This window comes from Musca autumnalis, unplaced genomic scaffold (genome assembly GCF_047663935.1).
Source record: "Musca autumnalis isolate F117 unplaced genomic scaffold, ASM4766393v1 scaffold_5, whole genome shotgun sequence".
In the NCBI taxonomy this organism is placed as follows: domain Eukaryota; kingdom Metazoa; phylum Arthropoda; class Insecta; order Diptera; family Muscidae; genus Musca; species Musca autumnalis.
In genome coordinates, this window is record NW_027412088.1 from 82,505,055 (window position 1) to 82,624,716 (window position 119,662).

A 119,662-nucleotide genomic window follows, 5' to 3' on the forward strand; every position below is an offset into this window, starting at 1 on the left:
CTTCTGAAAAAATTTAAGTTTTGACGACTTGAAGTGTAAAAAATTTTATAAAATCATGATGAAATTTCCACTCCGGACATTCGAAAATGCTTCTCACTACTGGAAATATATTTTTAAAGCTCCGTTGTAATTTGTCATGCGCATCTTGAGTGAAATACATTGACGCTCATGCCCTTCATAATTAGTAATTTGTTCCAACACCACAAAAAACCCTCATCGCTACAGAAACAATTTAGAAGATAGCCTTTTATTCAATAAACGCAAAGACGATAGTTATACCAATACATGGACACAGATCCAATATTTTTGGCGGAACAGTTCAATGAAGGCTATAACCACAGCGTGGAAATTGATAACCCATTTTCAATATCAACTTCTGTACAGAATTGTATGGCTCCATATAAACTATTACGATAACTATCCTGATTTCATTAGACAAGCGGAATGACAAAGTTATTATACCTTCCATCTTATGGTGTTTGCAGGCAGGTCTACACCATTTTCACATGTAATTCGAATAATTTCAGTTGTAATTCGAAACATTTCACTTGTAATTTGAGAATTCCAATTGAATTTCGAATTATTTCATTTGTAATTTGAGGATTCCATTTGATATTCGAATGATTTCATTTGTAGCTTGATTTTTTCATTTGTAATTCGAATTATTTCATATGTAATTCGAATTGTTCCATTTGTAATTTGAATTTTCTTCATTTGAAATTCCAAATGAAAAAAAAATCGATTTACACAGAAAAATTCAAATTACAAATGGAAAAATGTGAATTACAAATGAAATAATTCGAATTACAAATGAAAAAATTCAAATTACAAATGAAATAATTCGAATATCAAATAGAATTCTCAAATTACAAATGAAATAATTCGAAATTCAATTGAAATTCTCAAATTACAAGTGAAATGTTTCGAATTACATGTGAAAATGGTGTAGTTTGAAGACGGGCTATATCGGTCCATGTTTTGATATAGCCCGATATCTATCGGTACCGCCTGATTTCAGATATTTTGACGTTTTTACCTACATTTTCAACCCGAATTAGCTATAATGTAGCATTTATGGTTCCTAGTGGTCAATACACTTATCAACAAAGCTCATTCATACACGAGTTCGCACAACATCCGCGAAGGGTTAAGGGAGACTTCTCTCATATGAATGAGTGCATGCCGGTTCATATTGGCTCAATGTAATGCGACCTACTTTTTATAGCCGAGTACGTGCTTACCACTGCACCACAGTGGTAAAAAACTCTTCGGCCGAAGATTGTGGATATAGGTACATGTTTTGGTACATCCCCAATATGCCGTCGAATTTCTGGTATTTTGACGTTTGTACCTATAAAATGCCATTGTAGGTTAGAAGTGGTCAGAAAACTTCTCCACTTAAAATTCTGGACATACGTCAATGTTTTGGTACAGGTCCCATATAATGACCTGTCTGAATTGGCTGTAATTTGGAATGTAGGCTTCAAAGTAGTCAACAACAAGTAAAAGAGTATCAGTCGGCTTCATCGACAAACATATAACCTAAGCAATCCAAAGAAAAGGAGCAAACCCAATGTGGACTGTTTTTTTTTTCCAACACAAATCTTTCGTTCGGCTTTCTTCAAAACACGTGAAATTAGTAGGTACTGTTTGGGGGCTACATCAAAATATTTACTAATGCCACACTGACACTGACCTCCCGTGATGTCACCTGGGGAGCTGCCTTTAAGGCCCGTTAAAGGTAGTGTGCTAACATGTGCCGCACGTTCACCCATAAGAACGATAAAAACTCGGGTTGGGCGTGTGGCTAGAAGAAAAAGAAGACAAACAAACCCCTCTAAAGGTGACTAACCACGCAAGCGTTTCAAGGACCATGATCTGCGAATCTGCACCTGGAATGTCAGGACTCTCTAGAGAGTAGCTGCAGTTTGCTCACTGGCGATGGAATCGGGCAGACGTAAAGATCACAAACGATTACGCAATGTATTATAGCTGTCATGAAACGAGGCAGGAGCTTCCCAGCAAAAATACTCATTACAAATTGGCCTACTTTCTCATTATTTTAACACGGGCATGTCATAGGGAGTAAGTACTTATTTTTTGGCACTTAAAAGTAAACAAATAAGTACTTAAATAAGTAGTTACGACTTGAAGTAACCAGGGAGTAACTACTTATTTGTCTACTTTTTAGTGGCCAAAAAATAAGTACTTACTCCCTATGACATGCCCGTGTTAAAATAATGAAAAAGTAGGCCAAATTGTAATGTGTATTTTTGCTGGGTTAGTGTTGGATTTATGGTAAATCGGAGGCTTAAAAATCTCCGGTTGATGAGAGAATTGCCACAATCAGTCTCATCTGCGCCCATGCTACGACCGAAAGGAAGACGAACAGACCAAGGATATATTATGTTGCAGCAAAAGTGCGATCTAACACAGGACGGATGCTGGATGTCGAGAAGTTGCAAACACAACCTACGGCACAAGCTTACTCCGTTCAACTGACCCACATGCTGGAAGACAGCACTCCTTCTCCCGATAATATAGAAGAGCAGTGGCAAAGTATAACCCACTCCCTTCAGACTGACGCAAAATCTATACTTGGGTACCAAAAACCTCCACCTAAAAATGTATGGTACGATCAGGAGTGTCGTAAGGCTACAGAAGAGAAGAAGGCGGCATACGGAGCAACACTGCATTCAGTAGCTACAGGAAGCGCGAAAGAAACTTATCGGGAGAAGAGGAGAGAGGAGAAGCGTATTTTGAGCGTGAGAAGCTCGAGATGTTCAGGAGTCAGAATGAAGTCCGAAAATTTTACCAGAGTGTAAAACACCAGACTGAAGGATATATTGCAGGCAAATTCTCCTGCACAGATGACGAAGGGAATCTGTAGTGCGATTCTCTAACAAATTTTTTGAGTTACCGACAATAATCGGTAAAATTAATATGCTTATAAATTCGGTAATTAATGATATTTTCGGTAAGTTAGCGACGAATAAAAAGTAGTCTTAAAGTAAAGACATGACACATTAGAAGCATTGCATTCTTGCTGAAGTCATATCTGATAAAAGACTAAAGACCAAGTTCGACCTAATAAAAAGATTTCAGAATTACGTTTGAATTAGGTCGAACTTGGTCTTTCGTCATTTACCAGATATGACTTAAGCAAGAATGCCATGCTTCTTATGTGTAGAGGCCTTAACAGTGTTGTTAAACTTTCCATTCATAATTTTGCGTTTTAATGTTACCGATTTTTGTCGGTAACTCAAAAAATGAGTTAGAGAATCGCACTACTGATAACTGATACAGATAGCGTACTGTGGATTTGGAAGGAGCAATTAATGAAGCTCTTGGTATTGAATATGGGTGGCGATGAAGATACCCCAAATCCAATCGTAAATGACAACGTTGAAGGTCTACCACCTAGCCAAAGCGAGGTTATGGCTGCTAATAATCGGCTGAAAAACAAGAAGGCAGCGGGAGCTGATTGACTTCCCGCCGAACAGTTCAAGGCCGGTGGCGAAATGGTGATAAGGAGAATGCATCAGTTAATTTGCGAAATTTTGCAGGAAGAAAGCATACCCAACGACTGTATCCTTAGCCTACTATGTCCTACCTCTCCGAGCCTTTCAACACAAAACGAGGTTTCAGACAAGGTGACAGTCTATCGCGTGACCTATTTAACATCTTACTGGAAAAAGGTTATACATCATTATAAAAACAGCACGATATACAATAAAGATGTAATGATGGCTGCATACACAGATTATACCTTTGCAAAAATTGAAAAAGAGTCTGCCAGTCAACGGCGATAAGACGGACTTTATGGTATCAAGACGCAAGATGTCCAGTAGACTCGGACCACCTCTCCTCAAACCAAACTTACACTCTACCTGACACTGATTATGTATGGATCTGAAGCATGAGTACTTGCGAAAGCAGATGAGGCAGAACTTGGTGTGTTTGAGAGAAAAAATTTTCGAATGGTTTATGGACCAATATGCGTTGACTTTGAATACCGATGTCGTATTAACCACGAGCTGTACCAGCCGAACGACATCGATATACAACAATGTATTGAGAAATAACGATTGTGTTGGCTGGGCCATGTCAGCAGGTTGGATGAAGATCCCCCCGCCATAAAGGCATTAGAAAACGAGCCACTCTACAGTATATGCCCCAAGGAAAGGCCAAAACTCCGATGGAAAGACCAAGTTAAAGAATATATGTATCACAAAACATGGCATCCAAAATTGAAGAAGTTATGCAAAAGATCGTTGCGTTTGGAAATCTATTCTTAGTTCGACTTACGGAACAAGACGTTCTGTTTAGTATAAAACTGATCTAAGTAAGGACTTGTTCCCGAAAAAATTGTACTTTCGAAAAAGGGACACACATCCCACAGAAAATTAATCATAACGATCGGACAAGAGTCCCCAAATTGCAATTGTGCCAAAAACTTTTAAAATGTTTGTGGAAGGTACTCGAAGGAATGGACCGATATTAAGACATGCGTTATAATTTTTCGCCTACCGATAGTAAGTTCCCGCACTAATTGCATTTAAGTTTCCCATTGCAGATAATTTATTTTGTATTTTTCATTATTGTAGCAAATTATTAAATAAGCTATTTCTTATTGAAATCAAATACAGTCCTCAATATGGGACAATTTTACATAAGTCAAAAAGAGAATTTTGGTAAATCGCGATAAATAAGTGTTTATATAAATGAGTGCCACCGTGGTGCAATAGTATGCACACCCGCCTTGCACGCTGAAGGTCGTGGGTTCGATTCCCCGGTCAGGCAACATCAAATTTTCAAAGGCGGCAAAATACCCGTCAGTAATGTTGGCGACATTTTCTGAGTATTTCAGCCATGTAAAACTTCTCTACATGTCGTATCTTAAGACACGACGTTCGGACTCGACAAAAAACAGTAGGTCCAATATCGTTGAGCTTACATATACATATAATCGATTTTCTTTATTTTTGCTTTGGTGATGCTGCTCATCAGCAACTTGACTCGATTACGAAGGTAAAGGCTAGTTCATACTTCTTGAAAACTTTCGCCCAGAATTTTTTCCTTATAGGTCCACGCCTTCATATAGCCCCCATACTACAGTACCTCCTTATTTTCGGTATATTGAAGGTTGTGGCCACAATATTCCACCTCATTAAAACAACGAAATATCTGAAATTTGGTATTTAGTCTTCGTTGGGATTATACAACTTTCATCCAGAATCTTTTTCCGTATAGGTCCACGCCTTCATATAGCCCCCATAGAACGGTACCTCCCGGTTTGCGATATTTTGAAGGTTGTGGCGACAATATCCCACCGAAATGGCTGAAAATTGGTATTTAGTCTTCGTTGGGAATATTAAACTTTCCTCCTGAAATTTGTAAGTATAGGTCCACGCCTTCATATAGCCCCCATACGACGGTACCTCCCGATTTTCGGTGTTTTGAAGGTTGTGGCCACAATATTCCATTAAATATTTCATTAAAACACCGAAATATCTGAAATTTGGTATCTAGTCTTCGTTGAGGGTATTCAACTTTCCACCTGAAATTCGTCAGTATGGTCACAGCATGGTACCTCCCGATTTTCGGAATTTTTAAGCTTATGTCGAAATGGCTATATTTGCTATTTAGTCTTCGTTGGCGGCACTAAACTTTCCACCCGAAATTTGTCGGTCCATGTTCACGTCTCCATAAAGCCCTCATCGAGCGATACCTCTCGATTTACGGTATTTTGAAGCTTATGGCCTCAATATCCCAGTAAAACGATTGAATTTTGGTAATAAGTCTTCGTTGGTGGTATTAACCATTCCATCAGAAAATTGTCAGTATTGCTCCACGTCTTTATATCCTACAGGAATATATAAAATTCGGTATGTCGTCTTCGCTGGGAATATACAGCATTCCTGCAAAGAATTTACTTTAAAGGACCACGTTTTAAAATAGCCATTTTACGGCTATGCATTATCCTACAGAAATTGCTAAAATTCAGTTAATAGTCTTCGTTGGGGATATACAGCATTCCTGTCAGGAGTTGTCGGTATACGTTTCGATGTAACCCCATACTAGGTACCTCCCGATTTTCAAGATTTTGAAGGTTTAACCGAAATTGCTATTTTGATGTTTAGTCTTCATTGCCAATAAAAAATATTGCCGCTGAAAATGGTCGGTAAAGATCCACTTTTTGATATATCCCCCATAATTGTTATTTTAATGGTTTTATCCACATTATCCTACCGAAATGGTTGAAATTTGCCATATAGTATTCAACATAGATATAAAACATGCCTATAGAGAATTGTGAACATAGATGCACGTTTTAGTATAGTTGCCATTTAAGAGGCATTGCGGGCTCACAGAAATGGGTAGAAAACCTCCACGTAGAACATTGTCAACATAGGTTAATACTTTGGTGTGTACGCAGGTACCTCCAGTTAGCATATTACGCTTCTCCTAGGAATAAGCCTTGACGTGGCGCTGAAAATACTACTTTCATAAACATAAACGTACAAAGTGTTCCATTTTACTTCAATACAACTCATGGTGGAATTTTGAACGGTTTGACATCTATAGATCAAAAGCCGACAAAATATTATAAAAAAATGACCTTGACGATTTTGGCCTTGAAGATAAAATTTGATTTTTTGTTCTTTATGACAAGAGTTACAACTTTGCCTCGAGAAAAAAACCAAAATCTGGTAGATATGAGCCTAATAAAATTATACATTTTGACACCAAGTTCTCAAATATACATAACTGCAAAAGTGCAAGTAATGAGAAAAACGCCGTGACACGTGCCGCGTTGTCAGAATATGGTTAATTTTCCACGGCTCAAAAAATTACATACAGTATAATCGATACCAATTAAAAGCTGAGATGGTTTTTTTTTAATATCGAGATATTAGTCATTGAAATTAATTTTCAAGGAACCGTTCCTTAAAAATAGAAAAAAAAAACGATTTTTTTGTCCAATGGAGAAGTGTATGTATGAAGTGAATGCCATTTCATTCCCGAATACTTACCACGTTTTGTCGTCATTGTACATGGCTGCATGGGACAGCCATGATGAATTTGGAATTTAATGCCGATCCGAACTTTATATATCCTTTACCTTAATATATTCTGCGGTAGGGGAATAGACATCAATCACATTCATCTACTTCGCTGCAAGGCATATGTGCCGAACATCTTTTATTCCACGCAAATCTGAAGTAGACATGAGCTCTAAATGTGCAATAATAACAAGTAAAAAATCGTTAAGTTCGGTCGGGTCGAACTTTTTATACACTCCACCATAATATATTCTGAACTAGAACGGAAAATGTATTTTCTGTCCTGTCCACAATTTGAGGCGGAGACCTTCTGTGACCACTGATAACTAAATAAGGTAAACAAAATGCATATCGAAATGCCTTCAATCGGTTGGCAACCTTATATGGGGATAAATCAAAGTGTGGACCCATGTTTATAATCAAATGTCGAATTTTCGGTGGAGCCGTTTTGTGACCACTGGGAACTTCAAACGTCAAATTACAGGCAGTTCGGTTAAAAACTGTAGCTACAATCCTCAAAATACCGAAAATCAGAAGGTACCGTTATATGGAGGCTATACCAAAACATGGATCTATGTTGTCCGTTTTTGGGGGAGATGTTTTGTTCTCACTAGGAACCTTGACAGTCAAATTACGGGTAGTTCAGTCAAAAAATGTAGCTAAAATCCTCAAAAAACCGGAAATCAGGAGGTACCGTTATATGAAAGCTGTACCAACCGTGGACCTATGTTGACAGTTTAATATGGAGATGTATTGTGACCACTGGGAACCTCAAACGTCCAATAACAGGTAGTTCGGTTAAAAATTGTATCTAAAATCCTCAAAATACCGAAAATCGGGAGGTACCGGTATTTGGTGGCAATACCCAAACATGGACCCATGTTGACAGTTTTCGGTGGAGATATTTTGTGATCACTGGGAATCTCAAATGGCAAATTACAGTTAGTTCGGTTAAAAATTTTATCAAAAATCCTCAAAATACTGAAATTCGAGATTTACCGTTACATGGGGGCTATACCAAAACGTAGATCTATGTTGACAGTTTTTGGTGGAGATGTTTCATGACCACTGCGAACTCCAAACGTGAAATCACAAGTAGTTTGGTCTAAAAATGTAGCCATACCTCCCGATGTTCGGTATTCTGAGCGTTTTAGCTACATTTTTTTACCGAGCTAACTGTATTTTGACATTTGAGATTAGCAGTGGACACAAAACTTCTTCTCTAAAAATTGCCAACATAAGTTCATGTTTTGGTACTTGCCGATTTTCGGCATTTTGTGGATTCTAGCTACAATTTTTAATCGAGCTTGCTGAAAATTGACTTTTGTGGTTCTAAGTCGTTACAACACTTTGGTCGGGTCGATCTTAAGATTTTTTAACTTGTTCATTTTCAAAAATATCTTCGATAATTCGTCTCAATTCGAATACAAACTTAATCAAAATTATTTAAATATATCTTAGGATGTTGGGTAAGTAACCCATGAAGATGGACAATCGATAATTCTTCTACCCCAGTCTTATCTATTAGCGCAGATCCCGAACCAAACTTAGTTTATGTTCGAAGATGGGTTATATCGGTCCACTCCTTCCGGTACCTCCCCCACAAAAGTTCGAAAATGTTCGGAAAATTTGTATGTACGATAACTCTTGAAGGAAGTAACCGATTCGGTTCATAATTTGCAACTCGTGAAAAGTCTACCAGACTTAGATGAGGTTCCAATATGGACTCAATCGGTCCACTCCTTCGGGTACTTCCCACACAAAATTTCGGATAAGTTCAGTTTAGGACCTTTTCTCGAATCGCTTTGATTTTTGTTTTAGCAACTTGTATTCATTGCCCCCCATACGACGGTACAAATTTCATCAGGGGCAAGTCCATACTTCCTGAGAAAATAGCCTGAAAGTTGCACAAAACCCCTATGACACTGTTTGAGGTGATTGGAGCGCAAGATAACTCTCGAACAGATCTGCCGATTGGGTCCAAAATTTGGCCCTAGTAATATTTTGTCCAAACATAGTTTAAGTTCGAAGAGTAGCCATATCGGTCCACTCCTTCAGGTACCTCCCCCACAAAATTTCAAAAATGTTCGGAAAAATTGTTCGTACGGTAACTTTTGAAGTGAGTGGCCGAATTGGTCCATACTTTACACATCCTAATATATCTACTAGATATAGATCAGATTCAAATATGGACTATATTTGTCCAATCCATCCGGTACCTCCCACACAAAATTTCGGATATGTTCACTTTAAGACCTGCTAACGAATCACTTTGATTTTTGTTGAAGCAACTTGCATTCGCTGCCTCAGTTACGATGGTAAAATTTTTTAGGGGCAAATCCACACTTCTTAAGCAAATAGCCCGAAGGGTGTAAAAACCCCCTATGGCACCATATCGATGCCTCCAAACAATAGTATGCTAAGTCGACATAGCATGTTTTCAAGTTCTTTACATTTTTATATTTACCGACCTTTAACTTAAATTCTGTCAAATTTTGGTAATGATCGGACAATCCGAACAGAAGTTATAAACAGATATTTACTTAGCATAGTACTGAAGCTCAAAGAAATTTCCAAACTTTTAGAGATTGTCCTGCAAAACTCGCTTTTCAGAATTAGCAAACTATTATTTGGAGGTGTCAAACGTCCTTTAACTTAAATTCTGTCTAATTTTGGCAATAATCGGTCAATCCGAACAGAAGTTATAAACAAATATTGACTTAGCATAGTACTGAAGTTCAAAAAAATTTCCAAACTTTGAGAGCTTCTCCTGCAAAACTCACTTTTTAGACTTAGCATACTATTATTTGGAGGTGTCGATATGTAGTGGTTGGAGATCCACTTCCATAATGGTCAATGTCGATCCATTCCTTTAAGTATTTCCTCCGCAAAACTTTTACTCTTTAATCCTAATCAACATTTTTGTTGTTTCATACGCCCAAAATTTTTAAAACCTTCTAAATACATACGTCTTTTGGAAAAAAAAATAGTTTCAATATACACAGGCTGAGGGTATATCTCTGTCGGCCAAGCCGACTGATACTTTTTTACTTGTTAAAGAATATTTTTAAGGGCCATCAGATCACCAAACGTGGATTTTTTAAAGAATATTTTTAAGGGCCATCAGACCACCAAACCTGGATTTTTTGAAGAATATTTTTTCAATCGTGGATTTTTAAAGACTATTTTTCCAAGGGCTATCAGCCCACCAAACGTGGATTTTGTAAAGAATACTTTTTTAAGGGCCATCAGACCACAAAACGTGGATTTTTTAAAGAATACTTTTTTAAGGGCCATCAGACTACAAAACGTGGATTTTTTAAAGAATACTTTTTTAAGGGCCATGAGATCACCAAACGTGGATTTTTTAAAGAATACTTTTTTAAGGGCCATGAGGTCACCAAACGTGTATTTTTTAAAGGGCCATCAGACAACCAAACGTGATTTTTTAAAAAATATTTTTTCAAGGGCCATCAGACCACCAAACGTGGATTTTTTTAAAGAATATTTTTTCAAGGACCATCAGACCGCCAAACATGGATTTTTAAGAATATTTTTTAAGGGCCATCAGACCACAAAACGTGGACTTTTAAAGGATATTTTTTCAAGGTCCATCAGACCACCAAACTTTGATTTCTTAAAGAATATTTTTCAAGGACCATCAGACCACAAAACGTGGAGTTTTTAAAGAATATTTTTATAAGGACCATCACACCACCAAACGTAGATTTTTTAAAGAATATTTTTATAAGGACCATCACACCACCAAACGTGGATTTTTTAAAGAATATTTTTATAAGGACCATCACACCACCAAACGTGGATTTTTTAAAGAATATTTTGTAATGGCCATTTGACCCCAAATATGGATTTTTTAAAAAAATATTTTTAAGGGCCAACACACCAACAAACCTGGATTTTTTATAAGGGCCATCACACCACCAAACGTGGATTTTTTAAAGAATATTTTTATAAGGACCATCACACCACCAAACGTGGATTTTTTAAAGAATATTTTTTAATGGCCATTAGACCCCGAACATGGATTTTTTAAAAAATATTTTTAAGGGCCATCTGACCAAAAATAGTGGATTTTTGAAAAAATATTTTTTAAGGGATCACCAAACGTTGATTTTTTAAAGAATATTTTTTAAGGGTCGTCAGACCACCCAACGTGGATTTTTTTAAAGAATATTTGTCAAGTGAACTGATTTAACACGAAACCAGGACATCGGCAAATACAACAGGCAGCCGCAGAATACTTCACTAAAATAATGCCCCAAAGCTTCATTAAATCACTCCTCGGCCCAATAAGATATCTGTACAGTACCAAAGTATTGCCTGTTCGTGTAATCCATAATCCTCTAATAATGAACCCACGGAATGACCTGGTTGAGGTTCAGTAGAAAAAAGTAGCGCACGAATGAGATTTAGGGTGAAAATGAGAGAGGAGAAACGGAAGCAGCCACATTTTTGGACTAGGAAATTGATTAAACAGAAAAAACATCAACTTGAAAAACTTGGTAATGGTTGAATACTACACAAGACCGATTAGTTTGGATTTTTATTCTAAGATCGGAACATACGTCCTGTTATAACTTATGTTATGTATGTATTTATGATTAAAGATAGCTCTGATAGAGTCATTCCTATATAATGGTTTGGATGACCTTATCCCACTCAAGTATAGCTGGAATAGCAGAGGGGCAATAGCTTGACCATCGTATCAGGTGATGTCAATACTCTCCAAGAATAACACAATTAAAGTTCCTATATTTATGACCTAATTTGACCTAACCTTTAACTTCAAGACCTAGCGTAATCGTAATCGTAATTCTCGAATTATTCACCTTCCCTTCATCATCCATTAGTTTGTGGTAAAAAATAGGACGTTTTGTTTTTAGCTGCCTAATTTCTTGAGAGGTTCTAATGGATGATGGGCTTTTTTCAGGCTGTTGTCCACCTTTCAATTCAGTCTACATGATTTCACTAGAAATGTTTACCTTCAAATTTTGTAATCCAATTACCAATCGAAATTAAATACCATAATTTTTTGTCCAATAACTGTTACCAATAGCAGTTTGAATTTAATTTTTTTGTTTTATTGATTAACATATATGGTTGTTGTTGTATGTATGTATAATTTATTCCGCCATTGAGGATTATTATTTTGTTTAATGCATTTTTTTGAACATGTCATACAATTTTATTTGTTTATAAACAATGATTAGGGAAATGATTTTTGTGTTTTTTATAGCTTAAATTCATTCAGGCTGTTGTTTGTTTTATAATTTTTTATATGTGTATATTTAGTTATTTTTTTTCGCCATACATGAGACAATACACTGACAATAATCAATCAATAATAATAATAATTTGTTTATATGATAATAATTATAATAATCATGATAATACATAATGCAATAATGATACAAGAATAATAATAATCAGTATTATTATAATATTTATGTTTTTGTTTTTGGTTTTTTTTTCAAATGACAATTTTTACTAAGTTTAACATTTGTTTTAAATTTTCATATTTTTTTATATGATTTTCATTTTAGTTAAATTTAGACTTATTTTGTATATTTTGTTATTTTTTTATTATTTTAAATATATAGATTAATATTATTTAATAATTTGTAAATATGTATAATTTCCATTTTATTTAATATATTTATAATTTAGTTTTGTTTTTATGTTTTCTTCTATGTCAGTTTTTTTTGTGTTTTAGTTGTTTTGACTAGTTTTTTTTCTGTTTATGGATTTTGTTTGTTCTCTGGAATATGTATGTATGTGTTTTTCTTTTTGTTGTTTTGCATCTTCATTCATTTAAAAAACATAAACTTATTTTATTATTTTTTGTTTCTTTAATTTTATCTATTTTTTCCATTTTATTGTTGTTGTTGAAATCTGAATAATCTATTTTTGTTGTTGTTATTTTGTGGATTTTTTTCTTGTTGTAAAACAAAAACGAAAGGAATCTAACAACTGCAGTTAGCATTGGGTGTGCCTTGAGGTTGATCGGTCAGTCTTTGGCCTTTTTGGCCTCCGCCTACTAATGTTGGATCGGCATCTAAACTTTCCGACATTTTGTCACATATAATGTCGACCAAACGTTCAAAAACAGCCTGGAAAGAAGAAGAAGAGGAATTAATAAATAATGAAAAACATGACAGAATATTTTTTGAGAGTTATAATAAAACATATGCTGAGCGTGTTTTTTGGAAGGTTTTTATTTTAAATATTTTTTACTAATTGCTAAGAAAGCACCAACAAATGTATAGAATTTAAATATACATATATTTTTCGAACATTTTCGCTGTAGAATATTTTCTTAACATACTTTCGAAAGAAATTACAAATATGCATTAAAACCTAAAATGTCTATAGGTGAATTTTTAAGACTATTTTTTCAGATGTCGAACCCCACCAAACGTAATTTTTTACGTAGCTTACAAGCTTCCTGTAATTTGTTATTTTTAAAGAGTCTAGCTTAATCCCATTGATGTTGTTTTTATACCCTCCACCATAGTATGAAGGGTATATTAAGTTTGTTTTTCCGTTTGTAACGCATTGAAATACTCATTTGCGACCCTATAAAGTATATATATTCTTGATCAGGGTAAAATTCTAAGTCGATCTGAGCACGTCCGTCCGTCCGTCCGTCCGTCTGTGGTAATCACTCTAGCATCCACAAAAATGGAGATAGGACGCTGAAATTTTGAGAAAATGCGTCTTTTGTTTGCAGGCAGGTCAAGTTTGATGATGGGCTATATCGGTCCACGTTTTGGTATAGCCCCCATATAACGGTACCCCCCCGATTTACGGTATTTTGACCTTTTTAGCTACATTTTCAGACCGATTTGGCTATAATTTGACATTTAGGGTTCTTAAGTGTCAATAAACATATATAACAAAACTTGTGGACATAGGTCCACGTTTTGGTATAGCCCCCATATAACGGTACCCCCCGATTTGCGGTATTTTGACGCTTTTAGCTACATTTTTAGACCGATTTAGCTATAATTTGACATTTAGGGTTCTTAAGTATTGTTACGAATGTAACTGATAGGTTTAAGTTAGTTTAGTTTAATTTCCGTTAATTTAAAAATTTGAATTGTAACGTAAAGTTTTTATTACGCAGTTACTTTATTTAAGCAGCAACAACTACCATGTAGAACTCTCTTCATTATTCTGGATGTTACTTTACCTTTCATTAATGTGCTTTTATTTTGTTTTGCCATAGTCATGTAATTATTGTTTAGTTTGTCACTTCTTTTCTTACATTTATTTGTTGTTGTAATTACGTCATTGATCATCCCCCATGTATGTATGTGAGTATGGTTGTTCGCTTAGTGCGAATGTGCGTCTGTGTGTTCGTTGTACAGATTCGAGGTGTTGCCATATGCTCTAGATATTTCTCGAACAGGGAGACTTTGGGGTATAAATTGCCGGGGAAATGGCAATGACGTAGTAGTTGTGTTTTAAGCGTTGAACTGAACAGATCGGTTAAAGAAGTGCTGCGTGCTAACTAGAGACAAGCTGTGTGCTAGTAATTAAAGTCGGTTTCGAATAAGTGTAATAAAGTAAATAAAGCATTGTAGAAACGTAATCTAAAACGAACCCTGTTTTATTTGGTACAAATCGTACTGGGGAATAAAACAACGTCTACACGGGGATTAGTTAAATCTAATTCCGTAACAGTATCAATAAACTTATATAACAAAAGTTGTGGACATAGGTCCACGTTTTGGTATAGCCCCCATATAACGGTACCCCCCGATTTGCGGTATTTTGACGTTTTTAGCTACATTTTCAGACCGACTTAGCTATATTTTGACATTTAGAGTTCTTAAGTGTCATTAAACTTATTTAACAAAACTTGTGGACATAGGTCCACGTTTTGGTATAGCCCCCATATAACGGTACCCCCCGATTTGCGGTATTTTGGCGTTTGTAGCTACATTTTCAGACCGATTTAGCTATAATTTGACATTTAGGGTTCTTAAGTGTCAGTAAACTTATATAACAAAATTTGTGGACATAGGTCCACGTTTTGGTATAGCCCCCATATAACGGTACCCCCCGATATACGGTATTTTGACGTTTTTAGCTACATTATCAGACTGATGTAGCTATAATTTGACATTTAGAGTTCTTAACTGTTAAAAAACTTATATATTAGAAGTTGTGGACATAGGTCCACGTTTTGGTATAGCCCCCATATAACGGTACCCCCCGATATACGGTATTTTGACGTTTTTAGCTACATTATCAGACTGATGTAGCTATAATTTGACATTTAGAGTTCTTAACTGTTAATAAACTTATATATTAGAAGTTGTGGACATAGGTCCACGTTTTGGTATAGCCCCCATATAACGGTACCCCCCGATTTGCGGTATTTTGGCGTTTGTAGCTACATTTTCAGACCGATTTAGCTATAATTTGACATTTAGGGTTCTTAAGTGTCAGTAAACTTATATAACAAAATTTGTGGACATAGGTCCACGTTTTGGTATAGCCCCCATATAACGGTAGCCCCAGATTTACGGTATTTTGACGTTTTTAGCTACATTTTCAGACTGATGTAGCTATAATTTGACATTTAGGGTTCTTAAATGTCAATAAACTTATATAACAAAAGTTGTGGACATAGGTCCACGTTTTGGTATAGCCCCCATATAACGATACCCCCGATTTACGGTATTTTGACGGGTTTAGCTACATTTTCAGACCGATGAAGCTATAATTTGACATTTGAAGTTCTTAAATGTCAATAAACTTATGTGACAAAACTTGTGGACATAGGTCCACGTTTTGGTATAGCCCCCATATAACGGTACCCCCCGATTTACGGTATTTTGACGTTTTTAGCTACATTTTCAGACCGATATAGCTATAATTTGACATTTAGGGTTCTTAAGTATAAATAAACTTATATAACAAAAGTTGTGGACATAGGTCCACGTTCTGGTATAGCCCCCATATAACGGTACCCCCCGATTTGCGGTATTTTGACGTTTTTAGCTACATTTTCAGACCGATGAAGCTATAATTTGACATTTGAAGTTCTTAAATGTCAATAAACTTATGTGACAAAACTTGTGGACATAGGTCCACGTTTTGGTATAGCCCCCATATAACGGTACCCCCCGATTTACGGTATTTTGACTTTTTTAGCTACATTTTCAGACCGATATAGTTATAATTTGACATTTAGGGTTCTTAATTGACAATGAAGCTTTATAACTAGTGGACATAGGTCCATGTTTTGGAATAGCCCCCATATAACGTTACCGCCCGATTTCAGGTATTTTGAGAATTTTACCTACAAGCTTTAACCGAATTATCTGTAATTTGCACATTTGACATTTGAAATTCTTAGTGGTCACCACACCTCTCCACCAAAAATTTTCAAGAAAGACCTCATATAACGGTACCTCCCGATTTTCAGTAATTTGATGATTTTACCTACAATATAAAACCGAACAAGCAGTAATTTGACATTTGAAGTTCTTAGTGGTCACAACACCTCTCCATCAAAAATTGTCAACATAAGTCCATGTTCGGATATAGCTTCCATGTAACGGTACCTCCCAATTTTCAGTAATTTGGCAATTTTATCTACAATTTTTAACAGAACTACTGTAATTTGACATTTGAAGGTTGTAGTGGTCACCACACACTGCATCAACAATTTTCAACATAGTCCCAATATAACGATACTTCCCGATTTTCGGTACTTTGAGGATTTTACTTAAAATGTTTAACCGAACGTAGGTCCATGTTTTTGTATAGACACAAAACAAACCTCCCGATTTTCCGTACCTTGGCTTTATTGTTTGGACGAACTTTCTGTAATTTGTTCATTTAAGTTCATATTTTCGTATAGCCCAGATACCTCCGAACTAGCTGTTAATGACATTTGAAGTTCCCACGTTATGTACCGATTTTCGATATTTTGAGGATTCTAGCTAAATTTTTTAACCGAATTAAGAGCTATTTGACATTAAATTCTCCCATCAAAAACTGTCAACATAGGCCCATGTTTTATTATAACCCCTATATAACAGTACCTCCCAATTTCTAGCCCACCAAAAATTGTCAACAGTTAGATATAGGCACCATAAAAAAGGACCTCCCGAATGAAGCATTTTATGTTCATTATCTGACATTTTAACGTACTCACTTAAAGTTGGGGACAGGAATGAATATTTTATGGTGGAGGGTATGAAAAGTTCGGCCTGGCCGAACTTAATGCTTTTTTACTTATTATTTTTCAAAATAACAAATTTATTAGCGGAACAAATTTGGCTTTTTTCGAGCGAAAATTTAGAACTTTTGTAAGGAAGGTAGCCCAAAGTGCTGTCGAAAATAGACCTTTATGGAACTTGATGCACGTTTGGAAAACATTTTAAGATGTGTTTCATAGGTTATGAAATATTCCAAGCAACGGCGCTGACCTTAACATGGCAACGCGCAGGACTTATCTTGGTCCCTCATTCATTTCAAGTGGACTGACCTCCCCGTGGTGTCACCAGGGTAGCTATCTACATGCACCCATAAAAATATTGAAAACAAGGGTTGGGTCTATTAAACCATCCCTCCATAAAGCAACATACTTGCTCTGTCCCATAACCTGCAGAAATCGAGTATTTTTGAAATTTCTGTCAAATTTATAAAAGAAAAAATCGCAAAAATTTCAAAATAGTAGTTCTTTGCAGGCCGTTTACGCATTGGCAGATGTACTTGAAAAGTTCAAGGCCGACATTACTGCCATACAGGAAATACAATGATTTGGGAAAGGCGTCACAACAACACCTAAAGATGACACACTGACTTACACCGTCCGACAACTTTCAAAAAATTTCGTTACGCTTGAACCAGACTATATACGTCTGAAACTATAGGAAAAATTGAGTAAAATTGCACTTAAGATTTTTCGTTTTCTCATCCTGTTGACCTTTTAAAGGACATTCAAAGGACAACATTTTTCAAAAAAAAAATATTTTAAATACTTGTACTCATCGCACTATGCTGTTGTTGTTGTCATATTAAAGAGGAGAATTTTGGCTTTATATAATAACGTTCATTTATTGCATTCAAGGAAAAATTACATACAAAAACATCCTGCAATTTAAAAAAAAATATATATGTTAATATCCTTCCCCAAAATTTCAATATCCTAGCTTTGTAAGTTAATTTTTATTAAATAAATATTTACATGAAATTCCTAAAAATGCAATTCTTAAATTTTGTTAATTATATATTTTAATAATTTATTTTATTTATTTATTTTCAATATTTATTATAATAAAAAATTACAATAAAATTATATAAAAAATAGCACTAGCATCTAAGGCTATCGGCTAATTATATTTTAATAATATATGTATATATTGTTAATAACATTTGTATATTTTCTTTAGTCTGTAAGGAACATTGTTCAATAGACTTAATAAATAAAAAAATCGTCAAAGAAAACAAAACATTGTATTATATACCACTGTGCGACACGAACAAAACTAAAAAAAAAATGGTACTTAGGGTTCCTAGTGGCCACAAAACATTTCCGCCAAAAATTATGGACATAGGTGCACGTTTTGATATAGTCCCCATGTAACCGTACTCAAGATAGGTCCATACGGCGGCCACTAAAACAAGTTATTTGGGTTACACTGTGCAATACGGAAAATGCAAACAACTTCTAGTAGTTGGGTTTTATCCTGTCAAATTCAATTCGGATTTTATGACCTCATCTAAACGGGACTAAAACTACATGTTTTTGCATTTATCGGGCCTTTATCTTAGAAACGTAATTTGCTGTCTTTATTGTCAATATTGTAACACTAAAGTAGTAGAACTTAACTGTAGAACAGACCACCTAAGAAAAACTCCATCGAGGGCTTCAAAATCGATAAAATGTCGAAAATTTCACATAATTTCTAGAATTCTGGTCCGTATCAGCTAAACTATTGGGAGTAGAACCAAGTTAACCCTTTACAAAAAATCCGAACATTCCGAAACTCTAAAATGCTTATTTCATGTCGTTTCAGCGGTATTTTGTACTATATCTTTTACAACACATATTTCAAACACTGTTCACACAGACAGTTTATTCTCATATTTGGAGTTTCACTACATTGTTGAAATTTTTTATGAAATTGTCGTTGAAAAATATACTAAAAACTACGTGATAGAGACATTCTACAACAATGACATGTTCTAAAGAGTTGTGTATTACATTCCAGCAAATATTTTTCTAAAAGAAAACATTAAGAAAAATTATACTGTTTTGTTTTCATCCGAGTCCGTAATAAACAAAGCTTTACGACAGTGATCAAAACGATAGTCCGACTATCGATAGTTTGCCAGCTTTACTCCAGGCCCCAAACAATTTTTTATAATTTAAATCACACCCTCCGCTATCAATTAAAGATAAATGTTGTTATGTTTTATTACGAATTTATTTAACATTTATATAAATATGAAATTAATTTTTTAGCAAACATTTCTGTTAAAATCTGATGTAGCAAAATTTCTTGTATTTGATAGTGAATAACTGAGTGTATATTTACAACAACAAAAATAAAAAACAAAATTTTTGTCAGCAAAGTGTTTGTAATCGATACAACGGAAAATCTTTCGCAATTCTATAGTTTGATTTTTTGACTTACGCTCCGCTAGATCAGTGGTTTCGACAGTGTGTCATGCTCCCACTGAACACAATGATGAACAGACCAAAGAAATAACATATGATCGGTGTTCTGTTCATGACATTAACATTTTAATGTCAAAATTTTAAAGGATTTGGCTTTGGCCCAACAATCGGGAAATTCAGTCTTCATAGTGAAACGTCTGACAATGGAATGAGGCTGATAGACTTTGTAGCGGCAAAAACACATTACAGTTAGCAGTACCAAATTTAAGCATCTCGCACCATCTGACCGGAAGAAGGCGTACCGGCAATTGCAAACTGAGCATCCTCTGTCCCCTCCATAAGAAGGGAGAAAAGACTGTGTGCTCTAATTATAGGGGAATAAATCTGCTCCCTAATGCTTATACGATAGTGTCAGGGATATTATGCGAACGACTAAAGCCTATGGTCAACGAAGTAATTGAGCCATACCAATGCGTCTTTAGAGCCTTCGACAGGCCCTTACCTTCAAAGGTATTTCAAGCCATTCGGAATTGTAAGATGACTTTAGCTGATATTCGGTCCTCAGTTAAAATATAAAAGAACCTCTCCGAAAAAATCAGTACCAAGACAGGTTTCAGACAAGGAGGCAGCCTTTCGAGTGATCTCTTCAACATCCTGCTGGAAACAGTTATACTTACTTGCTAATGTCGACGACATTGACAATTGCTATTGTTAAGACCGAAAAGGTCAATGAAATAAATAAAAATTTAATACTCAAGAGAGGAACAATATATTGATGTCCGGATTATTGAGGTAAGAAAAATATGTGATGTCCGGATTACTGAGTCTACAATGTAAAAAAATCTAATGTCCGGATTACCGCGTTGTCCGAATTAACGAGTGTCCGAATTATCGAGACTATACTGTACAAAGACTCACTTTCTGAGTCGATTTACACATGTCTGTCTGTCCATGTATTTTTGTAAACAAAGTAAGGTCGCGTTTATTGTCCGATTCCCATGAAAATTGGAGAATATAGTTTTTTCTTTTTGCCAAAGGACGATCGCTATTTATTTTGGTAAGAATCGGTTCATATTCGGATATAACTCCCATATATATTTTCGCCACACCAATTTTGATGAAATTTAGAACGTGTGCCAGAATTTGGTTAAGAAAAAAGCTTGCCAAAATTTATTGAAATCGGTTCTGATTTGGATATAGCTCCCATATATATGTTCCCCCGATTTGAGGTATTTGATGCACCAAACACGCAAATTTTGTCCAATTTTGATAAAAATTTGAAAATTTTCGGCGACCTCGCACTGAAAATAAGTTTGCCAAACTATTTTGAAATCGGTTCAGATTTAGATATAGCCATCATATATATGTATGTTTGACCTATTTTAGGTAATTAGTGCACCAATCTCGCAATGTATATCCAATTTGCCATAGAAAGAATTTTTCCGACATGATCCGTATTTTTAGCTGGAAGAAATATTACGATTCCACTCATTTTAGCGAATGAGTGGAAAGAATGAATATGATCAGATCAGACGGACGTACGGATTTCGCCCAAACCTAATTGGGTCTAAAACCATTATTAACCTCATTAGCCTAAAGACTGAGTCTATACAATAAACAAGGGCCAAAAGCAATAGATATTAAACCAGGGCTTCAAAGATAAAAATTTTAATCTGAAAATTTTTTCAAACGCCCGGTGACACCAAAAGAAAGATTTTTAAAATGATGGGGGGGGGGTGAAGTTTTGCTTTCGAAGATAACCTTCCTACTACGAGCTTAACCCATACATGGAAAGTAAGGGGGTAGCAGTGAAACGTGTGACTGTCGAGGTGGAGGTGCTAGATGTGTACATTACGCCTATGAATAGTTTTGAACGCAGGATATTAGTTCGCTGTTGGAGGGCAACAATAACCGCCTGGGCTAGGCGGCTCATCATTGAATAGAAATCCTCTTTAGGGGACTATTATAGAATAGAAGTCCTCTTTAGGGGACTTCTATAGAATAGAAGTCCTCTTTAGGGGACTTCTATAGAATAGAAGTCCTCTTTAGGGGACTTCTATAGAATAGAAGTCCTCTTTAGGGGACTTCTATAGAATAGAAGTCCTCTTTAGGGGACTTCTATAGAATAGAAGTCCTCTTTAGGGGACTTCCATAGAATATAAGTCCTCTTTAGGGGACTTCTATAGAATAGAAGTCCTCTTTAGGGGACTTCTATAGAATAGAAGTCCTCTTTAGGGGACTCTATAGAATAGAAGTCCTCTTTATTGGGCTTCTATAGAATAGAAGTCCTCTGTAGGGGACTTCTATAGAATAGAAGTCCTCTTTAGGGGACTTCTATAGAATAGAAGTCCTCTTTAGGGGACTATTATAGAATAGAAGTCCTCTTTAGGGGACTTCTATAGAATAGAAGTCCTCTTTAGGGGACTATTATAGAATAGAAGTCCTCTTTAGGGGACTTCTATAGAATAGAAGTCCTCTTTAGGGGACTATTATAGAATAGAAGTCCTCTTTAGGGGACTTCTATAGAATAGAAGTCCTCTTTAGGGGACTTCTATAGAATAGAAGTCCTCTTTAGGGGACTTCTATAGAATAGAAGTCCTCTTTAGGGGACTTCTATAGAATAGAAGTCCTCTTTAGGGGACTTCTATAGAATAGAAGTCCTCTTTAGGGGACTTCTATAGAATAGAAGTCCTCTTTAGGGGACTTCTATAGAATAGAAGTCCTCTTTAGGGGACTTCTATAGAATAGAAGTCCTCTTTAGGGGACTTCTATAGAATAGAAGTCCTCTTTAGGGGACTTCTATAGAATAGAAGTCCTCTTTAGGGGACTTCTATAGAATAGAAGTCCTCTTCAGGGGACTTCTATAGAATAGAAGTCCTCTTTAGGGGACTTCTATAGAATAGAAGTCCTCTTCAGGGGACTTCTATAGAATAGAAGTCCTCTTTAGGGGACTTCTATAGAATAGAAGTCCTCTTTAGGGGACTTCTATAGAATAGAAGTCCTCTTTAGGGGACTTCTATAGAATAGAAGTCCTCTTTAGGGGACTTCTATAGAATAGAAGTCCTCTTTAGGGGACTTCTATAGAATAGAAGTCCTCTTTAGGGGACTTCTATAGAATAGAAGTCCTCTTTAGGGGACTTCTATAGAATAGAAGTCCTCTTTAGGGGACTTCTATAGAATAGAAGTCCTCTTTAGGGGACTTCTATAGAATAGAAGTCCTCTTTAGGGGACTTCTATAGAATAGAAGTCCTCTTTAGGGGACTTCTATAGAATAGAAGTCCTCTTTAGGGGACTTCTATAGAATAGAAGTCCTCTTTAGGGGACTTCTATAGAATAGAAGTCCTCTTTAGGGGACTTCTATAGAATAGAAGTCCTCTTTAGGGGACTTCTATAGAATAGAAGTCCTCTTTAGGGGACTTCTATAGAATAGAAGTCCTCTTTAGGGGACTTCTATAGAATAGAAGTCCTCTTTAGGGGACTTCTATAGAATAGAAGTCCTCTTTAGGGGACTTCTATAGAATAGAAGTCCTCTTTAGGGGACTTCTATAGAATTCCATTCTTGGCTATGACCAGATAGGTACAGTACTAAGTGAGCAAATTGTATGCTCCACGTTTTGCACGATGAACGAAGACACTTCTACGAAGATAATAGGTAATTGGCACAGCTCATCACAATTGTGGCTACCGGTTTGTGAAAGATTACGTGTCTTGGCAACCTATAATTTCTCTTAGACCACTATCCTATCTAATCTAAGTAAACATGCCACCCGACTACATAATCGCTGACCGCCGAACTCTTCTGAACCATGGAAAAACGGATTGGAAGTGGTTCAGAGAATTTATCAATCACAGCTTTAAAGTTCTGCCTATTTCCTCTGATTCGTGGGTTGCTATGGTTATTTTTTTGGGATATAATCAGAGCTTCAGCCGTTCGTTTCATACTTGTTAGTCGAATACCCGAAAATAGACAAAAATGTCCCAGCAGAGGCGAGGGAACTAGCAAATGATTCGTCGTACAGTAGTACAATTTGTGGTGGGAATTCTAATCAGCAATAACATCAAATTTGGGTCACAAATGTAGATTAACAGCCGGTTTATGTACCCCCCATACCAAGTGCGGATATTATTCGAATGTCCGGCACAACTTTCGAAAACGATATCACTGTCGAAGGATTGGCAAATGTTTTTCGGGTGTACACAAGCACGTTGTTCTTTTGTTCGTCAAAATTTAAAAACGATATCATTTTCGAACATTTTGCGAATGTTTTTTCTTCACAAGAAAAATTGTTTCGAGAAACATTTTTTATTTCGGAAATTTTTACGTTTTAAAAAATAATTTTATGTAGTTCGTGAAAAATTCCCATTTGCTTTTTTCAAATATTTTCGATATAAATGCTACTTATAATATTAACAAGAAGTTATGATAAACACAGCATATAGCTTGGTTACAAATGCAAGACAACAATGTTTATAAACGCATTGAATCGCAAACATTACAAAGAAGAAAAGGTACATAACAGAAAAATCAAGAGACGTCAGATAAAGTTAAACATGTCAAAAAATCGAAACTCCGCCTAAAATGATTTTTCGGCACTATCATAAAAACTATCATCTTTCATTCGCTAATGATATTATTAACGACATTCGAATTCGAAGGTTTTCCTGCCACAAACTGAGCGACGAATGAATCGTTTTTAATTCGTTCTCGAGTGTCGTTTTCGAACAAAATATCCGCAAAACTATCGAAAAATATTCGAAAACGGATCGTTTGCGATAGCAATGGTATGGGGGGTATGTCGATACGAAAATGTATGTGAATGAAACAAACCCAAATATTAATTTTCTAAATATTATTTACTTAGCTTTTTCTTCAAAACAAAAAACAAAAAAAAAACTAAAAATGTGACATTTGACCTCGACTTATTTGAAAATCCCTTCAGCGATTTTTATTGTTTTTTGGATTTGTCTCATCTATGAACATTGCTGCCTTAGAATCCTCAAAAACTTCCCAGGTGAAAGCGGTTTTCATTTAAAGTTACTTAAGGCACACCGTACATGACATTGTTTTTTAAGGAGGCGGTACGTCAGTGCATTGTCCCAATTTGAACTTCTATATCTCCAAAATGGTAAAACCTACGAAAATATCTTGTAGAAGATCTCGACTGCTACAAAATTTTCTTTAGTTCTATTGCGATAGGACGTGCGGTTTCCAAGTAATATCGTGAAACCCTAAAAAACCCCTAAAAATTTGAACTTTGACCGCGATTTATTTCAAAATCCCTCCAGTGATTTTTTTTGTTTTTGATGTTTCTCACCTATGAATATTGTAGTTTCAGAATCCGCAAAAACTTCCCAGGTGTAAGCACCTTTAATTTAAAGTTAGTCAAGGCGCACCATGATTAATGATTTAAAATAATTAATGATTTTCAGTTAAAACTTCATAACATCTATACTTTCTGAAATATTTTACAATTTAATGTGTAATATGACAGCCAACAATATTCTGGTTTATACTGGTTAATTTTTCAAATTGTTAGATCTTACAATTAGTTGTTGATTTGGTTTAGAGAGTATTCATAAAATGCATTTCCTTCTCTATACTCTCTTCGTAATAAACCATTCAATTTTCTTACCTTAACATTAACATTTTCTTTGGCCGATGTTTCGAAAAATTCCACTCCCAATTGATCGGCCAATTGTCGCCCACGTTCAAAGGAAATTACTCGCTGGTCTTCCATGTCGCATTTGTTGCCAACCAAAATGACTTGTGCGTTATCCCATGAATAAGTTTTGATTTGAGTTACCCTGAATTTAAAAGAAGCCGTAAAGAAAGAAAAAAACAAACAAATATAAAAATGTTTTTATTCATATTTTAAGGAGATGCCCAGCATCCCGGCTGGCCTCAATTCTTACCAATCTTGTACGGAATTAAAACTGTCTTCATTTGTGACATCATACATTAAAATGAAACCCATGGCGCCACGATAATATGCTGTTGTTATTGTTCTATAACGCTCTTGGCCAGCAGTGTCCTATAAAATGGAAAATATTTTACAAAATGTGTGGGAGTGGGTGGTATGTGGAGCTTATTATTTTCGCTTTCTGTTTGTCCATCCATTCATTTACTTACCCATATCTGCAGTTTAACTCGCTTATCGTGTCGAAATACTGTTTTCACTTTGAAATCAATGCCAACCGTCGACACAAAGGCAGATGTAAAACTGTCATCGGCATAGCGGAAGAGGAAACTTGTTTTGCCCACACTCGAATTGCCAATTATCAACAATTTGAACATATAATCGAAATTCTGATCGGAAGCATCTTTTTGCCATTTTGGATCACCAGCACCAGCCATCTGTAAACAAAAACCACAAAATAAAACACAACACATTAACATTTTTGGTGTATTGGTGTAGTTAATATTCAAGAAGCTTTCAAGTTTAACATTTATGTCACGTACAGGAGATTAATGAAATCTCTCCTCATGTTTTAAGTGTGTCTTGTTTCATTATATTTTGTTTTTGGGAAACAGAAAGAGAATTATGTAACTTTATAAGCAATAATACAAATGATGATTTCATGCATTGTTTTGTGGGAAGTGGTGGGAGGAGATGTTCTCAAAGAATTTTTGATTTAATTGCTGTTCCATTACTTATAGTACGAGGGCGGATCGGAAACTTCTTAGCCTATCAATGAAAGAGAATAGTTAGTTTTTCAAAAATATTTTTATTTTTCAATATAATCTCCTGAAACTTCAATATACTTAGTCCAACGCTTTTCTAGCAATTCTATCCCTTGACTAAAATAGTTTTCCTCAAGGTCTTCAAAATAGTGGTTTACAACTGTAATTGCATCTTCATTTGCGGTAAAACGCTTGCCAGCAAGGAATTTTTTTTAGATTTGGGAACAAGTAAAAGTCACTGGGAGCTAAATCAGGAGAATAAGGTGGGTGGTCAAGCAACTCGTACTTTAATACGTTGATTTTAGCCATTGTTAAAACACTCTTGTGCGCTGGTGCGTTGTCTTGATGAAAAATTATTTTGTTGTGTTGTAAGCCAGGACGTTTTTCTCGAATTTGTACATTTAATTGATCCAAAAGGTTGCAACAGTACTCTGAATTTATTGTTTTACCCTTTTGCAGATAGTCAAGCAATAAAATACCTTTGAAGTCCCAAAAAACCGTTGCCATAACCTTACCAGCCGATTGAATTGTTTTTGCCTTCTTTGGGGCACTTCCTCCAGCTTCAGTCCATTGTTTGGATTTTTCTTTTGTCTCTGGAGTATAGTGATGGATCCATGTCTCATCAACAGTTATGAAACGACGCTTAAAATCCATTTTATTTCGCTTAAAACGATCCAAACAAGCTTGAGAAATCTTCATTCTTATGCGTTTTTATCGACTGTTAACAAATGCGGCACCCATCTTGCAGAAAGCTTTTTCATCTGTAGTTCTTCATGCAAAATTAACTGGACTCGATCATTTGAGATGCCCATGATATTAGCAATTTCACGCACTTTTATTCGTCGATCATTTAATACCATATCATGCACTTTGGCTACAATTTCTGTTGTTCTTGCTGTGTTTGGACGTCCACTACGTGGTTCATCCATCTTCAATGCTTGTACGACCACGTTTAAATTCAGCAACCCATTTTTTTACAGTTGCATATGAAGGAGCACATTCATAGGTGAAACACATTCACCATATCATTATGAATTTCTTGTCCTGATAAACCTTTTGTATGTAAATATTTAATGACAGCACGCATTTCTAATTTTTACATTGTAAAAAAATTGCGGATGCGTCTTTTTTGAACACCTGTTTCTATATGAAGGAGTTGCTAGATCGAAACAAAATTTAACATGTGTTCATAACAGAGATGGAAGTTTCCAAAACACTTAACTTTTTTCTGTTTATACTGCGCTTTTTGTGCTAGGCTAAGAAGTTTCCGAACTGCCCTCGTATCTAATAAATAATGGATGATATTTTCAGTTAGTCATTGCAACAGACAAGCAAAAGAGATGATTTTTTAAAAAAATATTTTCCCAAAAATCCTCAAATCGACGGGTTTTTAAAATATATATTTTTCAAAGAATGCTCAAAAAATATTTTTCAAAGCATCCTTAATAACTGTTTTTTTTAAATTTTTCAAAAGATCCTCAAAACGTGGATTTACAGAAATATATATATTATCAAATGACTCACAAAGCGTGGATTTAAAAAAATATATATAGTCAAATGACCTACAAAGCGTGGATTTTTAATAAAATGTGTTCTCAAAAGATTATTTATTAAAAATATTTCCAAAAGGACCCACAAAAGATGGAGTTTTTAAAAATATTTTTTAAAATTATTAAAATATCCTCAAAGCGTGGATTTTTTAAAATATTTTCCCAAAGTATCCTCAAAGCTCGCGTTATTTCAAAAAATATTTTCCCAAAAATAATCAAAGAGTGGATTTTTTAAAAAATTTCCTAAAGGATCCTCAAAGCGCGGATTTTTTTAAAAAATTTCCCAAGGATCCTCAAATCGTGTTTTTTTAAAAAAATATTTTCTCAAAAATTCTCAAAGCGTGGATTTTTTAAAAAATTTCCCAAAGGTTCCTCAAAGCGTCGATTCTTTTAAAAATTTCCCAAAGGATCCTCAAAACGTGGATTTTTTTTAAAATATTTTCCCAAAAATCCTCAAAGCGGGAAGTTTTTAAAAAAAATTTTTCCCGAAAATCATAAAGCGGGGATTTTTTTAAAATATTTTCCCCAAAAATCCTAAAAGCGTGGAATTTTTAAAAAAAATATTTTCCCAAAAATCCTCAAAGCGGAGATTTTTTAAAAAATATTTTCCCAAAAATCTTCAAAGCGTGGAATTTTTAAAACTATATTTACCCAAAATCTTCCAAGCGTGGAATTTTTAAAAAAGATTTTCCCAAAAATCCTCATAGCGGGGTTTTTTAAAAATATTTTCCCAAATATCCTTAAAGCGTGGAATTTTTAAAATAAATATTTTTTCAAAGAATGTTCAAAAAATATCTTTCAAAAGATCCCCAAAGCGTGGATGTTTTGAACAAATATTTTTCAAAAGAACCCACAGAGCGTGGATGTTTTGAACAAATATTTTCCCAAACAAACTACAGAGTGTAGAATTTTTGAAAAACTGTTGTTCAAAAGGCCCTCAAATCCTGGATTTATTGAAAAAATATTTTTTAAAGGTTCCTCAGGGTATAGATTTTTAAAAATAGATTTCCCAAGGGACTCACAGAGCGTGGATATTTATACACTCCACAATAATATGGAGGGTGAAATTAAATTGGTCATTCCGTTTGTAACACATCGTCGGAGACCCTATAAAGTGTATATATTCTTGATCAAAATGTTCGTCCGTCCGCCTGTTGAAATCAAGATATAGCTCGCAAATTTTAAGATAGAGCTTTATAATTTGGTATAGAAGTTTATATTACTACTAAGATGTTTGGCATTGAAAATTGGCTATATCGGTCCACGTTTTGATATAGCCCCCATAGAACGGTTCCTCCCAGTTTTTTGGTATTTTGAAGGTTTTAGCCTCAAGATCCCACCGAAATAGCTGAAATTTTGTATTTAGTCTTAGTTGGGGGCATAAAATTTCCCATCCGAAATTTGTAGGTATAGGTTCACGTCTTCATATAGCCCACATAGAACGGTACCTCCCGATTTTCGGTATTTTGACGGATGTTGCCTCAATATCCCACCGAACTTGCTGAAATTTGGTATATAGTCTTCGTTGGGGATATAAAACTTTCCACCTGCATTTTGCCGGAACCTCCAGATATTCGGTATATCGAAAGTTGTGGCCTCAATATACTTCTGAGTCTTCGTTTGGAGTATACAATTTTTCACCTGCATTTTGCCGGAACCTCCCGATATTCGGTATATCTGAGTCTTCGAGTCTTCAACTTTCCACCGGAAATTTGTCGATATAGATCCACGTTTTTACATAGTCCCCACAGTTCTAAAATTTTACGGCAACAAATGTCAAAGGTTTAAAGAAACAATATTTGTTCAATAGTTCAGTAGTGCGTGGACTTTAAAAAAAATTATAAAATAAATTTAAGACAAATGTTAAACACTTTTTTTTAATTTTATATATTTTTATGTAAAATGTTCTATAATTTTTCTAAAGATCATCTTTCGAAGGGCATATTCAGCGTGAATGTTTAAGGACAATTTTTCAAGACTTTAACGAAAATTTTTCGGCGACTTGCACACTGGGAGTGCATCATATTATTTCCATAATCTAAAACAGATGAAACCTGCAAAAAAACCGGGATTGCATCATAGTCCTTCCATAACTTAAAACACATTTTCTCATCATATTTTTTCAAACATTCTTAACACAATTTTCTTCCAGCAATTCCCCATCCTGGCTATCACCTTTTCTCCCTCATACCATAAAAATGCAATTGCCAAATGAAAAGCACTTTACATTTAGCTACGTGCCACTGCATCCTTATTCTTCTGTTCAAGAATAATACGAAAAATAGGTGAGTACATATTTGTGTGGGTATGTGTTTGTTATTCATTTGTATTCGTTAGTCTCCGGTTATTATTGTTCTTTCTCATCTACATCTTTACAGTAACGAAGTGTCACTCAACGGGTTGAAACACTTATAACATGAAAAATAAAAAATAAAAAAAATACACAAAATACTTGTCGTGATTGCCAGCGTGAGTTTGCATTCACTCATCATTTCCGGTGGCAAACATGCACACACATAGATACGCAATCTTTATACCCAACCCCATAATTTTCCACAACCTTAGCTTCAAATGCCACACCTTAAGCCATAACAATTGTCGTCGTTGTCGTCGTCGTGGTAGTCGTCATCATTGTGAAGGCGACCGGAAAACGTAACAATCGATTTAGCACTGCATTTGCGTTAGAAATGCAAGCGACTGAGCAATACTAAGCTCTGTCACAACCATTGTCACATTATGGATTTGGGTAATACCTTTTTGGTTTATTTCAGTTTGAAATCCTGAGGATAAATGACAGTCGAAGATAGTTAAACCTCCCCCTAAAGCTAGTCAACCGAAGCTGACAGGATTTATAGAATGGTTTTAAATGTAAATTTAACATAAATGTGGATTTAGTTTGCAGAGGATAATTGTGTTTCAGCTGGATGTTGAGAAATGATTTGAGAGGATAAAGTAGATTTTGAAGTAACAACAGAAAACTGTAACAAAAAAATACAAAGAGTTGCTGATGATCACGTTTAAACAATGTCCCTGGATGAGACACGTTTAGCAAAAAATTAGACAAAGTTCGCATATTTAATCCCGTCCGCAGACAAAACAAAAATTCAACTCCCATATTCCACCCTGAGAGCGGCAATATATACCTGTTCTAAGCTCTTTTGGTGCTGGCCGGCATAGAGAAGAACCCCGGTTCATAGATCTGTTCCGTGTAGCAAATAGGCATCCACCACATGTTCACATCGGAGACGTATAGACATTTCCACTTCTTCAGGTACCTCCCCCACAAAAGTTAAAACATGTTCGATAAAATTGTACACACGATAACTCTTGAAGGGAGTGACGAATTTGGTCTATACTTTATCCTAATATATCTGCCAGATACAGATCAAGTTTGAATATGGTCCACTCCTTCGGGTACCTGTCACACAAAATTTCGGATAAATTCACTTTAGGACCTGCTCTCGAATCAATTTGATTTTTGTTGAAGCATCCGCTGCCTCATTTACGATGGTAAAAGTGTTTTCAGTGCCAAGTCCATACTTCTTTAGAAAACAGCCAGAAAGGTGTAAAAACCCCTATGTGGTGGCTGGAGAACACAATAACTCTCGAACTGATCCACCGATTTGGTCAAAAATTTGGTTTTCGTCATATTTTTTCCACACTTAGTTTCAGTATAAAGATGGCAATACCGGTCCACAACTTCAGGTACTTCCTCCCAAATATTTAGAATTTAGTTTAACTTCTAAAATGGCCCATATCGGTAATGCCTCCCTCACAAAAGTTCAACATTTGTGTTGAAGTGCAGTTTGGGCTCTGTTCGAAGATTCTTTGGAAATGTATACCGATGACGGTTCGTTGTGGTCCTGTTTACAGCGATATTATAATTTTCGTGGACAAGTCCATGCTTCCTGGCATACTGGTCCAAAAGTTGTACAATGCTCCACTGAAATGACTAGAGGGCGCGATATTTATCGAATGATATGTATCTCAAAATCAGATCCACTTCCATAATAGAATGTAGACTTTAAGTATATCCTTCGAAACATTTTTGAACTTTAATCCTAATCCAATCAAATGTCCAAAAAGGGCCTACAAATTCTGAAAAGACCCTAAATAAAATTCGATCTGTCCGTAGATGAAAGTTTCAATTCAAATAGGCTGAGGGTTTATCTCTGTCGATTGACACTTTTTACTTGTTCAACTTCTAGTGGCCACAGAATAATTAGTTATTCTAGTGGTCATAAAATAACTAGTAACTCACTGCGACATGCCTTTGTTGAAATAATGGGTTAGTAGGAGGTTTTGTAAGTAGTTACGACTACCAAAAAGTACTATAAAAACCCATTTTTTAGGAAGTTTTTTCCTGGATAACCTTTAGTCACAAATGCTAACGTCCAATAATCTTTAGCTACAACAAAAACAATTTGTTAACATTAAAAATAACTGGCATACTACAAACGACTGACTGGCAGCAACAGAATGACCTTGGTGGTGATAGAAAAAATTGTTGAAAAACTAAAAATAGTTCGAAAGGGAAACTCCCATCGTAATACCAACAACATCATTATCCCAACACACAACAACTTGCATCGCTGCTACTACTACAAACAAATTAAAACCTTACGATTGCTATAAAATGTGAGAGGGCGTTGTAAGTTTACATAACAAAGCCATACTCTCCTCCTTCTCCTCCATCGCCTAATACTTCCTGTTTTCATCCTGCTTTGTCTATTTTTCTTTTTCATTTTGCAAAACGAGTTTTCCCACAATAACCCAATACTGATAAACCAATAAATTCCAATACATGGCACAGTTTATCTTCATATATCCCTGGGTGGATAGGGAAAGGAGGAAGTGTCATCCCACAAAAGTATTTCTAGTTATGTAGCATCATCCATGCATTACCACGTTTTCCGCATTATTGGCTTTTTGTGGCACTTCCTGTTGCTCGCTTATTTCTATTACTAACCTCCGTTGTTGCAGTTGTTGGTTGATTCTGCTGAGGCTAACTGATGCCTGCGGCAGATTGCTCAGTCAGTTGTTTAAATATTTACCACTTTTCAAATGAAATATGAAAACAATTGACCTTGTGTATCGTCGGGTTGGATACGACATCGGAGCTTTTATGGCTTTGAGAGCGCATGGCAACAGGTCGCATCATCTGCACAGCATAAATTGTTGTTGTTTTCTTGAATTCTCTCGATGTAACTAACTATTGGGTGTTGCAAATTGATTGTCATAAAATGTATTTGCTTGCTCCCCTACAAATATATTTATACGCATTATTGGCTAAGAAAGGAGGTAGGAGGCAGGTATTGCATTTATTTTAAAGCGGAAAATAAAATATCTAAAAACAAGTTTGCTGCGACTGAAGAGAAAGATAAATAGGACACAATGACTTTAGAATTCTACCAAGAGATTAAAAAATATAAAAATGAATGGGAAAATATATGAGGTCCGTGGTCGGTAGGTTTGGTATTGACATATTAACTTCTGAATTTTTTATAGGGCTGTCAGACTTCGACCCTAGCTGTGCTTACGCTAGTGGAAGGGTCCACAGATAATTGAATACGCTGTAACTGTAAAGTAGTAGTTGCAAACAATTCAGCGGTTTCAGGATGTGAGTAAATGGCCAAGTGTCTATGTGTCCTGGTTTAAGGGTGCAAATCTTTGGTACGCCTTTAACATGGAATATCATGTTCACCTATGAAACACGCGACAAGGGAAACTCTTTTTTATTACACAAGCTCTACAAGCCCTTTTTATACCCTCATCATTTAGGCTAACGATGTGCCTCATCGCAATAATGGTTTTAGACTCCAAGTATGTTTGGATGAAATCTGTTTCAGACAATTTGGAATCGATTTAGCAATGGTCGTCCGTCTGTCTGGCTGGAACGCACTATAACTCTCGAACGTTTTAACCGATTTGGTCCAAAATTTGCCTTTCGTAATATTTTGTCCAAACTTTGTTTATGTTCGAAGATGGGCCATATCGGTCCACTATCTCGGGTACCTCCTCCACAAAAGTTGAAAATTTTCGCAGAACTTATGCGCACCATAACTCTCGAAGAGATTAACCGAATTACTTTGCACATCGTAATACTTCCACCAGTAGTGCGATTCTCTAACTCATTTTTTATTTACCGACAAAAATCGGTATGAAAATGAAAAGTTGACAGCACTCTTGCTTTCGGTAGAACTTTACGACCACTTTTTATTCGTCACTAACTTACCGAAAAACATCGTTGATATTTGTCGGTAACTCAAAAAATGAGTTAGAGAATTGCACTACAGGCATGGATCAAGTTCGAATATGGATCACATCAGTCCACTCCCTTGGGTAACTACCACACAAATTTTCGGAAAAGTGCAGTTTAATACCTCCTCTGGAATGGTTTTGATTTTTGTTGTAACAACTTATATTCGCTGCCCCCATTAAGACACAAGTTTTTTCAGGGCACCATGTGTAGTGGAAGTAGCGCACGATAACCCTCCAATGGATAAAACAATTCGATACACAATTTTGCAGTCATATTATTTTGCACAAACTTAATTCAAGTTCTAAGATGGGCCATATCGATGCACACCTTTGGTTACCTCCACCACACCAGGTCAAAAATTTCGCTAAAATGGTGCGCACGATAACTCTCGAAGGCAGTAACCGATTTGATCCATACTTTGCACATCGTAATATTTCTACGAGACATAGATCAGGTTATAATATGGACTATATATGTCAACTCCTTCGGGTACCTCCCACACAAAATTTTGGAAAAGTGCAGTTTAGGACCTCCTCTCGAATCGTTTTGATTTTTTTGCAACATAAGGCCCCTATTACGATGGTACACGTTTTTTGAGTGGCAAGTCCATACTTCTTGAGAAAATGACCCCACAAAACTTCGAAAATATTTCCTAAAATTGTACGCGCGATATCATAAAATGAATAACCGATTTCGTCCAAACTTTTGATCTCGAAATAACTTAGTTTGTGTTCAAAATAAAATTCCTTGGGGTACCACCGATGCACAGTGGTCCAGGAATCGATTTTCCTGGCCAAAACCCCAATTTTTTGTTGTCACCGATTGTTAAAAATCTATATGGGATTCGATAGTAAATATATTGAAACTAAGAAAACTAAAAAATTAGATAAAAATATTGCAAGGGCATGGCGTGCTCCTAAAACTACCATTTTTCGCACTTTTGGACAATACGTAATTTTTGGAAATTTCTGGAGAAGGAAATAGCTATTTCTCCGAAACTATAACATATATATCGTCACCATAAATGCCCGAAGACGTAACCGACATGAAAATCGAAATTCGTTTTTTGAGATAATCTGATACATAAAGCTAAAATACATGCTCTGGCAAAATTTCAAGCTTCTACGTTCAAAAACAACGATCCTATTCAAGAAATGGCATTTCGGAAAATGGGATAATATTGCAGATTTTGTTGCAATGGAGGATCTCAAAACTAAGCAATTCAGCGGTTTTGGTTTCAGTACTAATTCCCCTTCGTATATGATCGATAATATCCCATATACCCGCCTTCATAAGATTAATATTCCGTAAAACAGTTTTAAATTTTATAACGTTTTTTGCTTCTCCTGTAATGTTTTGGTTTTGTGGGTTACGTCTTCGGGCATTTATGGTGACGATAGATAGTTCATTGTTTTTTTTTTATACCCTACACCACACTGTGGTTAGGGGTACTATGTCTTTGTGCGTTTGTATGTAACATACAAAAGGAACGAAATAGACCCATAGTTCCTTTTGGGGATATACATATAATCACTTTCTGAGTCGATTTATGCATGTCCGTCCGTCTGTCCATGTATTTTTGTTCGCAACGTGCAGGTCGCATTTTTTGTCCGATTCAGCTGAAAATTGGGGACAACAATTTTTTTAGCCATAGAAAGAACGCTATTGCTTTTGGTGAAAATCGGTTCAGATTTGAATATAGGTCCCATATATATTTTCGCCCGATTTCAGGTATTTGCTGCACCAAACAAGCTATATACTTCCAATTTTGATGACATTTTGAATGTGTAACTGAATTCAGTTTACAAATACGTGTGTCAAATGATATCGAAATCGGTTCAGATTTGGATATAGCTCCCATATATATTTTCGGCCGATTTCACGTATTTTCTGTACATCACACGCTATATATGTCCGACTTCGATGAAATTTGGAATGTGTGACTGAATTCGGTCTAGAAATAAATGTGCCAAATTATATCGAAATCGGTACAGATTTGGATATAGCTCCCATATATATTCGGCCGATTTCGCGTATTTACTGCACCAAACACGCTACATATGTCCGATTTAAATGATATTTGGAATGTGTGACTGAATTCGGTCTGGAAATAAATGTGCCAAATAGTATCGAAATCGGTTAAGATCTGGATATAGCTCCGATTTATATTTTACATATTCACAGTGGTGTAGGGTATCATATAGTCGGATGCCTGCCCGACTTTGATCCTTTCCTCACTGTTTTTTTCTTTTTTTTAGGTTAGTAGGATTGTTGTCTTAAAGACCCGTTTCTATAAACTACGGTAGCGTTTACATGAAGTGAGCTATTTTACTGTTCTTAGGTACTAAATTTTAGTGAAATTGCAACTTAAGTGAACTAGAGCTCTTAGGGAACAGCTTGGGGAACAGAATGATGCCCGAAAGGGTCCTCTTTAAGAAATTACATGGGTAAAAATGTGTATGTTTTTCCATGCCGTTTCCCATATATGTAAATTATAGCTTTCTTACATAAATATACATTTTTTATACCCTCAGCATTTATGCTAACGAGGGTATATACTCGTACACTTTCATACGGGCAAAATGTGCTTCATCGAAATAATGGTTTTAGACCCCAAATATGTTTGGACGAAATGTGTTTCAGACAATTTGGAGTTGATTTAGCCATGTCCATCCGTCTGTCTATCTGTCTGGCTGGCTGGTGCGCACGATAACTCTCGAATGGATCAACAAACTTAGTTTAAGTTCGAAGATGGGTTATATCGGTCCACTCCTTTGGGTATCTCTCCCACAAAAGTTCGAAAATGTTCGGAACATTTGTGCTCACGATAACTCTTGAAGGGAGTAACCAATTTGGCCCATACTTTGTACATCGTGAAATTTCTACCAGACTTAAATGAGGTTCCAATATGGGCTCAATCGGTCCACTCCTTTGGGTACCTCCCACACTAAATTTCGGAAAAGTTCAGTTTAGCACCTTCTCTCGAATCGCATTGATTTTTTTTTTTTTTTTTTTGTAACAACTTGTATTCACTGTCCTCCATACGACGCTACAAGTTTCTTTCGGGGCAATTCCATACTTCTTGAGCAAATAGCCTGAAAGATGCAAAAAACCCCTACTACACCGTGTTGGAGCGCAAGATAAATCTCGAACGGATCTGCCAATTCGGTCCAAAATTTGGCCTTCGTAATATTTTGTTCAAACAAAGTTTAAGTTCGAAGATAAACCATATCGGTCCACTCCTTCAGTTACCTCTCTCACAAAAGTTCAAAAATGTTCGGAAAAATTGTGCGCACGATAACTCTTGAAGGGAGTGACCGATGTAATAAGTTCACTTTAAGACCTGTTCTCGAATCACTTTGATTTTTGTTAAAGCGATTTGCATTCGCTACCTCCATTACAACGGTAAAAGTTATTTCAGGCGTAAGTCCATATTTCTTGGGAAAACAGCCCGAAAGGTGTAAAAAACCCTATGCCACAATAACTCTCGAACTGTTTAACCGATTTGGTCCAACATTTGGTCTTCGTCATATTTTATCCAAACTTAGTTTTATGGGGCAATACCAGACCACAACTTCTGGTACTTCTCCCCAATAAAATGTCACTTAAATGCTAGGACGATATCACATGAATTGGTTCTCCTAATATTTTATCAAAATTTAGTTAACTTCTAAAATGACCTATATCGGTCCTCCCTAAAGGCCTCGACACACAAGAAGCATGGTATTCTTCCTGAAGTCATATCTGATAAAAGACTAAAGACCAAGTACGACCTAATAAAAAGATTTCAAGATTTCATCACATTTGAATTAGGTCGAACTTGGTCTTTAGTCATTTACCAGTTATGACTTCAGGAAGAATGCCATGCTTTTTATTTGTCGAGGCCTTAAGGGTACCTCCCCCACAAAAGTTCAACATTTGTGTCTAAGTGCAGTTAATTCCTAATCCACATTTTTGTCGGCAAGTTCAAATGTTCAAAAAGGGCCACACAATTTTGAAGAGACCCTAAAGGCATTTGATCTGCCCGTAGATGAAAGTTTCACTTCACATTGGCTGAGGGTATATCTCTGTCGGCAAAGCCGAATGACACATTTTACTTGTTTTAATATACATACATATGAGTTTTAATAAGAATTTTAGAAAACCCAATTTTGAAAAAAAAATTAAATTTTTTGAAAAAAAAACACTGCAAAAATTAAAAATTTTTTCTCAATTTTTTTTTTTTTTTTTATGGTTTGTTTATTGGTGTTTTATATTTTTAAATGGTTTTATTTAGCTCACCCCGTTTGTTTTATTTATTCTTGGGTCAAATTTAGTAATTCAAATTTCACCCTCTTCCTGTCAACCGATTAATATGAAATTTTGTATACACTATGGATTTTGGTGACAATACAATTATGTTTATTCATTATCATTATAAATTCAAGATGGCCGCCGCTACAAAATGGCGGATAACGTAGGTTTTATCAATCCCATTAATATGGGTATCAAATGAAAGGGCTTAACCAATAGAATACAATGTACTATATAAAATTAAAATCCAAGATGGCGGCCTCTACAAAATGGCGGATAACTTAGGTTTTATCAATCCCATCTATATGGGTATCAAATGAAAGTGCTCAACCAGTAGAATACAATGTACTATATAAAATTAAAATCCAAGATGGCGACCTCTACAAAACGGCGGATAACTTAGGTTTTATCAATCCCATCAACATGGGTATGAAAGCTCTCAACAAGTAGAATACAATTTAGTATGCAAAATTGAAATCTAATGGCCGCCGCTACCAAATGGCTGATAACAATTTTTTATCAATCCCACCAATAAGGGTATCAAATAAAAGGGCTTGACAAGAAGAATACAGTGCACTATACAATCTCAATATTTAAGATGGGCGCAGCCACTAAATGGTGTATAATTAAGATTTAAATTTAGAAATTGAATCTGTAAGTCAAGTCAAGATTTTTTATCGTGTTGAGGACTGTGTGGCGTTAGGGTGGCTAAAAATGATATGTCGTTAGCGTTTTCCACTCAAGACTCAGGCGCATCTCGTTGTACATAGCCTTGCCCCTTAATTTGACCTCTGGGGGGGTCGACCGTTTAAATGTCCATTACTCGTGGGAACAAAATGGAAAAAAAATTAAAAAATGCAAACACAAATAAAACAGAAACTGCAAAACAACGTAAACTAAGGCTTCAAAAAGCGAAAGAAAAGTATAAAGCAAAACGAGCTAAAGAAAGTGAAGGTGATAGAAATAGTCGATTACAGAAACGACGGGAACAATTAGCGTCAAAAACACCTGAGCAATATGAGGCCAGGTTAAAAAAGCAACGTCAGCGATATACACAAATGACGGCGTCAGAAACGCCTGAAGAATATGAAGCCAGATTAACAAAACAACGTGAGCGATACACACAGATGATAGCGTCAGAAACGCCTGAAGAATATGAAGCCAAGTTAACAAAACAACGGGAGCGATACAAACAGATGTGTGTTGCCTTTAATACTATCATGGGCTTCTACAATACATAAAATGCAGGGCAGCACTATGGATCACGCAGTCGTATACTTAGGTGCGAAACGGTTTGAAGAAGGTCAAGGCTACGTGGCTCTTAGTAGAGTAAGATCTTTGCAGGGACTACGTATAGAGGAGTTGGACTGCAATAAACTAACGGGCAAGAAACCTTGCAATAATGAAGCACTAAATGAATTAAACAGAATGCGAAATAAAAACTAGAAAATAAAAATAGGTAAAAAACTTTTTAAGTTAAACGGTTTTATGTTAAACATACATTGCAATGTTTAAGATAAATGTACTAAAAACCATAAAATAATAAAATATATACAGTCGTGGGAATTATAAACATATGCATAGACTAGACAAAAAAAAACCGTGGGGCACGTCAATTGTCTACAAATTATCGACTTAATTTGCGATAGAAGAATCGTTTAATTCGTCGTTAGGCAGTTGGCCCGCAGACGGTGAGGAAATTACTTACTATTTTCTTGCTCATGGAAATTCCAATAGTTATACACTCCATGTAAATAAAAGAGATGTTTCAACTTTATCAAGTTTATCGTTGGACATTCACACTGCTGGCTGGCGAGGAATCGTTTCACTGCTCGTAGATTGTCTTTAATCGACAAAGTACTACTCGCTCACCACTATGAAACCCTAAAACTCGCTTATAATCGAGCTTGCTAGCTTGTTTCCACATTCTAGCCCTACTTATCACACGTCCATCGTTGTCGGTTCAACAACTGCCTAATTATAGTGTAACATTACAAAACAAACATTTTAATCAACGATTGTAGAAAATTGACGTGCCCCACGGTTTTATTTTAGTCTAGTCTATGCATATATTTATAATTCCCACGACTGTATCTATTTTATTATTTTTTGGTTTTTAGTACATTTGTCTTAAACATTGCAATGTATGTTTAACATAAAACCGTTTAACTTAAAAAGTTTTTTTACCTATTTTTATTTGAACAGTTAGAACATATGAAAAACTCACAAATACTCATATTTTGATGCAAAATATGAATAAACTCTAATTTTTATCTTTGACCTTGAATTCCCGAATTCGAATACATCGGAAAGCTGACTATTTCTGTCGAACAAAAAATATGAAAATATCTCTATCCGTTCAAAACTTGCAGAGTTTTGACCAGGAAAAAACGATTTCGAATCACTGTTCGACGAAGCTAGTGGTATTTTTTGCCAATTTTGTCCGTTTGTGCGATAATATGTTTTCGTGGGCAAGTCCATGTATCCTGGTATAATTGGCCAAAGGTTTTAATTATATGCTGACCAACTAAAATTACTGGTAGGCGCGATATGTATCGAAAGGGATGGCTCCGAAAATAAGATTCACTTTCAAAATGGACTATGTCGGTCTATTCCTACAGATACCTCGCCCGTAAAAGATTTCAGCTTAAACTCAAATCCATATTTTTGTCGGCAAGCTCATACGCCCAACATTCTGAAAGCCACCTATACATACATATATTTTTTTAAGAAATGTTTCAATTCACACAGTCTGCGGCTATATCTCTATCGGCGAATCTGACTGATATTTGCTCATATTGCTCTCCAGATTTTAAAGGACACTTGAATCTTTTGCCTTTTCACACAAGTCAAAAATAATTCGTAATTCTCCAAAATATACAGCCGAAATCGCTTATAACGTCGGTCAAGGGACCGACCAAAATCGGACGCTATAAGCGATAGTCGTTATAAACGATACTTATGAAAGAGGTGGAATTATATTATGTATAGTGACTTTTGGGTATAAATACGTTGTTTTATTATTTTTTCATCTATATACATACATGTGAAAAATAACGAAATTAAATACATTCTTCAGCAGATATATTACGTAAATATAACATATGGTTCCCTTTAAAATAGTCGGTCATTTTAGTTTGGGCTTGTGAATTCCAGATCTGAGTTTTGAAAGGTTTTTTTTGAAACGCATTCTTTGCTTGCAAAATCTTCTGTGTAAATAAATTTTTGAAGAGTTTCTACAGCTAGACACGCCTTTGACCCTGACGATAATTGAAATTCTAGTTTTGTAGTATTCTCAATTTTTTCGTTAGAATTGCCTTCATCTTCCAATATTATGTCGTCATTATACGTTGCAGATGTGAAAACATTGTCATCGGTGGCAACTTATTCATCAACATCTTCTACGTGCTGGGAGAAATGAGAATGAAGAATTAGCAATGACAGAAGTCGTTACATTTTTCCACGCTTCATCTAACAATAACACGGTATCCAACATATTTAATTTCGTACTTTGATCCTTTTCTATTCTGGTCAGGATAGTGGATATTTTCCGATTCTAGAATGTGATTTGATTGATTTTGTTACATCTTGGTCCATGGGTTTAAAGCAGGTGTGACATTGGGTGGCAAAAACTCGAGCTTAATTGACTTGAAAGCGCCTCCATGTGAGTCATAATTCAGTTGTCCAACCCCATCTTTGAACTTCTTGCGCATATGTTTGGTAATTTGTAGTTGTTTGAGTTTCAAAAAAAATATACATACAAAAAAAAACTATTGATACACATTTTTCTTTTCGTATGGTTCGACGTTATAACCAATAGCAAAATTCAAATATTTCACAAAAATCCGACGTAACAACCGATATGACGCTATAAGCGATATTTATTTGTGTGGAATATAAAGGGCAGAAATTCGGGACTTTTGGATTTCGACGTTATAAGCGATATGACGTTATAAACGACGACGTTATAAGCGATTTCGACTACCTTCAACTTGATATCAAGGTTATTTTATTACTTCTGATTTTATTGCTATAAATAATTATTTGCATTAGTTGATTCAATTTGCATATTTAATTAGATGTACGTTAACACTACAATACATCAATAACATTATAACTAAAAGTCAATATAAAATTCAGGTAAATTGCATTAAAATTAACTTTCAGTTGAAATTTCATGCACACATACATACATACATACATATAAATGTTTAAATCTCAAGTGAGTAACTAAATAAATGAACACTTCCAAGATTAAAGATCATGTACACTTTTACGTGAACATAAATAAGTAGTACTTAAAGGATGTACGTACATACATACATATGTGTATATCTTTGTATTTAAGTAGTTGCTAAATATTCCACAATAAAGACATTATGTACCAACCCCCCTCAATATTTGTATGAATATTTCGTGGATGGGGATGGTTCATAACCATTTCCAACCGACTGGGCTGCAATACGCCATTTTAAGTTTACAGTGGGTAGTATGTGTTCTTTCATAAAATTTCAACATAATTACGTTTGCGATTTGATAAAACACTTTTATTAGTGTTTCTCTTATTTATTTTTTTCTTTTTTTTATTTGGATGAGTTTTTTCAACCGTGGTACCCGCTTTAGCGAGGTTATTACTCAACCTATGATAGTAATAAAAGAAAACAATAATAGAAAATATGGACCCGAAACTTCTATGAACAGATCCCTAATTATACCATAAGATGGACGGAATGACAAAGCCGTTTGTAACACATGGAAGTATTAGTCGGATACACTATAAGGAATATATATTCTTGATCTGTATACAGTTCTAAGTCGATAAAAAGATGTCCGTCTGTCTGTGGAGGGTATAAAGACACAGCTCGCAATCTTTAAGATAGAGCTTTGTAATTTGGTACACTCCTAGAATGTTTGGTATTAAAAATGGGCTACATCGGTCCGCACATATAACGGTACCTCCCGATTTCCGGTATTTTGAAGGTTATCATCATTATCCCACCGAAATGGCTGGAACTGGAATTGAGTTTTCGTCTTCTACAGGAACATTTCTCCTCTTTAGTAATCAGAACTCTGGTCTTCTATATGAAGAACTTCTACGGTCTTCAATAAGAAGACTTCTGGTCTTCTATAGAAAAAACACCAATCTTCTATAGAAAACCCTCTGGTCCTTTATTAGAAGGTCTCTCCTTTTCAAAAGTGGGAACTTAGGTATTCTATAGGAATACCTCTGGTTTTCTATAGGTAGACCTCTGGCTTACTATTGGTCTTCAATACGAAGTCTTTTGGTCTTCTATTAGAAGATCTCACTTATTTAGTGGCATAACTCTGACCTTCTACTTCATTCTACATGAGTTTTAAAGACTGAAGATCTCCTGTACGTCTTCCATAGAAAAAAATCCTCCAACAGGTCCCCTATAGACAAAAGACCTCCCCAAGAACTTCTATAGGAAGACATATGGTCTTCAATAGGAAAAGCTCTGGTCCTCAATAGAAAGACCACTGGTCAGTTATTAGAAGATCTCTCGACTTCTACAGGAACAGCCATCAGACTGAAGGTCTCGTATAGGTCTTCCATAGAAAAAAGTCCTCCAACAGGTCCCCTATAGATTGAAGACCTCCTCAAGAACTTCTATAGGAAAACATCTGGTCTTCAATAGGAAAAGCTCTTGTCTTCAATAGGAAAAGCTCTTGTCCTCAAAGGATAGACCTCTGGTCATTTATTAGAAGATCTCTCGTCTTCTACAGGAAGATTTCTCCTCTTTAGTAGTCAGAACTCTGGTCTTCTATATGAAGATCTTCTACGGTCTTCAATAAGAAGACTTCTGGTTTTCTATAGAAAAAACACCAATCTTCTATAGAAAACCCTCTGGTCCTTTATTAGAAGATCTCTCCTTTTCAAAAGTGGGAACTTAGTTATTCTATAGGAATACCTCTGGTTTTCTATAGGAAGACCTCTGGCTTACTATTGGTCTTCAATACGAAGTCTTTTGGTCTTCTATTAGAAGATCTCACTTATTAAGTGACATAACTCTGACCTTCTACTGCATTCTACATGATCTTTAAAGACTGAAGATCTCCTGTACGTCTTCCATAGAAAAAAGTCCTCCAACAGGTCCCATATAGACAAAAGACCTCCCCAAGAACTTCTATATGAAAACATATGGTCTTCAATAGGAAAAGCTCTGGTCCTCAATAGAACGACCACTGGTCAGTTATTAGAAAATCTCTCGACTTCTACAGGAACAGCCATCAGACTGAAGGTCTCCTATAGGTCTGCCATAGAAAAATGTCCTCCAACAGGTCCCTTACAGATTGAAGACCTCCTCAAGAACTTCTATATGAAAACATCTGGTCTTCAATAGGAAAAGCTCTTGTCCTCAAAGGATAGACCTCTGGTCATTTATTGGAAGATCTCTCGTCTTCTACAGGAATACCCATCATCTTTAGTAGTCAGAGCTCTGGGCTTCTATAAGAAGAATTTCTTAATATTTTCCATAGGAAGACCTCCGGTTATCAATAGAAAGACCGCAGGTCTTCAATAGGAAAATTTACGGCATTCTATAGGAAGACCTATCGTCTTCATGGAAGATAACTGGTTTTCTAATGGAAGACATCTGGACTTCAACAGGAAGATCTATAGGAAAACTTACCGTCTTCTGTAGGAAGACCTACTTTTTTCTTTACGAAGACCTACGTTTTTCTTTAGGAAGGCCTGCGGTATTCTATAGGAATCCCTACGGTCTTCTATAGGAAGGCCTACGGTCTCTATAGGAAGACCTACCGTCTTCAAGGGAAACTAGAAAGACATCTGGTCTTTTATTGGAAGGCCTTTAGTTTTCTATAAAATAATACTTAGTCTTCTATAGGAACACTCCCGGAAGTCCTCTGTTTTTCTAGTTGGTTGCCATAGAATTTAAAGCTTTTGAACATTATGTCAGGAAACAAGGATTTGCCCACGAAAACAGGACTAAAATGAGTAAAAGGGTTTAAAGGATCTTCGAACAGCCATTAAGCTTCAATGCAGCGAAAATATTGAAGTTTTGTTAGAAAGGTACTCGAAGATGTTGTCCGATATAGACCTTCTGAGAACTTGATGAACGTTCGGAAGAAATTTTACGATAGTACAAAAGTTCGCTGTTGCCGGAAGAGGTTTTAAGAGATTTTGGCCCATTATCTCAAAATATATGGACTTGCCACCAAAACAAAATGTCATCTGAACCACAAGGTATTCGGTAAATATTATAAACGATTCACCATTTGTCTTTAAACTTCACTTAATTAACAAATTTTTAACTTTATGGGTGAGGTACCGTAACGATCTCTGTACTGCCTAAAGAAAATTAAGGTAGCAGGAGCCGATGACTTAGCAGCCGGGCTGTTCAAAACCGGAGGCGACACACTGATAAGGTGTATGCATCCGCTAGTTATATCCATCTTGCAGGAAGAACGCGTATCCGACGATTAGAACCTGAGCATCCTGGGTCCCGTCCACAAGAGAGGAGATAAGACTGTATGTTCCAACTATAGGGGCATAAGTCTTCTCCCTATTGCCTATAAGATAGTGTCAGGGATATTGTGCGAACGACTAAAGCCAATGTTCAACGAAATAATTGGACCATACCAATGTGGTTTTAGACCTGGCAAGTCCACCAGTGACCAGATATTTACCCTGCGGCAAATCCTGGAGAAGACCCTAGAGATGCAGATCGACACATATCACCTTTTTGTCGATTATAAAGCAGCATTCGACAGTCCCCTCCGGTCAAAGGTATTCCATGCAATGTCTGAATTTGGTATCCCCACAAAGCTCATTCGTCTTTGTAAAACCACTTTAACTGATTTCCTGTCCTCAGTTAAAATAGGAAAAAACCTCTCCGAACAGTTTAGTACCAGAGAAGAGGTTTCAAACAAGGAGACTGCCTTCCATGTGATCTCTTCAATATCCTGCTGGATGCAAATGTCAAAAGAAATGACATCATTAACACCAATAGCCACATGTTACTTGCTTATGCTGACGATATCGACATCATGGGTCGATCAGTAAAAGAAGTAACTTATACCTTTATAAAGGCTTCGATGGAGCTAACAAGTGGAAGACGAAATCGAAAGACGCGGTATTCCAAGAAGCAAAGCAACAGACAAAGTGGAAATGAAATCTGTTCTTATTTCGGCTTATAAGACAAATGTTCTGTAATAGGCTAGCTAAGTAGTACACAAAAAATATATGTTAGAAATATGTTGTATGTGTTTCAAACTAATATATGTTTAGACCCAAACATATTATGATTGGGTCCCGATTTCGGGTATCTTGAAACTGTATACTTATTTAATTCTTTTTTTTGTAATTTAAAATGTTTTAGCATATTTTCATTTTACGGAATTTAGGTATTTTGGTGAATAAAAAAGCTTTCTTACAAAATTTTTTTTACTAAAACATTGGGTCCTTTCGAAGTTTTGGTCGTGTTTACGGTTTTCTTAAATTAAAAGAAAGAGAGAGAAACAGGGGTGTCAAAAGTATATTATTTAACGAAATATATTATTCACCTCACCCTCCATAAACAATTGATGGGTGATTTAAGTTGCCTTTGGCAGAGATTGTGCTTATTGCGTGTTGTCATTATTGTTCCAATGTCAATCACAAAACAACTACAACAAAAATTGGCATTTGTCTGTATTTCCATTTTATTGTCAAAATAAACTACAACTAAAAATAAAAGAACAACGTCAGCAGTCTATGACAGTTATAGAAATGGAGGAGAGAATTGAAAGCATTCAATAAAAAATAAGTGTGTTTTGTTTGCACACAACTTATTTTGTGTTTCCCAGCAAACATCGATGAATGCGACAATCGCAATCTTATCCAATAAGACCAAGCACACGGGAAGAACTGCACCATTCATATGATAGTGGTACAGTTCTTCCCGTGTGCTTGATCCTATTGGATAAGATTCCGATTGTCGCTTTCATCGATGCTTGCTGGGTTGTGTGGAATAAGGCAGACGCTTTTTATGTTTGTATGTATAACTATAGAGTATCTTTGTCGTTTGTCTCTTTGAATAGATAGAACTTGTGTAGTGGATAGTTTTATTATGGAGACCAACTTTCATAAGTCTGAATGTTTGCTGTTTACCATGTAAATCTACTATCGGTAATAAGGATTACATCCTCAGTGGATAACAATCAATGCATCACCTTGGTATCAATCCAAGGTCTGAAAAGGTAAGGTTACACAATTTAAGGTAAGGTTATACAATTTAATTTGGTTTTTGGGACAAAAATGAAAAAAGGAGTCAACAAGGCGGTTGCCAACGTTGTGCAGAGATTAGCACACTCACTGGGGTTATGACTTTTTGACAGTTATATTTGAAGTAAAATGGAACAATTACATAGTGTCCAATCGTTAATGAAAGTACTAAGCTATTGCGCCACGACAAGGCTTATTATTAGGAGAAGTGGAATATGCTAACTGAAGAAACTCACTTTATTTTAAATAAAAGTTAATACCAAAAATATATGGATGTTTTATATCCACTCAGAATTCGCAATACCATTTACAATTTTTCCGTCAAAGTATACCAAAATATGAATCTATATTAATAATTTTTTGCGTGAAGGTTTCCTACCCTCTGAGAATCCGAAATATCAGTAAAAAATCTTTTAAAAGACATCACATAAAACAGTATCGACGTAACTTCGATCTGAGAACCCGCAACATCATATTACAACAATGGATATATATAGTATATATATTCTTGATGAGCATAAAATTCTAGGTCGACATGTCCGTCTGTTGATATCAAGACACTGCACGAATTTTGTAAGTTATAGTCTTCTAATTTTGTATAGAAGATTCTATTACTCCTAGGATGTTTGGTATTGAAAATGGGCTATATCGGTCCACGTTTTGATATAGCCTCTATAGAACGGTACCAACCGATTTTGGGTATTTTGAAGGTTTTAGCCTCACTATCACACCGAAATGGCTGAAATTTGGTACTTAGCCTTCATTCGGATTTTAAAACTTTCCCCCAGAAATTGTTCGGTATAGGTCCATGCCATCATATAGCCCCCATAGAACGGTAACTCCCGATTTTCGGTATTTTGAAGGTTTTAGCTTCATTATCACACCAAAATGGCTAAAATTTGGTACTTAGTCGACGTTGGTGGTATAAAACTTTCCCCCAGAACTTTGTCGGTATCGGTCCATGCCTTCATATAGCCCCCATAGAACTTACCACCCGATGTTCGGTGTTTTCAAGGTTGTGGCCTCGATATTCCTCAGAAATGGCTGAAATTTGGTATGTAGTCTTCGTTAGGGGTATAAAACTTTCCCCCAGAAACTTGCCGGGGGAAACTTGTCGGGCCTTCGTATAGCCCCCATAAAACGGTATCTCCCTAATTCCGTTATTTTGAAGGTTGTGGCCTCAATATTCCACCGAAATGGCTGAAATTTGGTATTTGGGGTATAAAACGTTCAATATGAAATTTGTCGGTATAGGTATAGGGATTTTCGGTATTTTGAAGGTTTCAACCTCATTATTACACCGAAATGGTTGAAATTTGGTACTTTGGGGGTATAAACTTTCTCCCAGAACTTAGTCGGTATAGGTCCATGACTTCATATAGTACCTCGGTACCTCCCGATTTTCGGTATTTTGACTACAGCAATCCACCGAAATGGCTGAAATTTGGTTTATGGTTATAATTTGGGGTATTAAACGTTTCATATGAAATTTGTCGGTATAGGTCCACGCCATATATAGCATACATCCCGCATAGAACGCTACCTCCCTATTTTCGGTATTTTGAAGGTTATGGCCCCAATATTCCTGCGAAATGGTTGAAATTTAGTATTTAGTCTTTATTTGGGGTATAAAATTTCCAATATGAAATTTGTCGGCATAGGTCCACTCCTTAATATAGCCACAATAGAACGGTGTTTTGAAGGCTGCGGCCTCAATATTCCTCCGAAATGGCTGAAAATTAGTATTTAGTCCTCCTTTGGGGTATAAAACTTTCCATATGAAATTTGTACCTCCCGATTATAGGCATTTTCAAGGTTATGGCCACAAATGACCGTTCTTACTTGTTTGCATAGAGTTTTTATATAATTCGACATTTTAAATGCGCGATATCTCTGGATCGTTAGTCAAAAAAATCTAAAAATATACTAAAATGGTTTGCTAATGAGCAGCATCAACACAGCAAAGATAAACGAAATCAAAAACCACTTTTTTCAAAAGTGTTCGATTTCACTCAGAATTCCCCATAAGTATGTTAGTATACACATTTATCAATCAAATCCATATCTTTATACCCTCAGGTCTTTAGGCTAAAGAGGGTATTTACACTTTGATACGACCAAAAATGTGCCTCATCGAAATAATCGTTTTAGACCCCAAGTATGTTTGTACGATATCCGTTTCAGACAATTTTGAGTAGATCTAGCAATGTCCGTCCGTCTGTCTGTCTGTCTGGCTGGCTGGTGCGCACGATAACTCTCGAACGGATCAATCGTTTCGGTTCAAATTTTGGATATCGAAATATTTTGTCCAGATTCGATTTAAGTTCGAAGATGGGCCATATAGGTCCACTCCTTCAGGTACCTCCCCCACAAATGTTCAAAAATTGTCGCAAAACTTTTGCGCACGATAACTCTTGTAGGGAATAACCGATTTGGTCCATACTTTGCACATCGAGTAATTTCTACCAAACTTAGATGAGGTTCCAATATGGACTCAATCGGTCCACTACTTCGGGTACCTCCCACACAAAATTTCGGAAAAGTTCAGTTTAGGACCTGGTCTCGAATCGCTTTGATTTTTGTTTACGCAAGTTGTATTCGCTGTCCTCTATACGACGCTGTAAGTTTCATTAGGGGCAAGTCCAAAATAGCCTAAAAGTTACAAAAAACCCTATGACACCGTGTGTAGTGGTTGAAGCGCAAGATAACTCTCGAACGGATCTGCCGATTCGAAAATATTCGGAAAATGTGTGTGTACGATAACTCTTGAAGGGAGTAACCGATTTGGTCCATACTTTGCACATTATGAAACGTCTATCAGACTTAGATGAGGTTCCAATATGGACTCAATAGGTAAACTCCTTCGAGTACCTCCCACACAAAATTTCGGAATAGTTCAGTTCAGTACCTGCTCTCGAATCCCCTTGGTTTTTGTTGTAACATCTTGTCCACTGATGACCGATTTGGTCCATACTTTACACATTCTCATAATATCTACCAGATATAGATCAGGATCGAATATGGACTATACCATCCCGTACCTCCCACACAAAATTTTGGATAAGTTCACTTTAAGACCTGCTATTGATTCACTTTGATTTTAGTTGAAGCAACTTACATTCGCTGCCTCAATTACGATGGTAAAAGTTGTTTCAGGGGCAAGTCCATACTTCTTGAGAAAACAGCCCGAAGGGTGTAAAAACCCCCTATGGCACCCCCATGGTCTATGTCGGTCCATTCTTTAATTACATTTTCCGCAAAAATTTTTAACATTAATCCTAATCAACATTTTTGTCGGTTCATACGACCAAAATTTTGAAACCCCCTAAATACATAAGTTTTTTGTGAAAAAAAGTGTTTCAATTTGCACAGGCTGAGGGTATATCTCTGTCGGCAAAGCCGACTGATACTTTTTTACTTGTTTTATATGTATGTATATACGTATGTATGTATGTATGTATGTATATACGTAATAATGGCAAAATAAAACAAAAACAAATGAACTAACAACAAGGACATAACATTAATTGAATATCAATCCATTTATACCGAAATCAAAAGTTAAACAAATACTCGTGTATATACATACATATTGATCATATGGATATCTAAACTTGTATGTTTATGTGCGTATATATTATACCAAATGTTTATCTACTTTTCACTCATCTTTTGAAGATTTGAAATTTGGTATTTAGTCTTCGTTGGGGGTGCAAAACTTTCCCCCGTACAGGTCCACGCCTTGATATACCCCCATAGAACGGTACCTCCCGAATTTCGGTATTTCAAAAGTTAGCCACATTGTTTTACCTAAATTGCTGGAATTTGGTATTTAGTCTTCTTCATACACCAAATGAAAACTAATTGTTCAGTTTTACTTGAATACAACTCGTGGTGGAGGGTATAACAAGTTCGCCCGGGTCGAACTTAACGCCGTTCTTATTTGTTTAAAAATTAGAGTTGTACAATCTAGTTCATTTGAAAGATCTAGTTCAATAGCTGAGCTCTTTTAACTGAACTATTTCAGTAATCTAGTTCATAGTTCACTATCCAGTACAATCATTCGGATCAGAATCATTCACGGGCTCTTAATCGTTCGCTTGATGAAAACACATACATACATACACCAAATAGGAGCAAACATTAGAACAGGATAATTTAACAAAAATATTATATTTAGATACATATTTTTATTCCAATCATAAAGTAAGATTAAGTTTGCATTAAGTTTAGAAAAAAACACGTCTTTCGGAAAAAAATTAACTAGAATTACATATAAGTGGCTGGCAAAAAAATCTTATGTTGTGTGTGTGTGTAGAAATTATCACCGCGAAAAATGCTTTGTGTATGTATGTTTCTTTTTATTTTTTCCTTTTTTCTATCCAAAACTAGGTACATTGAATTCGATATATTGGGATATGTTATGCCAAAAATGTTCTTCATGCTGAAATTACTATTATTACAATGGGGGTTGACATTTCACATTGATCCAAAACATAAACAAAACTCATAACATTACGAAGGCATCACTTAGCACAGAAGAGGGCGTCACTTTATTCATATGTGAATGACATGCTGAACTAGATTATGAATCGTTCGTTCGCTGATCGTTCTGCGCGGATCTTTCGGTCGGCGCTCAGTGAGCTATTGAAGCATTTTGAACTATATCGACTGATCTAGTTCATACGCTCTTTTCAATGAATCGTTCAATTGAACTAGTTCGTTCATGAACTATACAACTCTATTAAAAATGTTATATCTTCAAAACTACTGAAAGGATTTTCATGAAATTTGCAGACAATGTTCAAAAGTGAAAATAAAATATATTTTTTTTGTAAATTTCGGAGAGAGCTGGCTGTGATAAGGGGTATTATTTACTTGTGCATTTGTTTGTAATATGCAAACGAGATAGACCCATAGATCCTTTTAGGAATATGCATAGACTCAATATCTGAGTCGAATTACGCATGTCCGTCGTCCATGTATTTCTGTAAACAAATTGGGGAAGATCATTTTTGGCCAAAAGACGAACGCTATTTTTTTGTAAGAATCGGTTCAGATTTGGATATAGCTCCCATCTTTATTTTCGCCCAATTCCATGTACATTTTGATGAAATTTAACGAATTTTACAGAATTTGGTCTAGAAAAAACTTCGTCAAATTATATTGAAATCGTGGTGGTGTAGGGTATCATATAGTCGGACCCGCCAGGCTTTGATAATAGGCAGTAGGTGCCTATATTGAAATAAATTTGGACGTATCGCCTTGAAAATTAATTTGCGAAACAATTGTAGCAGCATTTCAGAATATAGGTAATTCAAATAAATAAACCGTCTAATAAAATATTTTATATCTTCAAAATTACAGAACAGTTTTTCATGAAATTTTCAGCATGTGTTCATGGTTTGCCGTAGTAATGTATATTTGTATGCCTTTTTTAAACGCTATAAATGTAAAATCTATGACCATATCGGTTCGAGCATTAATTTTGGGAGACAGTGGGGTTGTGGCTTCGGCCCTACACACATACAAGCAGAGAAAAAAATATGTTTGATCCAACAATATTCCAAGAGCAAAATATGTATTGTTAACATATTGTTGGATTCCTCATGTAGTATTGTAAATCCAAAAATAGTTTGTGTCAACTGAACAATATTTCTCTCTTTTCTTCGAAAATTTGTTTCTCTTCTCTCGCTATTCGATGCCGTGTTGAAAAAACAATTTTGGTGAGTTGTGGTGTGTTTGTATGACATCCTGCCTTTACCTTTGTTTTTGTGTGTATGTACTTGTGAGACTCTTGTTTTTATTTGTTTCTGTTTTGTTTCATTCTTCTTTCCTTTTCATGTTTGTTATGGTGTTTAATTATTCCTTATGTTGTGGTGGGTTCTTGTGGCTTTTTGTTTGTCTTTGTTGTCAGCCAATGCAGCAAACCATGTGTTGTGTTCATCAATGATTGCAATATTATACGCGACATTTATATCCAAGTTATGCGAAAAGTGTATATGAGAAGTATATGCACTCAAATCAAAAATTTCTGGGCTGGTTTTCTGTATTGACAATACTTTTTGTAAACAAAATTAGATTATGATAGTTCCTACAATCGGTATTGTTAACGATTTTAACAATATTGCGGAAATTCGAAAGTTGTTTTTGATTTCTATGTTTGGAACAAAAGATGGTATTTTTGGATTTGGATTACAATGTTTGAACAAAACAAATACATTTTTGGAACCAAAACATATATTTTTGTTCCAACAAAAGCGAAAAATATTTTTTCTGTGCGTGTATTTGGAGCTAAAACATTCAACAACGTCCACTTTTATAAATATGTCATATCTTGAAAACTGATGACCACGGCCGCTATTTTCAAAACTACTGATCCTAAATTTTCTGGAATGTAACGTAGTACACTTAGACAAGAATTTCGGAGGTGGCATGGTACCTCATCTTATAAAAACGATTCACAAATTGCGTACATCTGAATTGTAAAGTATAAAATGCGTAAAAAGTTGTTATCAAAGCGGACACGGGTCTGCTAGTTTATAATAAAATTTTGCGACATTTTTCATTAAAGAGCCTATTAAACACAATCCTATTTCGGCAATTTTTTGGAGAGATTTTCCGTACATTGAGGGACCTAAATAAAAATTACAGTGAAATTAATTCGAATGCCAAAATCTTCAAAAAAAAAAACTTAAAATCGGGAGGTACAGTTGTATGGGAAAACCAAAACCATAAATATGCAACGAGTACCTAGAAAAGCGATTCCAATGCGTATAAATTGGAAAAGAGGTAACATTTGGCTTTGGTTGCCAAAGATATTTTCCTCGCCCATAATAGACTTCGCGGCTATTTAAGAATAAGTTTACCAGATTCAAGCATTTATAAACCCATAAAACGGCATAGCTGTTAGCAGCTTACGCACTAATAACCAAATTGATTACATTGGTGTAGTCTACGGATAGACTTGTTACCAGTTGCTTTATTGCCTTCCTCGCCTGAAAACAACATCCAATAACCCGCAAGAAGAAAGAAAAATGTGTCACACAATACATTGCTTTAGAATCAATTTCAACATTTAAGAGGTCATAAAACTAGCTAGCGATGTATTTACATGAATTGTACGAGTATATACATATGTACATATGTATGTACCATTCCATTGACGACATTTAGTCTGGATGTCTGTTTACGAGAACTGCGTCATAAAAATTGTAAATAGCTGGTCGAAGTGACATCACAAGACAACGACAACAAAATTATTTAAATTACTATATTTAAAACTTGTAAAACAAGTAAAAAAGTATCAGTCGGCTTTGCCTCAGCCTGCGCAAATTGAAACACTTTTTTTCACAAAAAACTTATGTATTTAGGGGGTTTCAAAATTTTGGTCTCGTATGAACCGACAAAAATGTTGATTACGATTAAAGTTCAACAATTTTGCTGAAAAGGAATGGACCGACATAGACCATTGGGGTGCCATAGGGGGTTTTTACACCCTTCGGGCTGTTTTCTCAAGAAGTATGGACTTGCCCCTGAAACAACTTTTACCATCGTAATTGAGGCAGCGAATGTAAGTTGCTTCAACAAAAATCAAAGTGATTCAATACAAGGTCTTAAAGTGAACTTATCTAAAATTTTGTGTGGGAGGTACGGGATGGAGTGGACAAATATAGTCCATATTCGAACCTGATCTATATCTGGTAGATATTATGAGAATGTGTAAAGTATGGACCAAATCGGTCACTCCCATCAAGAGTTATCGTGCCCACAATTTTTCGAATATTTTGGAACTTTTGTGGGGTGGGTACATAAAGGAGTGGACCGATATGGCTTATCTACGAACTTAAACTAAGTTTGGAAACAATATTACGAAGGCCAAATTTTGGCCGGAACCGGCATTTCCGTTCGAGAATTATCTTGCGCTTCCAACCATAAACATGGTGTCATAGGGTTTGTTTTTCAACTTTCAGGCTATTTTTTCAGAAAGTATGGACTTGCCCCTGAGGAAACTTGTATCTTCGTATAGGGGACAGTGAATACAGGATGGTACAACAAAAACCAAGGCGATTGGAGAGCAGGTCCTAAACTGAACTTTTCCGAAATTTTGTGTGGGAGGTACTCGAAGGAGTTTACCGATTGAGTACATATTGGAACCTCATCTAAGTCTGGTAGAAATTTCATAATGTGCAAAGTATGGACCAAATCGGTTACTTCCTTCAAGAGTTATCGTACGCACAAATTTTCCGAACATTTTCGAACTTCTGTGGGGGAGGTACCGGAAGGAGTGGACCGATATAATCCATCTTTGAACTTTAACTAAGTTTGGACAAAATATTACGAAAGCCAAATTTTGGACCGAATCGGCAGATCCGTTCGAGAGTTATCTTGCGATCCAACCACTACACACGGTGTCATAGGGTTTTTTGTAACTTTCAGGCCATTTTCTCAGGAAGTATGGAAGTAATGAAACTTACAGCGTCGTATAGAGGACAGCGAATACAACTTGCGTAAACAAAAATCAAAGCGATTCGAGACCAGGTCCTAAACTGAACTTTTCCGAAATTTTGTGTGGGAGGTACCCGAAGGAGTGGACCGATTGAGTCCATATTGGAACCTAATCTAAGTTTGGTAGAAATTACACGATGTGCAAAGTATGGACCAAATCGGTTATTCCCTACAAGAGTTATCGTGCGCACAAGTTTTGCGACAATTTTTGAACATTTGTGGGGGAGGTACCTGAAGGAGTGGACCTATATGGCCCATCGTCCAACTTAAATCGAATCTGGACAAAATATTTCGACACCCAAAATTTGAACCGAATCGATTGATCCGTTCGAGAGTTATCATGCGCACCAGCCAGACAGACCGACAGAAAGACAGACGGACGGACATTGCTAGATCTACTCAAAATTGTCTGAAACGGATATCGTACAAACATACTTGGGGTCTAAAACCATTATTTCGATGAGGCACATTTTTGGTCGTATCAAAGTGTAAATACCCTCTTTAGCCTAAAAGCTGAGGGTATAAAAAGCTATAAGTTTAATAGTGGGATTTTGGCGTTTTGTCATATAACAAATATATATGATAAGTAGGTGGGCTAGAGCTTGAAAATATATTGTTGAAATGTGTATTGCCGGGGCGACGCACGGATAATGATCAGCTAGATAATATTATCTACCAAGAGGAAGCCATACTCCACGAACGGAATCTATGCATTTTATGCCTCGTTCACATAAAAGGCGCTATGTTCTAACTGCAGAGGTCTCATTCTTCACATCGTATAAAAGCTCTGTCCCAGAAACTAGAAAAAAACTATAAGATCTACCTGTTTTACATTTTTCCTTCATAACAGCCCAATTCACCGAAGTCTATGTCCAATTATATAATTAGATCTTATCAATGCGGGTTTTCCATCCTTTGAAAAAGCATAATTGAGTGTTACCAAATGCGTCCACATATTGTGGATAGTGTAACCCTAATACATACTGGCTAGCTGCGAATTAAATAAAGAGTCGCTGCAACACCAAACTGATTATTGTAGTGCCTGCACATTATCCTATAGACCCGAACAAGAAACTCGTAGTATCAGATCATATATATCTCATATCCCAGGATAATGGAAATATAACTTTTCCAGCCCTATTTTCAAAGGTATTTCAAGCTGTGTCCGAATTTGGTATTAACGTATTTGGAGAAAATTTACTAAAAATTTAACCATTGCAATTGAAGCAGATAAAAAACTTCTAACTTGATTTAAATTTAGAGTTCTGATGTATTCTATGGCCTAAAATACATTTTTATGGGGAACATTTCTGTAGAATATTCGGATCCGATTCGGTCACATTTAAAAGGGGATCTAAAACGTACCAAAAATGTACCAAAAATATGCCTTTAATGACTCGATTGTGGGTTGAATTTTGTAACTAAAAGATTCCTCTTATTGTTGGCAGTAATATTGTCAATGACACTTCATGCCTAAAATGCAAGGATTCCAAGGAATCCTAACTCGAATATTTCCAAAAATGTACAAAAAGGAGAACTTTCCCAACGCATTTAGGATACATCTAGACGTAAACTTTCGAAACACAGATACACGTGTCATCTTTTTTTCGGCCCTCTTTCATAATCTGCCCGATTTTATCAGTAATTATTTGTTGTATTTCACATGACAATCTTGAGGTATTTTGCATATAATTAAAGATCATTTTAGATATCTTCTATAGAGAAGAAAATCATTGCGAGGTCTTATATAAAATATAACACAGTCTGAAGGGTGTTCTATAGCATAGAAAACACTTTCAGAGTTGTTATGTAGAATAGATGGCCCCTTGAGTCGCCTTCTATGAAATGGAAGAGCCCTGGAAAGCGGCTTTAAAAAGCGAATCCCTTAAAGGACCCCTTGACCCCTTGAGAAAAGAAAACTCTTTGAAAGATAGCATAGACGACATCTTCAAAGGCCTTCTATAGAAAAGAATACCCTTTGAGATATTTTTTTAGAATACAGAACTCATTCTATGGAAAGAAAGACGCATTATATAAGAGATCTTCTATAGAACAGAAGACGTCTTTGGAAGCATTCTATAGAATAGAAGACCACTTGAGAGGCCTTCTATACAAAATTATACCCGTTGAAAGGTATTCTATAAACCATTGAGAAGTTTTCTATAGGAAAGAAAAATAGAATATAGAAGAGAGATTTTGTGTAGAATATAGATCCCACTGAGAAGTCTTCTATAGAAAAGTAAAACCCTTGAGAGTTCTTCTAGAAGGTCTTATATAGAATACAGGACTTTTTGGGAGCTTTTCTATGATAAAGAAAACATTTTAACAAGTCTTTATAGGGAAGAAAATTCACTGAAAGGTTTTCTATTAAATTAAATCCCTTTTAAGGGATCTTCTATAGAAAATAAAGGTTTCTAAATATAGGGAGGTCTTCAGGACTTATATAAAACAGAAGACCCCTTGATAGGTATTTTCTTAGAAAAGTAAACTACTTTTATTGTCTTCTATAGAATAGAAAACACCTTCAAAGGTGTTCTATAGATAATAATACGCCCGGAGAGGTATTCTATAGAAAAGAGGACCCTATGATATGGTGTATGTTATGTTATATGATAAGAAAGACCCATTAAAAGATGATCACTTAGGAGGTCTTCTATAGAAAATAAGACCCCTTAAAAGCTCTTCTAAAGAATAGAAGACCCATTGAGAGATTTTCGATAGAATATAAGGCACCTGTAGCGGTCTTCTATAGAATAGAAGACCCCTTAAAAAGCATTGTTGTACAGAAGAGAAGACCACTGACAGGACTTCTATATAAAAGTATACGCCTAAAGAGGTATTTCTTAAGACCCTTGAGGAGTTTTTATAGGAAAGAAAAACGCTTGAAAGATGTTCTATAGAAGATAATACCCCTTGAGAAGTTTTGTATACAATATATGACCAATTTTCTAATAGATCTTATCTACATTTTTGAGAGAACTTCTATGGTATAGAATAATTTGTAAGAGGTCCTTTATAGGGACAAAAATCTATTGAAAGGTCTTCCATAAAATGAAAGACCCTTTGAGAGATCTTCTATATAAAATAAGGTCCCTTAAGATATCTTCTATAGAAGAGACGACCCCTTAAGAAGCCTTCCATACAAAGGTGCCCCTTGATAAGTATTCTATAGAATCTTGAGTAGTTTTCTATAGAAAAGACAGACTCTTGAGAGATATATTATAGAAGAAAACACATCTTGGGAGTCTTCTATAGGGAAAACCTTAGAGGGGTCTTCTAAAGGTCGTCTAGGTATGGAAGATACTGTCAGAGGTCTTTTATAGAGAAGAAAATCCATTAAAAATTATTCCCTAAAATAAAGGCCTTTTTCTATATAAAATAAAGCCCCTTAAGAGATCTTCTGTAGAATCGATGGACTCTTTAGACGTTCTATAGAATATAAGACCCCTTATGAAGCCTTTTATAGAACAGAAGAGGTGTTCTATACAAAAGTCTAACTCTTGAGAGGTCTTCTGTACGAAAATATACCCATTGAGAAGTATTCTATAGACCCTTAAGAAGTTCTCTATAGGAAAGAAAAACCAATAAGCTGTCTCTATAAAAGAGAAGACCCATTGAAAAGTTTTCTATAGAATATACGGAAAATGAAAATGTTGTACTTCTATAAGGGAGGTACCCAAAAGTTTTTTACGATAGAAATAACCTTGATGTACATTTGGAAGACATTTTATTTGTACAAAGTTAATTTTCTCACCAGTCATTTCAGATAGTGCCGGAAGGAGTGTTAGAGCTTTAGGGTCATTGGGAAGTGTGGTTTTGAAAAAAATCCTTAAACTGCACTTTTGTGAACATTTTTAAAATTTTGTGTGGGAGGTACACGAAGTAGTGGAACGGTATCGATCTGTAGTGGTATTCTGTAATTTTTTTGGGGTTACCGACAAAAAATCGTTAAAATTAAAATGCAAAATGTGGCACACGGGTGCCACCGTGGTGCAATGGTATGCACGCCCGCCTTGCACGCAGAAGGTTGGGGGTGCGATTCCCCGGCCAAGCAACATCAAAAATTTTCCAACGGTGGCAAAATACCCCTCAGTAATGTTGGCGACATTTCCTGAGTATTTCAGCCTTGAAAAACTTCTCCACAAGTGGTGAAGTTGATATGCACTCATTGATATGAGAGAAGTCTCCCTTGTCCCGTATGGGATGTTGTGGAACAATATAACTTACCGACAAATTTCTTTAATTATCGAAATTAAATGCAAATAAAAATTACCGGTTATCGATAATTGTCGGTAATTATGTCGTTAACTAGTTACAGAATCGCACAACTGATCTGTATCTGGAATAAAACGAGATACGTTCGAGAGTTATCGGCGCTTCAGCCAAACAGACGGACGGGCAGTGTTAAAACGACTCAAAATTGTCCTAAACGGATTTCGCGTGACCATTATTGGGGTCCAAAACCATTATTTCGATGAGGCACAGAATGTACATTCTTGCAGGTTCTGGAACAGAAAATAAAAAAAAAATAATTTAAAAAAAAATTAAGTTTCAGTGTTTTATTTAGAAATGCACTTAAAACTAGAAAATAATTTGTCGCTTAGCCTCAATAAATATATTCTTTCTCATGATGGACTCTCTCAAATAAAACGCTTGCCGTTTAATTTTGCCACCATTCATAATTTAAATGCAAGCGTTTTATTTGAGAGATTCTATCATGAGAAATAATATATATATTGAGGCTAAGCGACAAATTATTTTCTAGTTTTAAGTGCATTTCTAAATAAAACACTGAAACTTAATTTTTTTTAAATTATTTTTTATTTTTAACTTTTTAGTAAATACATTTTTTGACCACTGAGATCCCCAAATGCCGAATTACAGTCCATTTGAGCAGAAAATGTAGATTAAAATGCTTGAAATTGGGTGGTACAGTTATATGGATGCTATATTAAACCTTGACCTACGTCCATAATTTTTAGTGGGGAAGTTCCTGGACTATTGAGAACTCCAAATGCCAAGTTACAGTAAATTCGGGCTAAAAATGAAGACAAAATCCTCAAAATACCAGAAGTCGGGTGGTACCGTTATATGGAGGCTATAGGAAAATGGACCCATATTGGTTTTGGTTTCATATTCATGTATTGTCATCTAAATCTGAAAAGTGTGCAAAGTTTTAGTTCGATTGGTCACCTGCAACTGCGTGAAAAACGAGTTACCAGATTTGAAAAGCAAAATACCGGAAATCGGGTGGTACCGTTATATGGGGGCTATAGGAAACAATGGACCCATATTTGTTTTGGTTTCATATTCAAGTATTGTCATCTAAATCTGAAAAGTGTACAAAGTTTTAGTTCGATTGGTCAACTGCAACCGTGCTAAAAATCAGTTACCAGATTTGAAAAGGGGGTCAAGTTAGACACCGTAAAAACACTGTAAGAATGGACCAATATTAGTTTTGATTTCATATTCATGTATTGTCATCCAAATCTAATAAGTGTGCAAATTTTAAGTTCGATTGGTAAACTGCAACTATGTGAAAAATGAGTTACCAGATTTGAAAAGCAAATTAGATAAAACACTGTAAAACAGTGTAAAAATGGACCAATATTGGTTTTGATTTCATATTCGTGTATTGTCATCCAAATCTGAGAAGTGTGCAAAGTTTTAGTTCGATTGGTCAACTGCAACCGTGTTAAAAATGAGTTACCAGATTTGAACTAAACACACACCAAGGCAAGTTAAATAAAACACTGTAAAAAAAAAAATGACCCTTAAACATTTTTTCAAAATTCCATCCCTTAATTTTGTTCCCAATCACATTTTATCTTTATTTAATATCCCTTAAATTAATCTAAATAACTTCTCCATTACCTTACCTTACCTTACCTTACCTATCCTATCCAAATTCTTCTTAAACGTCATTATAGGCAGTAAAATTTAAGTGAATACCATCAACAAAAAATAAAAACAAGAAACCTTAACATGATAATGTTTATTTTTAGCGACAACAAACAATAAAAAACGAACACGAGAACAACAACAATGGCACCAACAAAAATTATAACTTATATAAAACTGACAAATATAATAAATAAAATAAGAAAATAAAATGAATGATGTGCCAGTCAGCCACTCATCCAACCATCCCATCAGCCGTCATCATAAAATGGTCGGACGGTCACCAAAGAAAAGTTCAAACAAACAAAAACAACAAATTGGGAAAAGTTTGGTATACAAGTCAAACCGTGCGCACACACACACATTCGCATTTTAACACACTTATATGTATTGTGTTCAGGTCGTTAGACTATTAAAGACATATCTTCTATCTATTATATAGTCATACTTAAATCAAATACACACATACATACATAGATCCATTGTCAAGAAGAATTAGGCACATGCATACTTATGTACGTATGTATGTATGTATGTAGGTACATAGGATCTATCATTTTTGTGACAAACACACACACAATTTGAGACCTCACAACATGATAAAATTGTGAGAAAAGCAAAATTAATTGCATTAGGTGAGTTCGCAGTTTTCGAAAGTTGTTCCTGGAAATGAATTATGTGAAATACTGCTGCAGCATCACTGTTACTTTAGACAAATTTTTCATCGACCTCGTTTTGAGTTCGCGTCAGATTCTGGAAAGAACACATGCCTAAACAGAAAGCCCACTGGCCACCTCATACCATAATGTACTTTAGAAGGATCGGACCAGTAGTGGAGGTGAGGGACTAATTTTCTTACTGTACCAGTCTGTTCAACACATACCTATCTCGTCAGGCTCTACTGACCTGTACATACATGTATGGGGGTAGAATTCAGGTGTAGAACCGTAGGGTAGGGTTGCTTAACGTATACATACCGCCGATAAGGATTATGGGTAACATTAGCATTTTTTAAAATGATAAGGACCGGTCTAAGTGAACTTTAATGCGTTGTGACATTCGGTCCTAGATGCTGATCAGGTCAATGAGAATGTCCCTACCAGAACTACTGGAGAATGCAACACTTAACTGGTTTAATAAATGACGTCACCCGGAATCCCGTTGTTGTTGTAACAACGCGGCTATGTTTGTTCTTGTATTATTTCAGTTTTCAGGTTCTGTTATCCAGACTCAAAAATTCTGCAACCTGGATTGGTTTCGTCCATAAAGAATCAAGGGACAGGTGAATGGGATTAGTTGGGCAGCTAAAACAAATACAGCGTGTCGTGTGGTCCCAATCTACATGCCGGGCATGTGTTGGGTATCGTGGAATCAATTCGGGCCCAATACGAATTGAGGTGGCTGAAACGTCCGTATCTTAACTGCTTCGATGGTGGGGGCGGTATTCACACTGTATCTCCGCATTGTCTGGGCGACTGCATCAGTGTGAATGCTATCCTAGCCTATCTGATAAGGTCATTGGTCTAGAGGTTCCCTCTCTCTCTCTAGATCATGAAGATCTCTCCTGACGTGTCTGTGTGGGGGCAGCATGTCCATTAAATCGTAGCAGGGGTGCTCACGGGGATAACATCCAAGCAGGTACTGTATCATCATCCTATTGTGCTCATGCACCGGTAAAACCCTCACCTTTTAATGAAGATGGTCCACTGGTGTCATGAAAAGGCATCCTATTGCAGTCCTCAGTGTGGTATTCTGGCAGGTTTGAATATTCTTCCACTGCGTAGCGCAAACAGTTGCATGCCACGCCGTTTTTTTGTCAGCAACCCAAACGCTGCCGACCAACGAAATGAGGACCTTGTTCCTACTTTTGATGTTATCGCAAATAGCTGTAGCTTCCGTGGACGACTTACACTTAGGAATCAGTACACCATCGACCATTATGTTCAGAGGAAGTCTCATTTCAGACGTCCAAGTGGTGAACAGAACCATTATGAGGTAACCCGTTGTTTCTCTTGGGTCAGTCCATCTCCTATAACTGTTTCTATAGGCAGACCGCTCGACTCATCAACTGTGAACGCCGCACTTTCAACAATCATGCTAAAGCTAATTGGCCTAGTTTCAGAGAGTCCACTGTCAAAGCCTTCTGATGTTCGGGTATCATAAAGACTTTCTGGGACATCATCACAGCTACAGTCGCTCTACTATACTATACTTCCTGGTCGAACAACGGAACTGGGACCAAATTTCCTAGCAGAGGCGGCGGAACAAGCAATTGAACGTGATGAGATTGGTCGAACCAATCCAGAGTCTGGGAGCTGAGGCGAAAGAGTTGCAACATTGGAGCCGAAATAAATCAATTGTGGACAATGGTTAAGACTCTCTCGAACAGTGGAAAGGAAGAATACGAAGAGGTTCGTCTGTTATTTTAATCGAAAAATTTTCGAGCACCCCGAGATTTGCACGGCGAAGAGAAGAGGATGAACCATCACAATGGGTGATGTTACAAAGTTCTCTAGCCATTCATATCTTTAGCCACCCACATCATATCCGAAGTCTGGAAAATGGGTAGGGTGGTCCCGCTACTGAAGCCAGCCTAGGATACCAGCAAAGGTGATTCGTTGTGACCGATTTCGCTTTTGTCGCCCGTAGCAAAGACTATTAAGGCCTCACTCCCACCCAACGTAAAAAAAGCTATGCGATTGCCTATCATCAGCATGGTTTCCGTAAACACAGCATCACGGTAACAACGCTGGACGTCATCTCCACACATATTAGTCGGTAACTAAAGCAGGACAAGCCGCGAGATAGGACAACGTTTGTGGCGTTCGATTTATCAAAAACCGTTGATACTGCCAAGCACTCAACGCTGCTCAACATCGAGCAGAGTATCCTGCGGCCAAGTATGAGACGTTGGATAACAACGCCCGCCAGTCGTAGTGTAAGGACTTCAGTAGCATAAAGTTCAAGCCACATTGTGAAACAAAAAGTTTCCCAAGGTTAGAGGATATCTGCTGAGCTTTCTAATCTCTACCATTCCTATATTCCACCCACTCCGGACGACATTGGATAATTGGTCGATCTTAGCGTCTGGTACATGCCCTAATATCTGACGGCATTGATATCGTTACATATTTCGATGATTGTACGATCTTGATGTCGGGAATCTTTCCTATTTGTGTACGGCTGAACTCCTATTTTATCGATGTTTTTACCTTTTTCCGCTAGAAGAATATGCAAAAAGCTCCACGTTTTCCACGGTGAATGAAGACGCTCCTACGAGGACAAGAGGAGATTGCCACAGCTCGCGAGACATCACCATTGTCGCACCAGGTCTGGTAAATGACGTATCCTGACAACCCGTCATTCCTCTTGGTTCAGACCACCTTTCTATCATCGTCTCCGTAAATAAACTACCCGACTTCATAACCTCTGGACGCCGTACTTTTCTCAACCATGGGAAATCTGATTGACATGGGTTCTGAAAATTTTCCAATTTCCGCTTCAGAGAGCTGCCCATTCCCTCAGATCATCGGGTAGCTGAGACAACTTTCCGGGACATCATCACTACAGCTGCCCGAGACTGATACGCCGTATCGGAAGAGCTATTTGCGATAAGATCCGATGTGGGAACAAGGTCCTCAAGTCGCTGACCGGCAGCACTTGGGATGCATACAAAGAAACCTTGTTGACCACTTACAAAGCAATAGGACAGTCTGTGGTAAGCTATGTGGCGCTAGCGTGGTATGGAAGAAAATTCAAACCTGCCAGAAAGGTACCCTGAGGACTGCAACAGGGTGCATCTTCCTGACATCAGTGGACCGTCTTCATGAGGAGACAAAGGTTTACCAGTGCATCAACACAACAGGATGTTTTCGATGTAGTACCGGCTTGCGTGTTATCGCAGTCATCATTCCCGTCACGATTTAATAGACAAGCTTCCCCCATCCAGGCACGTCAGGAGAGATCTTCATGATCTAGAGGGAGAGAGAGGACCAAAGGAATAAACGAGAACCTTTAGTCCAATGAGCCTATCAGGCAGGATTGGATAGCTTTCACACTTATGCAGCCGCGCAGGCAGAGCAGAGATGCTGTGTGAATGCCGTACTTGGATACCACCCTCCATCCATCGCAGCAGAAGAATGCCAGCTGTCAAGGCAAACACGAGTGGTGTTAGCACAGTTAAGATCCGGACGTATTGGGCCCGAATTGATGGCACGATACACAACACATGCCCGGCATGTGGATGAGGACCACACGACACGTCACATTTGTTTAGCTGCCCAGCTAACCCCACTTACCTGTCTCCTGATTCTTTATGAACTCAACCAGTCCAAGTAGCAGAATGTTTGAGTCTGGATACATACAGAGGAAGCAGAACTTGAAAATTGACATAATACATGATCGCACTTATTTCCGATGCTACAACAACAGCAACTGGGAACTTCAAATATTAAATTACAGCTAGTTCGGAAAAAAACTGCAGCTAAAATCCTTAAACCCTCCCTATGTAGGGGCTATATAAAAACGTGGGTCGATATAGCCCATATTCGAACTTGACCTATCTATGGAAAAAGACACTCCAGTGCAAAAATAAGGCTTTCAAGCACAATTATTTTGGACGCTAGGGTGATTACAACAGGTGGGCTTGGTTATATCGACGCAGAATTTTATTCAGATTTAGAATATACGGGGGGAACTAGAAACGTTTGCGACCTAGGCAACACGCAGTGTCGCCAGGCGTCATTTGAATTTTTTTTTTTTTTTTTTGGAAAGTTTGACTGTTTTTAGCCTAAGCGTACTCAGGACAGTTTGACATACGACCATCTGTTGTGTACAGTGGCTTGATTGAATGCTTTTACAGCATCTTCTGGCGATTGTTGCGATTTTTCGGGCATAGTTACATTTCATACGCATAGATCCATGATTCGTCACCCGAATCCATCTTATAAACGTCTTTTGAAGTATCGTAATTCCTTTTTTTCCTTTTTTGCTAAGTGATTTTTTCAAAATACTGTAAATAACACGACACACGTCATTTTTATAGACTTTGAAACTACCGTCACAATATGGACATTCATCAACCCTCATCATGAAAAAATCTTCTCGAAATGATAGCAATGTTATTATCGACTACTCAATATAAACAATAATAGGTTAGGGTGTTCTTCAAAGAATAATAATGGGACAACTCATAGAGAAAATGAGCCACTTTATAGATACCGTACAAAATACACACACACCATCACCGCTGATGCTATAAAATATGTGACATTCTGTGGTTTCGGTTGTCGAAGGCATCAAATGCTAAATCGAAAGATTGATAAGTTGTGATAGCAACCATCAGCAGCAACAGCAACAACATCAGTCCAACCAACAAAATGTTGTTAAGTATTTCAGCTTTCTTGTTACAGTACCACCACCCCCACCGGCCTCCCGCCAAATTACCCCCAATTTACAATTCTTAGAAAACATTTTTTTCTGTCGTTTTTCCATTGTCGCTACTACGACCCCAGCCACATTTATCTTTTTTTGCATTTATTTTCATAAAAAGGACAGCCATTTGTGTAAAAAGGATGAAAAATGTAAAGTGTTTGCGTTCTTTTTTTGTTTTATCCCAAAAAATGGATAAAATGTCAAACGTCGTTTTGTTTATTTTTGCTCAAGTGAGTGTTTAAACTTTAAAGGTAGGGGTTGAGGATGTGGAAGGGGAAAGGTTTGGAAAGAAAAAAATAAGTTACGCTGAAGCCCGAATTTTTCAGAATGAAATAGAACTCCGTTGTCCTTTGAATGGTGTTTAAAGTTGTATGTATGTATGTGTGTCATTGGAAATGATTAAAACCAAGGAAAGTTCCCGGTCGATAGAAAGGACAAACAAATGACCAGTGTATTGGATAAACCTACAGTATGTTATGATTGCATTAGTACTGGAAGACGTTTTGTAGCAAGCTGTAGTGGACCAATAACTTCAAATTTTCAAAACAATCCTTGAACAGCCCATAAACTGCACTTAGGTGAAAATTTAAACCTTTTTAAGAGAGTTACTCGAATGTGTTGTCTGACATAGACCTTTTGGACTTGATGTGCGTTTGAAAGAAATATTACGATGTTCAAAGATTGGACCAATGTCAATCGCACCTTTCGATTATTTTGGTCTCCTGCCATTTAAGTAGTTTACCGTAGGATATTTTAGGATTGAACCATTATGGTCCATTAGACCATTAGGTCTAGAAGCAAGAACTTCCCCACGATATACTTTCATTATGTTACGATGTGCAAAATTTCGGACAAATCGGATACAGATTTCCTAAGTTACCTTGAACATCTGGTTCGGGCTCTACCTCAAGGTCATAATAGCTCAACTCAAAAGAGAGTTAATGAAAACAAGTAAGAACGGTGTTAAGTTCGGCCAGGCCGAACTTGTTATTCCCTCCACCACGAGTTGTATTGAAGTAAAATGGAACAACTAGTTTCCTTTTGTTTATGAAGAAGACTAAACAGAAAATTTCAGCAAGTTCGGTAAAACAATGTGGCTATCCTTCAGAATACCGAAATTCGGGAGGTACTGTTCCATGGGGGCTATATCAAAACGTCGATATATACCTACAAAATTTCTGGCGGAAAATTTTTAGACTCAAAGAAGACTAAATATTAAATTTCCGATATTACCTTCAAAATACCGAAAATCAAGAGAACCGCTTCTGTGGGTTATATAGGAACCCACGGACCTATACCGATAATTATCTTCTGGAATATTTTATAACCACATTGAAGACTAAATAACACATTTCAGACTTTCGGTGGGATATTGACGTCACAACCTTCAGAATAACGAAAATCGGGAGGTATCATTATATGGGGGCGTGGACCTATACCGACGAATTTCAGTCAGAAAGGCTTTACCTCCAACAAAGATTAAATACCAAATGTCAGCCATTTTGGTGGGTTGATGTGGCCACAACCTTCAAAATACCGAAAATCGAGAAGTACCGTCCTATGGTGTCTATATGAAGGCGTGGACCTATACCGACAAATTTCTGGGAGAAAGTTTTATACCCCAACAAAAACTAAGTTCCAAATTTCAGCCATTTTGGTGTGATAATGAAAAGAGAGAAAGGAGATATAAGAAACCGCGGACCTATACTGATAATTCTCTTCTGGAATATTTTATAACCACATGGAAGATTAAATAACAAATTTCAGCCATTTCGGCGGAATATTGAGACCACAATCTTCAAAATACCGAAAATCGGGAGATACCGTTCTATGAGGGCTACACTAAGGCATGGACCTATTCCCACAAATTTCAGACAGAAGATTTTATACCCCCAACGAAGACTAAATACCAAATTTCAGCCTTTGCGGTGGGATATTGAGACCACAATCTTCATTATACCGATAATCGGGAGGTACCGTTCTATGGGGGCTATATGAAACTATAGATCTATTCAGACAAATTTCAGGTAGAAATTTTTATACCCCCAACGGAGAGTAAATACCAAATTTCAGCCTATTCGATGGAATATTGAGACCACAATCTTCAAAATACCGAATATCGGGAGGTATCGTTCTATGGGGGCTATATGAAGGCGTAAACCTGTACCGATAAATTTCATGTAGAAAGTTTTATAGCCACAACGAAGACTTAATTCCAAATTTCTGTCATTTCGGTAAGATGTTGAGACCACAATCTTCAAAATACCGAAAATCGGGAGGTACCGTTCTACATGAAGGCGTCGATCTGTACCGATAAATTTCAGGTGGAAAGTCTTATACAACCAACAAAGACTAAGACCATATTTCCAAATTTGCAATCCCACGGCAGCGGGTTCTTTCGTACCGGATTGACCCGGAACAACACAAAATCATCGTTCCCGCCAGCGGCTGCCACCTCAGTGTACATATGTTTGTATTTGTTTCGTTTTTCTGTGTTGGGAGCAGCATATCCCGGAATGCCTGCTCCGAATTCTTTTGGTCCGTGCCGGGATGGAGGAAAACCCAGTACCAATATATCTGTGCTCAGTTTGTCACATCCGAATCTTCACCCACATCCAACCTTCGGTGAGATGCAATAGATGTCAGGAGTGGGTGCATCTAAGGGGTTGCTTTGGACTTTTCCACGTGAGGGACTACGACAGGGACTATGTTGCTGCATGCTGCGTGAACACAGTCCCCAGTGAGTCGTCGTCGGATTACGAAACTCCCTCGTCGTCTGACTACGAAACTCCCCCGCAGTCCCCTCGACAACAACCGCACATACAGCCTTTAACACCAGTCGTTGTTGTCCCAATCCCAGAGAATGCATCCTTTTTGTAATTTAATTGCAATGGACTCCGAGGTAAGATCGAGGAAATAGTAGATTTCATGAGTCGGAAGAACATCAAGGTCGCTGCGTTGCAAGAAACCAATGTCAACAGCAACTGTAGCTTACAACATTGTGATGGTTACAATGTGCTAAGGAAAGATCGCACCAGAAGTGGAGGCGGGGGATAAGCTTTCCTATTGCACCAGTCTGTCCAATACAGACCTATCTCGCTTGAGCCTGTCTCTAATGACCCGTTCATGGAATGTATGGGGGTAGCAGTCAGGTGTGGAACTGCTGAGATAGAGTTGCTGAACGTATACATCCCGCCGAGAAATAGCTGTATCTCAGATTACGTGCCTAACATTAGCACGCTTTTGGAAGGTCATAATCGTCTGGCCCTGGGGAACTTTAATGCGCATCGTGAGATGTGGCATTCGGTCTCGGAAACGACCAGAGAGGTACAGCGCTGGCTGATAGATTGACAGCTCTACGTTTTGCACCGGCAATAAGGACGCCCCTACCACAATTAGAGGAGAGAGTCACAGCTCGCCAGACATAACCATCGTGTCACTTGGTCGGACAAATGACGTTACCTGGCAACCCGTCATTTCCCTTGGATCAGACATCTCCCCATAATTGTCTCCATTAGCAGACCACCCGATTTCATTACTTCTGAACGCCGCACATTCGTCATTCATAAGAAAGCTAATTGGCCGGGTTTCAGAGAGTTCACCAATCACCGCTTCAGAGAACTGCCCAATCCTTCTGATGTTCGGGTAGCGGAAAGGACGTTCCGAGACATCATCATTGCTGCAGCCGCTCGCCATATCCCTGCTGGTCGAATACCCGAAGTAAGACCAAACTTCCCAGCAGAGGCTAGGAAGCAAATGAGCGTGATGAGCTTCGCCGAACCAACCCCAATGACCCCAGAGTCAGGGAGCTGACACTGAAAGTTAACAGGCTGGTCGGCAAGCACAAGCGGAACAAGTGGTTAAATCATCTGAAGAGTTGCAACATTGGAGCCGGTATAGGTGAATTGTGCGCAACGGTTAAGTCACTCTCGAACCCTGGAAGAAGGGAAGATATGACCTCAGTCACGTTTAGCGACGTTACGTTGACTGACCCGAAGAGGTGCGCAAGTTATTTCAATCGGCAGTTTGTCGAGCACCGCGAGAGTGACAGGGCGAAGAGAAGAGTATTACGTCGCATCAGATCTCTTCCTGCCGAGAAGGAACCACCACAGTTTACAATGGATGATGTTGCCAATGCCATCAGGAACGCTAAATTATCCAACGCGTTGGGCCCCGATGGACTCTCCATGGTAATGCTGAAGCAGCTGGATGAGCCGGGAGTAGAGTATCTCACTAAAGTTCTCAACTTGTCGCTATCAATCCTCATTGTTCCCGAAGTCTGGAAAATGGGCAGGGTGGTCCCACTACGGAAGCCCGCCAAGGATGCCAGCAAAAGTGAATCGTACAGGCCGATTTCGCTTATGTCGCCCGTAGCAAAGACCCTTGAGGCCTTAGTCCTCCCCAGTATCAGAAATAGCTATCAAGTTGCCGATGATCAGCATGGATTCCGTAAGCAGCACAGCACGACAACTGCTCTGCACGCCACTACCACACATATTTGACTCAACCAGAAACGGCCGTACGATAGAACAGTGATGGTGGCGCTTGACTTATTAAAAGCCTTTTATACAGTCAGGCACTCCACGCTGTTTGAGGATATTGAGCAGACAACCCTCCGGCCAAGCTTGAAAAGTTGGATAGTCAATTATATGTGTGGACGCCAGTCGTACGTGGAATTCAGGAACAAGAAGTCCAAACCCCGTAGAGTGAAACTGGTCGGATGATATCTCCGGAACTGTTTAACCTCTACCTTTCCTGTATTCCGCCCCCTCCTGGCGTCGGGTACCTATCCTGATGACATCTGTGAGAGACTGAACAACTATTTAACCGATCTTACCACCTTTTTCCATTCGAGGAATATGCAGATTTCCGCCACAAAATCAACAGCCACAGCGCAGTTTGGAAGAGAATTGATTTTCGTGGTCGACGGTAGCAGAATTCCGACCACAAACTGACCCAAAATTTTGGGGTCACATTCGACACTACTTTACCTTCCGTTAATAAGGCAGAAATAAAATCGGTCATTTTTGATGGTGCCGGTAGGGTTTTCTAAAGTTTTAGAGCTACTATTTCAGGAAGTATGAGCTTGTCCGCGAACAAAAAAGTCAAAACAATCGGAGACATGCCTTCAAACCACACTTGTGCGAAATTTTTTGAAATTTGGCATGGTAGGTAGCCGTACGATATGCAAAGTGTGGGTCGAATCAGTTGATTTCATCGAGAGTTATCGTGTGCATCATTTTAGCAATAAATTTTGCCCATTTGTGGGGCAGGTACTAGAAGGGGTAGAGCGATATGACCTATCCACGAACTTGAACTAAGTTTAGACAAAATATTACAAGAACCAAATTTTGGAGCGAATCGGATGATCCATTCGTGAGTTATCAGCCAGCCAGACGAACAGACATGGCTAAATCGACTCCAAAATGTCTAAACAAATTCTGAGGGTACGATATAAACCCACATTGACTTCATAGAATGTTCCCAAAATCCCTATGAGGTATTTTAGAGAATAGAAGACAACCTAAGAGATCGCGTACTGAATTGAAAAACTCTTTGGGGATATTATATAGAAGATTTCCTAAGGTGTTAACTTTTCTTTTGAGGACTTCTATAGAATAGTAGACCCTTTGAAAAAATTTAAAAGAATATAAAACCCTGTAAAAGGTATTCTATAAACTCCTTAGAGGGTCTTCTATAGAGTAGAAGTCTTCTCAGGAAGTCTTCTATGGAGGAGGACTTCTATAGAGTATAAAATTCCATAGGAGTTATTCTACAGATCGTATAGATCGGAAAACCACTAAGAAGGCATTCATGTAAAAGAAGACGGGTTAGGAGGTCTCCTAGGGGATGGAACACCTCTCAGGAAGCTTTGTTTAAAGTAGAAGACTCCGTAGTAGATATTCTATAGAACTGAGTACACCACTTCTTTAGAATAGAAAGACCATTAGAATGTCTTCTTTAGAATAGAAAACCGCTAAGGATCTTAATAGAACCTGCTTAGGATGTATTTTATGAAATAGAACAGCTCTCAGGAGGTGGTCTATAAACTAGAAGACTCCGTAGGAAGCATATTTATGTAATAGAAGACCGCTATGGAAGACTTTTATATACAAATCTCATAAGGTCTTCTATAGAATAGAAATCTGTACAACAGAAAAAGGCTTAGGAAATCCTCAATAGAACATCAAACCCCTTAGGAGGACATCTATATCATAGAAGACCGCTTGGGAAATCTTTTATGAAATAGAAAACCCTTAAGGAGGCCTTCTATAGATAAGAAAACCGTAGAATGGAAAATTCCTTAGGAGAGCATCTGTGTAACAGAAGGTCCCTTAGGAAGCCTAATGTAGAATAAATTATCTTTTAGGTGGTTTTCTATAGAACAAAAAACCTTTAAGAGGTTTTTCATAAAATATATGACCTTCTGGAGGTTTTCAATAGAATGAAAGACCCTTTAGGAGGTCTCTTATAGAACGGAAAATACCATAGGAGTTATCTTATAGATCGGAAATCCCCAATAGAAGGTCTTCCATAGAAAAAAACCCACTAAGGAGAAATTTATGTAAAAGAAAGAGGTCTTCATTAAAGTATAGGACTCCGTAGGAGAACTTTTGCAGAATAGAAGACCCTTAAGAGAACTTCAATAGAACAGAAGTCTCCTTTGGAGGTCTTCTATAGGAGAACTTCAATAGAACAGAAGTCTCCTTTGGAGGTATTCTATAGGAGAGCTTCTAAAGAACAGAAGTCTCCTTTGGAGGTCCTCTATAGAGTAGAAGTTTCCCTATAAGGTGTTCTGTATAATATAGAATAAAAGACCCTTAAGATGTCTTAAATAGAGTAGACGACTCCTTAGAACGTATTCTAAAGAATAGAAAACCCGTAAGGATTTAATAGAAGTCTGCTTAGAATAGAAGAAACCTTAGGAGGCCTTCTACAGAATAGACGACCATTTTAGAATATCTTCAATAGAATAGAAAGTCCATAAATATGCACATTTGTGTAATAGAAGACCGCTAAGCAGGTCTTTTATGGACACCTCTCTGGAGGACTTTTATAAAGTAGATTTGTATGGAATAAAAGATCCCTTAAGAGGTCTTCTATACAATGGAAGGCCCCTTAGAAGGTCTTCTGTAGAATAGAAGGCATCTTAGGATGTCCCTCTATAGAACAGAAAATCCCTTAGGAGGGCATCTGTGTAACAGAAGGCCCCTTTGGAAGACTTTTATGAACAACTCTCATGAGGTCTTCTATAGAATAGAAATCTGTAGAACAGAAAAAGGCTTAGGAAATCCTCAATAGAACATCAAACCCCTTGGAAGGACATCTATGTCATAGAAGACCGCTTGGGAAATCTTTTATGAAATAGAAGACCATTAAGGAGGCCTTCTATAGATGAGAAAACCGCTTAGGAGCCCTTCCGTAGTATGGAAAATTCCTTAGGAGGACATCTGCGTAACAGAAGTTCCCTTAGAAAGCCTAATGAAGAATAAATTATCTTTTAGGTGGTTTTCTATAGAACAAAAAACCATTAAGAGGTTTTTAATAAAATATAAGACCTTTTGGAGGTTTTCAATAGAATGAAAGACCCTTTAGGAGGTCTCTTATAGAACGGAAAATACCATAGGAGTCCATATAATAGAAAACCACTAAGGAGACATTTATGTAAAAGAAAAAGGTCTTCTTTAAAATATAGGACTTCGTAGGAGAACTTTTGCAGAATAGAAGGCCCTTAGGAGAACTTCAATAGAACAGAAGTCTCCTTTGGAGGTCCTCTATAAAGTAGACGCTTCCTTAGAAGGTGTTCTATAGAATATAGAATAGAAGACCCTTAAGATGTCTTGAATAGAGTATACGACACCTTAGAATGTATTCTAAAGAATAGAAAACCCCTAAGGATCTAATAGAAGTCTGCTTAGGAGGTCATTTATAGAATAGGTCTTCTATAAGATCTTTTATAAAGTAGATCACACCGTGGGAAATCTTCCTTACAATAGAAGAAACCTTAGGAGGCCTTCTACAGAATAGACGACCTTTTTGGAATAGATCGTTAAACCCATTAGAAGGTCTTCCATAGAATAGAAAGTCCATGAAGATGCACATTTATGCAATAGAAGACCGCTAAGCTGGTCTTTTATGGACACCTCTCAGGAGGTCTTTTGTGAAGTAGATTTATATTGAAAAGAAGACCTATTAGGAACTTTTCTATGGAATAAAAGATATCTTAACAGGTCTTCTATAGAATGAATGGCTCCTTAGAAGGTCTTCTGTAGAATAGAAGGCGCCTTAAGATGTCCTTCTATAGATCAGAAAATCCCTAAGGAGGGCATCTGTGTAACAGAAGGCCCCTTTTGAAGCCTGATATAGAATAAAATGTATATTATGTTGTATTCTAAAGAACAACAATTAAAAAAGTATCAGTCGGTTTTGCCGACAGACATATACCCTCAGCTCATGTGAAAAAGTGTTAAAGTGTTGCGGAGGAGGTACTTAAATAAATGGACCGACATAGTCCATTATGGAAGTGGATTTTATGTTGATAGTCATATCTTTTTGATAGATATCGCGTCCACTAGTCATTTCAGTGGGTCATCGTATAACTTTTGGACCAGTATGTCAGGAAGCATGAACTCGTCCACGGAAAAACTATCGTTGTAAACAGGACCACAATGAACAGCATCGGTATACATTTCCAAAGGTTATTCAAACAGACCCTAAACTACATTTAGACACACATGTTGAACTTTTGTGGGGGAAGTACCCTAAGGAGAAGGTCGAAATCGACCATATTAAAAGTTAAACAAAATTGGGCAAAATATTAGGAGTTCCAATGTTTGGATCAAATTGGTTGCCCCGTTCAAAAGATATCGTACACTATGTTAGTAACATTTTTTAAATTTTGGGGGGAAGTACCGAAAGTGGTTGTCCATCTTCGAACTGAAACTAAGAAGGCCAAATTTTGGACCAAATCGGTTGATCAGTTCAAAAGTTATCGTGCTCATCAGGGACTACATAAGGTGCAATACAAATAAAATTGATTCCAGACCAGGGCCTCAATTCCGTTTTTATGAAAATGTGAAATGAAAAATTGTATAAAGGAAATAAATGTCAAATGAAAAAAATTTCATAGAACGTGAATCCAGCCCCAGGTCTTAAAGTGAACTTATCCGAAATTTTGTGTGGGAGGTTCCCTAAGGAGTGGACAAATATAGTCCATATTCAAACCTGATCTATATCTGGTAGATATATTAGGATGTGTAAAGTATGGACCAAATTGATCACTCGCTTCAAGAGCTTTCGTGCGCACAATTTGTTCGAACATTTTTGAACTTTTGTGAGGAAGGTGCCTGAAGGAGTGGACCGATATGGCTTATCTTCGAACTTAAACTAAGTATGGATAAAATATGAAGAAGGCCAAATTTTGGACCGAATCGGCTCCGTTCGAGAATTATCTTGCGCTCCAAACACTACACACGGTGTCATAGGGGTTTTTTACAACTTTCAGTCTATTTTCTCAGGAAGTATGTTTTTGCCCCTGATGAAACTTGTACCGTCGTATGCTACAACAAAAATCAAAACGATTCGAGAGCAGGTCCTAAACTGAACTTTTCCAAAATTTTGTGTGGGAGGTACCCGAAGGCGTCGACAGATTGAGTCTATATTGGAACCTCATCTATGTTTGTTAGAAATTTCACGATGTCCAAATTATGGACCAAATCGGTTACTCCCTTCAAGAGTTATCGTGCGAACAAAATTTCCGCACATTTTCGAACTTTTGTGGGGGAGGTACCGGAAGGAGTGGACCGATATAACCCATCTTCGAACTTAAACTAAGTTTGGACAAAATATTGCGAAAACCAAATTACGGACCAAACCTGTTCATCTTTTCGAGAGTTATCGTGCGCACCAGCCAGACAGATAGACGGACGGACATTGCTAAATCGACTCCAAATTTCGTCCAAATATACTTGGGGTCTAAAACCATTATTTCGATGAGGCACATTTTGCCCGTATGAAAGGGTATAAAAAGCCCCTTAGGAGGTTTTCTACAAATCAACAAACTTAGGAGCTCATATATAGGCTTAAAGACCCCTTAGGATTCCCTCCATAGTATAGAATACCCCTTAGCCCTTAAGAATGTAATATATAGAATAGAAGACCCCTTAGGAGGTCTTCCATAGCACTGAAAAACACTAAGGGGCATAAGAGGTCTTTTATGGAAAGAAGACCTCACAGTAGGCCATCTATAGAATAGAAGACGCCTTAGGATGCCCTAATAAGGTACTCTATAGAATAAAAAATCCCTTAGAAGATCTTCCGTAGAGAATAAACCCCTTTATAAGGTCTTCTATAGGAGTTTTTATGTAGAACAGAAGATCCGTAAGAGGTGATATTTGTAATAGAAGGCTACTTCGGAGGTCTTCTTTAGAAATTAAGACTTCATAGGAAATCTCCTATAGAATAGAAGGCAGGAGAGAAGTTGTTTGTTGATTGATTTTCTTGTTGTTGTTGTTGATTTTCTGCTTATTTCAGCCTTTACAATTTTTTGGGCTAAAACTAGAATTTTTTCTATGTGGGACCAGTCTCGCCTTGTCCCACCTGGGAGTAAATATGTCCACTTTCATTCCACACACACCCACGAACACAAAATGCAATTAAGCTTAGCGTAAATGTGAAATTATGTCCTCATTCACCACCAGCAAAACCTTTTGTATCGTTGAAAGGAAAAATTAGTCGCCATTGCCGACCAGGATATACAATTAATGACAAATTATGTAAACGCCCCATTGGGTCTTTGACGTTATGTTAAACAATCTGCATTTACATAATAATGATGATGATATGTCCGTCGGCACGTTTACAAATGAAAGAAGAAAGAAAACCTTCGTAGAGGTACAATGTGGATAAAATTCCTTGACTCTTGTGGAACATTGACTGCTGCCACTACGCCTTAACATTGTTTTTCAATCAAGAAGTCCATTACAATGCTAGTTTTTTCTTCTTCTTTCCAGCTGTTATTTCTCCTCCAACCTATCCCCCATGCATCCTATCCCATTTCTATCAATAGGAACGGTTCATTATGTCGGCATCTATTCTAAGTCTTGAAATATTATATTTCAGTGAAGAGTATAGATATTCATTTTATTCCGTAGATTCTCATATTACAAAAACCCAACAACAAGAATAAAAAAAATAAATAATTATTTTCAATTGTTACAGCAAGGAGGAGGATGAGGAGGTGTGTGTGTAACGTCATCCATGTTTGTATATTAACATCATATTGAAATGGTACACAATACACCCTGTGTTGAGTTGGCAAGCCAACAGCTGAGGACTTTTGCTTGTCCATGGCCAAATGAAGACAAGAAAGTAAGTGAGTGACTAAGTGGTGTGGGAGTATTCGTAAGACATTGAGAGCGTAGGAGGAATGTTGATGTTATTGATTTTTTCTTCTTTTCTCTGCTTGTTTTATTCCTTCTTGTCCTGTTTTCCATTAAAACCCACACATATCACTTTACGGTCTTCACTCTTTTTCCACTGCTTTCTCCACCAGCACCAACCACATCATCTGACTTTAGTCGATGCATCAAATCTGTTAGCCATACAAGTACACATCATCATCACCATCTTCGTTATTATCATCGCATATTGTCCCCAACCACCAGCATCAAGTTCTACTGGTATCCCAGAACTTTGCATTGATAATGAGATATGAGTTTCGAAAAAAGGACAAACGAACAATCTTTGAAAAAAAAAATAGAAATATCTCGCCTTTGAATTTCCATATGGAGGTTGTGGCTTCAATTTATCCTTTTGAATAATTTCTTTTATTTAGCATTTTCTAACAATTGTGATGACATTGCCGCTGTGTGTTGTGTTAGTGGGTCATTTCGATGGCATGCGATCAGATTATGCATGTGGGACAAAGGATTCAGTCAGCACTTTATGCAATATGAAAAACATTTAAGAAATATGTAAAACTAACTGATCCCGGTGCTTTTCGCAACCCCGATTAAGCTTAAATATATATGAACGAACTTTTATAACATTAATTTTAAATATTAGCACTTATTGTGGTTTTTAACATAAATATTGGGGAGGTGAAGTTCCGTTCAGTGACCCTATAGCTAGCTTAGGGTATGGTATTTTTATATGTACACCCTCGGCCGTTAGGGTATGATAAAAAGGTAAGAACGGCATTAAGTTCAGGCGGGTGGAACATTTTGTACCCTCCAACACCATCCTATCTTTTATGAAAATACTAAGCGTGTAGGAAGTCAAGGATTATTTCTAGGTGAAGTGGTATATGCTAAATCAAGAATATAAATTTCTTTTAAACAAGCTTAATAACCCTGAGACATCGATGTTTTCTACCCATTAAAAATCCAAACTAACATGTTACAGCCAAATCAGAAAAATCCTTAAAAAGACTTCACATCGGTCGGTATCGATTACCTTCTGATATGAGGACAGCTATCAAAAACTAAGTACAAAATTAATCTGTACCGACCATTCTCAGCGTGAATGTTTTGTATCCACAACGAATACAAAATACCAAATTGCAGCCACTTCGGTGCCTAAAATCTTCAAAATACCGAAAATCGGGATGTACCTTTCTATGGAGTCTACATCTAAAAATCGGGATACAGGTTCTATGTGGGATATATCAAAATGTGGGCCTGTACTGACAAATTTCTGGGAGAAAGTTTTGCAACCCAAACGAAGACTAGATACCACTTGTCAGCCATTTCGGTGCGTTAATGAGGCTAAAACCTTCAAAATACCGAAAATCGGGAGACAATTTCTTTGGGGGCTATATCAAAACGTGGACCTATACCGACAACTCTCTGCAGGAATATTTTAAATTCCTAATGAAGAATATATACGGAATTTTCCATTTCTATAGGATAATGCGGCTAAAACCCATGAAACCCCGCAAATCAGGAAGCAGTTTCAAAACCTGAAAATTTTCTGGAAGAAAGTTTTGCAACCCAAAGGAAGACTAGATACCAATTATCAGAAATTTCGGTACGATAATGAGGCTAAAAGGGTGACGTAGGGGATGAATGATACCAAGCAACGGTCTTGACCGGCTTTAACTTGGCAAAGCCCAGGATTTCTCTTGGTCTCTCTTTCATCTCAAGTAGACACTGACTTCCCTGTGGTGTCACCTGGGGAGCTGCCTTTAACATCCGTCGAAGGTATTGAGCTAACATGTACCGCGCGTCCACCCATAAGAACGTTAAAAACTTGGGTTGGGTGTTAAGCTAGTAACTCACCCCGTCAAAACACCGCCTACTATGAAAAAACAAAGAAAAAGAAGAAAAACAAACCCCTCTAAAGTTGACGAACCCCGCAAACGTTTTAAGGACCATGCGAATCTGCACCTGAAATGACAGGACTCTCTACAGAGCAGGTACAGTTTGCGCACTGGCGGATATACTTGGCAAGTACAAAGCTGATATTATCGCCTTACAGGAAGTGCGATGGAACCGGGCAGACGTAAAAATAACAAACGATTACGCACTGTATTATAGCTGTCATGAAACGTAACATGAGCTAGGTGTTGGATTTATGGTAAATAGGAGGCTTAGAAATCTCGTCTCCAGCTTCACTCCTGTTGATTAGAAAATTGCCACAATCCGAACAAAAGCAAAGTTTTTTAACATCAGTCTCATCTGCGCCCATGCCCAGACCGAAGAGAAAGATGATCAGACCAAGGATATATTCTACGAGCGCCTAGAGAGAGCATTTAATGCTAAAATTGGGAGAGAAAATATCTTTGGTCCCACGATTGCAAAGTTCAGCCTACATGAGGTAACATCCGACAACGGAATGAGGTTGATCGATTTTGCAGCGGCAAAAAACATGGTAGTGGGCAGTACCAGATTCCAACACCTCGACATACACAAGGCCAGGTGGATATCCCCAGATGGGAAAACAAGAAACCAGATTGATCATGTTGTGATAGACGGAAGACACTCGTCCAGTGTGTTAGATGTCCGATCGATTCGAGGAGCGAACATCGATTCGGACCATTTCCTTGTAGCAGCAAAGGTACGCCGCAAAATCTGTGCTTGGGTACCAAAAACCATCACCTAAAAATCTATGGTACGATCAGGAGTGCCGTAAGGCTACTGAAGAAAAGAACGCGGCATACAGAGCAACCCTGCATTCAGTAGCAACACGAAGCGCGAAAGAAAAATATCGGGAGAAGAGGAGAAGCGTGTTTTCAGAAGACAAAAGAAAGAGCAAGAAAAACGTGAGCGTGAGAAACTCGAGATGTTCAGGAGTCAGAATGAAGTCCGCAAATTTTACCAGAGTTGTAAACCCCAGAATGAAGGGTATGGTGCAGGCACATTCTCCTGCAAAGATCACGAAGGGAATCTGGTAACTGATACAGATAGCGTACTGAGGATCTGGAAGGAGCATTTCATGAAGCTTTTAGTATCGAATATGGGCGGCGATGAAGATACACCAGAACCAGTCGCAAACGACGACGTTGAATGTCTTCCACCTAGCCAAAGCGAGGTCATGACAGCAATCAATCGGCTGAAAAACAATAAAGCAGCAGGAGCTGATGGACTGCCCGCCGAACTGTTCAAGACCGGTGGCGAAATGCTGATAAGGAGTATGCATCAGTTAATTGGAACCTCAGCCTCCTATGTCCCGTACACAAAAAAGGAGACAAGACGGTGTGTACAAACTACAGAGGCATAAGTCTGCTCCCAATCGCATACAAAGTGCTGTCGAGTGTGCTGTGTGAACGTTTAAAACCCATGGTCAATAACATAATCGGGGCATACCAATGCGGTTTTAGACCTGGTAAACCGACAATTGACCAAATATTCACACTGCGCCAAATACTGGAGAAGACCCACGAAAGACAGATCGACACATACCACCTGTTCGTCGACTATAAGGCCGCCTTCGACAGCCCAATTCGATCAAAGGTGTTTCAAGCCATGTCTGAGTTTGGTATCCCTGCAAAACTTATAAGATTATGCAGGATGGCATTGGCTAATACAAGATCAGCTGTTAAAGTAGGAAAGAACCTCTCGGAACCTTTTGAAACAAAACGAGGTTTCAGGCAAGTTGACAGCCTATCGTGTGACCTATTTAACATTCTATTGGAAAAGGACATACGAGAAGCGAATGTATATACCGATAGCGATAGACATAGATAGATAAATATAGCACTATATATAATAAGGATATAATATTACTGACCTACGCAGACGATATTGATATAATAGGTCGATCAACTCGATCCGTAACAGCGAAAATTGAAAAAGAGTCTGCTAAAGTGGGTCTGGCAGTCAACGGCGATAAGACAAAGTTTATGATATCAACACGCAACACGTCCAGTAGACTCGGACCAACTGTTGATGTTCAGAACTACAATTTTGAGGTAGTAAATTACTTTATTTACGTCGGCACCGCCATAAATGAAACGAACAACATCAGTTTAGAAATCAAAAGAAGAATAATATTGGCCAACAGATGCTACTTTGGTCTAAGTAAACAGTTTAAAAGTTAAACCACCTCTCGTCAAACAAAATTTACACTCTACCAGACACTGATACTACTTATGTATGGATCTGAAGCATGGGTACTTGCGAAAGCAGATGAGGCAGAACTTGGTGTGTTTGAGAGAAAAATTCTTCGAAAGATTTATGGACCAATATGCGTTGACGGTGAATACCGACGTCGTATGAACCACGATCCGACCGACATCGATATAGCAAATCGTATCGAACTACAACGATTGCGTTGACTTGGCCATGTCAGCAGGATGGATAAAGATGCCCCCGCCTTAAAGACATTTGAATACGAGCCACTCGACGGTATACACCCCAAGGGAAGGCCTCCGATGGAAAGACCAAGTTGAAGAAGATATCACAAAACATGGCATCCAAAATTGGAGACGTAAAGTAAAAGATCGGTGCGTTTGGTAATCTATTCTTATTTCGGCTCATGGAACAAGACGTTCTGTTTAATATAAAAGCCATCTAAGTAAGATATCGTTCTATGGTGGTTATATCAAAAAGTGGACTAAAATGGGCCATTTTCAACACCAAACATCCAAGGAGTAATAGAAACTTCTATATCTTAACTTATATATCCAATTACAAAGCTCTATCTTAAATATTGTGAGCTGTATATTGATTTCAACAGACATACGGAGGAACGGACCGACGGACATGATTATACCGACCTGGAATTTTATGCTGATCAAGAATATATATACTTTATAGGGTGTTCGGTGAATATTTCGATTTGTTACAACGACATAACAAAGTTAATTATACCCACTATATTATGGTGAAGGGTATAAAAAGTGCCTCGTCAAACTAAGTGTCTTAGAATCCACATTTGTTTGAATGAAATCCTCTTCAAACATTTTGAAGTCGATTTAGCCCTATCCGTCCGTCTGTCTGGCCAGCTGGGGAGTGCACAATAAATCTCAAACTGATCAACCGACTTGCTTCAAAATTTGATCCTCATAATATTTTATCCAAGTTTATATACATTTCAGAGGTGGGCTATAACGGTCAACTCCTTCTGTTCCTCCCCCATATAAGTTTAACATTTTTCGTTAAACTGGTGCTCGCCTTAGCTCTCGTACGAATTTACCGATTCCTTGTAATATTTCTGCCAGACATTGATAAGGTTCGAGTATGAACTATATGGGTCCTTCCACACTAAAATTCAACAAATTTCGAACAAGTTCTTTCTAAGGACATGACTCTGATCGTTATGAAGTTTTTGCGTCAGATTGTCCTAGCGGCCCCGATTAGAACGGTAAAATTTTTTTCTTGAGATAATGACTCAAAAACTCTAAAATACCCTGCCGTCACCAACTAATCTATGCTGCTACAACAACAACTAATGAGCACAATTTCGCGACGGCTGGTTCTATGGGCTGGGGTGACGGGCGGCAAACACATGTGGGTATCGTCTTTATTTTTATTTTGGGAGAAGGATAATAGTCACTTCATCTCCCTATCCTCATCTCTATCAATAGACCACACGACTTTATAACCTCTGAACGCCGTCCATTTCTTAACCGTTAGAAAGCCAATTGACAAGGATTCATAAAATTCACCAACCAACGCTTCAGAGAACTGTCCCTGATTTTCGGGTAGCGGAGGGGACTTTCCGAGACATCATCACTGCTGCAGCCGAAATAAGACCTAATTTCCCACTAGGAACGACGGGATTAGCGAATGAGCATGATAAGCTTCTCAGTACGAACCCTGGCGAACCCAGAGTGAGAGAACAGATAATAACAAAATATGTTTGGAACATATGTATTTTAGAGAGGCCTTTTATTTTCTGTGTGCGGAGAAGACAAGTAGAAAAAGTGGCTAGAGTATCTGAAGTGCTGCAGCATTGGAACCGGTAGTAGTACATTGTGGACAACAGTGAGCATCCAACACAACACAACTTCCCACATAAAGATTCAACAGTTTCGGTTAAGTGAAGTTTAAGGGCTGTTCGAGGGTAGTTTTGGAATTTATACTGTAGCAATTTTGATCGGATCGTCATGAATTTTTTTGATGGAAGTCCAAAAGAAGCAAGCCTATTGATTTTGGTAATGGTTAGATAATATTTAGGGTCGAAACGGGCAAACAACTTCTCTGAGGAAATAGTCAATGTTTTAATCTTATGCGAATATCTCCGCATCTATTAGGAGTGTTTCAAAAGAAGCCTTACAATGAAATTAGAAAATCTCACCTTTACAATGATGTAAAGAAGGTTGGCGTAGGTGATAATATAGCTGGTAGGTTGTCGACTGTAGTCAAATATTAAACATATAGGAAAAGGCGTCAAGCTATCTCTATATTTAATTTTTTGTCACTTATTGTAATTACCTTTTTAATCATGGAATTTAATAGGAGATAAGTCACTCCTTCTCCTGCGTAACATTCGTGCGATATTTGTCAAATCATTTTGCTTACGACTAAATAATAGTACTCAACATTATATGTCATTTATATGTAACTAAGTATGTATGTACATTTGTGTGTATATATTTTGTTGTCCATTTAATAGAGCACAACGGGTGGCATATTCTGTCATGATTTAATATTAATTATACCTTCGATGGTCATTGGCCAATTTGCACAACAAGGTCATGACACTAGGGGGTAGGGAATTTTTTATTTCCTTTCCTTCCATTGCCTACGATTGTCCTATAGAGTTGACATTATGATGAATGTGTTTCGAATTTGATAAAATTAACACCAACATCAAAAGTAGTTGAAAAATGTTCGAAAAAAAAACGAATCAGAATTGGAGAAGAAGGTAAAACACATACCCTGAAATCAGACAATCGTTGGTTGCTGGTAGACTGTGGTCTAGGGAACATCGTTAGTTCAGTAGCTTTTTACTCTGCAAGGACTTTAGGAATCACATGAATTTTATATAGCTGAATTTTTCATAACTGACATGCGTTATCAGTGTGACTTCCACACCGACCGTGAAAAAGGAAGTTATATTACGGAAGCTTAAGCCTCTATTTCAGGTACCCTAGATATCAATGTGTGTTATTTTTTGAGTCATGGTTTATTAACCACATTCTGACACCACAGCGTCAAGGTCAAAATCGTCAAGGTCAAATTTCCATTATATTTTTTTCTCGGATTTTAGTCTGCAGATATCAAACCGATCAAAATTGAAGCAAACAACCGACTTTTTTAGATCTCAATAAACAACTTTCTAGAATATACGAACTCTCTAGAAACGTTTCTTAATGTCCAAACTAGCTAAACAAATGCGATTTGTATCCTCTTTTCTTGGTTTCCGCTCCATAGATACTAAACCGTTCAAAATTCAACAAAGCAATCAACCACAATAATTTAGCAAAGATATCAGCAAACAACTTTCTAGAACATTCGAAATGTCTATGAACGGTTCTTAAATGCGAAAATAATCAAAAACTTTCGAAAATATTAGATTTTTGTACTTTTTTCTCCTATTCTGGTCTACAGATACCGAACCGCCCAAAAATTAAGAATACAGTTAACTACAAATATGTACCTAAGATTTCAATAAACAACTTTCTAGAACATAAAAAGATTCTAGGAATGATTCTTTAAGCTGAAATTTGCAAACAATAAAATTATTTTAATGTTTCCCCCTACTCAGGTCTGGAAATAACAAACTGTTCAAAACTCAAGAAAATTTTAAACTTTTGTCATTTATGAACATGGAAGAATGATTTAAAATAATCGAATTATGAGCTTGATTAACCGTTCATAGAATCTTTATCACGGTGCTCTTGAAACAATTTTAAATGGAAGGTGCTTACACCTTGGAAGTTTTTGCGGATTCTGAAACTACAATGTTCATAGATGAGAAAAATCAAAAAACAAAAAAAATCGCAGGAGCGCTTTTTAAATAAATCGCGATTTAAGTTGACACATTTAAGGGTTGTTTAGGTTTTCACGATTTTGCTTAGAAACGGCAAGTCCTACCAAAATGGGACTAAAGAAAATGTTGTAGCTATGAAAATTCTCTACAAGATCGATATTTTATGATATTTTCGTAGGTTTTACTATTTTTCAGATATTGAAGTTCAAATTGGGACAAGGCATTGACTGTATCGCCCCCTTATAAAACAATGTCATGAAGGGTGCGCCTTAACTAACTTTTAATGAAAACCGCTTACGGAGGGGAAGTTTTTGTGAATTCTGAAACAGCAATGTTCATAGATGAGAAAAATCCAAAAAGAGGAAAAAATCGATGTAGGGATTTTCAAATAAATCGCGGTCAAAATTCACATTTTTAGGTGTTTTTTAGGTTTTCACGATTTTGCTTAGAAACCGCAAGTCCAATCGAAATGGAGCTACAGAAAATGTTGTAGCTGTGAAAATTCTCTAGAGGATTGACCTTTATCATTTGTTTCCAGCCTGTACCATTTTTGAGATAAAGAAGCTCAGTTTACATTATTAGGTTTTTTTGTTAGGATTTCGCGATTTTACTTGAAACCGGTATGTCTTATCGATGTGGGACCTGAGAAAATCTTAAAGCTGCGAAAATTCTCTACAAGCTGGCTTAAGTAACTTATCCTAAGTTGTACCATTTTTTAGATATATAGGTATAAGTTGGGAATTTGCAGTCATGACATTGTTTTATAAGGGGGCGATACAGAATTGAATTGAATTTAAATTGTCCCAATTTGCACTTCTATATCTCAAAAACGGTAAAACCAACGATAATACCATAAATGTCATTCTTGTAGAGAATTTTCATAGCTACAACATTTTCTTTAGTCCCATTTTGATAGGACTTGCGGTTTCTAAGCAAAATCGTGAAAACCTAAACAACCCCTAAAAATGTCAACTTAAATCGCGATTTATTTAAAAAGCGCTCCGGCGATTTTTTTTTTTTTTTTGTTTTTTGATTTTTCTCATCTATGAACATTGTAGTTTCAGAACCCGCAAAAACTTCCAAGGTGTTCGAGAAAGTTGTTTATTGAAATCTTAAGTACATTTTTATAGTCGACTGTATCCTTATTTTTGGACGGTTCGTTTCGGTATCTGTGGACCAGAAAAGTTTAAAAATCTAATATTTTCAAAAGTCTGTGGCTATTTTCGCATTTAAGAACCGTTCATAGGCATTTCGAATGTTCCAGGAAGTTGTTTGCTGATATTTTTGCATAATTATTGTAGTTGATTGCTTTCTTGAATTTTGAACGGTTTAGTATCTATGGAGCGGAAACCAACAAAAGAGGAAAAAATTCGCATTTGTTTAGCTATTTTGGCCATTATGAAACGTTTCTACAGAGTTCGTATGTTCTAGAAAGTTGTTTATTGAGATCTAAGGAAAATTTTACTAGTCGGTTGCTTGCTTCAATTTTGATCGGTTTGAAATCTGCAGACTAATATTCGATAAAAAAAATATAATGGAAATTTGACCTTGAGGATGAAGTTGAATGTATTTTATGTGTTCACAATTATTAGTCTTTAGGAGGAGAGCTACAACCTTGCCTCCACCAGTAATCCCAAATTCCAAGCAGTTTAGAAGATATGTACCTGACAAAATGATCACTTTTGACATCAAAGCCTCAGGTATCTGTGGGCCATAACCGCGAAAGTTGAAGTGATAGGCAAAAACGCCGTGACACGTGTCTTATTATTTTTTGAAGGTGAGGTGTATCTACGGAATCACGAGGAGAGCTGAATTTTGTTTTAGCATAGATTCGATTCTGTCTGCATCCTCCTCACACAAGTCAGTAAGAACCAGACTGTGGTGCCCATCAAACAAATTAAACTATGCTACTGCAAACACACTTATTTGCCATAAGGACTCCCTCCTGTCTGGTGGAAGAATTAACTTCCCAAACTGAGGGAGACTACTTGAATATTATATAACAAGGCGCATGCGACACCGACTGGTACGCGTAAAAGCCGAGTAAATCATAGGGCTTAGATTAAAATATGCAGGAGATGCTAAAATTTATCTCCCCGCCAATATACCAGATCAAGAAGTAGAGCAAGTCTTATGTCTGTTTGATAGAGATGACATGAGTATATTCCTAAAGCTTGCAAGCCTAGTCACTCAATACCAAAAGACTATAGATCGGCATGTCTTTCTTTCCCCTGAAGACTCTCGAAAGGCTTTTCGCTTTGAAGATAAGAAATCATATTGAAACCCCCTAGAAATGCACTACCCGATTTGGTGTATTTTGAAAATTTTACGAAATTTCCAGCAGAGTGTGGTTTTATTTAACATTTAGCTATTTAGGGTTGCCATGTCAAAAATACTTTCCAACCAAAAATTACCGACATCTGTAGCTCCACGAAATGACATTACCTTCAGATTTCAGTTATTCTAAAGGACTTGTACATTTCTTCTTGTCATTTTTGGTACCCTCCATCATAATATGGGGGGTATAATTAACTCTATCCCTCCGTTTGTAACACATCGAAATATTCGTCGGAGACCCTATAAAGTACATATATTCTTGATCAGCATAAAATTCTAAGTCGATATAACCATAGCCTTCTTTCCGTCCGACCGTCTGTTGAAATCCAGGTACAACTCTCAATATTTAAAATGGATCTTTTTCCCAATTTACATTAGGCGAGTTTACTTGCGGCAATTGTCAGTTTGATGGAGAGAGAGGTGAGGCATATGGTAACCCTTTGCCTCTCAGCACTCTCTCTCACCTACAAACTGACAATTGCCGCAAGTAAACTCGCCTAATGTAAATTGGGACTTTATAATTTGGTAGAGAAGTTTTTAGTACTCCTAGGATGTTTGGTATTGAAAATGGAGTATACAGAACGATACCTCCTGATTTTTGGTATTTTGAAGGTTTTAGCCTCATGGTTGAAATAGTTGAAAATTGATACATAGTCTTCTTTGAGGCTACTAAAGTTTTACCCAGAAATTTGTCAGTATAGGTCCATTAGTTAATATAGCCCCCGTAGAACGGTACCTCCCCATTTTCGGCATTTTGAAGATTATAACCACATTATTTAAACGAAAATTTGCTATTTAGTCTGCATTGCTGGCGTTAAACTCTCTTGCAGAGAATTTACGGTATAGGTCCACATTTTGATTTAGCTCCCATAGAACGGTTTCGCTCGATATTGGGTATTTTTATAGATTTAGCCGCATTATCTTCTTTGTGGCAAAACTTTCCCCCAGAAATTTGTCAATACAGGTTCACTTTTGATATAGCCTCCATAGAACGGTACCTCCCGATTTACGGTATTTTATTTATTTTATTTATTTATTAATCCATTTAATAATACTAAAGCATTCAAGGCCAATAAATAGTATTACAAAAACATTTTATGCTCAAAGTAGACTAAATTCACATCTATATATCACGAATATTGTCAAATATTTCATATTCCATTTCAGAAAAAAAGGATAAATTTTTTTCGCGCTACATCAACAATTTTTGATATGTAGGTTAAGAAAAAAATTCCCAGTATGAATCTGGTCGCGAGCCAATTTTTGGTTGTTGCGGACAAAAGTTATGGCGCTTTTATTTCGCTTTTTAAGAAAGAAAATATTATAAAAACGCTAATTATTTTAATGAGCACAATTGTTACAAAAAAGTTCTCTCGAAGTGACTTCAGCGAGTAGATTGCATAATACCTGCAAAATGTTACACAGAATTCGAGGAATGTACATAAAATTGATAAATGATTGAATATAAGTCAACTTTTTTCAAAATTAAGGCCCATTTAGTGGTCATAAAATTAACTAAAAATTTGTTGTGGATCAAAACTTCACGGCGAATCAAATGAGACTACAATCGTACATATTGGTGTTCTAGTTTTGATGTTACAGCCAAAATAAGCACATATTTTGGCCAAAAAAGAATTTTTTTATTTGACAAAATATTTTTTCACATGAATTATGTAGTAGAAAATATTGGAAAAATCTATAGGAATACTTCCTTCATTTTGCTTAAATCTCCCAATAAAATAGACGGATTTTGCTTTATTGACATTCATATTAAAGCTTTCCCATTAGGGAAGGTAATTGGGTTGATGAGGATATATGTCAAAGCTACTGAAATGGAAACAGAGGTCAAATAACCCATTTTAATTTATATGAATTTTAAAATACGCGTAAATCGCGTAATTATCAAAATCATTTTGTCCGCATATGATTTTCATGTACAGCAAGACCATATCTTTTAATTTGTATACATTTTTCGAAATTTAATTTGGAGGCTAAGGTGTAGCATCGGCTGCATCTAAGCACTAAAAAACCTATAAAACATCGCTAATTTGCGCAAAGTGCATACAATTTTTGTCCGCATCCGATTTCAGTGTTCACCATGAAAATCTATATCGATATATATCTATTTCAAGGCGATCAATCAAGAACCGTGGATGTAGCATCACACACTATTTTTTCGGATAAAATGAATGTAGCTCCCTTATCAGTGAAGTTTTCAAATCTCTGTTTCCGCTAAAACGAAGATGCTGTACTAGTTTTTTCATTGCAGTGGAAACGAACCGTAGAAAACGTGACAAACTACGCGATATTTCCAAAAACAATTTTAGATGATTTTTCTACTTTGGAATTTCTTGTAACTCGCGTTTTAGTAGATGGATTTTCACGGGGAATGATTTATTGGATCAGGAACGTAAAAAACTAAAATGTGCAATCAAGTACGAAGAAATCGAATGACAATTGTTAAAATTAGGCCCGAAAAATACGATTTTTAGAAAAACGTTCGCACAAAATTTTCGCTTTTGGATGCAGTTTTCTATGAATCTGTGCAGACTACATTCACAATATTCATATCAAATAACTCAGAATCGCAAGTACTACAATCCTATATATGGTTTTTTGAAAAACCTGTTTGCGGAATGAATTTAGAAGAAAATTTCAAAAAACACTGTAAATCTGGCTTCAAAATGTCAGCATCATTTAATGGTAGAAGCAGACGAAATTTTGAAAAGTACTACATTAGTGAGATAATCCTTATTTAGTTCGCTTCTGCTTTTACTTTGACAGGAAACTCGAGAGAAGTGTGGTTTACTCACAAATCCAGAGAAAACAAAAAAAGACATGGTGGCTTCAACCCATTTTCACAAATTTTTTAACATAAATATAGCCACAGCTTCCACGCAAATTATCTTTTAAGGCCAATATTGTTTGCCACGTCCAAAAACATTTCATTTTATCCAAAAGTATTTAATTTGTATAATATACAATCACGAGTCGCGTGTTCTAAAAGGGCAAACCTTGGCTTCAGCTATGTTAAATTTTCAAAAATATTGGTGATATACACTTTCATACGCGCAAAATGTGCCTCGAAATAATGGTTTTAGACCCCAAGTATGGTTGTACGAAATCCGTTTCAAACAATTTGGAGCCGATTTAGCAATGTCCGTCCGTCTGTCTATCTGGCTGGCTGGAGCGCACGAACGGATCAACCGATTATGTCCAAAATTTGGACTTCGTTATATTTTGTCCAAACTTAGTTTAAGTTCGAAGATGGGTTATATCGGTCCACGCCTTCCGGTACCTCCCCCCACAAAAGTTCGAAAATTTGTACGCACGATAACTCTTGAAGGGAGTAACCGATTTGCTTCATACTTTGCACATCTTGAAACTTCTACCTGACTTAGATGAGGTTTCAATATGGACTAAATCGATCCACTTCTCGGGTACCTCCCACACAAAATTTCGGAAAAGTTCAGTTTGAGACCTGCTCTCGAATCGCTTCGATTTTTGTTGTAGCAACTTCTATTCACTATCCTCTATACGACAGTACAAGTTTCATCAGGGGCAAGTCGATACTTCCTGAAAAAATAGCCTGAAAGGTGCAAGAAAAACCCCTATGACACCGTGTGTAGAGGTTGGAGCGCAAGATAACTCGTGAACGGATCTGCCGATTCGGTCCAAAATTTGTACTTCATAGTATTTTGTACAAACTTGGTATAAGTTCGAAGAGTTCAAAAATGTTCGGAAAAATATTGCGCATGATAACTCTTGATGGTAGTGACCGATTTGGTCCATACTTTACACATACCAATATATCTTACAAATATATATCAGGATCGAATATGACAACATTTGTCCACTCCTTCGGGTACCTCCCACACAAAATTTCGGATAAGTTCACTTTAAGAACTGCTCTGGAATCACTTTGATTTTTGTTGAAGCAACTTTCATTCGCTGCCTCAGTTACGACGGCAAAAGTTTTTTTTCAGGGGCAAGTCCATACTTCTTGAGAAAACAGCCCGAAAAGTGTAAAAAAGTGGCACCATGTAGTGGCTGGAGAGCACGACAACTCTTGAACCAAATACTGAGTTGATCCACACCTTGCATATCGTGATATTTCTTCGAATATTAGATGGAATTTGAAGGTGGTGCTTGTAGGTCCACTCCTTCCGGTACTTCGACCACAAAAATTCGAAAATATTAGCTAAAATAGTCCGCGCGATATCTCATAAACAGAGCAACCCGGTTAAGGGTCTGTGGGAGGATCCCTTGAAAAATTTTACCTAGTGGTCCTGTTTACAGCGATATCATGTTGTTCGTAGGCAAGTACATGCTTCCTGATATAATGGTTCAAAACCTTTGAATTATATGGTGACCAACTGAAACGACAGGTGGTCGCGATATCTATCGAGGGGAATGACACCCAAAATAAGACACACTTTCAAAATGGAATATGGCGGTCCATTCCTTTAGATACATTCCCCGCAAAACTATTTGAGCTTCTATCCAAATTCATATTTTTGTCGGTTCATGTGCCCAACATTTTCAAAACCCATTAAATATATAGGTTTTTTGAAAAAAGGGTTTCAATTCACACAGGCTGAGGGTATGTCCCTGTCGGCAAAGCCGACTGATCCTTTTTTACTTGTTTTAGATACATTTTTTACCTAATTTAGGCATTTGGGATATCCGTGGACGAAAAATTTTTGCACCTAGCAGAAAGTTAATTATTCCATTTTACTTCAGAATATATTATGGTTTCTACTTGTTTCTTGTTCTAGTAGACACTTCACCCTCAACATTCTCATCATTCTGGTTGTAGAACGTTTTACACGGCACAGAATACATTTATGCCTTTAGATGGTGTTAAAGGTAAGAAGGTAAGTATCCACTTGAAAGGAAAGAGGCTCCATGTTAGCGTAGCTCCTTGGTATCTTTTTTCATCGTTTCAAAAATTTATGATAATCTTTAAATATGGACCAGTACGTCGTATAAGCAATTTTTTTAAATATTTCATACGTAGACAGACATTTAATAAAAAAACGGTTCGGTAGGTACAAACAATTTAAAACTTACCTTTGTGTTGTAGTAGTGGTTGTTGTTGTTGTTGTTTTACAGCTACCTTCTTCTGTCTTATCAAATTTCAAGTTTTTTGTCTAAAAACTCCTTTTCTTCGTTGGGAGGAAATTCGGCAACGTTGCAATTGAATTTTTGTTTGGCTTTTTCTTTTGACAGTTAGTTATACGCACTTTTTAACCAAAAAACAATTAGTTGGCTGGTTGGTTGGTACAAATTGGAACAGTTTGTAAATTAAGATGAACCAGAAAAAGATTGGGTTTCTATGTCACACACTGAGGCATACAGCAGCAACAACAACAGCAGCAGCAACAAAGCAGCTTGATTGAGGTTATCAGTTCTCTGTTATTTTTTATGTATATTTTTTTTAATACGGATTTTTGTTGTTGGCTAGTTCCTCTGTTGGGCACAACGAAAGGAGGAGAAAGAGAGTGAGCGAAATAAAAAAAAAAACAATACACAAATAGTTTTTTTCAGCAAATAGTTTTTTTAGAAGACACGGTATTTTTAGTTTTATTTATTTTATTGTATTACAACAAACAATATAAAATCCTTGTAGTTAACTTTTTGTGTTGAACAGTTTCCTGCTGTTACAACCAAGACCAAGGCGAAATGAAGTATTTTACTGAGGATGTTTTTTTTTTATCTGTCGTTATGACTTGACTTGGCTCCTGACTTTTCCCCCAAAGTCGATGTAGCTATGCGTGCGTGTGTGTGTAAGAATGTCTGTATATCTGACTGTTTCTGGCGAATGTCTACAACAGTGATATACACTTTGTTCGTTTGGTACGGCTGTGACTGTTGGTCGGTTGGTAGGTTATTGGCGGCGGTGACGGCAGCAGACAACTACAACTAGTGGCTAAGTATGGCTGGCTGCGTACTAATAAAATATTTTGTTGGCGTATGACGTTGAGACGTAGCAGAATTACTGTGTTTTGCTTTTTTTATTTAACTGCTAATATTCCTGTTGGACTTTGCCGTTACATCCATAAACAGATACATAAATCGATAATAATTTTCGTCTCGTTTTACTTCGTTGATAATTCTTTTTTGTGTAGTTCTCGTCCTTAGGTTTTTCTTGCTTTTACAACACTCTAAAAGATTTTAAATAATTTTGTATTTTATTTTTCTTGTTGTATTTTAAAAGCTGTGCGTTTAGATTTCTTAGCTCAAATAATAGGCTGAGGAAATATGATTGAATGAATTTCACAAATTTTAAAGCATATGTTTGGGGGTTAGTGGGTTTTCTTGAAGCTTTTGTTGGCTACTTATTTGTTTTACACACTTTCGATCTGTTTAAAAAAGGGTTTTCTCTTTTACCCGTTAAAAATTTCGTTTGAATTGTGATTGAATTTCTTCTTTTCTTTTTCGTAAAAAATAATACCAATATGTTTAACAAACACTTCACTACCGTCTGTGGTTGTCGTCTTTTAGTCAGTGTGAAAAAATTTTCTCAATTGTCTACGTGTTTGCTTTGCACATTCCTCTTCTTCTTCTTCTTCTTTTGTTCCTGTTTTCCACTAACGTCAAAATGTTGTATACTAACGTTTTTATCTTTTGTCTGTGTATGTGTGAGTGCGTCGTGTCTAAAGAGCACTAAACAAGGGTTCGTTAAGCTCTATACTCTTCATTTGCTATATTCCCTTTTCATTGGGTTTTCTCGACAAAAATTTCCATTCATAACCTTTTCCACAATTTGTATCTAGTTTTAAATCTCCAACAACCAGATGTTCTCGTTTGCTTTGTTTTGATGAGAGTGTAAATGTATGAGGAAATTTTTCTCAATGTAATGCGCATGCCTTGTAACTGTCATATGTGTGTCAAATGTCTATAACAATAATTGTGATAACGGTAGTTATGTCAAACAAAACAGGTCTGTCGTTGTTGAATAGTAAACAAAATACAACTCTGTACGTACAGAATACATACAGTGGCTAAAATTGTATGTGTGTTCCCGTACTTTTTTAATGGTAAAAGTAGTAAAAGAGAGAACTGTGAAAAATGAGATACTCATACAACTTTATTCAAAATGTACGCGAACAGGAAAATGGAAAAAACGTCAAAAAACTGGAACAAATGTTAAAGTCGGCGTTTCAGCCAATCAGACGTGTTACTATGTTACTATTTTTACACGCTCAAATTTGTCGAGTAAAAACTTTTTAAAGGGACCGCCTTTCAGCGCCTTTTTTGTTTAAAGAGAACTGAACATTTTACTAACGTTTTGGTGTACGTTAACGCTTTGTCGTAAAAAATGTGTAAAAGTGGTAAAAATTGGAAAAACTTTTTAGTTCTGGAACACAACTTGTGTTTTTATACCCTTGACCATAGTATGGAGGGTATATAAAGTTTGTTTCTCCGTTTGTAACACATTGAAATATACATTTGCGACCCTAAAAAGTACATATATTCTTGATCAGGATAAAAATCTGAGTCGATATAGCCACGTCCGTCTGTCCGTCTGTTGTAATCACTCTAGTGTCCGCAATACTTTAGATACAGTGCTAAATTTTTGCATGCGAGTGTCTTTTTTCTATAAGCAGGTCAAGTTCGAAGATGGGCTATATCGGTCCATGTTTTGGTAAAGCCCTCATATAATGGTACCTCCCGATTTTCGATATTCTGAGAAGTTTAGCTACATTTTTTGACCGAAATATTTGCAATTTAAGATTTGAGGTTCCCTGTGGTCACGAAACATCTCCACCAAAAATATCTCCCGATTTCCCGTATTTGAGGATTTTAGCTACATCTTTTCACCGAAATACTTGTAATTTAACATTAACATGGTCACGAAACATCTCCACCAAAAATGTTAAATATAGGTCCACGTTTTGGTATAGCCCCCATATAACGGTACCTCCTGATTTTCGATATTTTGAGGATTTTAGCTACATGTTATGACCGAACTACATGTAATTTAACATTTGAGGTTCCCTGTGGTCACGAAACATCACCACCAAAAACTGTCAACATAGGTCCACGTTTTGGTATAGCCCCCATATAACGGTACCTTCCGATTTCCGTTATTTTAAGGATTTGAGCTAAATTTTTTGACCGAGCTACATGTAATTTAACATTTGAAGTTCCCTGTGGTCATGAAACATCTCCACCAAAAATTACCAATATAGGTCCACGGTTTGGTATAGCCCAATATAACGGTACCTCCCGTTTTTCGATATTTTGAGATTTTTAGCCACAATTTTTAACCGAACTACCTGTAATTTGACTGCTGAGGTTCCTAGTGGCCACAAAATACCTCCACCAAAAAATTGTGAACATAGGTCAACATTTTGGTATAGCCCCCAAATAACGGTACCTCCCGATTTTCGGTATTTTGAGGATTTTAGCTACATGTTTTGACCGAACTACCTGTAATTTAACATTTGAGGTTCTCAGTGGTCACAAAAGTTCTCCACTAAAAATTGTCAACATAGGTCCACAGTTTGGTATAGCCCCCCATATAACGGTATGTCCCGTTTTTCGGTATTTTAAGAACTTTAGATGCACTTTTTAATCGAACTACTTGTAATTTGACTGCTGAGGTTCCTAGTGGCCACAAAATACTTCCACCAAAAAATTTGTAAACATAGGTCCACGGTTTGGTATAGCCCCCATATAACGGTACCTCCCGATATTCGGTATTTTGAGGATTTTAGCTACATTTTTTACCGAACTACCTGTTATTTGACATTTAAGGTTGTCAGTGGTCACAAAAGATTTCCCCCAAAAATCTACAACATAGGTCCATGTTTTGATACAGCCCCGATATAACGGTACCTACCGATTTTCGGTATTTTGAGGATTTTGGCTACTTTTTTGACCGAACTACCCGTATTGTAACCTTTGAGGTTCCCTGTGGTCACGAAACATTTCAAGCAAACATTGTCAACATAGGTCCATGTTTTGATACAGCCCCGATATAACGGTACCTCCCGATATTCGGTATTTTGAGGATTGTAGCTACCGAACTACTTATAATTTGACTGCTGACGTTCCTAGTGGCCACAAAATACTTCCACCAAAAAATTTGTAACATAGCTCAACGTTTTGGTATAGCCCCCATATAACGGTACCTCCCGATATTCAGTATTTTGAGGATTTTAGCTGCATTTTTTGACTGAACTACCTGTTATTCGACATTTGAGGTTCTCAGTGGTCACAAAAGATCTCCTCCAAAAATCTTCAACATAGGTCCATGTTTTGATAATGCCCCGATATAACGGTACCTCCCGATTTTCGGTATTTTGAGGATTTTAGCGGTCAGAATGGCCATCGAGAACCTCAAATGTCATCCTAGAGATCAAAAAACTTATCCAATAAAAATTATGAACATCGGCCAATGTGTTGGTATAACATTTGAGGTAGCTTTCTTATAAAGACGCTACCTGCCGATTTTCAGTATTTTGAGGGTTTTGCTAAATTTTTTGACTGAAGTATTCGTAATTTAACATTTGAAGTTCCCTGCAGTCGCGAAACTTCTCCACCAAAAACTTTCAACATATGTAGGTCCATGTTTAGGTATAGCCCCCATATAACAGTACCTCCCGATTTACGGTATTTTAAGGGATTTAGCTCAGCTTTGTCGACCAAACTACCTGCTATTTGACATTTGATATTCCCAGTAGTCACAACATTTCTTCACTAAAATTGTCAACCTAGGTCCATGTTTTGGTATAACTCCCATATAACGGTACCCGATTTTGGGTATGTTTTGACCGAACTTGTTGTTATTTGACATTTGAGGTTCCCTGTAGTCATCCATAGAAAGTAGTCAACATAGGTACATGTTTCGAAAACGAAGTAAAAGGTCTGGATAACAGAGGTTACAAAACTATGGGCCATTATTACATCCTTTCTGTAGTTAAATTTTGGGTATCGGACAGTTAACACTTTTTTTGTTCTTACATGTTTCCTTTAGTAATAAGTGTCAGATAAATTAAAAGGAGGTCTGTGTTCCTTTTAAAAATTAAAGTGCGCCCAAGAGTATGCTTTACCAAAAACAAGAAAAATTTGAGAGCAAATCCAAATCAACCAATCAGATTTGAGTAAATTTGATGTGTACAGTCTTGATATTGCCATATTTTTACAAAAGAAGAAGAAGAAGAATGATGGTAAGCCTAGATTTTGTCTAATTCTTAAAAACTGTGCCATGTTATAGATTATGTGTTTGTGTTCGTTTATTTTTTAACATTTCACAGGCAATTAATGCATTCTCCGAGCTCTTCTGGTACGTGCCGGGATAGAAATGAACACCGGACCATATATATGTTCCGTTTGCCAAATCCGCTACCACCACATTGAAGTATCGGTGAGATGTAATGGATGATGCTCTACATCCACTGCACTTCTGCACTTCTAAGGATGCTCTGGCCTTAGTCGCACCCAATATTACTGCGATAGGTATTTTGCTGCTTGATGCACGAGAACATCTCCCAACGTGTCTACAACTTCGTCGTCATCGGAATACAAGACGCCCCCACAGTCTCCCCAACAACAACAAACGCAGAATCTTACACCACAGGCTGTTCTTCAGCGCCCCGGAAATGCATCATTGCTGCAATTTAATTGCAACGGTCTCCGCAATAAGGCCATCTGGATTTTATGAGTCGGAAAAACATCATGGTCGCCACGATCCAAGAAACAAAGCACACCGTCAGCTGTAGCTTGCAACGTTGCGTTGGCTACCACATTTTCCGGAAGAATCGCACAAGAACCAGAGGAGGATGCACCAGTCTGTCCAGTACAGAACTATCTCACTTAACGTTGACTCTAGTGACCCATACATGGAAAGTATGGGGGAGCAGTAAAGTGTGGCACTGCCAATGTAGAGCTGCTTATTTTATACATACTGCCGATGAATAGCTATGCCCTACGTTATATGCCCGATATTGGTTTGCATTTCTGAACCATGGGAAAGGTGATTGGTAATAGTTCAAAGAATTTACCAGTCACCGCTTCACAGAGCTACCCATTCCCTTAGATTCTCGGGTAGCTTAGAGACGTCATCACTGCATATTGATGACATACATGTGTATGTGATAGGTTAAAAGTCTACATAGCTGACCTGAGTGCAGCTCTTCCATCCGAGGAATATGAAAGTATCCACCACACTGCCACATTTTTCACCACTTGGACGGCTAAAATGAGGCTCCCATTAAACACGACCACTGCCTAGGCCAGAAAGTTTTCTAGTTCCCCTCGCATCACAAAAATATAAATTATTTGCTAGTATTTATTATACCAATTAAGAAGAGTTAGTATTTAATTTAAATACGTTTAATTGTTTTAGGTGTTTCACACATGTTTTAGCATTTTAAACAATACAACATTGTTTCCGTGCCTTTCATCCAGCTAGCAGTATGTTTCCAATATATGGCCGTTCAGTGTGTACAGGATTTGGTATGCCATGAGTACTTCCTGCGTTTGGTGCATAACTTCTTGCCGATGTCAGTGTTAAAACAACAAACAATGCCATCAATAAAGTCATCATTGAAATTATTTTCATTTTGACGATATTTTCCAGTACACACGAATAGAAATCTTCTAATAAACTGTAACTGCAAATGACTTGTTGTTGTTCTTTTATAGGCAGCTGAGAGTACATGTAAACTTTATATATGTGGTTACACTATGACGACTGCTGTTGAATTTATACGCAGATTTTATAAAATATAAGAAAGAGTGTTTTATTGCAATCAATTTCTTTAGAAATGGACCATTTGTAACCACAATCTGTTTTAATTTTAAATTTTATCGGTGTTACTAATTTTGAAAATATATGTTTGGTTTCGTCGACTGGAGTGTACACCATACTTAATACTGTACAACACAAAACATAATTACAGGTAAAATCGGGCAGAATGTCAAAGAAGGCCGAAAAATAGTTTACATCCGGAGGTAACCTAAATAGCGGGTCCAATATTTCGCTTTGTGAACTGTTTTGGAAGGATGACGTAGGGGATGGAAGATACCAAGGAACGGTCCTGACCGGTTTTAACATGGCAAAGCCCAGGATTTATCTTGGTCCCTCTTTCATCTCAAGTGGACACTGAGATGGACACTGAGATGAACACCCGTTAAAGGTAGTGAGCTAACATGTGCCGCGCGTTCACCCATAATAACGTTAAAAACTTGGGTTTGGGCGTCAGGTTAGTAACCCTCCCCTAGAAAAAACAGCCTACTATGAAAAAAACGAAAGAAAAACAAACCACTCTAAAGTTGACGAACCCCGCAAACGTTTTAATTACCATGATCTGCGAATCTGCACCTGGAATGTTCGCACTCTTTATAGAGAAGGTGCAGTCTTCGCATTGGCAGACGTACTTGAAAAGTACAAGGCCGATATTACTGCCATACAGGAAATACGATGGATTGGAAAAGGATTCACAACAACACCTAAAGGTGACGCACTGTATTATAGCTGCCATGACGTAAAGCATGAGTTTGGTTGCGGATTCGTAGTTAGTCGTAGACTAAAACATCTGGTATCCAGCTTCACCCCAATGAAAGACTTGCTGCAATTCGAATAAAAGCTAAATTCTTCAACATCAGCTTTATTTGTGCTCATGCTCCCACTGAAGAAAAGGACGAACAGACCAAAGATATATTTTACGAGCGCTTAGAAAAAACATATGACCGTTGCCCTGCCCATGACATTAAAATTATTCTAAGCGATTTCAATGCCAAAATTGGAAAGGAGAATATCTTTGGCCCAACAGTCGGGAAATTCAGTCTCCACAGTGAAACATCTGACAATGATATGAGGCTGATAGGCTTTGCAGCTGCAAAAAACATGGTAGTTAGCAGTGCCAGATTTAATCATCTCGATATTCATAAGGGCACCTGGCTGTCTCCAGATCAGAAAGCAAGAAGTCAAATTGATCATGTTGTGATAGATGGAAGACATTCATCGAGCGTGCTGGATGTACGATCGTTCCGAGGCGCAAACATTGATTCGGACCACTACCTTTTTGCAGCTAAGGTACGCACCCGCTTAAACGTAGCAAACAAAGTACGAACAGACACAACACGAAAGTTAGACATCGGAAAGCTGCAATCACAACAGATAGCCACAGCATATTCCACACAACTAGCCCAATTGCTTAATCAAAGCACTCCTCATCCCGATAACATATCAGCGCAATGGCAAAACATTGCCCCCTCCATGCAAACAGCCGCAAAATCCATACATGGATAATTTTGGTAACTGATATATATAGTGTACTCAGGATATGGAAAGAACATTTTTCAAAACTGTTGGTATCCAATAGCAGCGAAGACGACGAAGATACCACAGACCCAATCCCAGAAGATGGTATTGAATGTATACCGCCCAGCCAAGATGAGGTAAAGACAGCAATAAATCGGCTGAAGAATAATAAGGCAGCAGGAGCCGATGGCTTACCAGCCGAGCTGTTCAAAACGGGAGGCGACACTGCTGATAAGGTGTATTCATCAGCTGGTTAGCAACATCTGGCAGGAAGAACGAGTACCCGACGATTGGAACCTGAGTATTCTGTGCCCCGTCCACAAGAAGGGAGATAAGACTGTATGCTCTAACTATAGGGGCATAAGTCTACTCAATATTGCCTACAAGATCGTGTCAGGGATATTGTGCGAACGACTAAAGCCTATGGTCAACGAGATAATTGGACCATACCAATGCGGTTTTAGACCTGGCAAGTCCACCATTGACCAGATATTTACCCTGCGGCAAATCCTGGAGATGACCCAAGAGATGCAGATCGACACCTACCACCTTTTTGTCGATTATAAAGCAGCCTTCGACAGCCAGCTGCATTCAAAGGTATTCCAAGCCATGTCTGAATTTGGTATCCCCGCAAAGCTCATCCGGCTTTGCAAAATGACTTTAACTGACACGAGGTCCTCAGTTAAAATAGGAAAGAACCTCTCCGAAGAGTTTGGTACCAAAGAGGTTTCAGACAAGGAGACAGCCTTTCGTGTGATCTCTTTAACATCCTGCTGGAAAAGGTTATACGAGAGGCAAACGTCAAAAGAAGTGGCACAATCTACGCCAATAGTCACATGTTACTTGCTTATGCTGATGATATAGACATCATAGGCCGATCTGTAAAAGAAGTAACTGATACCTTTATGAAGGTCGAAGTAGAATCTGCTAAAGTGGGTCTGGCGGTAAAAGGTGAGAATACCAAGTTGATGGTGTCGACGCGCAATGCGTCCATTGAGCTCGGACCGACTATGAAAGTTGGTTTCAATAATATTGAGGTAGTAAAAGACTTCGTCTACCTCGCACCTCCGTAAACACAACAATCGACATCAGTTGTGAAATAAAAAGAAGAATTGTATTGGCCAACAGATGCTACTTTGGTTTAAGTAAGCACTTTAAAAACAAAACCACATTTCGTCAATCAAAAATAACGCTCTACAAAACACTGCTACTACCCGTGCTGATGAATGGCTCCGAAGCCTGGCTACTTGCGCAAGCAGACATGGCAGTGCTTGGTGTGTTTGAAAGAAAAATTCTTCGAAAGATCTACGGGCCAATCTGCGTTGACGGTGAATATCGACGTCGCATGAACCACGAGCTGTATCTGCTATACAACGACATCAATATTGTTAAACGTATCGAGATGCAGCGATTGCGTTGGCTAGAAGAATGAGCGATGATGAACCCGATAATAAGGCGTATAAACACGGACCGCTTGGCGGTGCACGCAGAATAGATGGCGCAAACAAGTGGATGATGATATGAAAAGGCGCGGTATTCCAGAGTGCGAAGCAACAAATAGAGAGAATTGGAGATCTTTTCTTAGTTCGGCCTATGGAACAAATCTTCTGTAATGGGCCAGCTAAGTAAGTAGAACGGTTTTGGAAATATTCGGACTACGATTACTCGTAATCCTTGCATTTTAGGTATATAGTGTCTTTGGCAATATTACTGAGAATGATCTGAGGAACATTTTTGTGGAATATGTTAGCCCTATAAAGTCTAGCTAAATTGGTCTTTTTGGACCCTTTTTTAATAAAGTTTGTAAATCTTCTTTAAGGGTGGGTCGCAGCGGGTTCGTATATTCCACAAAACTGTCCACCATAAGATTTAACTATAGGTCCCAGAATACACCTAAACTGAAAAAATATAAACTAAGTCTAGAAAATGTGAAAAAATAAAAACTCATTTTAGGGTTAAAGACGCATTTTTTCCGAATTTCCAGATTATCTGACAAACCATCATTTTAGAAAGAAAGTGCCAAAGATGAAAATATTCTTCATCAAATTTTAACAAAAGTCACCGAAGACATGAAATCTGTACTTATAATATTTACTGGTTAAATACCGGAATTAATTTTATTACAAAAACCGGAAATTTGTTGTGGAATTTGCTGCTTGTAATTATTTTGCACTTTTCTTAAGTTGATGCATAAAAGTAACATGAAACTTTAGGCTAGACTAACGGCGTCAAAGAATGAAATATTCTACGTAAAATTTCACCATAAGTCTTAGAATAAACTATGTATATACATAGACGTAACGGATTTTAAGAAATTAAAAAATTTTTATGTTGTCTTCCTTTTTTGATAATTTCGAACGTTTCAGATTTAGACCAAAATCACCCATAAACAGCCATTTTTTGATATAAACGTCAAAGAAAAATGTGTTCCGCACTAAATTTTAAAGGAAGTTTCTGTAGACATAACTGCTCTCATTATGGTATATACACAACATCATTTATCAAGGATGAATTTCTATTTTTTCTGAATATATTAGATTTCTCCCACAAATATCCACTTTAGGTGAATAGTGTCAACGAAAACAATAGTTTTTACAACTTTTACGACTTTTACACATCTACCCGAAAATCCGTTCCCGTACACAAAAATGTTGTAAAATTTTCACTTCTCTTTAAACAAAGATGGCGCTGAATGGCGCTCTCTTTAAAAACTTTTTACTCGACAAATTTGAGTGTGTAAAAAATAGTAACATGGATGCCGGCGTCTGATTGGCTGGTACGGCCATTTTTGTGTTCCCGAACTTTTTGAAAAAACTTTTGTGTGACAACAATTTTTTCTAAATGATGTTTTGTTAGACAATCTAGAGCCAATTCGGAAAAAGTGCGTCTTTAACCTTAAAATTAGTTTTTATTTTTTTCACATATTCTACCATTAATTTATTTTTCAATTTTTGTATATTCTCAGTCCTATAGTAAAATCGTATGTTGGACATTTTTTGTGGAATATATGAACCCCCTGCGACCCACCCTTAAAGAATATTTAAACATTTTATTAAAAAAGAGCCAAAAAGACCCCTTTTAGCAAGACGTTATAGGGTTAAAATATTCCACAAATATATTCCCGAGGACATTTTCAGTAATATTGCCAAAGACACTACATACCTAAAACCCAAGGATTACGAGTAATCGTACTCCGAATATATCCAAAACAGTTCACAAAGCGAAATATTTGACCCGCTATTTAGGTTACCTCCCGACGTAAACTTTCAAAATCCCGATACACGTGTCTTCTATTTTTCGGTCCTCTTTCATACTCTGCCTGATTTTACCTGTAATTATTTTTTGTGTTGTACAGTGTTATGGAAGAGGCACCTTACATTTGAAGGTATTTCAAGCCATGTCTGAATTTGATATACCCTCAAAGCTCATCCGGCTTTGTAAGATGATACCCGGCCCTCAGTTAAAATAGGAAAGAACCTCCCCGAACGGTTCGGTACCACAAGAGTTTTTAAACAAGGAGACAGACTTTCGTCCTTAACATCCTGCTTGATATATACGAGATGCAGTTGATTCATATAATTTTGAGGTAGTTAAAGACTTCGTCTGCCTCGGCACCACCATAAACACAACAAACAACGTCAGCTATGAAATAATAAGAAGAATAGTACTGACAACTGATGCTACATTGGCCTCAGTAAGCAGTTTAAAGGCCACATCTCGTTAAACAAAAATTACACTTTAGAAAACACTTGCGCTAGCAGAGAAGGCATTGCTTGGCGTGTTTGGGAGACAAATTCTTCGAAAATCTAAGGGTCAATATGCGTTGACGGCGAATATCGAAGTCGTATCAACCACGAGCTGTACATATCGAGATACAACGATTGCGTTGGCTATGTCATGTCATAAGGTAGAGTAAACAAGTGGAAGGCGTGATCGAAAAACTCAGTATTCCAAATTGGAGAAATGGAGCAACAAATAGGGAGGAATGAAAATCTTTTCTTAGTACGGTTTATAGCACAAATATTCTATAGAGGCCAAGTAAGTAAGTATCCTACCGAAGTGAATTAAATCTAGTGGAGGGTATAAAAAGTTCGGTCCGGCCGAACTTAATGCCTTTTTACTTGTTGTTTAAAGAGAATTGAACATTTTACAACTTTTTGAAGTACGGGAACGCTTTTTTAGGAAAATGCGATAACTGTAGAAGATCTGGAATACAACATTAGTCTATTATTGGACGTTCCCCTATTTATTTTTCAAAAACTTTCTCGAATACTTCGTATTCCTTAAACAAATTAAGGATTAACATGACAATAGAGCAGGACAAAGAAAAAACAAGTGAGCAAAGGCTATAGTCGGGCCGGGGCCGACCATGTGATACCCTACACCACTACCCCTCTACATTTCTTTTAGGGAATATAATCCGACTACCACCAAACATAATATGCCTCTTTCTCACTGGGACCCCCCATAAGCAACCAAAATTTCGTGACCATCCGATCAAAATTACGACCTGTAGCTTGATTGCAACAAATGGAAGAATTGGATGCATTACCGACTATTGTGGTATCTCCCTTGTTTGACCACCTTCGCCAATCTGCTTTACACCAATGTAAAGGTAATATTTTCTTCTTCCATTGACAGGCTTTGTCGTTGGTATACCCCTACTATAAGCCGATATATTTACAAAGAATAAAACTTTGAATTTGTCTCCAAATGAGTTTTTCCCCATTCCGACCCCTAAAAATTATCGGACTATCACCAAAATCAATACGCTTCTCCATATGTGGGGCCCCCATCTACCCCCAAAAATTTCGTCACCATCCGATCAAAATTCCAACTTCTAGCGTGATTACAAAAAATGGAAAAATTGGGTATATTACTGAGTTTTGCAATATCTCGGTTTGCTCACTTACTTGACGGGTATTTCTTTTGGAATACTCCAACCAGAAGCGGAGATATTCGCATAAAACGTTGACTTTTCTCCACATAAGCTTTTCGCTTATTCCGATTCCTGAATATTATCCGACCATCACCAAACTAAATAGGCTTCTTCTTCTGTGGGACCCGCATCTACTCCCAAAAAATTCGTGACGATCTGATCAAAATTGCGACCTGTAGCGTGATTACAAGCAAATCAGAAAATGGGATGCATTACCGAGTATTGCGATATCTCTGTTGTTTGAGCAGCTACGACAACCTACTTTACATCGTTGTAAAGGTGATATTTTCTACTTTCCATGCCTTTTAAAGAAACAAAGATATTGGCTTTGAAATAAAACGTAGACCTTTTCTCCAAATAAGTTTTTGCCCATTCCGACCCCTGAATATTATCCGACCATCATTAAAATCAGTAGGCTTCTTCCTCTGTGGGACCCCCATTAACCACCAAAATTTTTTGACGATCCGATCAAAATTGCGATCTGTAGCGTGATTACAAAAAAATCGGAAAATGGGGTGCATTATCGACTACTGCCATATCTCTGTTATTTGACCACCTACGACAACCTACTTTACATCGTTGTAAAGGTGATATTTTGTACTTTCCTTGGCAGGTTTTGCTTTCGATATACCTCTTAAAGAAACAGAAATATTGGCTTTGAAATAAAACGTTGACCTTTCTCCAAATAAGTGTTTGCCCATTCCGACCCCTGAATATTATCCGACCATCATCAAAATCAATAGGCTTCCTATCTTTGGGACCCCCATTAACCCTTAAAATTTCGCGACGATCCGATCAAAATTGCGACCTGTAGCGTGATTACAAAAAATCGGAAAATGGGATACATTATCGACTACTGCCATATCTCTGCTACTTGACCACCTACGACAACCCACTTTACATCGTTGTAAAGGTGATATTTTCTACTTTCCTTGCCAGGTTTTGCTTTTGATATACCTCTTAAAGAAAAAGAGATATTGGCTTTGAAATAAAATGTTGACTTTTCTCCAAATAAGTGTTTGCCCGTTCCGACCCCTAAATATTATCCGACCATCACCAAAATCAATAGGCTTCTTCGTCTGTGAGACCCCCATTAACCCTCAAATTTTCGTGACGATCCGATCAAAATTGCGACCTGTAGCGTGATTTCCAAAAAAATAGAAAATTGGGATGTATTACCGACTATTGCGATATCTCCGTTATTTGGCTACATACGCCGACCTAGTTTGCATTATTGTAAAGACGGGATCTTCTACTTTCATAGTCAGGCTCTGCTGTTGGAAAGTTTTCAACCAAAGCTGTGATATTCGACAAAACAATTAAAATCGCAAAAATGAAAATTGGGGTTTTATTTGCTACTATTGTGATATCTTCGTTGTTTGATCACCTACGAGCACCTACTTTACATCATTAGAAAGGTGATATTTTCTACTACCATTGTCAGGTTTTGCGTTTGGCATACCCCATATAGAAGCTGAGATATTCGCTTTGGAAAAAAACGTTGTCTTTTTATCCACCTAAGTTTTTTGCCCTTTCCGACCCCTAAATATTATCCGACCATCACCAAAATCAATAGGCTTCTTCCCCTCCGGGACCCCCATCAGCGCATAAAATTTCGTGACGATCCGATCAAAATTGCGACCTGTAGAGTGATTACAAGGTTTAGATGGACAGACGGACAGACGGACAGACGGACGGACGGACGGACTGACGGACGGACACACATAGCCAGATCGACTCAGCTCGTCGAGCCATTCATTTTGGTATATATAAGTATGGGTCTACGACCATTATTTCGATGCGTTACAAACTTTTTGGCCAAAACCAACTTATAATACCCTCCCCACATAGTGGTGTAGGGTATAAAAACAACATAATTTTTTTTAATTCTTGCATATTTACACATCAGTATATTTATGTATGTAAATATTCATAAGGATTGTTATGTAATTTTTTGCAAAAAAAAAACAATTTAATGTGTATGCCTTAAGCCTTGATTGGTGGAACCAACGCTGCTCTCCTTGGTGCTGGATCAGCATAATATGGTCGTAATATTGGACGTGGGTGTAGTTTGCCATCAGCAGGTGGCAATATTGGTACAGGTACACGTGACCGGTACAGGTACATAAGTTCTCGCCGATGTCAGAGCGAAAATCGCAAATAATGCCATTAAAATGACAACGATTGAAATGGTTTTCATTGTTGAATATTTTAAATATTTTTTGTTTTACTGATCAAACGAATAGAAGTGCAATGAGAAACTGTACGTGGCAACGACTTCTTGTTTCTTTTATAGGCAAACCGAGAGAACTGCGCTCGCTATTTTTAATATAGACTTTTAATGATGTGGTTAATGAGTTATTTTTTTGATTTTATATTGAAAGTTATAAATAGTAGTAGTGGTTTTGAAGTGAATTCAAGAACATTCTTAAAAAAATCGATCAGAGTGGCGATAATGATTATTTATATTGAATTTCAATTGGTCTTTTCCTTTACTTTTGAAAATAGTAAAACCGGCAAAAGTAGTAAAAGTTGTAAACTGCTCCAATATGAATTGTATTGTGTATTGAAGCAGTTCTTCGTCTAAGGTTATACCCAATGTCCATTAAAACGAAGATTACTGATGTTTAAAAACGATTTATTAAAACTTTGAACTTTGGTTGGTATCTTCCACTTGGTTTCTCAACTAGTACAATGTCCAAAACTTATTAAAAGCCAGTTGACTAGTTGGTTTCTCAAAGGTTGATCTCAAAGTGATTTTATTAATTTTTTATTCTATTAAGGTACTTGGTTTGAGAAGCGCAAAAGTCGCCTAGACTTACATAAATAGATGTGTATTTTAGTAGTAAATACAAGGTTGCAATGGAATAGTATGATAATATAAATATGTATGTACAGGTTTGCATAGAAAACGTTAAAATTTTAAAACATAGAAAATATAAACAGAGTTGTATGGAATATGTACAAACTTACATAATAAACATTGAATTTAAATGAGAAGATAAACTAAAAAAGATAATTAATAAAATATAAATAATGGTTTGCTTCAGTATGAAGTAAAGGAACGATTTTCGAGTAAAACGTGGTAAAACTTGAAGATTCTTGCACGTAAAGGAACAGATCTAATGTGTGACTAATATTCATTTCGGACCTTGCTAATCTTCTTCTTCTTGTATAGTTCCGTTCTTAGGGTGTTAATGAATCCTATCATAACGCGGAGACCTTATTGTCCATTGAGTTCATACTAATAGAGTGCTAAACAAATAAAAATGAAGACCTAATACCAAATTTCAGCCATTTCGGAGCAATATTGAGACCACGTTATAGGGTTAACATATTCCACAAAAATATTCCTCTGGGCATTCTCAGTAATATTGCCAAAGACACTATATACCTAAAATGCAAGGATTACGAGTAATCCCGATACACTTGTCTTCTATTTTTCGGTCCTCTTTCATAATCTGCCCGATTTTACCTGTAATTATTTTTTGAGTTGTACAGTGTTATGGATGAGGCGTTAACTAAATAATTGGGCGATACCAATGCGGCAAAAGGAGGAAAAGACCCAAGAGATACAGATCGACACTTACCATATTTTTGTAGATTATAGAGCAGGCTTCTTCAGCCCCTTACATTCAAAGGTATTTCAAGCCATGTCTGAATTTGATATACCCTCAAAGCTCATCCGGCTTTGTAAGATGATACCCGGTTCTCAGTTAAAATAGGAAAGAACCTCCCCGAACGGTTCAGTACCAAAAGAGTTTTCAGACAAGGAGACAGACTTTCGTCTTCAACATCCTGTTTGATATATACGAGATGCAAACGTCAAAAGAAATGACACAATATTCACCAATAGTCACATGGTACTTGCTTATGCTGACGATATCGACATCGTGGGTCCGTCAGAAAAAGAAGTAACTGGTACCTTTAAGAAGGTTGAGTCCGCTAATGAGGGTCTGGCAGTACACGGCGACAAGACCAAGTCGATGGAACTCGGACCAACTCTGGAAGTTGATTCATATAATTTTATGGTAGTTAAAGACTGCCTCGGCACCACCATAAACACAACAAACAACGTCAGCTATGAAATAATAAGAAGAATAGTACTGACAACTGATGCTACATTGGCCTCAGTAAGCAGTTTAAAGGCCACATCTCGTTAAACAAAAATTAGACTTTACGAAACACTTGCGCTAGCAGACAAGGCAGTGCTTGGTGTGTTTGGAAGCAAAATTCTTCTAAAATCTAAGGGTCAACATGCGTTGACGGTGAATACCGAAGTCGTATCAACCACGAGCTGTACATATCGAGATACAACGATTGCGTTGGCTATGTCATGTCATAAGAACAAGCGATAATGAACCCGCTAAAAAAGCGTATAAATACAGGCCTCATGGCGGTACAACCTGAACTGGAAGGCCAGGGATTAGGTAGAGTAAACAAGTGGAAGGCGTGATCGAAAAACTCGGTATTCCAAATTGGAGAATTGGAGCAACAAATAGGGAGAAATGAAAATCTTTTCTTAGTACGGTTTATAGGACAAATATTCTATAGAGGCCAAGTAAGTAAGTATCCTACCGAAGTGAATGAAATCTAGTGGAGGGTATAAAAAAACTTAACGCCTTTTTACTTGTTGTTTAAATAGAATTGAACATTTTACAACCTTTTGAAGTACGGGAACGTTTTTTTTTTTTGGGAAAATGCGATAACTGTAGAAGATTTAGAATACAACATTAGTCTATTACTGGACGTTCCCCCTATTTATTTCTCAAAAACTTTTTCGAATACTTCGTACTCCTTAAACAAATTAAGGATTAACATGACAATAGAGCAGTACAAAGAAAAAAAAACAACATCCTTTTTTTAATTCTTGCATATTTACACATCAGCATATTTATGCACGTAAATATTCATAAAGAATGTTATGTAATTTTTTTCAAAAACAAAACAATTTAATGTGTATGCATTAAGCCTTGATTGGTGGAACCAACGCTGGTCTCCTTGGTGCTGGATCAGCATAATATGGTCGTCCAGGAGGGGGTAATATTGGACGTGGACGCAGTGAGCCTTCAGCAGTTGGGAATATTGATACAGGTACACGTGGCCGGTACATAACTACTTGCCGATGTCAGGGCGAAAATCGCAAATAATGCCATTAAAATTACAACGATTGAAATGGTTTTCATTGTTGAATATTTTAAATATTTTTTGTTTTACTGATCAAACGAATAGAAGTGCAATGAGAAACTGTACTTGGCAACGACTTCTTGTTTCTTTTATAGGCAAACCGAGAGAACTGCGCTCGCTATTTTTAATATAGATTTTTAATGATGTGGTTAATGAGTTATTTTATTCATTTTATATTGAAAATTATAAATAGTAGTGGTTTTAAAGTGAATTCAAGAACATTCTTAAGAGATCGATCAGAGTGGCAATAATGATTATTTATATTGAATTTCAATTGGTCTGCTCCTTTACTTTTGAAAATAGTAAAACCGGCAAAAGTAGTAAAAGTTGTAAACTGCTCCAATATGAATTGTATTGTGAATTGAAGCAGTTCTTCGTCTAAGGTTATACCCAATGTCCATTAAAACGAAGATTACTGATGTTTAAAAACGATTTATTAAAACTTTGTACTTTGGTTGGTATCTTCCACTTGGTTTCTCAACTAGTACAATGTCCAAAACTTATTAAAAGCCAGTGGACTAGTTGGTTTCTCAGAGGTTGATCTCAAAGTGATTTTATTAATTTTTATTCTATTGAGGTACTTGGTTTGAGAAGCGCAAAAGTCGCCTAGACTTACATACATAGATGTGTATTTTAGTAGTAAATACGAGGTTGCAATGGAATAGTATGATAATATAAATATGTACAGGTTTACATAGAAAACGTTAAAATTTTAAAACATAGAAAATATAAACAGAGTTGTATGGAATATGTACAAACATACATACTAAACATTGAATTTAAATGAGAAGATAAACTAAAACAGATAATAATTCATAAAATATAAATAATGGTTTGCTTCAGTATGAAGTAAAGGAACGATTTTCGAGTTAAAAGTGGTAAAACTTGAAGATTCTTGCACGTAAAGGAACAGATCTAATGTGTGACTAATATTCATTTCGGACCTTGCTAATCTTCTTCTTCTTGTATAGTTCCGTTCTTAGGGTGTTAATGAATCCTATCATAACACGGAGACCTTATTGTCCATTGAGTTCATACTAATAGAGTGCTAAACAAATAAAAACGAGTGGGTGCTATATAAAGACGATATAAATCTGGTGGAAAGTTGTATACCCCTAACGAAGACCTAATACCAAATTTCAGCCATTTCGGAGCAATATTGAGACCACGTTATAGGGTTAACATATTCCACAAAAATATTCCTCTGGGCATTCTCAGTAATATTGCCAAAGACACTATATACCTAAAATGCAAGGATTATGAGTAATCGTACTCCGAATATTTCCAAAACAGTTCACAAAGCGAAATATTGGACCCGCTATTTAGGTTACCTCCCGACGTAAACTTTCAAAATCCCGATACACATGTCTTATATTTTTCGGTGCTCTTTCATAATCTGCCCGATTTTACCTGTAATTATATTTTGTGTTGTACAGTGTTATGGATGAGGCGTCAACTAAATAATTGGGCGATACCAATGCGGCTTTAGACATGGCAAATCCACCATTGACTAGATATTTACCCTGCGGCAAAACGAGGAAAAGACCCAAGAGATACAGATCGACACTTACCATATTTTTGTAGATTATAGATTAGGCTTCTTCAGCCCCTTACATTCAAAGGTATTTCAAGGCATGTCTGAATTTGATATACCCTCAAAGCTCATCCGGTTTTGTAAGATGATACCTTCTCGAACGGTTCAGTTCCAAAAGAGTTTTCAGACAAGGAGACAGACTTTCGAGTGTGAAGACTTTCGTCTTCAACATCCTGCTTGATATATACAAAAATTACACTTTACAAAACACTTGCGCTAACAGACAAGACAATGCTTGGTGTGTTTGGGAGAAAAATTCTTCGAAAATCTAAGGGTCAATATGCGTTGACGGTGAATATCGAAGTCGTATCAATCACATGCTGTACATATCGGGATACAACGATTGCGTTGGCTATGTCATGTCATAAAACAAGTAAAAAAAGCATTAAGTTCGGCCGGGCCGAACTTTTCATACCCTCCACCATAAAATATTCTGAACTAAAATGGAATAATTACTTTTCATTCCTGTCCCCAACTTTAAGTGGGTACGTTAAAATGTCAGATAATGTTTATGTACATTTATGCTTCATTCGGGAGGCCCTTTTTTATGGTGCCTATAACTAACTATGTATGTTGACAATTTTTGGTGGGCTAGAAATTGGGAGGTACTGTTATATAGAAGTTATAATAAAATATGGACCTATGTTGACAGTTTTTGATGGGAGCCTTTAATGTCAAATAACTCCTAATTCGGTTAAAAAATTTAGCTAGAATCTTCAAAATATCGAAAATCGGTACATAACGTGGGAACTTCAAATGTCATTAACAGCTAGTTCGGAGGTATCTGGGCTATACGAAAATATGAACTTAAATGAACCGTTATATGGGGGCTATACCAAAACGTGGACCTATGTCCACAAGTTTTTTCATATACGTTTATTGACATTTAAGAACTTTAAATGTCAAATTATAGCTACATCGGTCTGAAGATGTAGCTGCAAACGTCAAAACACCGCAAATCGGGGGTACCGTTATATGGGGGCTATACCAAAACGTGGACCTATGTCCACAAGTTTGGTTATATAAGTTTATTGACACTTAAGGACCCTAAGTGTCAAAATATAGCTAAATCAGTCTGAAAATGTAGCTAAAACTGTCAAAATACCGTAAATCGGGGGGTACCGTTATATGGGGGCTATACCGAAACGTGGACCTATGTCCACAACTTTTGTTATATAAGTTTATTGACATTTAAGAACCCTAAATGTCAAATTATAGCTACATCGGTCTGAAAATGTAGCTAAAAACGTCAAAATACCGCAAATCGGAGGGTATCGTTATATGGGGGCTATACCAAAACGTGGACCTATGTCCACAACTTTTGTTATATAAGTTTATTGACACTTAAGAACCCTAAATGTCAAATTATAGCTATATCGGTCTGAAAATGTAGCTAAAAACATCAAAACACCGTAAATCGGGGGGCACCGTTATATGGGGGCTATACCAAAACGGGGACCTATGTCCACAACTTTTGTTATATAAGTTTATTGACACTTAAGAACCCTAAATGTTAAATTATAGCTACATCGGTCTGAAAATGTAGCTAAAAACGTCGAAATACCGCAAATCGGGGGTACCGTTATATGGGGGCTATACCAAAACGTGGACCTATGTCCACAAGTTTTGTTACATATGTTTATTGACACTTAAGAACCCTAAATGTCAAATTACAGCCAAATCGGTCTGAAAATGTAGCTGAAAACGTCAAAATACCGTAAATCGGGGGGTACCGTTATATGGGGGCTATACCAAAACGTGGACCGATATATCCCATCTTCGAACTTGATCTTCCGACGGCTAAAAAAATGGTATTCCCCAATTTTCAGCGAAATCGGTCAACAAATGCGACCTGTATGTTGCGAACGGACGGACGGACGGACATGCATAAATCGACTCAGAAAGTGATTCTATGTATATCCCTAGAAGGAACTATGGGTCTATCTCGCTTCCTTTTGTATGTTACATACAAATGCACTAACACATAATACCCCTTACCACATAGTGGTGTAGGGTATAAATATGCGATAATGAACCCGCTAAAAAGGCGTATAAATACAGGCCTCATGGCGGTACAACCTGTACTGGAAGGCCAGGGCTTAGGTAGAGTAAACAAGTGGAAGGCGTGATCGAAGAAACAAATAGAGAAGGATAAAAAATCTTTTGTTAGTTCGGTTTATAGATAAATGTTCTATAGAGTTCCAACCAAGTAAGTAAGTATCCTACCAAAGAGAATGAAGTAAAAAGTTCGGTCCGGCCGAACTTAAAGCCTTTTTACTTGTTGTTGTGAACATGTTACAACTTTTTGAAGTACGGGATTTTTTTGGGAAAACTAGATAGCTTTAGAAGATCTGGAATACAACATTTGTCTATTACTGGACGTTCCCACTATTTATTTCTCAAAAATTTCTCGTATACTTCGTATTCCTTAAACAAAGTAAGGATTAACATAACAATAGAACAGGATAAAGAAAAAACAACAGCATTTTTTTAATTCTTGCTTATTTACACTTCAGTATATTTATGTATTCATAAAAAATGTTATGTAAAACAATTTAATGTGTATGCCTTAAGCCTTGATTGGTGGAACCAACGCTGGTCTCCTTGGTGCTGGATCAGCATAATACGGTCGTCCAGGAGGGGGTAATATTGGTACAGGTACACGTGGTCGTGGTACATAACTTCTTGCCGATGTCAGGGCGAAAATCGCAAATAATGCCATTAGAATGCCAACGATTGAAATGGTTTTCATTTTTTGATTATTTTAAATATTTTTTGTTTTACTGATCAAACGAATAGAAGTGCAGAGAAGAACTGTACCGGGCAACGACTTCTTGTTTCTTTTATAGGCAATGCGAGAGAACTAAGCTCGCTATTTTTAATATAGGTTTCTAATGATGTGGGTAATGAATTATTTTATTGATTTTATATTGAAAATTATAAATAGTAGTGGTTTTGAAGTGAATTCAAGAACATTCTTAAGAAATCGATCAGAGTGACAATAATAATTATTTATATTGAATTTCAATAGCTCTGCTCCTTTACTTTTGAAAATAGTAAAACCGGCAAAAGTAGTAAAAGTTGTAAACTGCTCCCATATTGTGTATGAAGTAAGGGAAATATTTCCGAGTAAAAAGTGGTAAAACTTGAAGATTCTTGCACTTAAAGGAACAGAGCTAATGCGAGACTAATATTCATTTCGAACCTTGCTAATCTTCTTCTTCTGGTATAGTTCCGTTCGTAGGGTGTTAATGAATCCTATCATAACGCGGAGACCTTATTGTCCATTGTCGATTTTATCACTTGCAAAAAACTCCTAGTAAATGTACCGTTATAGCGGCCAATAACCATTAAATGCAATACGGATTGTTATTTTTAGGATTTTTACTTAGATCTTGGTCAGTTTTCGGACTTTTTACAGCCTCAGCATTTATACTAAAGGGGGTATATACACTTTCATACGGGCAAAAAGTGCCTCATCGAAATAATGGTTTTAGACCCCAAGTATGTTTGGACGAAATGTGTTTCAGACAATTTGGAGTCGATTTAACATTGTCCGTCCGTATGTCTGTTTGTCTGGCAGGCTGGAGCACACGATAACTCTCAAACGATTCAACTGATTCGGTACAAAATTTGACTTTCGTAATACTTTGTCCAAACTTAGTTTAAGTTCGAAGATGAGAAAATACCATACTTCCTGAGAAAATAGCCTGAAAGTTGCAAAAAAAACCCCCTATTACACCGTGTGTAGTGGTTGGAGCCCAAGATAACTCTCGAACGGATCTGCCGATTCGGTCCAAAATTTGGTCTTAGTAATATTTTGTCCAAACATAGTTTAAGTTGGAAGATAAGCCATATCGGTTCACTCCTTCAGGTACCTCCCCCACAAAAGTTCAAAAATGATCGGAAAAATTGTTCGTAGATAACTCTGATAATTCTCTTTCGAAATATTCTATTCCCCCATGGAAGACTAAATACCAAATTTCATCCCTGTTGAAACCTTCAAAATACCGAAAATCGAAAGTTACCGATGTATGGGTCTTTATGAAGACGTAGTCCTATACCGACAAATTTCTGGTGAAAAGTTTTATGCCCCAAACGAAGACCAAATACCAAATTTCAGCCATTTCGCCTGGGTTTGGCAGAAGGTTATCAGAGATTGGATCCTGTTTTCATCCATGATTCGTAGTCTCCGGACCGTGAGCATAGAACAGCGACATAATGGAGGTTATTCTGAACGTAAATTCCCCGTGAGTTTTTTTCACTTTCTTCCTTAAGTTGAAAGAGCAGAAACAGAAAACTCAGGGGGAATTTTCTTTCAGAATAAGTGCTCGACTGTCTCTGTTTCTTCTTTATCTTCACATAACCTTCAGTAGTCAGCAGTATCATATCTTTTCTAATTACAGCACATTGATCTAATTCTGCAGTGACCCGTGGGAATAATCCACCGTTATTTTCAGGTCAGGTTTTTTCATGGAAAGCAGAGCAGTAGTTCTTCATCTGGAGAGGATTGGCCACCTTGCATTGGATACCTTACATTTAGGTTAGAGTTGGGCAATCTCGTTCAATTGAACGATCTGGATCACTATCTCGTTCAATGGACATCGGTAATTTCTTTGACAAAACTGTGTATACTAAATTTCACACGTTGTTTTTTATGATGATACTCATTCGTTTTTGAACGAGGACAGTGATCCGGATCGATCAATTGAACGAGATTGCCCAACTGCTATTTAGGTTCATTGTGGAAGATCTGGCTATCCTTGTCCCGATATCCTTGTTCCAAATGCCGCATGAAATGGCACAAGGGTGGCATGATTGAGCAGTCGGCTTCCACATCCGTTTCTTTCAATGTTGCAATGACGATTGATTTTCCAAAACCGCCGAAAACTTTATAGTATGGGAACTGAGTGAGTTAAGGGTAGCTTGACTCTCCACGTAGATAGTCACTGGTCCAACTCTGTCCCTTTTCATGTTACTTATCAGTTCAGCGATTTTTCTTTTTTTTTTTAGCTTGGTAGACACTGCCATTTTCGTTCAACCTGTATAAGAGGCCCAATTAGAGGTAGAGAGTTGTTTATCCAAACCTCCCTGTGGGGTATGTGTACATTAATTTGGTCGAAGTGCAGTTTTTGGTGATACACAATCACTGATTATACCTGATCCCAGTGGTAGTCCCGATCGTCGTTGAATTGTAGCGTGACCACATTCGGAGTTTTGTCATGCATTTATCTCCCTAAGCCGGAGTGCACTCTTGGCTGAAACATCCTGTCCTATACGATTAAATGAATGAAGATCAAGTAGTACATTGAGGGCAGCTTGTGTTTCATGGCACCGGT

General features: G+C 37.0%; 1 protein-coding gene across 4 annotated transcripts; it reads right to left on the minus strand.

Annotated features, from left to right (window-relative positions):
• Positions 1–12,866: 12,866 nt before the first annotated feature.
• Positions 12,867–96,183, minus strand: Rab3 (RAS oncogene family member Rab3). 4 transcript variants are annotated; one of them, XM_073957983.1, is made up of 6 exons: positions 96,082–96,183; positions 94,398–94,796; positions 25,865–26,089; positions 25,648–25,766; positions 25,368–25,539; positions 12,867–13,198 (listed from the first exon to the last, which is right to left on the minus strand). In XM_073957983.1, the coding sequence occupies exons 3-6, from the start codon at positions 26,087–26,089 to the stop codon at positions 13,052–13,054; spliced, it is 663 nt and encodes a 220-aa protein (XP_073814084.1). In that variant the 5' UTR covers positions 94,398–94,796; positions 96,082–96,183; the 3' UTR covers positions 12,867–13,051. The 4 variants fall into 4 exon arrangements, with proteins under 4 accessions (XP_073814084.1, XP_073814083.1, XP_073814082.1 ...); XM_073957982.1 differs by lacking the exon at positions 96,082–96,183 and adding an exon at positions 95,683–95,896; XM_073957981.1 differs by lacking the exon at positions 96,082–96,183 and adding an exon at positions 95,683–95,896 and having other exon boundaries at positions 94,398–95,491.
• Between the last annotated feature and the right edge of the window lie 23,479 nt (positions 96,184–119,662).

What these genes read in the sequence shown, in the direction of transcription:
- Rab3 (XM_073957983.1), bottom strand. Translation starts at nt 26,089, where the DNA reads ATGGCTGGTGCTGGTGATCCAAAATGGCAAAAAGATGCTTCCGATCAG. An exon ending in TTTAATTCCGTACAAGATTG is followed by an intron (nt 25,540 to 25,647) that starts GTAAGAATTGAG and finishes TTTTAAATTCAG; the next exon opens with GGTAACTCAAATCAAAACTT. An exon ending in AAGAAAATGTTAATGTTAAG is followed by an intron (nt 13,199 to 25,367) that starts GTAAGAAAATTG and finishes TCTTCTTTCCAG; the next exon opens with GCTGTTTTTGAACGTTTGGT.